At 40.7% G+C, this 103,415-nt stretch overlaps 4 protein-coding genes across 12 annotated transcripts; 3 read left to right on the top strand and 1 right to left on the bottom strand.

The window, feature by feature from the left end:
* Positions 1-14,749: 14,749 nt before the first annotated feature.
* Positions 14,750-51,749, bottom strand: TMOD2 (tropomodulin 2). Of its 2 annotated transcripts, none has more exons than XM_052808178.1 (10): positions 51,648-51,749; positions 40,665-40,873; positions 38,729-38,885; positions 27,007-27,129; positions 25,482-25,568; positions 22,090-22,220; positions 21,358-21,465; positions 20,945-21,088; positions 20,472-20,616; positions 14,750-18,317 (listed from the first exon to the last, which is right to left on the bottom strand). In XM_052808178.1, the coding sequence occupies exons 2-10, from the start codon at positions 40,788-40,790 to the stop codon at positions 18,283-18,285; spliced, it is 1,056 nt and encodes a 351-aa protein (XP_052664138.1). In that variant the 5' UTR covers positions 40,791-40,873; positions 51,648-51,749; the 3' UTR covers positions 14,750-18,282. The 2 variants fall into 2 exon arrangements, with proteins under 2 accessions (XP_052664138.1, XP_052664137.1); XM_052808177.1 differs by lacking the exon at positions 51,648-51,749 and adding an exon at positions 51,252-51,380.
* On the top strand, positions 47,657-57,082 carry LOC128150658 (uncharacterized). Its single transcript, XM_052807018.1, has 4 exons — positions 47,657-47,697; positions 51,571-51,880; positions 55,048-55,347; positions 55,519-57,082. The coding sequence occupies exons 1-4, from the start codon at positions 47,657-47,659 to the stop codon at positions 55,639-55,641; spliced, it is 774 nt and encodes a 257-aa protein (XP_052662978.1). The 3' UTR covers positions 55,642-57,082.
* Positions 57,083-58,467: 1,385 nt separating this feature from the next.
* LOC128150878 (tropomodulin-3) lies at positions 58,468-85,219 on the top strand. 7 transcript variants are annotated; one of them, XR_008238214.1, is made up of 11 exons: positions 58,468-58,561; positions 65,186-65,372; positions 66,807-66,963; positions 74,740-74,862; positions 75,485-75,574; positions 76,103-76,233; positions 77,453-77,560; positions 79,030-79,173; positions 79,526-79,670; positions 80,809-80,950; positions 82,101-85,219. XR_008238214.1 is itself a non-coding variant. In XM_052807587.1 (11 exons), the coding sequence occupies exons 2-10, from the start codon at positions 65,247-65,249 to the stop codon at positions 80,862-80,864; spliced, it is 1,080 nt and encodes a 359-aa protein (XP_052663547.1). In that variant the 5' UTR covers positions 58,468-58,561; positions 65,186-65,246; the 3' UTR covers positions 80,865-80,878; positions 82,101-85,219. The 7 variants fall into 7 exon arrangements, 2 of the variants coding, with proteins under 2 accessions (XP_052663547.1, XP_052663548.1); XM_052807587.1 differs by having other exon boundaries at positions 80,809-80,878; XR_008238217.1 differs by lacking the exon at positions 58,468-58,561 and adding an exon at positions 58,854-58,878.
* Positions 85,220-85,871: 652 nt separating this feature from the next.
* On the top strand, positions 85,872-102,504 carry LEO1 (LEO1 homolog, Paf1/RNA polymerase II complex component). Of its 2 annotated transcripts, XR_008238281.1 has the most exons (13): positions 85,896-85,994; positions 87,032-87,757; positions 88,018-88,122; positions 88,869-88,963; positions 90,245-90,390; positions 91,805-91,889; positions 92,234-92,328; positions 92,614-92,748; positions 93,362-93,497; positions 93,820-94,006; positions 94,281-94,378; positions 98,242-98,432; positions 99,175-102,504. XR_008238281.1 is itself a non-coding variant. In XM_052808159.1 (12 exons), exons 1-12 carry the CDS (start codon positions 85,937-85,939, stop codon positions 98,344-98,346), a joined length of 1,971 nt encoding a protein of 656 aa, XP_052664119.1. In that variant the 5' UTR covers positions 85,872-85,936; the 3' UTR covers positions 98,347-98,523. The 2 variants fall into 2 exon arrangements, 1 of the variants encoding a protein (XP_052664119.1); XM_052808159.1 differs by lacking the exon at positions 99,175-102,504 and having other exon boundaries at positions 85,872-85,994; positions 98,242-98,523.
* Positions 102,505-103,415: the final 911 nt, after the last annotated feature.

Raw genomic sequence — 103,415 nt, forward strand, 5'->3', positions numbered from 1 at the left:
ACATACTAGTTTATGCTCTGGATTTGCAAACACAAATGCCAGACTTGCAAGCAGATGTTACGGACAACTAATTCTAAAGCAGAAGTTAGTAAGTTGGAGCGCCTGAAGCAGTGGTTATCTCTAATATTGAACCAGTGATAGGTGAGATGCTAAATGTCAATGATTAGGCTGTATGTATATGGAGTTTTGGACAATGGGAGTTTCTGGAAGCAGTTAATTTTCACTGGACTTGCAACTGAAAGTAGTTAGCTGGCCAGAGCTGCAATGAGAGGAGGCAGATTCTCTCATTTAGACTGTACCAGTTACATTAGATTTCACATTTGTTTATAATAAACATGAATACATTTTGATACATTTAATCCATTACTTAAATTTAATTTGATGCATTTAATTTTGGTACATTAACAATTGACAATAAATGTGAATTAATTAAATGTATCAAAATGGAAACCTGATGTATGAAACAAAAAAAATTAAAGAAAATAATTCACTGCCACTATGTGAAAATTAAAAGAATCCCTGCTTGTTTCTATCAGAAGCTGTAATAGGAAATTATCACCCTACAGCTTTCAGTTATATCTGCTCACAAATGTATTTTGGTGGGCAGGTAATCTATATAATGCCATGATAACCTTACAGTATAACAATGCTGGTTTTGTTGCCCAAACACCCGTGAGTATATCAAACTGGGTTTCTTTCACTGAAACAATGGGCAAAACATAAGCAGTAAAATATACAGTGGCACTGAGTAATAAATAGGAACAATAGATTAATATGATCAATCAGAAAGAAATAGATGATTAGCAGTTTCATTGTCAGGATTCATATTTAAATCACCTGGTTCTTCTGTAAAAGAAATGAGATCAAAGAAAATAAAATGTTTTGCTTGGTGGGTGGGATGAGTTGGGGATTTTTGTATGAAAGCTTTCTATAGTGATTACTCTTTTCTACAGAGTTTAGATGCAGTATGGTGGCAGAAGATTATGTGAGACAGTGAAACCTGAATTGGAATAGGGACCCATTGATTTCCTTGCTGCTTACATCAAATAATCTTTGCTTCCCTTGAATTTCAAACTTGGTCGTGCATAGCATCATCTATGCTAGTGTCTTGTGTCCTTAAAAAGGTAACTTGAAAGGAAATGAAGGGAGCAAAATGGAGAACAGTAGTAAATAGGAATGCTTGCTTCCTGCAATTCAATGCAGAAAAGCATTTTTTCCTTCCCTTTCCTGGCTGAAATCCTCAATATACTTTTGACTTTAGTTTCCAAGTTCAGCCCAGCATCCATTTGTTACTGTGCAGTGAATCTGTGTATGATACTAACTAGACATGGCAGCTCTTTTCTAAAATAGACTGTTCCAATCTGTCACTTTATTCTTTGGCACCAGGGATTTTCATTTTCCTGAGATGAACTCCACTGCTGGCCATCAACCTGATGGAGTGGAAGAATTGCAGAACAAACTGCTGCCATCAGCTAATTCACCTGAACAGTGGTGTGTGAGACCTACCTCCTCCCGTCAATGTCCTGTCATTTGCAGCAGCTGAACAAATATTTTCAAGATGGCAAGTGAGGCAATGGGACGAATTACCTGAAAGAGCCCAAACATTTTATGCAAACACCTTTGCTGTTCTTAGTCATACAAATTTGCTGGAACTTGCCTCATATCTTCTTTCCTGTTAGGCAATTCTTTCAAGCTGCTCTGAATCATTTCCTAACTCCATGTCATGTGAAGAGCCTGAAAAGGTATCTTCAGTTTCTCAGAATCAGTCTTCTGCTGCTTCCCGGTGAGCATCCCTGGCAGGTTTGTTTCATTGGGAAGTAATCATGGAATTCATTAGCATTTAGTATCAAGGTTGACTTTCTTGTAAAATTATATAAAACCCTTGAGACGTACCTGTTTGTTACACTGGTTACGGCTGCCAGGATGCATTTCTCCATCAAAAAATGCAGTTTGATCATTACCGTGGCACTGCTAAGTGATACCTTTTTTTATTACGTATTGCTCAGTATCTTGCTTCTAGAAGAGCTTGCCACATTAAAAAAAAGGAAAGAGAAGGTGAAGGAGATGAAAATAGGGGGTAAAAGAATCCATCAGAAGAGCAAAGGGGTCAGGAGCTGTGTCTTGACCTCGTATGTGCAAAACACGGAGCTTACCTCCACAGCTCCATAGCTGGGAAAAAAAGCTCAAAGGCTTCAAGCACGTGTCAGGAGTAGCGTCAGAGTAGCCCTCTGGAGCCAGAGTCTCTGTAAAGCTGTGTCTGTGCCTCTCCAATGACTTTGTGTAAGGAGAAAAAAAATTAAAAATGGTTATTGTCACGATTTGGTCCTCGTCTTGCATGGATCCTGAGGGATTAGCATGGCATTGTGGTATAGGTATTCAGACCCTTTTGTTGCCTCTGTCCTCTTCTGCAGCATAAGGTGAGATAATGTGACTCTGCAAAAAGAGCCAACTAGACGTTTTTTCTCTTCACCCCACTTTCATGTATTTAGTCATATAGGTTAAACTCGGCAAGCTGACCGCCAGTATTTAATGCATGAATTGAGAAACAAGAAGTACTGAATATATTAATCTTTTAAACGTTGTGACCTAGTTGCCATCTGCTTTCATTAATTATTGTTTTAATTGTCTGTTGGGGTAAGAGGTTAATTTTTCTTCATTAAAAGCAGCATTTCATACTATCAGTATATTTCTGCTCACTCATATGACTGATCAGTATGAAATGTAAATTGAGTACAAAATACGCAACAAAGAGCAAACTTTTTTAAAGTAGAATATTACATATTAATTGCTCTTCTGATTGAGGGGGAGGTCTGTTCATGTAATCAGTCCAAGTTGGTGCTGAGAAATACATGAAATCTAAGAAAAATCAAGAGAAGTGTGCTAAAATCATGTTTCTCACAGAAAGATATGACTGTAGATATCAAGTGGCTCCGAGGGCATAATTTTTGTGAAGTTGCAGGGTTTTTCACCTCCTATCAAGTGCACTTACTCATCTCAGTGAATATTTGTACAAATGGCTCAAACAGCATGGAAACTCTTATAGTAAACAATTATATGCCTCCTAGGGCAATAAGGAGTGCCTTAAAATTAGCAGGCAGCAGAATAACATTCAGCAGTAGTTCTGAGATGCTGGCTCTGAATTAGTTACTAAAATTGGACTCTTATTTCACAGCTTTGAATAGGAAAAAGCTGGGTTTGAGCAAGAACTAGGTTTTTTGTTTTAACTGGCAAAATTAACTTCCTTGAAGGAAAAGGTATTGTGAACTGTGCTTCAGCCAGCTTGGTTATACAAAGATTCTTCAGCCTGTTTTACTGAAGTAAAATTAATAGACGTGTTTAATCGTCCTGTGAATTGGGATCATTATTTTAGTATAGTCATAACTACAAAGGAAAATATTAATCACTGAGATTGGATTATGCAGTGACCTTTTAAATCCATGGTGTTTGCAGCTATTAGACTTGCTTCAAAGTAGGAGTCTGAAAGCGCTTTCAGTAGTGGACCTTTTGGAAATAGTTTAAATGTTTCTGTCCAAAAAATAACAATTGAATTAAAGAAATGCTACTTTCCAGTTACTAATTTTTTAATTCTTTGTATAATCCACACCATGAATATACATGATATTCTCCAGTGCCTCAGTGTCCTGAAAAAACAGCAGTTTTCAGCTTTTGTTTATAAACTTGTAAACTTCTTTTCCTCTTTTCTCGATTAAAAGGACTTGATGTTTTGGTTTGATATTTACATTAAATCTGAAAGTGGAAACAAGAAACCCAAGTTCTTTCAGGCAGATCTTTCTCCCCAGTAGGACTGCAGCTGCTTATGAGTTGTAGTTCAGTGGCTGTGATGGTATGATGGTACTGGTCACCTGTACGGGGTTTCCGTGGGGAAAGCACCTGCAAACAAATAAGGGTTTCTGTGGAGAGCAGTGGGTGAGGACCAGGCGGTGAGGAGTCCTTGCTCTGCTGCGGAGGCTGAGTGAGGTCCCTGGGCAGTCAGTCATGCCTGGGCTGGTCCTGTCTGGCCGCAGGTGCTTTAAAAGGTACCTGGGCTTGAGGTCACTGGAGAGAGCAGAATATATGAAGGTAAATGCAGCTGGGCTTCTATACGTGAGGTGCAATGGAGGCAGACATGTGTTTGTGATTTTGAATGCTGAAATAGAAAAAATAAAACTGCTGGTTTAGTTTCGAATCTTTTTGCAATGATAACTATGCTTTTGCTAGATATTTGGGCTCTGCATGGTACACCAGGGCTTACCATTCAGCTGACGTTGCTGGTGTCTGTAGAATAAAAATAGCTGTTACAAATGCACATGCAGTCTGTAGAGCTAGTTTTGTAGCTTTTAATTGACCCGAGTGAATATCTAAGCTACAGTGAGAGCACTACCTGAGCTGTTCCAGTGCAGGGCTTAGACTCATCTTCTTAAAAGCCTCTTTATGAATCATAACTGTTTCTGTCCTTGAATACCTTAAAATCTAACAGCATCGCAAATCTTAACAGTCCAAACCTCTTAATGGTGGTTGGTTTTGACGCACATCTGAAGAAGTAGGTACCATTACTCATCTTCACTTGGACTATATCCCTAGGTCCATTTTGTAACATCCTGTAGTTCTGTTTCTTCATCACCAACTCCTGACCTGGCTCTGTAAACAGGCAGGCTTCTGTTGTTGAATGTTAAATGTGGCAAACAAGTAAATCAAGTAGAATGTGTATTCAGAGCTGACATTTCAAAGATGAAGCCCATGAGGATTAGACTAGTATTGAATTTATTTTTCCAGAAGTGATTACAGTAAAACATATTGCTCTGCAGTGGACAGCATCGTGCCATAGACGTCGTAATTGGTAATTGGTAATTCAGTCGCTTTTCTAACTACATTCAATAATCAGGAATTCTCTTAGCAAATGTTTTTGCTTGCAAGGATTTCTGCTCATCATCTCTATTGCCACATATCATCTGTGCACAAAATCTACCTTAGCTTCACTGACAGTCCATAAAGTTTCATTTTAAGGAATCGGCTATTACTTTAGTATATCCATGTTGGTCTTCCATGTTGTCTGTATTCTCTCAGGCTCTCTAGTCCTTCTCATAAACCCAGATCTTGGCAGAGTAGCAGCATTTCCTTATAGTGACCTCTGTCGCCCTCGGTCTTCCCTGCATGTGGCTTTGTTTTGGGTGGTTACATCTGGTTTGGGGATGAGGCTGCTATTGTTTCAGCTGTGCCGTTACACAGAGCAGTGTAGTTGCTCTTTGTAGCTGGATGGCAGTTACTGTTTATGCTGAATTTCAGGAGACTCAGGCCAGTCTATCACCATGGCCAGCATCAGTTTCTACCTATTTTTATATTTTTGTCTCCTAACAAGAGCATGAACTCTGATTAGTCTGTGGTGTGACTATAACAAATCTTTCAAGTCAGTCTGAACTGGGTTCAAATTAAAATCATGATTCTTCTCCCAGTTTGCATATGTAAATGGGATGAGATCAAAACAACAAAAGCTCAATGTTCTTTATTACAACTGGACTGGTCATTTTGAAAAATAAGTCTGATCTTCCCTGTGTCATCCTGCCAACAATACCTGTAAATAGGTTAGTTCTACCTTGTTAACAGCAAACCCCACTGTACCTCAGGTATGAAGTGCAGGACAAGAAAATGTCCTCTCATTGGAGAGAACAATTTGTTAGTCATGTTTTTCATCTGCACCCAGACAGGTTTTTCTCTATAACTCTCTTTCAAGAGAAAGTGATGTTCTGGAGAAAGAATGTGTCCCTGCACCTCCCTGAGCCAAAATAAGTCCTCAGCTCTTTAGGCTATCCTCAGGAATTTCTTCTGGGCAGTTCAGTCATTTGGCCCTAGTAAGGCAAGTTCAGCAGGACCCCTGAACCTTGGGCGAGTGTTTTCTGGGAGACAGAGTCAATGGCATCTGAGGAGTGGGGTAGAGGGGGAAGTCCAGATGCTGATTTACATCGCTCAGTGCCGAGATTAAAATAGGGAGCTCTTCACAAGTCAGCTTTTAGCTAAAGGCTTGGCTGTATCTGGAGAAGTCTTTTGTGCTATCTACACAGCACAGTCTATCTGTCAGACTTTGAACCTTGAAGTCAAATTGTAAAGTCTTGAAAGAACAGAGCTGTGGTTCTATCCCTCACACTGCTGATCCTTTCTTGCTGTGGACATCAGGCAATTAGGGAGACAATGCTGGTCTCATTCTCCTGCTTTCTATTGCATACCTTGTATGTATTAGCACTACCATTTATTTTTAAACTTAGTTTATACGTGTAAAGCAGAGATCAACTTCAGTGCTTTTAGCTAAAGGGAAAATGGAGTTCTCAATGCAGTGCCATTTACTGCTGCTAATAGATCTGCAGCCCTTTCCCTAGCAGCATGGGATGAGCATCAGTGACCATATGTATATAGTTGTGGTATATGTAATGACCCTGTGATTAAGAACAGAAGAATCCATCCTTCAACTGTTAGAAGTAGTCATCACTGAGGAGCCAATCCTAAAAACCTGTAATGGTAACTGTGCAAAGGCCATGTACTCAGGGAATGGTGGTGTTGCTCCATTCAGCTCTGCTGGAAGAACAGGGTAGAGCTGAACAATTTTGAATACTTACAATGGGTATGTGCTATTCTGGCTGTGCAGTGATTTAGGGATGAGTTTTAAAATGCTTAAATCAGGCCTGTGAGAATGCAGGCTTTCACATCTGAAAAAGCAAATTGCTTCATGTTTTAATTTTTTTTTTTCTGAATGTTTTCTTGTCTTCCTTGCACACTTTTAGTTATGTAATCTATAGAAATCACTGGTCTGTTACTCCAGGCTGTGAGTTTCAGTTCCTCATTGTTAAAAGTGGATCTTTACAGTGCCTGTTGTATACCTTGTCCCAAGTTGATTTTTCTTTGTTAAAAAATTACTTTTAGCATCTATTCTGGATGCATGTCTTCCCATAGTGCATGCTGTGACTGGAATTTCCTTTGTTATAAAGCATTTCAAAAGTGTCATTGCTAAAATTACAAGCATGTAGAGGGTTAGCCTTTCTTGTTGTCTTTGATTTTGCATCTCTTTTTCCTGAATAATTGCTTGTATAGACTTTCACCTAATACTAAAACAGCAAGAAAACCCAACATTTCCAACTGTGTCTTCAGTTTTGAACTCTGTACTATAGTGATTTCTAGCCTATGATCTTTAGATTCCTGAAAGTTAGTGGCCTGCTGTCCATCTACCAGAAGTCGTAAACTTATTTGTGGTAGGTCTCAGTCATCCCACTGGGAGGAGAGTGGACAAACCCAGACTGCTTCCTCCCATGATCAACGATACAACCGAGGGCATGTTTGGGAGCTGCTGATTCCAAGTATGTCTTTTCCTTCCTTGCTCTGATGCTGAAGGGGCTTTCTGAATGTTAGAGGCTGACAGGTGCTGGCAGTGAATCTCAGGTGTTTTAGTGATGAGCGCATGGGCTGTAGGCAGATCTGCTTGGTGTCCATGACCTTGGCACTGCCCTTCCTCAAGGCAGTGGTCACGCCAGCAGCTGTACCCAGCCCCGCTTCGTCAGTGCTCCTTGAAGCTCAGGGTTATCTCCCATATGCTGTTTGGACCGGCTGTAGTCTCGGCTGTTTGCTGTCTGTTTGAAGTCTTTCAGTGGCTTGCCTAGGGAGCGCAGTAAATATTACGACTGTGGGAGAAAGGAAGGAGCGACAACCAAGCCATTAATTAAAGGCTGCCTAGTCTGAGTAATCCAGTGGTTAAAACACAGTTGCCATGGCAGCACTGCCCCTGGATGCTCCAGCCTGAGTCACGCTCCTCCTGCCTCCTGCTCCCCTCTGCTTCGCTGGGGTGCCCGGCTGTGTGCGTGCATGCAGAGAGGGTGACGCCGCTCTTGCTCTTACCCAGACAGTGAGCAAAGGCTTCAGTGACTCACAGCAGCGATTAGAGGAGAAGGAGAAGTATTACTGCAGCCCCAATGAGCTCCACTGGAAAACAAACGCATGACTAGTAGATAAATCTTCATTGACAGGGTAGTGCATCAGGCTCTGTAGGAACTGCTACAGGAAGCATCAAGTGGCCTTCTATTTTTAACATTTTGTTAGGTGAATGGGGAAGAAGTATTGAATGTATCTGTGCCTCAGTTTCCACCTCTGTAGTGTGTGAAGGATGTGTATAGTACTCGCTGTTCGAGTAATTTTAAATGTTTGCACCAAAACTGTTTGGCAAAATGCAGCAAACTGTGATTTATTAATGATTTGAAGATGGTCCAAAAACTGAAATGTCACCTGTACCAGTCAAAGGGGGAGTGCGATTGATAGCCACCCCTTCTAAAGCAGGTATTAAAAAGGGCTTGTTTTCTAAATGAAGAGTTGACATTGGAGGGGATGTTCTGAGGATCAGTAACCTGAGAGGTAGCCATTAATGCCCAGTTTAGAGAAATGTATAAAGATGCATCACCCCAAAAGTATTTTTTTTAATGTATTTTATGTATTCCTCAGCTTTGCAAAAAACTCAGTGCATTTAGTGAGGCCAACACATTCAGCTCAAATCTCTTCCTGCCTCCTTTCCCTCTTCAGTTAACTGTAAGTAACTTGTTTGTCATCCTGTGACTTCTCTGTTACTGGAGGCAAACCTGCTGTATTCTGTGTCCCTGGCAAAACAGCCGCCAGTACTAACCTACCCAAAGCCACAGCAGGAGAGTGGGTAGCTGTACCGTGCAGGGCATCCCACTGAATGCCACGCTTGCTTCAGAGCTCCCTTTCTCATTCGTGCTGCTTGTAAAACTTGCTGAGGGTAATGTTGTCATTTGCCTTTGCAATAAGTTGATGTTAATTAATAGTAGGTGACTGTGGCATTTCCATCACAGTACATGTGCGTTCCCTGTCAAAAGTCAGTGAACTAGACCCTATTTTGTGACAATGAGCAGGCAAGGATGAGCAGTAATTTGCTGCTTGCTTGGGCTTTCCTTCACGGTGTAGGAACACTGTTCGTGTCCTGTGCAGCAGGTAAGAGAGGATTTCCAAATATAGCTCAGCCTTAGCAGCAGCGTTTATTCTAAACTCCTACAAGGTAGATGCAGTCTGCTTAGGCACCATCAGCACACTGATGATTATTGCAGGTGCTGGGCATGGTCTGAGTGAAAGCAGTTAAAAAGTGCTTGCTAACTTCAATGGTGATGAGGTTACGCTCTGGTTGTGCAGTGCCAGATTCCTCAGAGCTGGGCTGAGAATTTTTCTGTATGTACCCTTTGTGGTATCTGAATTCTTTTGGGGGTAAATTTCTCTTTAAGTTCAGAGCAGCTTTATTCAGGGGAGGAGATTCAAAGGGTCATCCAGAGGGCTGATTAGCTTGGCACTGGTTTAAACATTTTCAAGTAAATTAGCCTGCTAAGGTCTCCTTTGTTAAGTTCCAAGCAGAGCAAATGATTGGGCTCAATGTGAACATCCGGAAAAGGATCCAGAAGGTTGATGCCAATCCTTTTTTAGTATCTCTGGCAGATCTTGTGTGCCAGACTGCTCATGTGTCCAGAGGTAAACTTAATCACCAGCTCTGAGCTGATAGCCCTCCACCCCAACTGAGCTGACAGAGACCTTAGGCTTTTCACTTCCTCTGTAGCAGGTGGATTTTACTTTCAGCACGTGGAAATATCTGCATATGTCATACCTAATTCATTCCTGTCATTGCATCACTTATTCTCTAGAACGTAGTTCTAGTGTCAACTTTTTTCTTTTACTCTAAATGATGCAAGTGTTTGGCCCGATTAAATTTTTGGCTGGATACTGGCATGCAATTTAAGGATATCAGATACACAAGAGGCCAGACTAGGTGCCCCCATAGTCCCTCTTATGGACAAGTGAGACCCAATGGGATTATTATTATAAAGCAACATGCAGTTTCAAAGCAGCAGGAGCTGGCAGTAGCTCATGGGCAAAGCTGTACCACCAGGGTGATTAAGGACACGCGTGGCCTTTGTGATAGCTTATCCAACACTGATATGAGTGGCATAGCTGGATGCTACAGTGACTGTGTGCATCAGTAGAAAAACAATAAGCAAAACCTTTTGCAAGTCTCCTTCTCAGCTCCCAGATCTCTTGCAGTGATTCATTCTGACTCCAAGCTAGCGAGTCCTTCACAGGACCAGCAGGTACTTCACGTGGTGTCTCTGGGGATCGCTGCTCTTCTCAGCACTGGCTGTGTGCAGGTTTGAGTCCTGGCTGACTTCAGGGCTTGCAGGATCATGCCCCTTCTCCTTGGAAACAGCGTGTTTTCCATTGTACAAATATTAAAAGTAACTTGTTCTGACTTGTTCATTTAATTATGGAGTCGGTTTGAAAGCTTCAGAAGAGTGAAGGGAAATCATATTTTTAATTGGATTTTCTCATAGAATAGGAAAGAACTAGAAGATATTAAGTACAACTGTCTCATTTTAATGAAAAATACATACCAAATGGAAGCAAATACATTTTTATTTAAATGTCTTCACATATCTTTGTTTAAACCTTCAGTCTTTTTCTCATCGTGGAAATGATCTTTCAAACTCTATGAATCTCTAATGCTGGAAGAGACTCCAGCTCTTGGCAGGTGGCATAACTGCTTATGTCCCTGCTGGCTGGGTTTGTCACAGCTGCTGAGCACTTCTGTCCTCTTATGACAATCAACTTCCATTTCCCTTCTGTCAGGCACTCTGGGTCTTGTCCACAAATGCATATATGAGATTAGTACTCTGCAAAAAAGCATAGTAAGGGGAGCAACTTAAATGTGAGGTAACCAGGTCCAGATTCATAAGAAGTGCACTTGACCTTATTCCTGGCTCAGAAGAGATGCCATAAACTTCCCTGCAGTGCGTTTAAGAAGACGTCACAGCAGTTAACCTGGATCAACCGGCGCATTTGGAGTGTAAAGGGAGGGAGAGCTTAACTGGAGCTTTAATCAGCAGCCACAGAGCAATCAGTTCTGAAGACCAAAATTTAAAGGAGATTATTTTGTGGGGCTATCCTTATTTTCTAGTGAGCTTGACACATTTAATGACAGACACTTCTTTCCCCCAAGCAGCCTAAAAGCATGCAGGAAAAAATACAGGAATGGAACAGAGCGACTGTGCCGCCTAGTGCTGCCAGGCAGGCATGGGGCTGGGGGGGGGAACAGGCTGGGGGGGACAGGCTGGGGCAGAAGCCTCCCTAGCAGCTCCTGCTGATGTCTCTGGTTTTTCTGTTCCTGAATGCAGAGTTAAGTGAACTGTTATAATGACAAGAAAACACATTCGACCTCTAAGGAGCCGAGTTAACATGGATGACGAACACCAGCGTGTGCAGCGTGCCAACATTGCTGGCGTACAAACTAACCGAGAATGCCAACGCCCCTGTTCATGAGATGCTTGTACACAGTGACCTCTTTCTCCACCATCGTCATCTGAAAGCTCTTATTGCTGATTTAGACAGGTGATGAGTATATAACCTTGTCATGGACAAGTGGCAGAATTAAGGCAAGATTCTCGGGTTTGGGGAGTTCTTTATATGTAGTGTTCACCAACATAGATTGAGAGTCCCGGCAGCTTTTAGGTGGTCTGCACGTGTGGTGACAGCTGGGGAAACAAACAATTTGCAAGTACGAAATGTTGCTTCCGGTTTCTGTTCAATATATTGTCAATGCAGTCATCGGAACAGATCGAGAGTGAAACAATACATGCAACTGCTTTATCTGACAGCCTTGTTTTCTCCTCCCTTGCTCACTGAATGAGTCTACCTAATGTCACACTCAGTAAAGTCGGGCAGCTGGCTATAAGAAACAAACAGACCCTCATTAAGGGAGGCCCCTCATGCTGCTTTTGTTTGTGCTCATCTGCTTTACCAGAATGGACAAGAAAAGCATGAATATTTAAAGCACTTTACTGTGGCTGCAAACAGCTGAACACAATTCTGCTGTTTCTTCCCCTCCTCCTCTTCCTCAAAAAGGAAACCTCGAGTGCCATTGACCATTCTGCTCCCTTCAGACATAGATGAGCATTTGATATAGCTGAAACAGATTAGAATGACAGAGATTCCTTGGTGGTTGTTGGTTTTAATGTGCAAATGCTGTCCTCTATTAAATTAGTTAAAAAGTTGATTTGAGAGCTGCATGGTGTAGTGGTTGCTGTCCAACATCCCCGCACCCAGCGGAGTACTTGCCCTGTGGTTTCTCTCTTCAGCAGTCAGTGCTCTCCACGAGCCGCATTTGGATGCCAGCCTTCTGCGGGTTTGGCAGCAGCTTGACACTGGGCACAGAGCGCAGAGCTCCTGGCTGCGGCTAGAGAAGCACACAAACAGGCAGATCAGAGCTACTGCAATATGGCAGAAAATTTAGTCAGCTTGCACCTCTGTTTCTTTGATGTTGTATTAAAACTCTCTGGAATCTCTGTATCAGTCAAAATTGAGAAGATTTGACTTTTGGGTAGGTGCATCAAAATGACACAGCAGCAGGAGATGGATGGCCAGTGGTAAATGCAGCTTGCTGCAGTTCAGACTGTCACTCCATATCACATTTAGGGGGAAAGTGACCCAGCATTTCTTGTAGAAGATGAAGCACCTGGGGTTTGCACTGCTGTTGCTCAGGCTTGGGAGAGGAGTGAACAGATTGGAATAGGAAAGAGATGAAGATGCATGCTCAGAGACTGTAATAGTATCGATCCTCTTTTTGTAAATGAGTTCTTTTTCAACTGTTGGTATATGAAACTTTCACTCTGAAAAGAAACGGGTGCAAGGGAAGAAGCTGATTCCTAAGGTTTGGAGTGAGAAGGTGGGATACAGTGTCTGGGTTCCCTGGCTTTTATTGGATTCATAGTCAAAATCCCAAGGGACTTCAACACAACCACTCTAATGAAAGGTATGCAGGACCAAAACCAGTCTTTCTGCAAAACCTATGAAGTTTGTAGAAATGAAACCCTACCTTGGAGCTAGGAAATGCAGTGCGTGACCTCACTAGCTTCTCTGCAGCTGTATTCTGATTCCCTTTCAGCTGAGGATCTGGGAATTGTGCTGCATAGTTCCCATGAGTACTCCCCCTGATGTTAGGCTCTACAGATCCCAGCAGAACCACATACTGGGACACAGATACCTCCTTTTCTTTCAGTATGAGATTTCCTCATTTTCTTGAAGAGTCTCATCCAAATTTTGGCATGCAAGAGAGCAAAAGTAGAAAGATACTGTGAGAATTCAGAGTTAAAATACTGACATAAATAAAGACAGTCTTTAAAAGGCTGGGGAAGATGTTTTGTTTCTCTGTGGGTAAACTGTGAACTTCCCTGGGACTGCAGAGAGCACAATGTCTATGGGGCGATGTTCTGAGGCTTCTGTTTTAATGCTTCTTATGCATGTGTAGTTATGCGTATTTTGCAGTGTGTTTTAATGAGCAGCATAGGTTCTAAGGGTCTGCTTAACCATTTCATTAACTTAGTCTATGCCTTTAGGCACTCTACAATGCACTTGATTCCCTTGAAGCTTAGAGCTGTGTATATCCTGGAAGAAATCAGTGTATGTTCTCAGTGTCAAATTCTAATGAGGCACCATATGGAAAATTGCTGAGACACTGTGTGGAGAAGAGAGGGCAGGAAATAATGTGTGTCTCTACCTGATGCTCATGGAAAGCTCATTTTGCAGGCTTCCTGAGTAGAAGCTAGCTGAGGAGGGATAATTTGATATCGTGTTTCTGTGGTGGTTTGGATGCAAGATCCTGATCAGACAGTAGTGATTTTATGCATACAACTGCACACAGTTGGATTCTAAATTTCGCAAAACAGTGAAATCTCTTCCCTGAGTTAGTGATGAAGAAAACATGAAATCTAGTCTTTGCAGCTCCAATGACAGCAGCTCTTTATAAACTGCACTTTTTACTTCAAAAGAACAGCAGCCTGCAGAGATCTATTATTGCTTTGTCACATAATTTCAGAGCAGTAAAAATTGAAACCAGAGCTAAAGATACTATTAAGCATTGTAGAATAAGGGTCCTACTTTTCAGTTGTCTTTACTTTTCACTGTGTACTTACATTTAAAGCGATGGCATATACTAAAAAAAAAAAAAAAGAACACTTGTAATACAATCTATAGTCTTGGGATATGGGGCATAGTTTTCAAAAGCATGTAAGTTCCCAAAAGGGGGTTGGGTGCCAGGGCCAGATTCTCATGCTATGTAGCTGTCTCAGGACAGGAACTTAGGTATCTTATGTATCTAAATCTACACTGCAGCTGGTGAGAGCTGGTACCTAGCCATTCCTGAAAATATAATGGGTTTTCATATGCAGCCTTAGATGTCTACATGCATCACAGGAATCTGATCCAAGTGTCTCAGGCAGTGACACGTTCTGAAAATGGGAGGTTTTAATTTCCTATTTATTTGCTTTAGAGAAAAGTGCATCTCTTGCTGCATCTTCCTCTGAGAAGCTCAGAGTTTCACAAGCATTCATTGAGTTGGGAGGCAGGAAAGTATTAGGTTGATGTTAGAGTGTGCAAACTGAGCCATGGACAGGTATAATTAACTTGCTTTACATCTGGGAGGTCTGTTAAACCTGGGAGGAGAATCCAGGTTTCTCTGCTCCCAAACCTGGTTCTGAGCACCCAACCATCATTCACAAAGCTCCAGCCCAGTGCATGTAATGTGGGGGGAAGAGAAGGTGAAACCTGGCAGATAATCCAGACGAGTGAAAGCTGCAAGAGCCACAGTGGAGAAAGCTGCTTAATCTGATGCGAGAGCATCAAGGGAGGCTTGATTCAAGGCACAAAACCATGAGAAATTGCAAAAGCCTAATCCTTTATGAAGATTTATTTAGAAAAACCACAATGCTGGGGAGTCACTGTTACATAGCATGGCAATTCCCTTCCTCTTGAGTAATATGCACCACACTGTGCTCATGCAATTACTTTTGTTCCAGAGATAACATCTTCATCTAGAGTTATACATGTACACATACGGTCCTTAGTGCACACTACAATTCACGTATATGTTAGGACATGCACAAAGTTGAGCTTTTCCATGAAAAAAATGTATAAAAAATACAAACGAAACTGAAGCTGTCAACATGAGAAGCAATGTGCAAAAACAGACAGTTAATCCTGAATGTTTGCTTAAGAAAAAAGGACTCTTCTATCCCTGTTCCCCATTCAGCGTTGAGTATGCCAGATGTCACTTGAAAGTAGAACTTAAAATAACTAGTCACGTCCTGACAACCATCAGGTTAGTTGCAGAGATTTTTAATCAGCTAAATAATCCTATATTAATATGAAAATCTGCCTCCAAGCATCACTATCGCGTGCTGTTGTTGTATTGAATGTTGTTGCAATGTTTTACTTGTGATGTTCAAGGCCAGGTGACAACCAAGCCCTTGTGTGGAGCACACAGAAGAGGCAGGACAGAGATGTCCCTGGTCACCGAGCCCCCTGGCAGGGGCTGGCAGCAGCTGCCTGGAGAAAATGGCCAGGGATTAGGAGTTCTCCTCACGCGTGCTGGAAGGAGCCAGACCTCCCAGGTCTCCCACCATGGGGTGCACAGCTCCAGGCACTGTCAGTTAGTGCATGGTGGGGCTGGTGTTTGAGATGAGCTCAAGTGCCTGAGGAATCCTCCCTTCAGAGGAAACACGCCTGGGCAAAGAGCGTGGCAGATGAAGGGACGGAGAGCCCACAGGGCCTTCCCCAGCCGGGTACCTTGGTCCATGATGCAAACCGTAGCTGGCATGGATGGAGCCACTGGTCTATATAACCACTTGTGTGGCTCTCAGCAAAGCTCTACAGGATGACATGCTGCGGACATCATGAAGCAGCCAGACCAATCCACCCTTGTAAAACTGCTGCATGCAAATACCAACACTTTAAATGGCAATTAAGACTAGAAATGGATTGCACTTGTTTCCCTTAAACACATACATGTACCACTCTTTAAAAAAAAAGGTAACCGATTAAAAAAAAATCTTCAAAATACATTAAAAAAAATTGATTGATCGTTGGGATTCCCTTGGTTGGATCAAAGGAAAAGAAGAAGAAAATAGGGGCAGTGTGGTTCTAATCACTGACGTTTGTCAGCAACCACAATCTTTTGGTTTTGGGGGTGAAGATTCTTCCTACCCATGCAACTTGATGCTGGGATGCCCCTGGTAATCCGCATGTTTTTTAAGAACTGTTTATTTAAGCCCATGCAGAGTTATAACTGTGTTACAGAACTTGTCTTTTTTTTTTAATGGGCTATCAAAGTTTTTCACAGCAAATCCTGCATGGATCCAGCGAAAATCTCAGCAAGACTCCCCTGTGTGTTATGTTTTTTACTTCCAAAGCAAACGTTTTAGCCTTATTCTGAGGAAGGGAAGGAGAGGTGTAAATTGTAAAGACTGGGACGTCTCCAGGGAAGTAAACTGTGGACACTGCACTTTAGATCCCAGCTCAGCAGACCACTTTAGCAAACTATTTTAAGTGGGATTTAAGTGTACGTTACTCAGTTTGGACTCCAATATGAAGACCAGTATCCAACAGGAACAGTGTTGCCTTGGACCTACTCATTTCCATTATAAAAGGCACGGAGGGAGGGTTCATCCTGTTAGCTTGCACTCCAGCTCTGGTTTCGAAAAGATCACTCGGGGAAGTATGTCAAACATGTACCGACTGCTCCTGGGGCTCCCCCGGTTTGTTTCTAATCCCCCCGGACGCCCAGCTGCAGAGTGGCTCACAGCTCTCCCCCCTGGGTCAGGAGTATGCTGCAGTGACCGTGACCTCCAGCGTTGCCCTGTCACCAGGGTAAAGGCAGCAGGGCTTCATTCCTGTTGTCCTGAAGGAGCTCTGGGAGGAGAGGCTGGTGTCTCCTGGGTAGCAGCACTAGCCCCAGGTGTGTTTCTGTAGCTTTCTGAAAACATTGGTATGTGTGACACACCTAACCCGAGCCTCCCGTAGCTCTTACAGCATATGTACGTGTAACCAAAATGAACCTCTGGCTGTTAGTGAGAGATATCTTGGCAGTGATAAAACAGTGGTAGAGAAGAGTTTTAGACTGTAAAATACACAAACGGAAACATCAGACTGAATTCTTACTAAAATTTTGATGCTATTGAGCACTGGGGTTAGCTGCTGCTTCATGAGTGTTTTCCACTGGGTTAAGATTATATCCAGCATCTGAGTTAAGGCTCTGATTTAGCAAAGCATTTGTGCATATGCTTAAATCTGCCCTTATTCAGCTAAGCATTGACCTGTATACCTAAGTGCCTTGTGATGCAGGGACAAACCTGAACTGGAGCCTGTAAATTTAAGTTATGCAGCTGTCACAACTACCCTTTTAATGTTTTTTCCCGGTAGCACAGCTGCTCTCCTGGATTAACTATTTAATTAATCTTCATCTAAAAGGTCCTGAGAACAGTTCTGTAATACTAACAAACATACATAAATACGAGAACTAAACAAAGTCAAACACATGGCTCAAAGCAAAACAAATATTGCTCAGAATACTTGTTTAGATTAAGATTAATAGCTGTAAACTGTGCATTCTAGTAGCAAATAAACACCTGTTGGCCTAGAAAAAAACCTCAAAACATTCAAAGCCTATAGGATTGGCAGCACTAATATTACTTTACAATGTGGAGGAAGGATAACAAATATCAGTGTAACATTGCCAAATGATCCACCTAACCTAAACTTATGTAAACAAGTAGGCTTTGACAATGTTTATACGTTTAGGTGTGATCCTGCACTTGGACCTGGACGGGTGGAGACCCAAGAAGGTAGAAGGGCGCTGTACCAATGCGGTTCCAGCTGCCCAGATCCCACTGCAGGGGAGAGGCTTAAGGGTGTGATCCTGCAAACCTATACTGGTATTACTTGTTCTGCTCCTGGGAGCATCCCATTGCAGGATTCGGTTCAGCAGGACTATACACATATAAGTAAGGATTATTCACAAACATAAGGCATTGCAGAACTTGGCCCTAAAATTTCTATTTTCAGCAGAGAATCCCTTATCCATACACAAGATTATATTTTAACGTATCAACAAGTGTCTAAAATAAGGGTCAATGTCACTATATGTTACTCTCAATAACACAGTTAAGATTCTGCATATTGGCTTCAGTCATTGCAAAACATTTTTTTCAGTAAAATAAAACCAACTATGAATCTTTCTCATAAAAATTAAATTAACCATGAAAGTTAAAAATGAACAGGCTGTGTTTTCAAGGTTAAAAGGAGACATTAACAGAAATGAGCAACTCCCATTGTAATGGTTTTCCAGTGCCTTCCCTTCTGACCAGTGAACACACTGAGATTGCAGTTGTTGGTGGCCTCCGATCTTGCTTTGCATCCTCTATGGTGTGGCTATTGCCGCTCTCCTTCCACCCGCTTTTTACGAACTAGACCAATAAAACAAGAAAAGGGCAGTCAGTATGGCTTTCTTGAGAATCTAAGGACTTCTCTCACTGACACGCTCCCTTCCCAGTAACATGAATAGGAAGGAAGGAGCTTCTAAGAAATACTCAGCAGCATTATGTCCATAAATGTCATAATTAACAGATATCAATGCTAAACAAAACAATTGTATTGAAACTGCACTTTTCTATATCACAGATTGTAGAATTTCACCAAGTGCTCATATCAATACATTTTCTCTAAAAATCAGATTCTGAGCTAAAGGTTTTAGATGATGAAGAAATCACCACTTCCAATGCTTCCTCCCAATGGCTCCATTTAGATTTTTGTTATGGTTTTATTGTTCTCTTAAAAGCCACTGTGTTCCAGCTAAATTGATACTGGTCTGCTCTAGTCTGCATGGCAGTGCTCTGGATTATTCAAGCACTAGGCATCAAAAATTACTAACTTTTCTAATTGCACAAGTGTATGCTAAGGGTAAGCAATAATATCCTTTTAGAAAATAATTTGAAGTACTCATAGGTATTGATATCAGTGAGTACTGGTAACAAGGAAAACATCATATTGAACCTTAAATTATCTGTTTAAACTTCATATGCTCTGATTGCATCAACCATCTGACAGTAAATGAATTAACTCGGGATTCTCACTAGAAACCAAGTAGATTGAAGTTGCCACTTAGCGAAGCAGAGAGCAATGAGCTTTGTGCTACAGGCAGGATTATTTTGACAAGCAGGCCCATGTGAACTTTTACAGCACTTAGGATACGTTACAGCTGATACAGAGTAGGTCTAGTTGGGCAGCATTTGCTACTCCATACCCTAATAAAAATGTATTGAGTCTTCTCTGACTTGGCCAGATAAGATTAGTGAAGTTCTCCTGTTCATGTGATATAAAATTTGGTGTTACATCGAACTGTCATGTCCTTCTTCTGACGTTGAACTGCTGAAGTACAGAACAAAAGCAGTAAAACTGGATGAATCAACGCTTTTGACTATAGAAAGTCAATAACAACAATATAGAACTTCAAACATCCCATTACTTTACTATCAGGAGGTTTATTTCATAGTGCTTTCTTGGCAAATAGACTGCATTTTCCCAAAGCCTACAGTGTAGCATCAGCCATTTGTGTCTGCTTTCAGTGTTTTGTTGCTTCATTTATTTTATTTTATTGAATTCTTTTAGGTATTCTGTCCTACTAAATCTTGAACAAAACCATACAATACAAAAGCAGGAAAATGAAGATTAGGTACAGGACATACATCTAACGGCAACTGGTTAAATAGTGGAAAAAAAAGGTCTTTCTCTCTTTGTTGGTGAGATGTTTCAAATACCATTCTGGGACACTAACAGTTTCAGGACCAATAGTATATCATTAGAATGCTTAGGTACTGCTAAACATTAAAACTGCAAAAAAATAAAAGTATGTTTGAAAGAAATCGGTTCTAGCTCAACTTTTATCTTAGTTCTCACAGAGAGAAACCCAAGCTGAAGCCAGCAAAGGCATCATGGTTTGACACCCCACTTTGAAGTAGAATTGATTAAAAACATATAGTTAGTCTTTTTTTTCTTCTTCTTCTTCTTCTTCTTCCTGTAAACTACTCCTGCCTAGTCATCTCCTCCTTATTCTGTGTATTGAGCACACAGGGCAGAGCATGTCACGCTTGGGTAAAACTTGCAAAGCTTTATTGTCTTTGCCTGTACTTGGTCACACAGGCAGGAAAGCCTTTTTTGTTCCCCTGGTTGGGCAGGCTTGGTCTGTTATGGGCAGGGCAAAGAAGCGAGGACTTCTGTGTTCACTGAACAAACAGGACGGGTTTGGCGCTCCACTACTGGCCAGAACAGCTGTCAGGGCAGCTGGAAATTGAGGGTGCTCCATGGAAAAGACTGAAGTAATTCCCGTTCCCAGAAGGAGTGGCAGAAGGAGAAGAATATTAGTGGCTCCTAATCACAGTAAGATCTTTGCTGTTGTCTACTCTAGAGTCGGTGGAGCTATGCACCACCCCTCGCATATAGCGGATTCAATATGTTGTAGAGTTAAAAATTAATCTTATGTACAGACAGGAAGAGTTGTGACTAGGAAGGTCAGGGCTTGGCTCACATAAACAAATTATGAGTAGATGTAGTAGCTATCTTACCCAGATCATTGTTTTTAGTGATAGCTGCTGCTACCCTGGTTCTCGGACCTTGCTTTGTGAACTGGTATCCAAACTTGAGAATCTTGGAGTTCTCCTCCAGCATCTTGGCAATTTCCATCTCTACAGCTGTCCCCAGCTGCTGCCTCTGTTGGTGATGTTGTGAAATGTCCCCAAAAGAAAAGAAAATATTTGTTTTCACATGAGAGAGAAATAAGTGCTTATATTTCAGTACTGTGTTGCAAACTACAAAGAGAATCCTGTCCTTGGAGATTTTGCTCTGGGTTTTATATTTGGCTTTGACCAGTTTTATTTAGAAGTTTTCCACTGTTTGGTTGCCGGGGCATGGGACATGAGCTGCAGAATGACTGAGCCACAGAGGTTGCCTTAACACTGCCAGAGCCCTCTAGAAGAACCCTCTGGGAATCCATATAGAAGGGAAACAAAAGTGGACTCACTCAATGCTCTCACTTTACCTGGTTGTCAATTTTAATCTCTGTCAGGGATTCATTCTCTTTCAGTGCATCAATCAGTGCCAAAATACCCATCCCAGTGATGAAGTTGGACTCTACGTTCAGACTCTTCAGTGTTTTGTTCACTTTCAACATATCTGCAAACGCCTGAGAGGTCAGAAAGAGGGAATATGAGATAACGTCTTGAGAGTTTCAGGGAATAAAAGGGGAATCTGCAAAACATAGCTTAGTACCTACAAAGAAATAGAACATAAATAGACTTAGAAGAACATAGAGGTAGATCAGAAGAGCTTACACTTCTATTTTGCATAGTCCCAGGGAAATTCTGCGAGGGAAAATGAAGAATGCATCCTAAAGCAGACACAGACCTACTTAAAAATTGTTGTGTTTTTTTTCCAAGCAGTGTTTAAACTTACAATAGCTACAGGGTCATTGCTTCGAGTAGCTGCAAGGCTGAATGTCTTCACATGCGTGTTGCTTTCCAAAGCTTTTGCAAATTCTTTCAGTGTTGGAATAGGAATATTCTACAGTAAAAAGATAAATCCAGTAATTAGGAAAAACAGCCACATTGCTAGACATTGATTTTAATTATTATCAAACTGATTAATAGCCACAGTCTACAAAATGAAACATCCCCGATGCTTTTAAGAGTATCTCAGAATGGACAAAGCATCCTCTGCTTACAGGGGCCTTCAGACACCAGTGGAGGCCTGTGCTAGGATGCAATGTCAGCACTGCCTTTAATTGGGTCAGGCCAAAGCAAGCACGTGACCCATCTCTGAGCTACTTTCCTATTTTGCTGCTGGTTGTTCAGTCTCCGCGTGCCGGCTCCTCCTCCATTTGCATGTGTGGGCTAATTGAATCTGGCCGCTGATGATTATATAGTGCCCATGAGATATCTTGCTTTACAGTCTTCTAAAGAAAGGCAGCCAGAGGGAGTCGCCCCTTGGGCTTTTAATTGGCATCTAATTCAGTATCAGGCATTGATGACCTTGGAGCCTCTACAACAGTTCCCTCCACATCCCCTTCCTGTGTCCTGCTTTTTCTGAACAGTAAAAAGAGACAAAATTTGAAGACAAAAGGCAAGGGCTTTGGAAAGATTTGAATAAACCCTCCTATGATGACATAAATGAAAACACAGCACCTACCTTTATGTTGTTGAGATTAATTTCTATGAGACTAGGATCATTTGCTTTTATCCTTTGTAAACTTGCTTCCACATTGGTCGGATTAGGTGGCTCCTCAAAGATGGGCTTGACCTTTTCACCTTTCACCACATCTGCAACACAAGATCTCATGAAATGTTGACATCAGGAACAGGCATCATCATTTAACAGCCTGGCTTTTCAACTCCCATTTAAGTTTGTACTGTAGCATTCAAGAAAGGGTTTATATGAACCACAAAACTTGGAAACAGGAGTATTAGCCCCGTTATCCCTGCCATGCCCTTTGCACTTTCTGTGCCCCCAGAAGCATGTCACTGGAGGCTGCGGTCACAGAGGCTGGGAAGTATTGTCACAGGCAAATTCCTTTTTAAGTACAAAAGTCCCAGTACAATTAGTTTGAGCCAAAGCAGTTTTAAAGACTATTGTATAGGATGTAATATTCTGCAAGGGTTGCTTTGTTCTTTGTCCAATATCTGTAAAGGAGGGTGTGCTCAGAACTTGCCCATTACATCAGTGAGAAAAATATCCCTGCACCTATGAATAGACTGGGCTAACATAAAGGAACATGATTAGGATGCCCCTCAGTTTCCTTCTCTTGGCTGATGCTATCAGCCCTGCTACAAATTCAATTAGCTCTTGTAAAATTGCAACATCTGCACTTTCTATATAATAAAACTATCAAAGCATGAAAAGCAAGTCCATCTGCCAGCACCAAGATTTATGAAGTCTTTGAGTATTCATGCTCCAAAGAGATACAGTTTTTAATGCTGGAAGCTATGAGCTATAAATACTCTTAGAGATGCATAAAAATCATAGCTTAGAACACAATTAGTACTTCTAATTCCCATCATCGCGGTTTAACCCCAGCCAGCAACTAAGCACCATGCAGCTGCTCGCTCTCTCCCCCCACCCAGTGGGCTGGGAGAGAGAATCAGAAAAAAAGTAAAACTCAACCGCTGAGATAAAGACAGTTTAATAGGACAGAAAAGGAAAGGAAAATAATAATAATAAATAATAAAAATATACAAAACAAGTGACGCGCAATACAATTGCTCACCACCCGCTGACCAGTGTCCAGCCAACCCCTGAGCCGTGGTGCCCCCATGGCCAACTTCCCCAGTTTATCTACTGGGCATGACATCATGTGGTATGGAATATTCCTTTGGCCAGTTTGGGTCAGCTGTCCTGGCTGTGTCCCCTCCCAACTTCTTGTGTCCCTCCAACCTTCTTGCTGGCTGGGCATGAGAAGCTGAAAAATCCTTGCCTTAGTCTAAACACTACTTAGCAACAACTGAAAACATCAGTGTGTTATCAACATTCTTCTCATCCTAAATCTAAAACACAGCACTATACCAGCTACTAGAAAGAAAATTAACTCTATCCCAGCCAAAACCAGGAGACCCATGCATGTAGTTGTGGAGATTCATTTATAAGCCCTGACCTCCTAAGCCACTAGAGGCAAGAAGGGAGTATGTTACTGACCACAAGTATGTTTAAACACTTTTCTTTTATGTTGCAAACAGTGAGTGACTTTGAAGACTTGTGCTCAAGTCTCAATGTACTCCACATTGCTGTTCAGTGTGACATGTAAAGTTTATACCATGTCACGGGCCAAAATAAAACCAAATATTTTTTTAGCACTCATACTCTCAGTAGAGATGAAGTCATACACAAACCTTGAGCTGGTTTTCACTCTGCTCCCTTTCACCCCAAACTTTTTTTTTTTTTAACTAATTCCCTGAGACCTTACATATCCCTGAATAACACTCCAGCCTTCCTAGGGAGTAAGGAATTGAAAACTACTGGTAAAACACATATAGAGAATTCACCTTGGATGCAAGGATGGAAAGTAAACAAAAAACAGCAAAGCATTTTTTGCACTTGTGGCAACACCCTGCCAAGCTGGGAGCTAGGGAGTGACTTGTACCCTGTCCTCAGGTTAGACGTCACAGTATACTCAGTCTAGAGTTAGCAGTATTTTTCAGTTTCTACTTCTTGTTGCTTCCCACGAGTTTTATCTTGTTCCTTTAATCATGGTGCTGTTTTGCCACATCGATGGGCAACTTTTGAGATGTCCCTCTTTTACTGAAGCATTTCGCTTGGCTAAGGAAAGGTATTGCTTTTGGACCAAAGAATACAGTGATGTGATGATGATTTTCTGGTTCTTAAGGCTGTGATTGGAGCATAGTTTAGCTGACTCGCATAGCTGACATTTTGACTCAGTACAACAAAAATATTCTGAAATCTATGTGGATTAGTAATGCCTGTTATGAGATAGATGGCAGCTCACACAGGGCCCTGCTGGGGGGGCTTGCAGAGCTGTCTTAATCGTGAGAAAAATGAAGTGACACTGTGTCCTGTCTACTTTCTCACCTCCCCTTTAGTAACGAAGGATGGAAATGAAAGTCCTTGGTAAGGATAGCTGCTGTTCTCATGGCCTTACAAGAAGAAAACATTTTTTGAGTACTGTTTCCCTAAAAAAGGGCATTCCACAATTTTGTCTTAAAAAGCAAAGTTTAGCCCACTTGATACCCCAGAGCTTGGAGGCGATGAGCTCTGGAACAAGGCTTGGCAGCTCTCAAGAAAAACTTGGAATTCAGACGTACCCATTTCTCCCCCTATCCAGCCTCCTGTTGGTTGCTGAGCTAAGATCTGATTCACCAAAGGTCTGTTTATTTAGTGCAAACATTTCTGGATTTGTTTTTAGTAACTACAGCTCTTGGGAGATTTCCTGAATGATTACACTTCCCACGTGCCTAAGGAACCATATAACAGGTGCCATTTAAACACACTGCCACAGGACTAAGGTGGAGGTAGTAGATCAGAGAGAGTAGCCGGGGCAGGAGCACATCCATGCGGTCTTTGCCTCCCTGTGAATGCAGCTTGACGTGACTCCGGTCACAGATGTGACTCTGCCAGGGATTCTGCCACATTCAAGCCCTGTGGTTACAAGTTGTTTTCCAGTTGCGTAAATGTAGGTACTCGGGGTGAGATGGCCTGGCCTGCGCTGTGGCCACCTCTTAGCTACAGCTCACTATGTTTTCTGTTTGCTGCCTAAACTGAAGTGGAATGAAAATATACACGTCTTGGCTTCATAAATACTCCCATCCTTTCAGGCACTTCTGCAGAGCCAGATATTGCTCTCTAGGAAAACAAAGCTCCTTAGGAACGAGTTATTTGCATAGTACTGTTGTCATTATAAATAATTAATTTTAAGATTGTGTTTACTTTAAAGAGCTACCCCTCCTGATTAATGAGATCAATCAAGGTAAGACCGAGTTACATTACATTAAATTAGACCAATACACCCAACCTATAGGTGAACAAGTCCCTAAAGATGACATATAGCCCACAAGAGAAATCTACTTGCTTACTTCTCACGGTTCCTTTTCCATCTTTACTGCGGGCTCCTCCTTCATCAAATTTTGGGTTGTTGACCATGTTGTGCACTCCAAGAACAGCTAAAATGTGTAAATACCAGCAAAAGGATACAATGTTAATGGCAGCAACAAAGACTGCAGAAAAATATCTGCTACAAATTCTAGTTTAGTTCCCCAAACAAAACCCCCTTTATAAAATATTAACTGAGTCATGCTTGCTTATAGGGAGAGTCTTTACAGGTCTAAATACTGGAGATACAGACACTTTTAATAGAGATTTTTGAAGAACTGAATCAACATAGTATGCATATCACAGAAATGCCAGCTGGAAGGAACTGCTGCGGGTCATCTTGTCCAGCCTCCCCCTCAAGCAGGAGTGTTGCCAACATTAACCAGGTCAGCCATGGCTTTGTCTAGCTGGATCCTGAAAACATCCAGGGATTGAAATCCCACAGTCTCTTTGGGTAACTTGTTTCAGTGCTACACTCCTAATAATTTTTTTCCCTAATATACAACCTGAACCTCTTACTGCTCTTTGTTGTATTGTTTGGCATATCCAAGAAGAATTTGACTGTAAATGTGGTTAGCTCAATAAACTGGCATTCACACAGGGGTTTCTTACACAAGCACATGAATGCTAACGTGCTTGGGAAAAAAAATAATATATATATTCCAGGACTTTAAAATAAATAGTAAGGATATAAACTATTATGAGAGAAATGACAAGAGAAACCAAAACTCCATAAAAGAAGCTGCAAAGTTATCTTTTGTGCAAATGAACTTCCACAGTGTCAGAGAATAAATTAGGCCGTGTTTGCTGATACTTCTTCCATAAATTATCTAATTGGACTTTATTCTATAGGATCATGCATTGCATTAATTATAAGTTACTAACTTGATGTAGACTTTTACTTTTATCACCACTTTTTTCTTATGGAAAATACTCTGTTCTGTAAGCAAATGACTCTTTAGTTGCTGTTACAGAGTCTATTTTCAGAACTTTCGGCAGTAGGTGTGCTACTCACTGTTCTCACAGGTCTAATCAGCTGGCAACCAATTTTCTGATTTGAGGGGTTAGATTCCAAATTTCCTCATGGATGCAGAATCTTCACCCACTGCATCCTCTAACAAGTTCATCCTGCCATTTGGGATGTCAGAGTTGAGAGGAGGTAGCAATAGTATGCTACAAACAATGCGGATGCAGTAAGATCAACGGTCTCCACTACAATGCAAGCACCCCAGCCTGCAGTCTACCATCTACCCTTCCTTTTCCCAAATTATCTTAGCCAGTTCATCTTTTCCCCTTGCCTGACACATCAATTATAAGTAGAAGTCAAAAATGCAGTAGCTATCGAGTCATGCTTGAAGTCGTCATGGGCAGTGCATGGCCCACAGGTTGGCCACCTGTCTGTATAGTGAAACAGCTATTTCAGAGATGATCACGAGACAGTCCTGGCGGCAGGTCTAGGCAGAGAAGAACTGGACATGTAGGGGGGGTCATACCTATATATTGTCTAACCTGCAAGGTCATAGAGCTCAGTATCTGAAGCACTGGCCAGGGCTTCTTCTAGTTCCGGATCCAGGGTCACTTTCTCTTCTGTACGGGTTTCTATGGGCTTTTCTTTAGGGATAAATATTTTTCCTAAGAGAAGAAAAAAGCCAGAGTGAGTAATGAATTATTGGAACAACTCGCCTGCCTCCTGGCAGTGGGGGTAATAAGTCTGTGACAGTGGAACTGCTTGGAAATGTTACCAAGTGCATGTTTTCCTCTTTCTTACTTGATGCCATCCTCCACACCAGGATCTTAAGAAGAGTCTAAAAATAAAAGGTGCAGTCTTCTGCTCTGTGTTGGTGATTGTTAATGAGGAAGGAAGTTTCCTAAAATAAATGCCCAGGAGCAGTCACAGCTGGGATTTTTCTGAAGTTCCTGTGGCCTTAAACAGGCAGAATCAGGTCTACACAAAAAGCTTGCAGAAATTTCATCCTTGTATTTAAATGAGGCACTAGAAGCAGTTAAAACCATTCTACTGCAAGAACCTTTCCGTTTACCAAATTCCATACAAGAGCCTGAGAGCTCAGCAAGTCTGTTCTCTTCTAGTAACTCAGTTTAATTCCCAGCATCTCCATGAGTATTTCTGCTCTGTGTCTTCTGATGATCATTCACATAAATAGCCTTGTCCTGATCACCTGTGTAGGCCTGGAAAGTCTGAACTGAACTGAACCGTATGTTCCCCAAGAAAGACTCCTGACCTGTTTGTCTCTCTTTGTATACTGCTGTTACATCGGGGTCAGCAGGTGTGTGTTTCCACGCGATATTCCCCCAAGACTGAAATGAGGAAACTGTAGCATAAATCCAGAAGCAACACAAAAAGTCCCACTACTCCTTTAGCCTGCTATTACAGTTAACCGCAGTAGTGTGACGATGTAACTGCCAATGCTTGGAGCGAGGCCCTTCAAATCAGAGCTAGGGCTGCACTTCAGTCACCCGCGCTGCTAGGGCTTTTCTCCCACTCAATACTTTCCTGTACCAAACCCATACAGTCAGTAATACCTTAGATGATGCCACGTGCAACAGACGGTGTCGTTGCTCCGAGAATTCTGTGAATTCCCATGTTCTGCTGTCCACCGTGGAGGAGTTCCCCTCACCTTGTCCCTAACAACTACTTCTCAAGCAGGCTTTAGTTAATCCCATTGTAATGAAGCTGTGACGACCTTTGGATGCAGGTGGCTTTGGCCCACTGTCAATTTTAAATTGTCCTTTTGTGCAGCTCTGTAGACTTTAGATGTAATGCTTGAAGCATATCCTGTGGCTTTCTGAAATGTCTCTAAAATAGTTTAATTTTAACTGTATTAGTGATATTATTTTGTTACCATTAATAAATGCAGTTCTGATATTCAGTGTTGAATTACAGATGCCTTGCCTCTGGTTTTTCAACACTGTCATCCTTTTGTGGCTTAATTTTTCCCCATTATGGTCCAAAGTATCATTTCCATGCAGATAATACCCAATTCATTTATCTCTTTCATACACATTTGTCTACAGCAATTTCTATACTGTCAGCTTCCATGACTGAGGTCACTGAATAAGCTCAGAAAAAAATCTTAATGGAAATTTCTGAAACTCTGGCAAGGTTTACTGAGGCAGGATTTGCATTATTTACCCTAGAGACATTTGTACCAAGGCTAAATAATTTCCGAGTACAAAACTGGACAGAAGGTTATGTAGAAGGCAAAGTTGTATCATATTATGATTCATTTTTCATGTGATATTTTAAGTGAGTAATTTTTTAAGAAGAGGCTTCTAGAAGATAAAAGCCTTTGTGGGCCAAAGGTAAGAATCATTTTAACTTTCACCACACACTCAGTGATGTGAATCAGAGACAGCCATCCCAGCAACATCAAACAAAAGTCAAGTGGAAATCCGGGTAGGAAATACTCTGTGAAGATAGATAAGTCATGCTCTCCAGATTTCGTAACAGCACAGGTGCTAAGATTTCAGACTCTCTCTGAACTACCACCTAATCTGAAGTGTTGGATGGCAGCTTCCAGACACCACTGACCAAGGCTTAACTTGATGCCATAAGGATAACATATAAGGAAAAAAATTCACGACTGTGTTGGAAGCTAGAAGACCAAAATTAATCAGAATATCTGAGTAAACAATCAATAGTGAGGAGTACTGTCCATAAAATATTTTCCTTTCAGATCCCAGGTGGTTCCACATGAGTTTCAAGTAATCATTAAGTCATTTGAGATCTTGAGAGAATCCTACTTATCTTTATCCTGACTGATAATACTGTCCCCTAACAGCTATACTCCACAGAGCCTTAGCTTGCGTGAAACATCTCTTGTCAGGCAATAAGTGATTCTTCACAGACCCAAACCCCAGCCACCCTGTTAACAACTGCTGATGGAAGCCTATACTTGCACACATAACATTGTAAGGGGACATAGGACCTCGAGTCTGGTGTACACTGGACACAAATGTAATGCAGTCGGTCCTTCTCTATGGACTTTGGATGTGGGTAGGCCAAGTATCTTGTGTAGCAAGAAATCCAGGGGTAATGGAAACTAGTACAGGCTCATACTTTTTCTGTGCATTTCACATATATAGGAATACAATTTTTAAGCATTTGTTTCAGGCATACGTAATTCTTGGATGGCAGCCCAAATCTTTTAAAATGTGTATATGACTCCCGATGATAGTTTCATTTAAAGCATTCTTGGCAAAAGTTTTAGAAAAAAAATCTATTATTGGTTATATGAAATATTCAAAGGGGCAAGGTCATGTCAAAGATGGTAATATATATCTTTAATATATGTGGGCCTTGCTGGCATCCAGTGGTGTTTTAAAAATACTCTTTTTTCTGCTATCTAGATAAGAACATTCTTTTGCATTATCCCACTGTGAAGAGATGCTGTAGCATAGCAGATAGAGGTTAGAAGAGCTTATGCATTTAGCACGTTATTAGGAATTCATTAGCTGTTCACCAACTGCAAAACTGTGTGTGTCTGTTTATAGATGGCTGTCAATCAGTTTTCCTTCATTATTTTAAGGACAGAGTTTAAAGATTCAGGAGTTCCCTCCTAGTCCCACATCCGTACATTGTAAATTCATTATATAGTGCCATCATGGAATTCACTGACAAAATAAAATATGGATTGTGGCTTGCTCGTTTCAATGGTCCAGCTTAAATTTAAAATTTATTATTTGGAAGAAGCCTTGGAAGAATAGTGACACTTTATTATTTTAAAGTGAGATTTATGAAGAAAGGCTGCTGCTCTTGGTGCTCTTTATATTCACACTGTATTTTAGAAGGTACTTTATTATAACATTCTATGTGGTATAATTAATGTTGGCTGTGTTACATTTTGCCTCCAGAATATGCTAATGCTCTGTGCTAAGTCTTAATAGTAATAGCTTATCTTTCTACCAATGAAAAACACAGTGACAAAAGTTACGTTTATACATATCATACTTAAGCTACATCAGTGTTAACAACACAAAGATAACCACATTTATGTACAAAAATAACATATTCTTGTGTTTAACTGCAAAACAAAATTCAATTCCAGTAAAAAAAAAAAGTAAGCATTAAAATATCACTTTGTTTTTACACATGCATAGAAACCCCAAATGTCTGGAATTCAAAGTGCTTTTTTCAACATGAAATTTTAAGTGTAAATCAATGCAATTCTCCCCTTCTTTCTGTCAAACTGGGATAAGTGCCTGGGGTGATCTGGATGACGACTGAGGCAGCTTATTATAACGCAGGAACTTCCTGACTGTGAGTGCACTGAGTGGAGATTTGTCCTGGCTCAGTCTAACAGCAGACCTATTCCTTTTCACACATGCAAAACTTCTATTCAAATTGAAATATGATATAGTTCACGTTTTACTCAAAAGAGGCTCGGGGAAAAGATCCATTGAAAACCAGAGAGAAGAAGGATTCAGTAAAAAGGACTACAGAGAGACAGAAATGTAGAGTGAGATAAAAGGAAAACAAATTCTATGAAAAAAAGAAATGCCTTGGGTAGAGTCACAAAACCATAGACATAATTTTGCCACTTGGTTTCAGCAAGCTCTGATTTCCTGCATTATGCAAATGCCCGCATCAAAGCAATGTCAAAATAAAGCAAGGAAATGAGATGTATCCCTAACTTCATCTCCTTATACAATAATAGTTAACTACATAGCCACATATGCACATATATAGCAAAATGTATTAATTAAGCAGGGAACTACTACAAGTGTATTTTTTCTGAAGTAAGTTTATTTATTGTTATATAAGGGGAAAAAGAAAAAAAAGAAATTTGAATAGCATAGTTGGTAGGATTTTACTAGTGTGTCCAATCTAAAACACACTTTAAGGATTTCATCTTCATTTATACTTTACAGTATTTGGAACATCATTTCTGGTATGTTTTCTCTCTGCCTTCCCTCTTATCTCATTAGACTTTTGTCAATAAATATAAATTGCCACCATCTTTATTTAGTATAAATACTTAGTATTTATTCCCACCTTGTACAAGCTAAAACTCAACAAAGCACAGAGCAACGGGAAATAAACCCATTTATACTAGCTGTAAAAATGTCCTTTTATTTAACATCAGTTTTATTAAAGATAGTTAATTTTATAATACAAATGCATTTTCTGCCATAATTGTAAAACAATAATGTACTTTCTTTTCCTGTAAACTCTAGTTCAGATTATTGTACTTTCTAGAAAATATCTGGTTACACTTATTACTTCTTACTTTTCAATGAATCACTGACTACAGTAAGTGCCTGTTTATTCTCAATTACAGAATGCTACACTGACCTTAGAAGTGAAATTCAATAATCTTGGAAATCTGCCTTGCATAAATCACAGGCACCTGATTCACTTTTTCCATTTTGCACTATTCTTTTCTTTTGAGGCTTGCTTAAACTCCTCCCTACAAATAGTCTATGAAAATGGAGCTAAATTAGTTCTTATCAGGAATAAATTTGTATTATGAAGAAGAAAACAGGCCAAGTTCAAATAAGTGTGAAGCTGAAAGCTAGTAGCAATTAAAATGCAGTATCATAATTGCTGCTGTACTGTTACTCTTGGATTAGTGTCTGCATGTTCTATGCCTTATAAATTATGATAACAGAATAGGAAGGTTGCAAAGTTAAGCTTTCCGAAGTTATTAAATCTGTCGTGCATATACACAAAGAGTGAAGTTAAATTGCACCAGCGCCTTTGACTTTGATCGGCGTGCTGTGATTCTGCCATCTTAGTGATACCCTTTAAAGAGTTCTTCTGAAAAGATACTTTCTCAAACAAAAATAAACAAAAGCCAACCTATAATCTTTAAAACAGAAAGAAGCCCAGAATTTCATCAGACCCTCAAATGGATTATCACAACAGTTAGGATCTCTGTAGTCCTACAGCAGTCCTCTAGATTACCACCTGGATTGACCTGCTTCACCAACACAGCAGAAAGCTCTTACATCTGATGTGGAATAGTAGCAGAGGAGGCAGAGAGTCAGGCTGTGCTGCTGGGCTTCAGGTTCTTGGGGACACCAAAGGACCCTGAAACCTGGGCAGAGCCAGATGCCACAATAGTTACGTTCCTCTCTGGCCTCTTTTCTCCCATCCCGCGTATCCTTTTCCCCTGGTCCTTTCCTCATTGTCCCCTGTGCCGTCCCCAGCCCCTGTGTCTCCTGGTTTTGCACATCTTTGAACCCAGACCGTTCCCACCACCTCCTTTCCCTCTGCTCTCTCTTCCTTACCACTGCTCTCTTCTACAGCAACCTTCCACAAAGCTGCCACATCTAGTCCTTCATCCTGGACATAGTCATACAGCTCCTCAAAAACCAATCCCTCCACCTCTCTGCACTAGCCTTTCTGCTGGCTGTTTACTCTTTTTTTTTTCTCCTTTACAGTGCCCTTACAAATCGAGGGGAGCACTGTCAGAGCAGGAGAGAGTCTCCCTGCCCTTGGTTCCAGTGTGACAGTGGCCTCTCAGATGAGCAATTTCAAAGAGTATCCCTCAAAGCCCACGCACCCTCCAGCCAGCCACACCAGGTCTCTGCGGGCACTGCCGTGCTGTCTGCACATGCAGGCAGAAGCTCTGAGGGCACAAGTGATACTCACTGCAGGGGGAATATTTGGAGAACACTATAATAAACTGCATGTACAACAAAGTACAATATTTTGAAGATGCCAGATTCAAGTGTATTTCCCTGGGGATTGCAAAGGGCATACATTTCAAGTCCCTTCTTCAAAGCATGGAGGCACTGCAGCTCATAAAAAAAACAGCTGGAAAAATTTACTTTAGATGGCTAAAACAATGTGCTTTCTCCTAATCTTGTTCTTGGAAGCAGCCAAGTCCTTTTTGCTGACACTTTCCAAAAATTCAGCCCGAGGCAGACTCTCAGCATGGGAAATTTCAGTGTGAACTGAGCGAGTTTGGCAAAGTCATGAGCAGCTAAAACAGGGTCTTACAAAAGCAAGCAGTGAAAGGCACTGGCTAGAAGCATTACTGTTAGCAACTGTGGCACTTTCAGTGCTTTAAGAGACAAACATCGGTTCTAAATTTAAGCCTGGAAAAACAGGAAGAAGGTGGCAAAAATTTAAACAAACCATTTCAGCATTGGGGGTGAAAAGGCTGCCTTTGTCAGTCCAAGAAAGATACTGTGCCTCTAAACTAAACCCTAACTTTTTTATATAGTCTGTTAGAGAAACTGGAATTGGAACTCATTAGCATCTACTCTATTACTTTGACCTTCTGAAAATTACTGTCGTTATTACTAGTGCTGTGTATTGATACTCTTCTTGGCACAGCACAACATGCAAGATAGATGGTCTTTGCCAGAGCAACTGAAAACAGGGGTTTGCCCAAAAGTTCTCTGGTTTAATCATCTTTATTTTCTTCCTTTTCCCTTTTATCAGTTGGCTACAAATGTTAGCATTTAATCACATACAAACGTGTTCCACTTCCCTTTCCAGCCACAAATAATAACAGCCCAATCCACTGGAGTTTTTCCATGACTTTGAGGAGAACTGGATCAGATCCAAGTTGAAATGGTTTGGCAAGGAGCGGAAGACCTTGTAGAAAACAGGGATAATGGTGAAGGGTTGAAACAGCCATCTTTATAGCAATTAAAAATGGCATGGCCAACTTTTCATATCTAAGGATATTTCACAACAACAGAACTTTTTTCAATTATGTTTCATTAGTACCATGTAGTTAAGAGAACCACTGCAACAAAGCAGAAACAGAAATGTTGTTAATAGTTTATGTTTTTATTACAGTAGTACTCAGATCTTAACTGAGATCAGATGTACATACCACATTCAGTAAGAGAAAACATGCAGCATTGACGTTGCTCTTTAATTTTTGTGCCTGCATTGCCCCTTACCTTCTCCACCTTTTCTTTTTATTCATAGACCTTTCATGAACTTGAAAAAGATACAGAAAAGGCTTCACAGTGATCGAAGTGTGATAACTGGCTGTTCCAGCTATACGTGTTAAATGCAGCGGGTCAGTCTAAGTAACTTCTGTAGTTCATCAGGTTCTATGTAAGGATTTCTAGAATATGTATCCTAAGTAGGAACCAATCCAAAAATACATAAAGTGAACACATATAAACTGCCAATCGCTATGGCTACAATTATCAGCCCTAACTCCCTATACCTCCATTGCTCGTTAATAACAAACCCCCTGTTTGTGGGAATGGCTGATTAATGGCTGTGTTGCACAAGAGTTCCTGAAAGCCACCAGATCGTTTCCATACCACAACGGGAGCAAACACTCACCACGGGGACATTCAAATGAAGCACCCACCCCTGACTTGTGTTAGGGAGGACACGGGGTAAAGCAGTATGAAAAAATTGCTTGGTGGCCAGTTTGGGTGTGCGCCTGTCCAGCTGTGACCATTCTGGCCCTGGTTCAGCACAAAACGTGGGTTTTCACTGAAACTTGAGAGCTATCCCATACAGGCTTAAAACCTTTTTTTTTGTACAGCAATTATTGTAGTACGTTAACAAGCTGAAATATGGCAGAGGGCCAAAACCCTAATGCATGCCATACATTTGATCAGTTTTGCCAAACACTTCCAACCTCTCAAAACCACGATTACAATCAAAAACAAGGCAATTCCCTGCACAATCAGCCCCCCACCTTGAGCTCATATTTAACATTTCCTGTGTTTTAACCACTCTGAATATCCCTGTCAGCTCTGGAATTTGTTTTGGCTTGTTTTCTAGCACAATCAAAACCTTATGGTTTGTTGTGTGTTCAGCATATAGAGACCAATGTAGGCAACTGAATTTTGTCCTTCAGCAGCTGCTTGGTATTGCTTTTTGGTCAAGAACTCTCTAATAAAACATTAACAACAAAAAAAGAGAGGCAGAGACAGTAGATACATCATTATTTTTTATCACAGACTATTCTGGAAGGAGGATATTTTAAATGCTACCTTCTTTTCGGCTCATTACTGAATTTTCAAGTCAGTATCAGCTTTGCATGATAAATGTAGGAACTGGTAGAAATGTCACTTAACATTTGGTAGAAGCATCCCACTTTCTAAATTTGAAAAAATAAATGCTTTCCCAGCGGCAGACAAATATCAAAGTACAAAACACTGACAAAAGCTTAAACAACACTTGACATATTCTAATCCTACTAACACACAAATATTCTCAGGTGTTAAGTAGTGCCAAATGGTACATTGGCATCAACACCTCCCACTTCTAATTATACACAACTGGATGCACTTTAGAGCTGCCCCAGAACTTAATTTTTAACTAGCAGAATTAGTGTAAAGTTAATTTGGGGCTATTTACAGTATGGCTACATTACAGTGCTGCTATAATGTAAAGAAATCATTTAACAGGCACCTATATAATATAATCATATAAATATTTACCAATCTGTAAATACACCTTGGAGACCATCAACATGCAGAAGGTGAGGAGTAAGCTTTTCCTCAAGAGATATCCTTCTTTAGTTTCTTTTGAGGATGCATTTTAAAAATGTAAATTATTTACCCTGAACTAATTACTAAGCTTTGGAAGAATACTAATTATTCTCTAATTAAAGTGACTTTAAATCTAGCATGTAGTATTATATCTTGGAAATGTCTTTGCAGGATTGCTCTATTTCCTTGCACAGAAAACATCTTATAAATACAAATCAAGTAATTAATATTTTAATACAGTCATTCTGTTACTGTTTTTTTCAATTGACAGTGTCAAAATAAGTAATGCTGCAGTTACAAGCACGGATTCTAGGATCCAGAGCCAGCCACACATGGCCTTTGTGCAACATTCATCACGTTTCACCAGATTCACCCAATTAGCAGGATTATCGTACAATTCACGGGAAGATTTCGGTACATTTGGCAGATGGAGATTTCAGTCATATGGACCATGAGGCTCAGATTCTGCATGAAGTCTCTGCAGTGCAGAGCAAGAGGGAAGGAGAACAAGAAAAGGAGGTAGCAAAGCCCGGTGCTTGTAGTCTGGTGGTCTTTCTGTAGGACACTTCCTGCCAAGCAAGGCAGGGGCAGCAGCAGAGTTACTCAAGTACCAACCTGGGATATGCCAAGCTCAAAAAAGCCAGATTCTTTCTCAAAGCCAATTCCCTTAAAGCAGCACAAAAATGACACTGTGCAGTCTAACCACTTCTCAATGGTCAAGGTACTGCACTTCATCAGATCTCAGATTAATTCAGTTGTTTCTAATATTAACAAAAAAACAAAGGGTATTTTCACGGCATTTGGCCTTTGACTTCACGGAAAATTTAGTAGAATTCTTTGTGTTTAGATTATAATTGTAAAATGACTGCAGAAATCACAGAACATGCGGTTGTTTTCATTTGATTTAATCTGCTAAAGCCGATACTGAGGGTTTGTCAGGAACTGGTGTACAAGGAACAGGAGAAATTAAGGGAATAATTCCTTTAGCCTAGAATGCTGTCATAACCTCATAATTGTGATAATTCTTTAAATTGTAATTCTGAAGTAAATGATCACTGTGAATCAAAAGTCAAAATAAGAATAGCTTTAAATTCTAGCATGGCTGAATTCACTCTGTGCTGAGGGAAAAGTGAAATGTGTGGTTATTTGTGTGTGTAAAGCAGTGGTATTTCCACACCAGAGACACCAGGAATTAATAAGCAGCACTAATAAGCACTTTAAGGGCATCTGGAAGCAAACGTAGGAATAATACTGCTTTAGCCTCATCAAAAGAAGACCGAAATAGAATAAACAGGCCAGTACGTACAACAACACTGTCAGGGACAATACAGGGATTAGTTTTGTCCAGATCAAGCGCCAGTCCTATGGGTATATGCAATTCCACGCACCACTAGTTATTTGTGTACTTATGTTTCAGGCATGTTTGGAGATCTCTGACATGACTACAGTGCAAAATGCAAACTCTTAGCCCTAAGTCAGTAAATATCAGCAAGATGAGACCTGACAGAATGTGTTGGTATGCAGACCTGCAAGTGCCAACTTGTATTGCTCTAACACAGTGGTCTGTAGGAGACTGGAAACAATTGGTAATAAATCCATACTATAATAAGCCATTTCCCTTTCTGTACAGTATGTGCTTGATCACTCCTGCTACCAGCAGGATCACTGGATGTCACTGCATTTCAGTGGGCTCAGAATCAACCCTGGGAATAGCAGTAAGCACAAGTTATGACGGAGGAAAAAGTAGGTTAAAGAATATGCTGCATGATGTAGCATCAATCAGATCTAGCTGCAAAATGTCTCATTTGTCTGAAGCCACTGTTTCAAAGACTGAGAACACAATGTAATGATAGTAACAACTCTTGGCCTGCAAATAACATTATATACCTTTGGTAATGATACATAAAGTAAAAAATGCTGCCTTTGACTTTCTTGAAATACCTGCTTTCCCTTAAGCTGATCCCACTGAAATAATGGCAAATTCATTAGATGACCAGAAATGGACCCATAGTAAGTTCCTTCTTGAATGAAGGGGTGGCCTGAGGTAGGCATTTTTATCTACTTTATATAAATGAGGAAAAGGAGATAATGGTGCTAAAGGAACATTGTTTGCTTAAAAATATGACTGTTCCTGCCCTAAGGTTATCCTATGAATGGTTAGAATTAGGTTTTCCTGGTTTTCCCTTTTTTTCCTGTAGCTGTAGGACAAGGGGAAGCAGAGAAACTGTCTGCATGAATAGCATTGCCAGATGTGCTAGTAAACAAGTGGAAAAACACTTATTTTTTGCAAGTGTATTCCCTGAGCTATTATTTACAGCAATTGTAGGCAATACTTACTTAGAAAGGCATTTATACGTTTCCTCCTAAACACCTCCCCCACTACAGTACCCTTGCATGGGCCTAATGTTTAATGTGGGAATAGTCCCAGTGAGGTTAGCGAGGCCACCTTTGTCCATGCTTGACTGCAAATAGAGGCATTTGCTGATCTGGGAGCTGCTGACCGAGCCCTTTGCTGGACTGGCGTCCGTGTGTTCCCATACCCACCAACAGGCCTGATTAAACCTGCCATTATGACTCCAGAGTAGCAAGGCAGACCACTACATGGCAGATAAAACCACCCCTTCATCTCCTGCTACAACAGCTTTAGATCTGACTCCTGAGCTTCGCCCTTCACAGTAATAGCCTACACCTCTTTTGTCCCAGCGTATTCCACAAAAAGGCCAGGCAGCGGCGGGTGCCTGCGCCCAGGCAGTCCATCACTCAACACCGACACAAAGAAGGACGGTACCTTTCTTTTCCCCAGTAAACGGTACAAAGTCTTCTCTGTCTTTGTGCTCAAGCGCTTGCTTCTCCAAGTATGAGAGCAGGCGTTCTCTGTCAAAAGGCCCCGTGGCAGGTTTAGTGGTCTGGTCCTTTTGCCGAAATCCCGCTGGAAGCAAGGCATTCTGTGAAAGGGAGGGAGGCACGTAAAGCAGATGAGGCAATTTCATATAGTGTTCCAAATTTCATTTCAATGTCGTTGGTTTTTAAGTGAAATCATTCTTTGCACGTTACTTCACATAATGCTCTTCGGTGACAGCAATAACACACATTACCTAAATGTAACCGTTAAAACCAGTGTATCTTTCAGGCTTCTTGACTGTACCACCTATTAATATTTTTATTAACCATATTTACAATCACAGCACCAAAGAACTAAGCAAGATCAGAGCCCTTTGTGTTACGCATATTATAACCACAGAGTTTGCAGTTCAGGTAAATAGACCAGGCTAAGTTTTCTATACATTTTCTTCTCTTCATTTACTCTTTTGCCTCCCCATTTTTCTCTCTCTCTTTTCATTTTTTAAAAAATTCCTTTCGTTCTAATGCAGATGTCTCTTGGACTTCAGAAATGAATGGCACGCACAGAAAGTAATTGGTGAATGATGTGGACTTCAGTCATCTGGAGTATGCAGGAAGCAAGCAGACGAAGCCGCAATTTAAACGTGTAGCTGTGTGACCATGTGACTGCATCTGCATCCCATAATATAGGAAGATGCATAAGGCTCCTACATTTCAGTCCAGGAAATCCCAGAAAGGAATACAGGTACATGGACTCTGCAGTGCATGTGGAGTAAAGCCAACATGTTGAAGATGCCCCAGAGTACTGCAGAAACACTTCATCATTGGCCAGAACATGCACAGTAAATCTGACCCATGGCAAATATCCAGTGAATTCTGAGCACAGCCAGTGAACTCAAGTCACTAGACGTTTTATCTATGCATGTGCAAATGTGCCCAGAGTGCTACAAATTTACTCCAAGTATGTAGCCTGACTCCAAATGCACTGTGGCCTGTTTTGTTTGTTGTGTTTGGTTTGGTTTTTTTAATGTCCTGTGTCTCCATTTGAGATGCCAGATACCTGAAAATGCCAGAAAATGCACTGTAGAAGTGGTCGTAGTGAGAGAAGTGGCAACATGGGGGGAGAGAACGGTAAAGACCACCCTTGACTTCCAGCTAAATTTGTGCTATAGAACTGGAAGCTATAAATCTATTGTGTTTTTTCAAATTTATTTTGTCTCCAGAGTGAACAGATTTTATCTGCCAGTTTACCTGCCAGTTTTCAAACTCCTACATCAGTTTGGAAGGTTTTGGGGTAGTTACAGTCACGCTTGTGACTGTAACCTTTTTATTGTACGACCAAGTGGTTCCCAGGCCAGAGATCTTTAAATTTTTTGTGAGAGCGTCTTCAAATATCCAAATTATCCTTGCTCTCTAGAAAATGACAGTTGTGTAGCTGAATCTTATTTTTCTCAATCATGCCTAAATATATTCTCTTCAGCTAAAAATATCTGCGCTGAATGACATAGTCAACAGATTTCAGAAGTTCAAAAGATCTGAGCTTCACAAACACACATTATGTTTGTTTGTTTATTGCTGTGCTCAGAAATAGCAGCCATAAAAATCTTCTCATCATGCTGCAGTGTACAAACATGATTAAAGATTTAGACTGCAGACAAGCTCATGTCTAAATAGACAAGGGATAGAGAAAGGGCACCGTGACTGGTACAAAAGCAAGTAGCACATCACAGCAGGAATAAAACCAAAATGTCCCTAGCTGGGCTGCTCATACTTTAGGGTACACTGCCTCTACTGTAACAGAATACAAATATAAAATGCTGCAGTATGTGGCATTTATAATAGGCAGCTTTTGAACTATGATGCCCCTGGCCCCCATCACTAACCTCAGGATCAAGGTCATCGAGAACATGCTCTAGCTGTTTCAGTTCATCCTCTGAGAGTTTGCTGAGTATTTCATCTTCATTGATATTCTTGTATTTCTCCAACTCTTTTCGGAAGGGCAGAGACATGGCTCCTGCTGCACTGCTCGACTGATGCCGCTCGTCAAGACTTCAACCATCCAGGAGTACTGAGCTTCTTGCAGCTTCGCTCACTGTTAACAATAAAGCATTATATGTATCTCCATTTAGCTGATATAGTCCTAAAAAGCCCTCATGCTGAGAATCACACTTACACTTTGTTAATGAAAACAAAGCAGCAAGATGTCCTGGCTCAGAGGAGGGGCTGTGGGAAGCGCTGGGGGCTGCCTGTGCAGCAGTAGCCAAGGAATAGCAAGGAAGGGTACAGTACGCTTGGGGACCTCATGGGTGCAGTGGCAAAGAGAAGCTTTGAGACATAGATAAGAAAAAACATTGGGAACTTATCCTTTTCCATACAGATAAATCTGTTTTATTTAATTTGCTTAGAAACAGCAGTATCTGCTTGTTCTTTTGGCTAAAGGCAGAGGAAGGCTGTAGAGTCACAGAAAACAGTCCAACGCTGGCAAACAAGAAACAAAATGTTATGCCTTGAGGTATTCTATCTTATCCCAGCTTTGCTGAGGGCTGAAAGCTTACCCACATGGTCTTGGCTGGCTTTTTGATACATTCTGGTTACCTAAGCTGCTTTAAAGTATGCTGGTTGGTAGGCTTATTTCAAAATCTTTGGCTCCAAATGATAGCACTTATCATGAAAATAATTCTTGCAGTGAGGATATGCTACTTATAGCTCAAAAGATCATCTGGAAATTAGTCTGCTGCACAGGGCACCTGCAGGTGTTCAAAACATGGTCATGAAAAAAATATGGACTTAGTACTTCACAAACTCTTTTAAGACTTGAATGTGGTTCCTTGTCAGATGATCCCAACTATCAGTAACAAGAAAGTCTTATTTGCATGGCCACAATAGTCATTGTCATATAATTCGTCACATGACGAAGGACTCTCTTTACTCGCTCTTTTTTTCCTGTCCAGAACCAATTCTAGAGCCAGAATCTGCCTGTAAATGGATGGAATGAAAGAGAATTAATCTATGATCAGAAGCAGCATTAGCTGGGGACTTTAACACTGCCCCAGGCCCTCCCAAGTCTGCCCAGTTTCCCACGCCAGCACCAGAGCTCTCCGAATTACATAGCTAGCTGTGCAGTTTTACAGCTGACTTTTTGCATTCACAAATTTCAAAGTTATGGTTGATATGGAAACTAGCCAACTGGCACCTACATCTGGCTTATGTATCAACCCAAACTCCGATTTCCTTTGGCCAGGTCCTTAGCTGTCATAAGCTAACAAAATCCATGCAGGTTCTATTGCTCTTCATATGAGCTGGAAGCCTGATCTTTATTTTTCTTTCACTCAAAATCCAAATGAAAATGTTGCATTTACCTCGAGTTTCACTATTAAAATACTAAATATTAAAACATATCTCATTTTTCTGTTTATCAAAAAGACTAGAAATCAGCAGCCTATAGAAAGGGAAGAGAATAATTAGTAGAATTACAAATTTGAGAAATCTCAAATTCTATGAATACTGCAAGGCATGATAAGCCTTGACTTGAAACACTTAAACATCCTATTCCAAGAAAAAGCATTATTTCCTGATACACTCTCATTTTTTTCCTTATTACTGCTCTATTTGTTGTCCCTGTTTTCATAGCACGACATCATTGTCAAGCTATTCCAAATGTCATGGTAGAATTCAACTGCTCTTTAAACTGTGAGTTTCTTTTAGGAAGTTAGTCAGCATCTGATGTTCCACAAAGTTACAGCAGTTGTGAAAAATTCTTATATTATGAAAATTCTATCATACGCAATGAGTGTGAAAGATATTTTGGCAAAAAAAGTCCCAAAGGGCTAATGTTTTTGTGGACTTGGTGCCTAAAGAGAGCACTAGTTCTCTATACATTTAATTAATATAATTTGTTACCAAAACTTGTTAGATAATGAAAGCATTTTATTTAAAACTGGTAAGTATATTTGTTTAAACTGTAAAAACAAATTCAGCTGCAATACAACATTTCTGTACTAAGGCATCAAGCGCCTTCCCTAAGTTTCTTTAGATAAACTCATTAAAAATGTAACATTTCAGCTAGCAGTCATTAACTGGGCTGAAAAATTTCTTTGAGGGGATTAGAGCTTTTTAAAACTCTTTTTAACAGTTTAAATGGTTATTTTATTAGAGTTTAATCGCATCCCTGGAAAAGACAGAAATGTAATCCCAAGGTTAGGTTAATTAAATATTGCTGGAAAAGTAACTAGTAAGAGTACGTAACAGTTTCCCTGGCTGAGGTTCAGCACTTCTGTTGTGCAGGATGCCTGGTACCAGTACCAATCCCTCGGTTGTATGGCATTGCACAATTCCCATCAGGGAACACAGCTAAGAATTGTTCTACTGATATCAGCAAGACCATGTACGTAATGGCTTTTGTGAAAAGGTTTGCGAAGTTGAACCCGACTGCTAATGGGTACTTACTGCAGAGTACGATTTGTGTGTACCAGACGTTCCTATTTCTTTGTGAATTACCTAAGTGCTCAACCATAAAGGGAGGATGTGCCAGGAGACACTTTTCAACAGGTGACAGTTTTCAATATTGGAACTGTTTCCTTTCAGTTATTAGGAAGAGAAGGTATTTGACCATATGCAGCAGAGATACCCAAAGAGAAATATAAACCCAGATATTAAAGATGTATCAGTCTAACGTCTCTCATGGCATGAAGCACTATGTTGGATAACCCTTGTTAGATTAGCGGTGCACGGAAGAGCTTGAAATCGTGCTTTTCTTGCACGCATCCATTTGCAACAAACTCCCTTGATGTTTTTCCCTTTCACAACTGAATCCTACCCTTCTATGACTGAACAAAAGCAGAAGACACCGCTTAGGGAATTTCTTTGTCCACAATCCCTGTAAGTAGTAAAGCTTTTCTGGAGCTTGCACCCTGCTGTACAGGCTAGTGAAAGCTCCGTTGAAACACCTATCGTTCACGTCCTGGCTTTATGCTCTCTATTGACCTTTCACCACAATCACATTATCGGAAACCAAGGGAATGACATAAATCTAACAATTCAGCATCATTCAGGCTGGGAAGGAAATGCTGAAGTCTCGAGTTCACATACTCTGGAAATTGCTGTCTAATATGATGATTACAATCTCCGTCTTCCTAATTGGATTTCATACTGTTAATTTTGTGTATGTAAACAGGGCCATATGCTGTCTGTGCTGCTTCTTATTGTGGTTTGACTTTCCTGAGTGTACACATACTGTTTACTTTTTACAGATTATATCCACTGGATTTTCTTTGTTGTGATTACTGTGTGAAAAATTTAATCAGTTAAAAAAGCAAACCTAACTAACCAACCAGTAGCTCCCAGCTACCGTTATTTTGAGCATACAAAAGCAGATCAGCTGTCATACAGTAGAAAGGAGATGTTCAATCTAATTGCAGAGACGATATGCTGTTGAGTGTTACACTGCATTATGGACACTGAGGGAAGCAGAATGAGGGACCATGGGTAAGACTATGGAGCTTCCCTTCACACTTACTGGGAAGAGTGAACAAGGAGAGAGTAAGGAACAAGAAGGAGCACAAACCCCGTTTGTTTTTTTCCATTTAGTTTCAATACGGAGCATCACAGTTTACCATGGGTTCAAATAGCCACTGTTAAAGAGCAAAGCATGCTGTTAGATGCCCAACAGGTGAGATCTATGCTTATTCAGGATAGTGCAGAACTGTAAGAGGTACCTTTTCTGCTAACCATGTGCTACTTTTAAATCTTTGTGGAGCACGGATGTTTTGCAGTGAGCTTCAAAGACTCCATTGCTATATTTTTATCTTTGGTTCCTTCTAAAGAAAGAAATACATACTTTTGTTTTATTTGGGGCAGCTTTTTCACCCATGCCTGTCAACATCAGCGTTCAAAATATGTTTTCAAAGACAAAAAGGATGTCATTAGTCAGCCTGCATAAAATCATTATTGCTCTGTGTAGTCAACACCTGCTGTGATACAACTGTTCTATCCTTTGCTGTGTTGCATAAGTACTTTTTGGTTATAATCCTTATACACCACTGAATGGGCTTTCTAGAGTAGCTAGGCGGTAGTTTCTGCTGATACCATAACACTGTCATAATTTTCTACTGCTGATCCAGATATTTCTTTCTGAGATGGAATGAGTCCTCTGCTGAATTAATGTTCGATGTCAGAGGGGTCCCACACACATTTGCTTGGATCCCTTGAGAAGCGTTGGAACAACCTGAACTATAGAACCTTCTGTGGACCAGCAGCTACAAAGGCACATCAGGTCACTCATGCTGTCTAAAACACAGGCTATACACCTAGAAAAACATAATGTCTCTGGGGTCCTGCAGAGATGAGAATACTCTAAAACAGACGATGTGAATTTCTAGCTTTTGATAGTGTGTACAAGCTAAGACCGAAGCTGCGTGGCAACGTGCATTTATGATGTAAAAAGAGATGCGCTGAATGGGAAATAATCCAATAAAGTTCCTTGCATTTTTACAGAAAAAAGATCTTTTTTTATAATCAGATTCAAGAAATTGTTCTCACTTTTCCAAATCATGGCAACTGGTGTTCAGAAAGGAAATCCTGATGCATGATCTATTTTAAACTATTTATCTCCGTATCCACACTGGTGGATATTTGTGTTTTGAAATATAGTTGTGAAACTGACCTGTAAGTGTGGAAAAATTCTTCCCTTTCTTTAAATAGTCTCAAGTAGCTAAACATGAAAATAAGAAACAGGTGGAATAAAACCCAAGTTAAATTGATACTGGACCAAATAAATAGGATTGGGGCCGTTATGATTAAGAGCAGTGTTTGTGCAACACAAGCAGATGCTCAGTAGGAGGGTGATTGCCCGCACCGTCCAGGGAGTGCTCCCACCAATACACTTAATCCAGTGCCAGACCAGGGACCTCTCTGTTGTCCAGGAACTGCTATGAAAAATAAAGATGGGCTGTTCAAAGTTCAAACTTAAAAAAAAAAAAATTAAAAAAAAATGATAAATACTCCATTATTTGACATATAAATAAGGTTCCTTTTTTATTTTTATACTTAAAAAGCAAGACCAATACGTACTTTCTAACCATGAACATATGGAGAGGTATACTCAGAGATCATGTTTTGTGGTACAAAATTTCTTCTTGGTTTTGAACTAGGAAGTTCAGAAATCTCAGAAAAGCGAGAAAGGATGCATTAGGGTCAGCACAGCACAGACGTGTGATAGGAACATACAGTGAAGCATTACGAAACTGATTTTTTTGTGCGTATGATGAAAATTATATTAGCTACAGGTTCTGACGTAGATAGAGACAGTAGACACGTGAAAGAAACTCACACAGGTAGAAAATGGAAGAGAGATCTGTAGAAAAGGATTTGGTCTTCTAGAACCCCCCAACTTTTCTGACTGTTTCCTCCAAAAAACTTCTGAAGAACTCATGACATCAGGAGCACTGAACTGCTCTGGTTTAGTCACCTTTTCCAACCCTTTCCATCCAGGACACAGCATGATCACCTGATGGATCAAAGTGAATAACCTGTTTAAGGATTTGTAGAACAGGGTCCTTCGAGAGGGTGTCTCTGGGGCTGGCAGAGGAGCACACTCAGCTGCACATGGCACTGAGCTCAGGGCTGGCTCTGGCTGAGTAATGACGTGGCCAAACCTCTTCTATTCCCAGCCCAGTTTGCCATCTTTTGTCATACTGTAGCAAAGGATCCTTAAAAATCCCTGTATATTTAAAATGCTGATTTTCCCCAGGACTAATGTAGGGTTATTTCACGTTCTGTTCTTAGCAACTGGTTTAGTCCCATATAGAGACTGATAAATAATTAACAATTATTACTAGGCCTGAACCTTTAGGATAATCACTCAGTGATCAGAAACTCCACTTCATAACTGGATGAGCCTTTCTGAACCTCGGTAATGCTTATGCCACTCTGTAGTTTACATTAGAGTTGGCTTCTTTACTGAGGGATTGAACAACTCCGATGCAAATAAAATGCGAGACATCAATTCACTTTAATGGGAGTTCAAGCGTGCCCTTTATAAGAAAATAACCATCATGTGTATTGCAAAATTATCCATATGAATGTACCGTTATTTATAGAAGATGTAAAGGGATATACTCCCTTTGATTCAGATAACATGAAAGGTTTTTCACTGGTGATTAAAGACAGACAAAACTTTAATGCTTCTCGCACTGATGCAGAATAAAGTTATATAATAACTAATTTCTGATTGTTTCTAAAATAACACTAGTGGTACTATTCATAACCATTCAAAACATGAAACTAAGTCCTGGGAAGGAAGTAGGTTTCTTTACAATGCCTGATGAATTTATAACCTGTTTCTGGGTATCATCATATTTTCAGATCATAACCACTAGAATTGTTTCCATACAAAAAATATGACTAATTATATAGTGACCATATGACAATTTAAGCCAGTCTTACTTAGAAAAAGCAACCTTTAAATCACTCATACAGGAAGAGGATACAAGCATTACAGATATTAGCGCGACCGTGTATGGTGCTCTGACACCATGTCAGATGCATCAAGTATGGGAAATGGAAAAGACCAGAGAGACCTATCTGTCTGTCGTCTCTCCTGCAGGGAGAGACTCCCCTTTGCTTTTAGAGGGATAAAGTTTATTTGTAAAATAACGAAGCAACCATCTTCTATTTCTGCTCATTGCAACTAGTAACTTTGTGGAACTGGAAGGTAGGTTTCTTCCATCTTTAGAAGTTAAGTCATTATTTGAAATCCATGCAAGGTTGATTAGTTTGTCTAAAACAAAAACATAACATAGTTACTGTCTGAAACTGAGGGCGGTGTGAAGTGCTAGGCTGAAAATTCTGGAGAGCAGAGTCTTTTTATACAGACAAAATGGACTATGAAATGGCAGCTCCACCCACAATTCGTCATCTGTAAGCTTCAGCTCCAACGTGAACAGAAATGCCCTGCTGCTGAGCTGTACCAGTGGTGGTTGATGGACGGTCCCTCAGATAAGACTTAATATCACAACTTACTGAGTCTATCAATAATGACGCTGATCAGTGTTATCAGTGACAGTATAAGTGCCCATTTGAGAGCAACTGGAAGAAAACAGCCTCATTACTTTCCGTGGGGCACCAATGATATTTTAACCTCTTTCAGTAACTACGAGACTCTGCTGGTTTGATTCGGCAGTAGATAGGTGCTGATTTACCTTGGAACAAGAGGTTGTACCTCCCCTGATGAGCACTGCCCTGGAGCATACATGCTCCCAGTCTTGTGACACAGCAGCCCATGGCTCTGTGGTCCCCAGATGAACATGGATGAATCAGTTTCTATATCATGCACGTTACAGTAATAGCTGTGACGTTTACAAGATGGTGTCTTAATCCAGTTCAGTCTCCCGGATTTTGTGTCGTGTAAAGAATTGTAGTTCTTGTCATCAGCACATCTACCATGAATGCAAAGCAAAGCATACATTGGGGTATGAATTATTTGCAGCTTTGTAAAAAGGCATCCTCTGGAAGCCAAAGGCCAGGTTCTGATATCCTCACTGTTCGATCACGTTTACATGGAACCAGCTGTTGTGGTGCCTTAAACACCATCAGCCACACAAGAGCCTCTCCACTTCACTGTCCTGTCAGAGGAAGGAAATGCCTTGTTTGAGGTCAAATGGAAAATCTGTGGCAAGACAAGGAATTGAACTATCTTCCAAGTATCAAGCGCTGGACAGCTTTTCCTTTGGCTACGGGTCCCTTCTTCCGTGAACAGTCTCGTTCATTTAAGTGGATCTTTTAAATGAGCGATATACGCCAAGTGAAAACACAGCAGAGAGAGAACCAAAGGCTGGATTAAGAGCATATACTACTGACTGCAGAACTATGATCCTTCATAATGATCACTGTTAAATAACTTCTAAAAAAAAACCTCTTTTTGCATCTTTCCTAAGCTGTTTTTTCTCCTTACGATGTAGACAGACATTGTAACTACCTATGGTTTTTGCATTTTTGCTGTAAACCGAAGCCAGAAACCATCCATGATGTCCACATCCTGATAGCTGAAAAAAATAAATAGGAGAAGGAATTGTACCTGGAAATAGACTTTTTATTTTTACAACAAAATAGATCAGACCAGCCCTGGAAAAGACAACACTAATGTTTGTTTTTCACATGTTGGAAACATCAATAGGAAAAAAGGACACTGGGTAATAGTAACAAAAGCATTGTTCCCCCTGTGCTGCCAACAGATAGCAAACAGTGTGCTACCTTTTTGTCACCGCTTTTCTCAGATTTCCCTATTTTAGAACAGCAGCTGGACCTTCAGACCCAGCCGTTCCTTGAAATAACCCTAATAAAGAAAGATTTAAAAACTAAGTTTACAGATTTCTGTGGCACCAAATGATGATGACCAAACTCCACTGTTAAACAGAAGCCACTGCTACACTTGTGTGCTATGATCAGTGAACAGAATGTATGCATTCACCGTGGTATTAACCTACCATGTGCAAGTACACATGGCTACAGGATGCTACCTGGCGCCTCTCAATGCAAAACCCTGCACAGCTACCACAGCCTCAGCCAAAAGGATACTCAATCACAGGAAGACATCAAACTATGAGTTTCAATAGCTTAGGAATGCTACCAAAAAGCCCTAGAGCAGATTAATAACAGCAGAAATGCATAAACATTGCTTGCCAGAAGTTGTAAAATACGGGAAATAATAATAATATGGGGAAGGAAGAAAAGTTATGCAAAGGGAGAGCAAAGTGCACCATTTTGAACAAAATTACTTAGATTGTCAAGATGAGAGAGGCTACCGGCTAGGTTCAGACAAATCCAACCAAGCTAGGTGAATGGGAGAAAAGATACACAGAGAGTTTAAGTCGGCAAAGTCACTAAAATGACTCACATAACCTTCTTCATTTTTCACATAGTGGTAAAAAGTTAAATATATATATATATCTTGTGGAAGCCAGTTAATTGCTGCACAGCATACAGCACCACAGCAAAGGCAGAGAGTCTATTAGATAGCAAATGGGTGCAGAATAATGCAGAAAAGATTGTAACATCATTAGTATAATTCAGTGAGACACCTCCATACATCCCTGAGTTTGAGTTCATTTTTCTAATAATTCTATCCCTCAGAAGGAATCAAGAGGATGCGATGCCTGCAGTATTAGGCCAGTTGGTCCCAGGTGTTTCTTTCCCATTACATGTTCCTATCTCCAAAAGCGGAGGGCAGAACAGAGGAAGTTCAAGGACAATTTTTGAGACTAATCAGTTAAAGAAAAGCTTTCTTATGATAAGAAATTGAAAGACTGCACCTATTTACTACAAATATGCAACTCGATAACTTACTGAAGACTTCCTCTACTACACATTTTCAAAAGCATAGATCTACACAGTGCATCATTCACGGTACAAAAATATCATCACTTCTTCCAATTATTTTTAAATTGCTACTTGACATTGACACATTGCTGAATTTGTTTAATCATTAATGATGTTACAGTGGTTTTTTCGTAAGTTTGCGTTACTCCTAAGCTCAGGGTGGTCACAGGAATCTAATCAGTTTTCATTACAGAGGACAGTGTTACAGTCCTCTGATTTCTCTACATGTTTCTCATTGATCAACTGTGGCTTTTTACTCTGGCAAAAGAAATTCCCCCAAAGCTTCCATCAAAGCAAAACCCCTTGAATGAGCAGAGGGCCACCCTGCTAATTTTGTATTCACAAGGCGACAAAATAGAGCACGTGTGGTACCTAATGCCAACGTGCAGGTTTTCAGGACCCGTTTCGCTCATCGAGAGCTTGGAAATGTTACTAAATCCGCACCCTGTTCCTGAACCCGTCACCGGCGCCTTTATTCCGACCTGCTCCGCGGCAGCTGACGATAACCACCCTCCGTCGGTCCTGCTGCGTTTCTGACATACAAAAGGCACGAGATCTCTAACGAGAGACAGCTCGTCTCCGTTTCCAAAAATACCTTCTCCTCCTATTTTATTAAACTGCTTCGTCGAATTTCTGTCGTTTATCGCCTGACATAAAGGATGCGAGCACATGGAAATAAACACATAGGCACTCCCTCGCCAAACGCGCTATTAAGGCGGCAGAAGGGGGACGGGCGCTCCGCACACCGCCGCAGCCCCGGACCTTTCGGGGCCGCCCGGGCGAGCCCCGCCGGTCCGCACACGCCGAGGAGGATTGCCAGCGGCGTTCCTGCCCGGCCGCCCCGCCGGACCGGGCTGGGCTGGGCTGGGCTGGGCTGGGCTGGCCGCCGGGGCCAGCCGGCGCCCCGCGCCGGGGATGCTCCGCCACAGGCCGCCGCCGCCGCCCCGCCGCGCCTCCCGCCCCGCTCCGCGCCGCACCGCACCGCACCGCAGTGCGCGGAGCCCCGCGGAGCCGCCGCCCGCCCGGACTGGCCCGCGGGCGACGCCCCGGCGGGCGGCCCGCCCGGCCCCGGCCCCGGCCCCGGCTCGCCGCCTTACCCCGCCGTGGGGCCGGCCCTCGCCGCCAGCCGCCTGCGCGCCCCTCCGCGCCCTCGCCCAGCGCCGCCCGCCGGCCGCGCACCCCTCCGCGCCCCAAGCCCGGCGCCGGCGGCGGCAGGTGGGTGCCCGGCGCGGCGGCTGCGCACCGCGGCCCCTGCCCTGCCGGGCACGCTGGGACTCGTAGTCCGGCAGCCGCCGGCAGCCGCCGCGGGGTCCGCGGGGTCCGCGGGCACCGGCAGCGGCACCGGCAGCGCTGCCAGCCCCCCCCCCCCCCGCACCAGCACCACCAGCAGCATCCCTCCCGCCCTCACGTGACCAGGTCACCCCCTCGGTCCCCCCATCCTCCCTCACCCCTTTCCATTTCTTTCTGCCCCAAGCCTGCAGGTGAAGTCCCACCTAAGCCACATCCAGACCACGTTGATTCCCCCTCGCCTTTGACTTGGCACGACGCTGACTCAGCCTCACCCCTCCCCCGTGCGGCCCCTCTATGTGGAAACCACGAAAACAGACTACGCTGCGGCTTGGATGCTCTGCTAGCCGCAGCCGTCGCCCCGGCCCCTACACGCATCTCTCGGCAGCACGGGGGTGCACGGCCTTGGCAGGTGTGCTGGACAGTTCTGGGCACACAGGTAGGCAGCCGACCGGAAAGAACGCGGCTTGCTCCTCTCGCACCCCCTCTGCAAACTGGACCGGCCAAACAGGTCCTGCCGCAGAAGCCTGCCGGCCCTCGGCCTGCACCCGGACGTGTCGCCCCAGGGAGCCAATTCTGGAGTGGAGGGTGCTGGCCTCTGAGACCGTTTGGATGTTTTTCCTCTCCTCTTTTAATTAGTTTTGACAATTCAATTTATATTTGTGCTTTTATTCTATACTAAAGTTAACCGCTGGTTGAAATTGTATAGAATATGTAATACGATTTGAACGTACCCCCTGCAATCAAGTACGTCCATAATTTAATTCGTCAGATTGCCTTCACCGGGTACCGTGTTTTAGCTGAACTGAGGCCCTTGGTTCTGAGCACTAAGTGATGAGTCACTAGCAGCAGAAAAGCTATTCCCGTGATTAAAATGTCTTTAAGTTTCATGACGTGTTGGCAGGAAAACAAGACATTGCCTTGTTAAGAAGCAGATGCTGCACCAGAGATGAATTTTCCTATGGAAAAAAAAAAAAAAGTACAACTAGGAAATACAATGCCTTCAGCTTCACTCTGTACCCTGCTAAACACCTCAGGCATCTGTAGCAAGACTTAGAGCAGAAAACTCAGACTAATATCAGGGACTGAAGGGTTACCTTGAGCATCTTGCCACTGCTGCTCAGGAAAACACCTGTATCCACAATAACGTGCAGAGTGCACAAAGATGCTCCAAAGCTGCCATTATCTGCACAGAGCCCTCTTGCCTCAAACTTCTTACGAAATGGAATATTCCGCCATAAGTTAACAAAGCTTTTGCCAAACATCCAAAATGTTACCAGATCGACAGAAATGGAAAAGAAACAGATCCATTTATTCCACAACCTTCCCCCCTCTCTCTCTGCCTTGAAGCATTCAGAAAAAACAGGGTTTGCATTCATGGTTTCGCTTGTTCACTACCAGAAGTATCAGGGAAGCCGAACTGAATTGCTTTGAAATCTGCTGCTCGGCAACGTGGTGGCTCAGGCTGAAGATGAATCTGTTGGTTTGGTGTTCGGGTTGAAGCTTCACTGCAAACAGGGCTGATTCAGACATGAGCCAGAGAAATGTGGATTTAATTCTTAACATGGATTAAACCCTCTTTCGGTGTTTAATCTTGGTCTGTAGGATCAGGGGTTGAATGAGTTACTCAAAATTATACAAGTACTGGGAAAGGGAAATGTACAATATCAACAAAGAGCGAAAGTTAAATTTGGGATATTTGTTTTTTGATAAACTTCTGCAAGTGTTTCACTCAGATTTTCCTGTCACGCCTTAAAATATATTGTTATGTTGAAACTCTTTCTCAGTTGATATGAATGGGAAGAACCCCTCCCATGCTGACTTTTCCATTTGCAGTTGCCTTGTATCTGCTGACAAACTCACTTGGTATTAGTTTCTGTTAGAAATGTAACAATCTAAGACCTCTGCAGGGAGCGCAGAGTGTGGCTGGAGTCAAGGTTCTTCTCTCTGGCTGTGGTTTCATGTTTCCTTCTTCCTTTTACCTCATGCATAGAATTTGCAATCAAAAATTCAGAAACATGATCAGTCTTTGTCTAAGAAAAGGTAGAAGTCACCCGTATTCATGACACATACAGACAAAAATATACATGATAAATATATTAAATGCAGATGTACACAAGAGTATACCCACATGTACAGAAGTAACATTCTCCTTAAATCACAGCATACAAAGTAAACCATATCAGACTTCAATCTCGTGTACAGAGTGTGTGTTCTAAGTAATTTTTCATTCTTCCCAAACCACAAAATTAAAAGACAAAAGTATACAATGCAATTCACAAATCTAAGATGTATCCCTTGCATGGGATATACCTGCTAGAATACATATACATCAAATGACTGTGACTACCTGGACTGACTATATTTCCTGTGTATGGGACTTCACAGACAACACCCTGAAAGCACACCTGAAAGTGCAGGGTAAGGCTCCAAAACAGTCCTTTTTCTCCGGTAGGAATCTCGCACAACATTTTGCCCGTCTAGGCTTTTTATGTATTTATGTATTTAGGTTGACTTGCTGAAAGAAGTGCAGTGGTGGAGTTAACACCCTAAGGATACAATAAACATGGGGACAACCACTCTAGAAAAAATCTGCTCCCCTCTAAGGGGCATCTTCAAGAGCGAGCAGTCCTGTGGACCCCAAAACAAAGTATTTCCTGGCTCTGCCTTCCCTTTGACCGGTGACAGTTTGATTCGGAGCTGCTGTGTGGTGAATGCAGTATAGAGGTCTGGCATTCCTCCAACACTGCCTTAAACTGAGCTTACTGCCAGCAAGCTGCACCAGTAAACCTTTAACCAGGGCACCCAACAGCAAGTTTTATTTCACTGAACTATTTGTAGCCAAAATGTGGTCAGTTGTTTTAAATGGTTTGTTATATTTTTTTAATAAAGAAAGCAGAGGGGATGTTGTGATCTTTTCATCTGTTTTCCTTACAACACAGCTTGTAAGACTTTGCTTAATTAGTTCCTGCCTGAGCTGGAGCTTGTCTTTTAGACAAACAGCTGGTCTTGATTACTGTGTTGTGCATGTTTTGATCTCTTCCCTTAGAGACCAGCTGTTGATCAAATTTGGTGACCTGTATATAAAAACCCTTGGTTCACTGCCTGATCAGCAAATCTCAGGCCTAGGGTAGAGATATAATTTGGCCCTTGTTCACATGTAAAATTACTGAGTTGTGGTGACACTTGCTGAAACGGTTTTGAAAGAGAACGAAGGTATGTAGTCAGCCCCAGTTCATAAGAGCCTGGTAGTTCAGGCCTTAAAATGCTGGCCAGCAGCATCTCGAGTGGTCAAACCCCAACTATATTTAGGCTGGAATTTTTTAATTACATTGGTTTGACAGATAATAGGATTTTCTTGGACTGTTTTATGAGGCAGAGTACAGTAATACATTAAATAACAGTGACTTCAAGTCATCTCTTATTTCACCCAAACTTCATTTCTGTGAACCCTCCTATATCCATAGTACTCTAAATCCTGAAGAATTGCATTTAGATTTGGACTCTGCACTTGCCATGGTAGTAACAGTAATAATAAATACCTCATCTGTACCAATTAATGTGCAGCAGTAGATCTCAAATTGAATCAGTATTTCCGTTTTGCAGGTGGGGAAAGCGAGACACAGAACAGATAGTTATTTAAGCCTGGGGCTTGCTCGGTGGGCATGCCACTGGGGACAGGAGCACAGGCCTCCAGAAGGCTGGGAGGTGGAAGCAATTGCCCAAGGACGTAAGAAGACCGCTGCTGACCCTGGGACCAGACCCCATCAGCTCACCATCCTCTACGCCCCATTTACAGAGCTACGCAGCACCGCTCCGCTCCAGGCAGCGTGTCCAAAAGCATGCCTTGGGTTGGCTCACACTTCCCTGAATACAGGCAACGTGACTTCTGCTCTACCCACTGAGGTACGGTTGCTCGTCCACCTGCCCCAGCTCTGCTAGCTGTGCTGGTATGAGAAGGAGGAGGCTTCGGAGGTACAGGCCAATTCTCCACCTCCTTTAAACTGTCCCGTTTAAAGTGGCTTGCTCCTCAGAAGGGAGCAGGAGCTACCAGATACCGTCCTCCTCTCTTTACAGGGTCTGCTAATGGTGAAGATCTTTCTGCTCCACCTCTTTCTCCATGAATGGATCTGCAGGACATCTTGTTCGGTGTTGGATTTCCTTCTTTACTTAAAGAGCCTGAGGCCCAAGGTCAGATAAAGGCCCTCTGCAGCTGACCAATATGCACTGAGGATGTTTCTCTTAGCACATGTTTCTTTTGTACAGCCAGTTCACAGTGAATCGGATCATTTTGGATATGTGTAAACTGTCTTTAACGGTGCACTCCAGAAACAAAACCCCATGCAGCGTGGTCCCAGGTGCTGGGCAGAGAGCGCATTAGGCAGTGTGTGGGCTCCTGCAGATAGGGCTTAGAAAGCTGCGAGTCTGACGGTCGGTGCTTGAGCTTGTCTCCAGACATGCCTCGGCAGGCTGGCCCCGGGCTGGCTGCAAGGCAGCCATCTGCAAGAAGAGGGAAAAATTCCAAAACACGTGTAGGTAGCTACCCCTGTGGCCTCCTACCAAAGGCTGTGTAAGCTAGCCTGCTCATGGGAATGTGCTCGTCTTAACCCTTCATGTCAGAACATAAAATTCTCGAAGCATTAGGGTTGTGTCTCAAGAGAACCAGGACTGAACCATGTCCTTCTTTGCTGCCACTGGAAGGAATACGCTTTCCTCACTCATAATTTGTTTCAATCTGAGTTTGGCCACTCTCATAAAAAAAATTATACAGGATAGAGGGTCCAGGCGTCTCTTTTTATTATCATCTAGTTTATTGACAATATCCTTCCCGTCTATATCCTGTGTGAATTCCCCCGCCAGGAAGATATTTCTGTCTCAGGCCGTATACATTGAACCCATGTTCTTCATTGTACCACATCAGCATTGTAGAAAGTAAATATATTATGATTTAATCAGTTTAGGATTATGTCTGAGGCTTTGGATGTTCCTTTCCTGCTGTGTGCAGCTCAGCTCAGTGAACGGCAGTGAGGATGCTTTATGCTGTATCTGCTCTTGCTTTGCACGTGCATCGTTTCAGCACTAGTGGAAGCTGCACTGTTGTCCAGGTCTCTGCTACATCCTTTGAGGTTTCGTATTTGCAACACTTCCCTCACCCATGTATGGCTGTCTTAAATTATATCGCAGCCTTTGAAAAAGAAATCCCTCTACTAATCCTTTTGAGAACATTATGTTTGCCCTCTGATACACGCATTGGTCTGTCAGCTTGGAAAACGCCAGCCTTCTAATGACTGAAGGATTATGAATCTATTGCTGAGCGTTTGCAGAAGTGCTCTTGTGGTTATACAAGTGTCTCTTCATTCACCCGCGGGCTTGGTGCCAGAAGGGCTCAGCCTGGCAGTGTGGGTCTCTTGCCTCCAGCGCTGAACAAGTGAGCATCTCACAGCGGTCAGAAGCCCAGCTCCATCACCCGCTGGCCACTCCCAGCCTCCTCCTTCACATGCACTGGGAGTTTCCTTCTTTGAAGCGAAGCGCTCTTAGACGGTTCAGCCCAACACATTGGACTGTTCCATTTTAAGTTTGTACAATTTTGATTTTAATATAATTTATCAGATGAATTTCTGTCTATCGAAGTTGTTAAAAGCCTCACTATGAATGACTTCAGCACAGCCAGGACTTTGCAAAATATCTTTAATTAATGTATTAGTCATAAGTTTCTAGAGTTTTACATATTTTAACTAAACTCCATGTTAAATAAGATGGATTATGTATGTTGCCTTACACTCTATATATCCTATGGAAATGAACTCCTGGCACTACTGAAGCAGATGGCAGAACTTACACAGACGCCAGCGGGGGTCAACATTTCACCCCCAGTTTCTTTTCCCAAATCTACCAGGAGTTTCCAAATTGGCGTCTCAGTATTACCTACTGTGTAAGCCTTGGAATCATTTTTCTCTAGGTCACAGTGGTCTTGCAGGGCCCTCGATATCTGGAAAATGCTTTGAGGTTCAAACTGCTATAGCTGCACTAACGATTACCGGTTATTATGTTCCTGCTACAAATGCCTTATCCTCAAAGCGGGAATGGCAATGTCTACTAGGAAGGTTACTCAACAGTTTCTATTATAAAACCGTATTTTCCATTATTTTATGTTGCTGAAACTTAGCCGTTCAAATTAAATGGCACATGCCAGGCAACTGCCTTAGTTTTAATTGTTTTGAGGTGTGGAAAGCCTAACAGTTTCCAAAACCAAGATAAGAAGAAAGTAAACCCATGGTAAAAACCCAAACCTCTGAAGATTGCTGTCTTTGAACAGCTCCAGCTTCCACGCAAGCTGAAATTTGATAGAGCACAGACTAAATCAGGTAAGGTCTTTTACCGTTTTCAACACAATTTGTCCAGATGGCTTTTGCGTTACAAAGCTTTAAAAAACCTGTACATAGCTAACGTTTACTATCGCACGGTGTTTGCTAGCACATGACGTTCGGTCGCCGAAACATCCCAAACTCATGCTCATTAAGCACACGCCAGCCCTTAACAGGATACGTTGGTGTTTGGGTGTCTCCTGCCTCGTGCCAACGGGAGGGAGCGCCGAGGGTGCTCTTGGCCCAGAGCTTTGCAGGAGAAGCCACCGTTTCCCTGCAATTGTGCCTTTTGTTGGGTGAGAGAGGGACACGTAGGCAGAGGTGAAGGCGAGGAGCCCGGAGGGGCCGCAGCAGCGAAGGAAGAAGCTGCCAGAGAGACCTGCAAGGACGCAGAGCGAGCTGTAAAAGCACACAGGCGTTTCAGGGACGCCCCCGGTGCGGCAGGGCGAGCGGGGCCCGGCCATTTTGACCCCACTGGCAGCCACACATGGCGCCCGCCCGGCCACGGCTGCGTTCGGCCCGCTCACGGCCCGCCGCCGCCTCGCCTCGTACGAGAGGGCGGGAGCCGGCCCGCCCCTCACGGCACGACGGACCCCGCCGCCCGGCAGCGGCGCCGCCCCGCAGGCGCAGGCGCGGTCTCTGGCGCGGCGCCCCGCCCCGCCGCCGGACTACAGCTCCCGTCGTGCTCGGGGGCGGCTGGTTGTGGCTGAGGGAGCTGGGTTGCTGCTGCTGGTGCTGTTGCCGCCGCCGCCCGGGTGAGTGGGGAGCGGCGGGCGGGGGTCGGGGCCGGAGAGCGGCCGCGGCGGGCGGGGGTCGTGGGCCGGAGAGCGGTCCGCGGCCGCTCGGGCTGTGCCGGGCAGAACTCGCGGGGGTGCCGGTGGGGGGGTGGGTGGCGGCGGGCGCAGCCCTCCGCCCGCTGCCGCAGCGCGGCGGGAGCCCGGCGGGAGGGGCCGCGGCGGCGGGAGGAGGAGGAGGAAGAAGAAGAAGAAGAAGAAGAAGGGGCTGGGTCGGCGCCCGCCCGCCCCGGACCCCGCGGCTCACCGGGTGGGGGGGGGGCCCCCCCAAAACCTCGGTTGGTTTTCTGGAGTGGGAAGGTCAGGGCTTCGTTATCGCGGCGCTGAAGGGCGTGGGGCGGGGTTTTCGTATTTGCGTTGGGAAATGGGCTCTGCGGCCGTGGGGCTTTCCTGCCGCCGGCTGGCGAGGGGGTTGTGTGGGCTGAGGGGCTGAGAGGAGCCGGGCGGGTGACTGCTGGTGGGCGCTCAGGTGCGGGGCGTGGGTTAATTTTTTTAGCCAGCGCCCAACTTTGCTGTGAGACCCGACAGCTGCGCCTTTAAGAACTTTGCCCGCAGATCCGGTTAGCGTAATTCTTTCAACTTGCCATATATGTTTTCCACAACTTACGAAGCGTGCAAGTTGATGAGACTTAATTACGGAAGAATGCTTTTCCGGTGCACCCGGGGCTGGCGGAGGGTTTGCGCTCTGCAGCGCGGCCGGCCGGCCGGCCTCCGCTGCGGGGAGCCGCTGGCGAGGCCGCGCCCCGGCGGGCAGCGGGGGACGGCCACGGCCCGGGGGGCTCCCGTGAGCGTCCTCCCACCGGGGTTTCTCTGCTCCCGCAGAACTTTTCGCGTTAGCTCTCGCCGTGAGCCTCGGAAAGCTATCCGCCTGTTTCTTTGCGGGTAGGCGCGAGTTGTGTTGAGAGTAAGTAAAGCGCTGTTCTAGGGAGGTTGCTGTATGCTTTAAATTTGCTGAGGTATCCTCAAGACTAATGCTTTGCTACTGTGTCGGGCGTACAGAGCTTGAAAGACAGCCTGCGGTGTGAGGGGGAAGCTGAAACTGGCTAGTACTCGGAAGTTTTCCCTAAGTAACATAATGGGAATAAAGTGAGTTTCTTCTACTGTCCTGTTCTAGGCTTGTAAGTTTTGCCACTTTTCTGTAATGCATACGAGTACCTGAGTGTTTCTATAAATGCTCAGATAGCTTGCATCTGATGTTTGTTTTTGACTGAAACACCTGTAGGCAGTTCCTCCAGGAGGAGATACTGTGTGTCAATGTCCATGGGCAGTAGATCTCTACTGAAGAAAAACCAGGTGTTGCCTGAAATAAAATGATGCCAAAACATCCCTCGTCCTGGCCGGTCAGTAACTCCTGACACAGTGGTGCTGCCCTGTGTATTGGGAGAGGGAATGGACAGCTGGAGTGGCGGTTTCTGCCAGAGGAGCTTCTCAGGGCAGGCAGTACCTGTGCTACCTGGGATTTTTAGCTTATCTCAGCCTTGTATTTATTTGGGATCGTAACACCTGCCCTGCAGCTAGTTCAATGAGCACACCTGGAAGCGTCGTGGAGATGGGTGTGCTGAAATGCTGCATCCAGTGCTGCCGAGGCTGCCACTTCTGTGCCCTGTCCAGCTTGCCGAATGCGTGTTTCAGGGCTCCTGGCTCTGTCACCTGTGCTATTGTCTGGGCTGGATGGGTACGTCCACACAACCCTGCAGTGTGGGTGACTGGTTTTCAAGAACAGGCACACAGGAGTCAGTTTTTATGGGACAATGCCGAGTTGGCAGCTTAGCCATCACTCAGAGCACCCTGCTTGCAAGATAGCTGTGTCCTAGTTCTGTGGGGTTGTATACAGGACGTATAAAAGAGCAAAATGGGCTTTGTCTGGTTCCAGGTGCCCTGTGATACAGAGGAGGAGCTGGCAGGAGCTGGAAATACAGGTGTTTTCAGATTTCCTTCATCATGGAAGAATCTTCATGGTCCATGTAGTTACCCTGCAGTAGCTGTCTGTCCCCCTCCACTCCCTGGGTCACTGTATGGACAAATGTGAAGTTGGGGAAGGTCAGTTTGCCCTGTATAAAACTTAGTGAATTGTTTCTTTGAACAGAACAAAGCCTCAAGCTTGCTTTTGTAGGAAAGCAGCCCAGAATAGCTATTCCCTACTGCCTGGAAAACACAATTTACCCTGCCAAAAAGCGTAGGCAAAGATGAGCTGCCACCTGCTGGCTCTGTGGGCTTCGGGCTAGGGAATGTCTGCTGCTTCCCTGGGCAGGAGAACCTGGTTCGTGTACCCTACCCCAGGCTGGAGATTTGGTAGGCTCGGGTGGGTTTTGGAGAGCTTTCTGCTAAGCAGCATTAGGCTGTTCAGCAAAGTTATCGTAAGGCATTGCAAAAACATCCTAAGGAACCTGCTGTGTTTATGGTAATATTTATATTTACTCATTTTTCTCCTAGCTTTGGTAAATAAAGACAGCTCTTTCAAGTGCAGCACATTCTTCATAAACAGTTCTGTATAATCTTGCATACTGGAAAAAAAAATTGTTGCCATCATAGGGGTTCCCTGGGGAAATGCTCGGGTTTGGCTCCTCCGAGCAGCTGGGATGGTCTGGGGCCCTGACTGGTGCAGGAATGCTGACAGACCGGTGGACCCCCTCTGTTCCAGACCCCCCCTGCTCTGGGTCAGGTTCACCCAGAGGCTGGGTGGAAGGGGGCTCTGAAGGAACAAATGAGATTAAAGTGAACTCTGCAAACATGCTGGCCAAAACCAGCTCAGTTTGTTTTTCATGATGTCACTTCTATTTTAAAATCCAAGTTAAGGAAACCATTTACAGTGGACTTTTAACAAGACTGTAGTTTCCTGTGGGCAAGATACTTCTAAAGAGTTACTCCTGTTAGGGTCCCAAGAAATTGTGTTCTTAAGTATAATAGAAATGTCTGGGGGGTGAATTTTTGAAAGAAAATTGGAAGCTAGCTATTTTTAGAATCTTTTGGTTTTTAAAAATATAATTTCAGAGAGGAGAAAACAAAAATATTTTAACTTGTAGACAAGAGGTATGTGAAAGTTGCTTGACAGTCTTTCATGGGATGATTCAGGTAATTATAAAAAGGCCTGAAGTAAAGCTACTGCTGTCTTCTAATTTCTTTAGTTGTTCATTGATTCCTCAGGTGAAGGAATAATGGCAAGATTTTTGTCTCTGTGATGTCCAGCAGAATACCTTCATTTCTGATTTTTCAACTTCTTTTCTGCTTAACAAACAGAGAATTGAAATTTGATTGATTGGAAGTGATTGCTTTGTTTCCATTTCCCTAAATGTTTCCTATGTGACTGTGAACTTGCTAGAGTGAAGAACTTACTTTACCTTATAGTTACATACCCGAAAAAAGAATACTAGCGCTTTTGACTTTTAACATATATAATGTTTTCATGGTAAAGCTAAGAAGGATACTTAGAAGAAAACTAGCTCTGCTCATCAAAAAAGTGCAAAGTATTTGCAAAGCCAAAATTGATGCTTACAGTTTTGCCTACAATTTTGCAGTAAGATGTGCCACAAATATTCACAGTCTAAATAACTGCTCCTTCTAAAAACTTGTGATTTATTACGCATGTATCTTTCTCTGTGCTGCACCGCTACAGTGAGTGGTGGAAAGCAGATAGAGTACCAGATGTGTTTAATGGAAGGTGAAGGGGCTTGTTTGATTAGATTAGGGCTTCAGGTGGCATTTATGCCCTTTTTACGCAACGAGAATTCCTGACACCATGTTTTAAAACCTGATTTTTAACATTATATACAAGTGTCATATGTGCTGTGGTTTCTTTGTAGGGAATGTTTCTGAATGTCATTACTCTGTGTAGTACAGATATGCTAATCAGTGCTACCATCGTAACTTTTTAAAGGTGTCTCATGTTAAATATGCTTTCATATTTTAAAAAACTTTTGATTGATAGGTATTAGAAAATATGTCCAAAACTCTTTAAATTTAAATTTGCCAGGCCACATGTGATTCTATTCCTCTTGCTGAAGTGAAGACTCAGTTACAGAAGTAGTGAGGTTTTTTGCTCTCCTGCTTTATTTTTCACTTTTTTGTGTGTGTGAACACTGTAGCTCAGGATTTGAAATGTCTACTTTGATCATATTACAGAAACAAGTGAGACTAAGGGCTATGACCTGAACATTAATTAGTGTATTATAAAGGATGAGTAGTTTTCCAATGTAAAATATACCAATGCAGTAAATAAAAGGTAATTAATTCTGGGTGACAGCATTTTGCAGCGATTCACGGAGAGGAGATGCAGCCTATGTGAATGTAATGTATGGTTATGCAGTGCTACTCCCTGTCAGAGTAAGGGGAGCATTATTCTGCAGTACGCTAACTATTCTGCTCCTTTTAATTACCTATTAAAACTACACCTTTTAATATTTCAATGCAAATGGACATGCAGAACTGTGGTAATTAGCAGCATGTTGATGTAGGATTCAGATGGTGCAGCCTGGTCACAAACAATGCTGTGTAATCAGCTGCAGGAAATGTTTTTCTCTTATGATAGTGTGTAATGGCTTAAACTGTAAGGAAGGGCAAAACATTGAGGCTTTAGGAATGAGAAGTTTGCATGCAGATTGTGCGTCATCTGCTGCAGCTATCAGCTAATTGTCCTTCAGCTGTTACACACCTGGAGAAACAAATACCATGAGACTATGAAAACTGTAGGAGGTGGCATGCGAGACCATAGAGACACTCCTTTAGTTACTTCTGGAACATGGCTTTGAAAAACATAGGTGTGCTACCTTCTGCATTTTCTGCAGCCATTACACTCTGATATTCTCAGCTCTGTGGCCTCTTGCAAAAAGTCCAGGCTCTTCCAACATGATTGGTTTTAGTTCAGAGGAAGCCAGACACTGTTCTTTTGATGTAATTTACCATGAAATTGAGAATTCCTCCTGGTTTTTGTTATGTTTGAGAGAACTTTACCTAAGTTCAGCTTTGGAATTATGTCCTATCAATGTCAACTGTGGTTTACAAGTAAGCTCTAGTGTTTGTATCAGTAATATTTTTTGAAAACAGACATCCTGAAAATAGCTGTAAATATATTCCTCATTCAGGTGTGGATGTTGGTAGGAACTGAAAATCTACCATTCTTGCAAAGGCAATTGTTAAAACCAGCTTTACTTCACACGTAAACTTGACTGAATGGTGTGGATGAACCTTTATGTGCTCATGTCTCTTCAGTGTCTCTGAATTAAAATATCACTGTATGTAACTGTGACAGCCAGGGAGACCTTTCTTGATGTAAACAACTGAGGTGAAGGAATCCTGTAAGCAGGATTCCATGGTATAGTTTGTATATAAGGCCCTTGTTTTCCTTTTACTTAAGAGGCAATAACTTTAAATTGACCTGTTTTTGAAGTACAGTGTAACTGCAGGTTTGAAGTAATGCAGTTAGTGTATGTGATGTGAGCATCTGACCTGGAATGTGGGCTATTGGAGAACAAATAACGTTTGCTGTATGTCTGATCTGTGTTGAGTATTTCTATAGAGCCGAGAAAAGGGTTAGGGAGGCTGATGAGCCTGAATGTACAGATGTAGCTTTTGCTCCCCAAATACATTACTCTTGCTTACTTACAGAGAGTCATTCAAGTTACCTTTTTTGTGTGCGCTCTCAACTTGAAGCAAGAATGTAGCTGAAGAAAAGGAGAATCCCAGAACTTCTTACAGAAAAATGAGAGAAACCAACTTGTCTGCTTCAACACTGTCATGATTAACTGTTTTTTCCAAGCCAAATGCTCAAAAATTGTGACTGTTAGAGAAAAGGTTCCCTGTGCTTTCTTTGTCCATGAGAAATACTGTATAGACTGTACATCTTTGAAGCACCCCAATTTCCTCTAAGTATAATATTTAGTGAGCAGTTATACAGTCTGTTCTGTATTTCTAATTTTTTTTTTTTGGTAGTAGGATTGACTGAAGTGCTGCTACTTAGGAGCTGTATTTCCTAAGCCTTTCATCAAGGTATTTTAATTTTCCTCGGACAGAACGGAATGTTACTTCAATGGTAGTGCTATAATTAACTGGGAGGCAAACTTCCTTTGTTCCTTCTGTAGTAATACACTGGGATATGAGTCAGTAGTAACCAATTTGCTTGTTTGTAGTGCAGTTCTTTACTGCCCTGGAACAGTAGCAGCAACAACAAATGTAAAGCATCTTAACTCTTCTTTTGCCTGCAGTATCTGTAAAAACCAGTAATGTTAAGCTGGACTCATAAATACTAGGTATAGTTGGTATCTCCTCTCTCCTACCCCACAGCCTGCCCTGCTGTGTGGGAATTATGGCCTTGGAGTTCTTGTCGAGAAAACTGGGTGCTGGCATTCATCTGAAAATATATATAGCTTAGTTACTGATGGAAAAGGGCATGGCGGGATGGGATTCTTGTCAGTGAAGAAGCAAGGTGTAGACAGCTTCCAAGCACTCCTTGTCTGCTGTACAATAACAGATAGATATGAATACTGGATGAAAAAGCTTTCCTTTCAGAGATGTATTTGGAGGTTGAAGATGCTTTGTAGTTGGGATGTTTACCTTAATTATGGTTATTTCTTTTTAAAACTTTTTTAATAGATCTGGTTAAGAATAAAACTTGGATTTTGAAGTGTTTGAGCAACTTGCTACTGCCCAAGTCATGACACTCCCATTTCGAAAGGACTTGGACAAGTACAAAGATCTTGATGAGGATGAAATTCTTGGCAAACTTTCAGAAGAAGAACTGAAACAACTGGAAACTGTTTTGGATGATCTTGACCCTGAGGTGGGTATTAACTAAGAGAAGTTTGATTTTTTTTTTTTTTTTTTCATTTGTTCAGAAACTAGTCTGAAATAAATTGAGAATTTTTTACTTGAACAATATACTTTTGGACAGAGGTTTTTTTTTCCTAGTCTGCTAATGATCTTATTGACAGATATATATGCGTATATAATGTTTCAACTGTTTATTTCCTGTTTGCAAGGTGAATGCAACTGCAATAGAGGAAAATGGAAGAAGGGATTGTCAGGAGGAGCTTTCTGGGATTTATTTATAAATAAAAATTGCTTGCAGTCATGTTCTTGAAAAGAAATTTTATTTAGAACAGCCTGTTTAACTTTCCTGTTTCCAGTGTTGTCTGGTGAACAGTCCTTTTGCATCCTTTTTATTTTTTTGCTTCTGCTGTTGGAGTTTGATGGGAGAGGGAGGGTGCTAACATCTTCTAAAGATTCCTGGCCTGGTACCTGATGGCCTATATCTATTCCTGTCCTTGTACTGACCTTGCAAAGAGGAGGCAAATAATTACTCAGCTCCTGAATGATTATGTCGGCATGGGGTACTGAATAAGAAATATTTTAGCTTTCTGTTAGAAAGAGCTGAGTTATGTCTTCTACTAAAGCGGCAGCTAATGTCAGAATCCAAGACTTGTGTTTTCACTTCCTGATTCTCTGTTCTTGCTTTAATAGTACCAGGATTAAGTTTAATCTTAATGTTCAGGGATCACTTAATATTATCATCACCTAATTTGTTGCACTGCAAGATATTCTTGGTATTTTAATTGACTTTGGCTTTATAGACATTTTAACAGAGGAGAACTGGCAAAAATGATTGGTTGTCTTTTATGACAGTCTGAATTTCTATATGTTCTGTTCTTTCCAGACTAATATCCTCTGTTTGGTTTTTTTTTTCTTTAGCTGAAATACGTTGGTGATAGCAAAAAGCCACCCAACCTTGAGTCAGGTCAAAAGTAGAAATACTCTGAGTTAAACGCCAGACAATAGTGTAGGCAGTTGTCTTACAGACTTAGAAACACATGGATGTAAGCAATGGAGGAAGCAGCCTCTTGCTGAATGTCTAAACTGTAAATAGCTGAGTTTTATTTACTACTACTAATTTAAAGTGTTCATTCTAGAAAAGAAATGCAAAGTAACTAGCAAGTCTAGTGGTGGGGGCTATTGTACTGAAAGAATTGCTTCAGCCCTATTCAGAGTGCAGTGTGCTCTATTTTTAATTATATTCTTGGTATCTAAAAAATAGGTTACCTTGCCTCCTCCCCTGCCCCAAAAAAAGGAAGCTGGCAAGGGATCAAAGATTGCCTAAAAAGGATGATGTATTGGGTTTGAACCCTGGTGAGAGAGAGAAGGAAGAGGGAAATTAAACTAAACAGGTGTTCACTCAGACTTTCTAAGCTGTACTTGTTTGTTCCATTTTGTTTTGCAGAACGCACTTCTCCCTGCAGGCTTCCGACAGAAAGACCAGACTGCTAAAAAGGCTTCAGGTCCCTTTGACAGGGAACGACTCCTGGCATATTTAGAGAAGCAGGCTCTTGAGCACAAAGACAGGGAAGACTATGTGCCTTTTACAAGAGAAAAGAAAGGTAACACCACCCTTTCTGGTGTAGGTGGTTGTGAAATCTCTGAAGTGGACTAGCCAGAACTACTGTGAACCAAAGTTTATTGAAGCACCAGCAGCTCTAATGCTTTTTAACTTGCGGCATTTCCAAATGAGTGCTACTGTGCAGAGGTGGGATGCTTCCTGTTCAAGCGTTTTGTGGCACTGGGGCTGTTCTGCTGTTTGCATGTAGCACAGGAAGGAAATAAGACTCAGATTTTTATCAAAGATTGCAAAGTTCTGATGGGTATGGTGTCCTCAAAATAAGAGCTACCCCTGATTTGTGTCAATAATAACAAATGCTGTTGTGCCTGTGGCTTATGCCCTGTGGTGCTGAGTACAGACAGTAACATTTGTAATACTACGCTGAATTTAAAAAATAGCAGTACAATGATGTCGTGGTAGATACTTAATAACATTCAAAGATGTTGTAGCTGACAAGGCCAAGCAAGTGGTGTATGTAATCATGTTGTCTTTCTAGTATCCTTAGTGAGAGGTTTAATAAGATTGCATAGTTATTGTTATCTAATTACATAGTTAACTATCATAAGAAGCTCTGAAATCTGGCAGTGGTTTGTGGTCTAAAAACCATGGAAACATTGATCCAATGAGTGGACACATTATTAAAGCCTGGGATTTCAAATCTTTGTTTTGGATCTAGTCTTCTTGTTAACTTGGTGGGAAGCATTTTCCTTTCCAGGAAAAAGATTTAAAAAGAATGTGCATCTTAAATATTGTAAGAATAGATTCCTGTCTGTCTGCCCCCCCCCCCCCCCCCCCCCCCCCCAAACAAGAGTTCCCAAATTTGTTGTGCCTTACTAACCACTATTGGTAGGGACAGAAACTCCCAGTCCTGTGCTGGACACATATGCACAGGAGGTGGCTTTTAGCTGTCGCCACGGTGTTTGTGTACTGTTTGTGTACTGCTTGTGAATCCTAGCTTGTCTGAACCTTCCCCAGCAGCAGGGCAGATCTGCTGCAGTAAGACTTCAGTAAATTGTTTGGTAAGTTGTATTCCAACTGCCCAAGATGAACAGGCTTCTCTTTTCTTTAGGGTTTGAAACTCTTTAATTCTACTTAATTCTCTGGTGTGAATCATTGCTTATTTCAGACTTGAGTCTTCATTCCTCTACTGAGTTTGTATATATGATTGTGGTGTATATTTGGTGAAAATTTTCTTGGGGATATTTGCATTTTCCCTTGAAGTAATAGAGAGGTTGTGACTTTATAAAGTGCTGCACTGTATATGATGTATTACTTCCTTAATACACAATGTTTTGCCTTACTTGTATAGTTTAATGCCACTTTTATTGATATAACTGTGACACTCCTTTGCTGACGGGAGAATGAGAGTTTGCTGACTGAATCTGTAAGAGTAACAGAGTTAAGGATAACACAATGTATTGAATGTAGAAGGCAGTCAAAGGTACCTATAGCAGCAGTACCCTTACGGTACCTCTGCTGCTGGCAAGTACCTGTTGATCCCATGTTTGCTTCTGTAGTGTCCCGCTGTTTCCTCCCCTGTTCTGCTTCTTGCCTGACATACTTGCTAGTATATGTGGGAGACAGCCTAATGGTTTAACATGATTGAGTTCAAGTATATTTGGGCCTCATAGCTCATTTGCTCATTTGGGGAGTCCCTTGCAGCCTGGCTAGCTTATTCACAGCTCCTTCAGGCTGTGCCTGGAGGATTTGCTGTAGTTAGTACTTCTTTTTCTACTGAGTACTAGTGCTTCATTCATTCATTTAAAGTCAGCTTACGTATACATGTACATGGCAAAACTATTTGTTTGGGTAGACAAAAATCTGTGAGAATCATGTTGAAAAACAGAAGGGCCCAGCTGTAACACAGATCTTGGTTAAGAAAGATCAAATGTCATTTCCTTTATGTAATAAAGTATTACTAAATAGCAGTCTGTCTGGATGTTGCAATGTGTCATACCAGTTTAATTAGTAAAATTTCCTGTATCTCTTAAAAAAAAAAAAAGTTGATATTTAATAACTTTTTCTACCATTTATTTTAGTACCATAGAAGAGAAAATAATATGAAAAATGAAATGTAGCTTACTTTCATTGAAACTAAAAATGTGGAAACAAATGTTCAGTATGGAAATTCTTGCTCTGTTAAATGGGAAGGAGGAGGAGGCAAGAGGGCTAAGCTCATTTTGGAGTAGGTGAGGGATAACCTTTACTTTTCCTCATGAAAGTGTTATGGTTCAGCTTTGACTTGCTGCCATGTTTGTAGCCGTTTTGCACAAAAATGGCAAACCTATGTAACTTAATCTTTTAAATCAAGAAGTCATGATCTTTATCCAGATGTAAATCTTGGAAAGGGAGTGGAGCAAAACTTAATATTTGTGTAGGATGTTTTTAATCTAGAGGGAGCTCTTATCCTCATGCACTTTTCTTTAATATTAAAAAACCAAACAAACAACTAAGCTGGCTTACAATTTTTCTCTTTGGCTAGGTAAATGTACTGTGGAGAAACGCTAACAAATTGTAGAACAGGAGTAGGTGAAAATCTTGCTTGATTATGCTGCTAATTCAGAAGAAAACTGATAATCATAACCTTCAGATCTAGAGGCTTTGTGGGGAGACAGATTGGAGTTGCAGCTATTGGTGCCATTTTTGTGGGTGAGGCTTTACTAAAATATTTCGGTGTGCCTAGCTGGTCTCATTGCTCCAACTTGGTCCAATTATTCATTTCATGGAGTAAGAGGGGGAAAATCTATCCTTCTCTTTCTCTTTCCTTTTCCTGTTTTAGTAGAACTGATGTCTTGCGTGGTGATTTGGCCTGCAGGTTTACCAAAGCTTACCCTGTGTTAATTTTAAACTTCCTGGCTTGCTACTGATTCTGGTAACCTTGTTTCCCTACTACAGTGTAAAGGAAAGTCCTCTCTTCCAGTTGTCCCAAGTACATCATTTGGGGGTAACGTGTTATTAAAACAATGTTGCATTTGTTTCGCTGATAGGTGATGTGATTTCTCCACATCTTTGGAACTTTTTTTGCTGTGTGCTATGAAATGTGGAAGATCTGAAATAGTGTCCTGATGTAGTGAGATGAACAGTGCTAAAGAAATGTAAAGCTTGACAATCCCTAAATTATATTCTATTGCGTTTTTCCACTGCCTGATTTTGTTTCTAAAAGTATCCTTAAAAACATACTTTGTTTTTAAACGTGATTTAATGACTTAAGTCACATTCTGTTCCAATTAAGTGTTGAACCATACAGTAAACCATTGTTCAAGAGATTCGGGAGAGCAACGTGGTAAAAATTTCAACAAAACTAGCTTTGTCTCAACCTGTGTACGTAAGTATGTCATAAAGGTTTTATAAGGCATACTGCAAGGAGAAGGATCTCTCATCTAAACAAGCGAGGCTTCAGCACTAGAGTCTGTTGCCCTCGAGTGTGTTCCACACATCTGACCAAGTCCTCACTTCTCTTGGAACAGCAAAAGCTGAGAATAATTGCACCTGAGATAAACATATCTAACATCAGTGATGTACTTTGTGCTGTATAGTGCAAGGTATTAGCAAATTATTATGTAAACTAAGCTTTGCATTTCTAGCCTTTGCACTTTCCTAATTGTGGCTTGCTCTTCCAACTCTCCCTCTTTATTCCTGCCAGCGTATGTTTGTTCTGTGTAGATTTGCATTTCATGTAACTTATGCTTTAATGTTGGTTTGGTGGGGGGGGGGTTCCAGCTCTATCACCCAGAAAGTATTGTTAGTCTGAAACTGTAGTTGCCACCCTGCTCAGTTGTTGCTCTGGATCGCCATTTGCTTCTGTTGCAGCAGGATTTGGGGTGCTGTGTTCTCTCTTTGCCTTTCAATCACTGGTCTTTAAAGGAAGTGTGTTACATGTTGTAAAATGAAACTAATATCCTTCAGGAGCTTTGGAGAAACAACATGTCAAATTGACATTCTCCATACAAGACCACTAGAACAAAATAACATGTGATACTCTAGCCTTAATGTAAAACAGTTTTGTAACTCACTGCTATGTGTTCTGTAATCAGATAATGAATAACAGTACTGTTTCTACAGTAAGACACTGAGGAAGTCCCTTGTAAGTTGAATTAATAAAAATAGTATTAAATTGTGCTTACAAGTGAATTGATGAACCTAAGTCTGTCACATGGTAGGAACTGGTGATTGAATTGTGGATTATATAAATTTCTGGATTGATAAAACTTTAAGGAACATAAGATGTAAGGAATATATCAGATGTTGCTTGCTCTTCTTTATGAAGTCACTGATGAGATGAGATTGTATTTGGTTGTCCTCAGGTGACACTTGACTCCTTTTCTGCAAACAGGTACTGCAAAGTGGATTTTAGACTTTCTTCTGATCTGCAAGTTGTGGCCGCTTGCTGCCTCCTAGCATGGGGGTAGGACTGCGGGATATGTGAGAATAGTACCAGCAGTATGCAGTGCATGGCCGCGCTGAACAGACCTGATTTCCTCAAGATTTTCAGTCCCACCTTAGATACTGTGAGTCTGTGTATGAAATGTCTAGGGCACTTCAACAAACGTCATCCAACGTTTCTGCCTTTTGAGCAATACCATTGTGTGGAACTTTCAGTTTAAAGTTCATTCTGTAGCAAAGAAAGCCTGTGAATTAATCCTGAGATGTGCTTCATTTAATATGTTAGCTAAAGGCGTAGGAGACCTGAATACATCATTATTACAGAAATGATGCGGACATCTCTGAAATTTGCCTCTTCATATTGTATTGCTTAATCTTTGCAGTATCCTCGTTGGCTGAAAAGGAGGATGTCGTGTTCCTTCATGTGATCAAATCCTTGCTATTTGGAAATGTTCCACTTGAGGGCCGAGAAAGCTATTCATCTCATGGGCTGCACAGATGTGTAGTTTTTTTGGGGTTTTTTTTTTTCGTTTGTTTGTTTAAAGCTTACTAAGGGGGGGAAGGGAATTGCCAAACTGTTGGCAGCAGGCCTCAAATTAGATCATTGTCCCCAGAGACACAGGGGTCTTTGCCTTTTTGAAGTAAGTTCGTTACTAAGAGTGGGAAAGGACCTGCTTTTGCGTGTGCATTGTAAACTTCTGAACTCTGGGCTAGGATGAGATGAAGCCAATGAATGAGAGATTATATACACAAGGGTGTGACCTGTTTTATAACAAAACCTGCTCCTGACCCAGTTCATGTGACTGGAGTTGGCTGCAATGAACACTTCTGGAGGGGAGTGGCTTTTAACATTTTTGCTTTAATAAAAACTGAATATACTTCTCTCTCTAGGTTATCTTAAGAGTCAGGCAAATGTTTAGAACCAGAAGTTCCTTACCTATGAATTTAAGAATTACTTAAAGTAACACCAGGAAAAGTAGTTCTTTTTTGTGAGTACTGTGTGATGAACCAGATGGGAGGCTGATCTAGGTTGAAATACATTTTTACAAAGTTGCTTTTAATTGAGATCAGTTTCCTTCTCCCGCTCATTGCCTGCTGCGGTGATGCTGCAAATAGGATGACGTGAACAAAGGCTCAGGTGCTCAGATCACGCTTTCCTTCTCTTCTCCTTCCTCGTACTCTGAAATGCTCAGTTTTTTACTAGTCTGTATTATTGAGGGAAAACAATGTAAACATAGCTAATGAAAGGCTTTAGATCATGTGTATGCTGTTCAGAGCATTTCCTGTGTTAGTGAAAACCTCATCAAACATTCTCATCTCTCTTCTGAAAATTACAATTTAAGTTGAAAGTTACTCTCTCCCCAGTAGGTGATGCTGGTGAAATAAAATGGGAGCAGAAATGTACTGTATCAGTTATATCAAAATAATCTTAAACATTTACTATCTAAGCCTTCAATTTATGAAGGTTTTCTTTTAATCCTGAATCACCACAAACATAGCTTCTTTTGAACTGTCCATCAAACGTAAGGTATGGCTAGTAATGCATGTCAGCTGCTTTCAGCTACTGTTTGTAGTCAGTACAGTTATGTAAGGAGATTTATTTTTTGCTTCTAAATATGGATAATGACCATTTATACAACTTTCCAAAGAGATAGCAACCCAGGAACAAAAATACTGTGTTGCTAGCAACAGATCTTGGTCATCGGACTGTGTTGTCAGAGAAAAACCTGATACACTTTGTAATCTGTGCTAGTGGTAATGCATTAAATTCCTTTAAAAAGAAAATGAACCACAAACTATTGTAATGTAGGATGGGAATTTGGAGAGAGAGAAAAGGTGGATGGGTTTTGTTATGCCTGTGTCTGCTGTGGGACACAGGAGCTGACTTCAGGCACTGCTTCCCACAAGTGGTGAAACCAAAATCCCGCTTTGTTGGAATTTCCCAGAAATAAAACTGAAACATCCCTATAAAGCTTCTTGTCACTGGGAGGTATTTAAAAATGCTAAACTTAGTCTTAGTCCAAACATGTAACAAGATACACTTGTATGCAGTATGAAGAAAAAAAATTAGGCTTCTGACTTCTGCCCAGCTAGTCTGATTCTGGTGCATGGTGGGTTTTCCTCATGTAATTGGGATGAGCTAGAGTGGTAAGTGTGTGGAAATGCTTTTTAGCTATGAATATGGAAGAGGGTGGGTTACTGGATTAGCACTGACACTTCATAGAAAGATTATCAACACTGCCTCCTACCCTGGAAAATAACTAAAGGAAGTTGGAACCCCTTTCCCACAGCTCTGCTGATAGCTCAGGCAACTTGGAAAGTTTGAAAAACTTTGAATAGCTGTTAAGATGAAATTCACAGTTTTCTAGTTGTGAATTACTTCTATCAAATGCATCAGTTTTGTTCTCTCACACAGTACCGGAGCTTTTATTTACCATGTTAATTTGTCCTGAACTAAGCACCCCTTACCTCTCCTGGGTTCTTACCCAGTGGTAGACTTCTTTGTTCTGAAAGGCCAATTCTAAATCATTCAAATCTGAACTGTTTTCAGAATAACTGTTAGAATAGCTTTCTCATATTCTGATTTCTTCCCCTAACTTTTCAGCTGAAGATATATGTAGGAATTATGCTAAGTACCCAGACCTCTATTTATAACACATCTCCTGAAGTAAATTTTCCCATTACCTGTCAGTAATGACTAAAAAGTTGGTGCAGAATGTGATATTGCTACTCTTCCTTTTCCCACTGAATCTTCTGTGAGCTTTCTAAGCATCATTTTAGAAAATAGTGTCATTGGCAGAGAAATCTATTACCTTGTTTTGTGCTGTTCACAAACCATGGTTTTCTCAAGCAGCTCAGGCATCTCCTTTTTTACTTCAGAATTGAGTTAACATCTGAAATCAGAAATATTGTGTATGCTGTAAAAATGCAGTGAATACTCAGGTCCATGATTTCAGATGATTCTTTGATATTCTATTTCTCTACACATTCAGATTACAGTTCTGCCTGGGTCCCTTTCTCCCTTGAGAGGATACTGGTCATTGTTCTGTAGCAATACTAAATTTTCCTTACAGGCACTTTTTCTAGGCTGTTTAAAATGTATAATGGAGGCTTATATTTTACTTTCTAACCCTTAGGAGAAACAAATAAGATTGGAGTCATGATACAGACTCCTGAAAATTTGGAATAAGTAATGTTATATTCCTGCTTATGCTCTTTCCTCATCTCTGACTTTCAAGAACAAACAGAAGACACCTCATTCCTTTATGTTGTCCTTGGTGCTCTTCTCAGGATTTACTAAATGTAACATGTATTCCTTAAGTACGGAAAAGTTTAATGATAAGTAGCTATATAATACAAAGTAACATCAGACTTTTCGTTTTCTTTACTCCAGGGAAAATATTTATCCCCAAGCAAAAGCCTGTACAGTCTTACACAGAAGAAAAATTCTCTCTTGATCCAGAACTGGAGGAAGCCTTGACCAGTGCCACAGACACAGAATTAGGTGACCTTGCAGGTTAGTTTGGTGGTTTTTTTTTTGAAGTATGAAGGGGCTGGTGTGTATTTGGACAAAAAAGATCTATAATTAATGTGGTAGTGTGTTACCTGAAATGTGACTATAGGAAGTTGTAGCTGTGATAGAAACTAGATCATGTTATATGCCAGTTTGCTTGCAGCGTATCAACTTTGTTGATTTGTAATAATTTATAGGAAGGTAGATTATTTTGGCCTGCCAAAGGGATCTGATTTTCAAACTCAAAACCTTTACATTCATGCCTCAGACTGGCGGGGTTTTGGTGTGTACACTGTTGCTTTTTCTTGCGTATAAGAATGTGTTGCTATGTGCCTGTATTCCTAAAGCTTCAGTCAAGAATTTTGTGACTGAACTGCACTTTTAAATTTGCTTGAACCTGGTGAGGTCAAATCTTTCTAAGATGTGAAAGCCAACTAAAGTCTATAATTAATTAAAAAATTTTTCTACTTTTCTTTAAATTATTAAGAGATTGAATGGCTTATTGTACTGATAACTGCATGTTTTACAAATATCAGTTGTTACTATTTAAAGGAACCTGCATCTGAGCTGAATTAGTCAGGAACAGTAAAATTGGTTTATTTGCTTTTTCTTTTTTTCCTTACAGCTATACTGGGAATGTCCAACTTGATAACAAACAATCAGTTCTGTGATGTAGTAGGAAGCAGTAATGGGGTTGACAAAGACAGCTTCTCAAGTAAGTGTGTACGCAAGTGCTAGATAAATGAGTTCTTTGTACTGCACACAGTTACCATAGCATTAACTATTTTCTGTCGCACTAGCATTCTTTATAGACTATTCAGTCTTGAGTTGGAAATGTGCATGTCTATAACATTGCTAATTGAGTTCTGGCAAGAGTGGAATTAAAATATATGTACACTAAAATCTATTCTGCAGTTAAGTCACTTTTTGGGGAGAAAGTAGGCATAAACGTGCATTTGTGTGTGTTGGTTTTTAGGTTTCATGTTTGTGTTTGTAATTCAACTCCTATGTGTTTTCTGAAAAGAACTGGTGTGCAAGAAAAGCAGAAAGGCTGTGAGGACCTTTGGAAAAGAGTTGAACTTTATGAAAATATGGTCAGGAGAGGATGGTATGCTTTTTGGGTGGGGAAGAGATGTAAAGACTGATGAAATGATCTTTAAATACAGTAAATATTGACTATGCGTATCATTTATTCACAGTGAATGTATGTGATCGGTTTGATTACATTTAAATGTCTTTTCAGATATAGTAAAAGGTGAAAAAATGTTGCCTGTTTTTGACGAACCGCCAAATCCCACAAATGTGGAGGAGACACTGCAAAGGATTAAAGAGAACGATTCTCGTCTTGTTGAAGTTAATCTAAATAACATTAAGGTAATCACCTAAAGTCTGCAGTAAATATGCTGCCTTTTCTCAGTAGAAGACACTTCAAGCTGCAGAACTCTATAAGAGAGCATGATAGGCTTATTTTAAGTACAGCAGCCTTTCTGCTAAATGTTGCAGTGTGTGTAATCTCAAAAACCTGGAGCTAAACTGATAAGCCATCTTGGTTTCTTTTGCCAAATGTGTATTTAAAAAGGTCTTAGATTTTCTTACTGCCAGCCCAGACTTCTGTTGCTGCCAAGTTGGTGACAGCTCCAGCAGTTCACCATCGTGGAGTTAACTACTTCTTTGAATCCTTTGTCCTTGATGAAGCAATGTGCTCTCAGTTACTGCTATTGCAAACAAAGTGATATTTGTACCTGACATCCGTCTGATTCTTGTACAAAAGAGCTGTCAGCAATTAGGGCAGCTTCTGCTCATAAGTGTAACAGTTGTTTTTAAACATGACTAAAACTTTTGTATATTTGTGTGAAAGAAAACAGAACTATAGCACTCCTGACTTACAGTGCAGACAGCAGTGACAGGCTGCTTGCTAGCTGCAGCTTTGCTAGCAGCCTAGGCTATTTGTTGCCCTTACTAAAGGAAGAAAATAAAATACATGGTTTAGGAATATTGTATGATAGAGAAATGCTAGCCAAAATAGATGCCCAGAAAGGCAACAGAACAAAATTTCTGATAAAGTAAACAGAAATTTGCTACCCTAATTAATTACCTAAAATTATTCCTTTTAAGCTTGGTTCCTGCTACACTGTAAAAATTATCAAACTATAAATTGGCAAATTCTGGAATTATTCTTAATAGAACACAGAGAATGAAATGCTAATGGTTTCACCAGTCTAAAGCTCTAAATCTTTTTACATTTGTGAGAGGTTAATTTGATGTTGATAGTTAGCAGAATGTTCAGTTCATGTAAATTTTTCTCAGTAACCGTTCCAAGTTGGCTAAACATTTTTTAACTCTTCTATTCTGGCAATGGCATCAATGTAGTGAAGATGACTTTGCTTTATAGAATTGGTGACTGTAATAGCCATTGTATCTTGCATATAGCTTTGCTACACATGTAGGCCTTTACTGTGAGACTGCTGGACACCAGTGACAGTCAATATTATAGTACATTTTGCTGTAAAGAGAATAAGATAACAGAAGAAGTTGGGGGGGAGGGGATAAACTTGTGTATCTCAAGAGAGTGAAGTGCTATTTTTAATTCAAGAACATACCAATTCCAACGCTGAAAGAATTTGCAAAAGCCTTAGAAACCAACACGCATGTGAAGAATTTTAGCCTTGCAGCCACCCGAAGCAATGATCCTGTTGCTGTTGTAAGTACTCCTACTGATGTGCTTAAGTGGGGTGCAAGGGAAGTTTGGATGGAAAGACAATGGTAAAGGATTGAATTGAATCCTGTTTAAATATTTAGGGGTGAAAATTATTAAATTCCGTTACACAGTAAAGTATGTTTTCTTTAACAAACCTTTGTTGTATCAAAGTTGGTAAATGATTCCTAGTTGACTAATACGCAGCAATGCATCAGATGTATGAGATGAGTGAGAATTCTTTTATTCCAATCTCTTCCCCCGATTTTTCGTTTTGCTAACCTCCTTCCTGTCTGTCTTTCCTTCCTAATTGTTTAGTTCCTGATGTTCATTCCACAAGCCAATAGTATATTCAAAATTAACTTTAAAAGAAGCACATTTGAGGACTGAAAAAGCTCATAATCTTTTTCAACTAACTAGAGTTTTAGTTGAAGAAAGTTGCAAAATACCTGTTTCTCTATTCTCCCTGCTACCAAAGACTGGCTTAAAGCATTGGCATATAAAGCATAATATTAGTCAAGGTATCTAGTTTGACACAATTGAAACTTAAGTACTTATCATCTGGTCCTGTTTTTCCTATGTTGAATCAAAAGCAGTACCTTATTTATTTGCAAATAAAGAGGTAAGAAAACAGCACTAACTGTTTGGCCAGGACAATCCTTTGCATTTGTTTTAATTTCACATTAGAAAGAAAACTAGTTTTAAATACTCCATTAAATGAACATTTGAAAGCTTTAGTTTGGGTCAGTTAAAAAGTTCCTTTTCAGTAGAACTGAAACATTTGTAATAAAAATCTATAAAGGCTTCTTTTCTCGGGTGTGGTTTTGTTGGGTGGGTTTTTTTTGCATTGTGACTTGAAACAAAAAAATTTAAATGTTATGATTTTTATGACAGTTAACCTCAGCAGTTAGCTATTCTTGTTTTCTTATTTTCTCAGAAATAAAATCAGGTATATGCCATTTCCATGAGAGTGCTTTTAGCTACGTGCTGGTACTGTGCTTAGGACTTTGAATTTTGCCTCTTCCTACCAAATCTGTAGACACAAGCATTTTGAAAGTCAGATCTCCTGTTTACAAATTAACCGTATCTAATTCTCCTTTCAGTTGACTAGTGCCCTTTCTTTGGCCTTTACTTAGCAGCTTGCATTACTCATTGTATGCTGTGAAGGCTTACAAAATGGAATTGGTCCAATATGCTAATTTCAGACAATTTATATTCTGTGTAGCTTTTTAGTTTGTAACAAGAGAAAGACAGGCCTTTTCTTGACTAAATACTGTTTAAAAAGGGAATGTAGGAAATGCCTGGTTGAAGACTCACTTCAGTCTCAAATAATAAGTGAAAACTTGCGAAGTTACACCATGCATCTGTGAACTTGTTGCTCCTATTGAACTAGTTAGTGGAAATGGTTATCACTGTGTCCGATGATGTACTGTAGCAAAATTCAAAAGTTTAATGATGCTTTCTTGCATTCAAAGGCTCTTGCGGATATGCTGAGAGTAAACACAAAATTGAAAAGTTTAAACATAGAATCAAACTTCATCACTGGAGTTGGAATTTTGGCACTGGTTGATGCACTGAAAGACAATGAAACATTGACAGAGATCAAAATTGATAATCAGGTAAGTGAGGTGGTGGTAATATCATAATTAAAATCAGTCTATCCTAGTTGACTGAATATTTTTAGAAGGCAGCTTGTGATAAATTTTCCAAAATATTTTACTTTTAAATATCTTAACTCAATGAATGATTATCCTTAAGATTCTTAGAAGGATCCAGTTGAAGTTGATTCCTGGTCACTTCTGTGCTTGCTTGTGCTTTAAAATGCACAAATGTATTTTATGACCTTCTGCCTTTTAGATTAATCAAAATGAAGCTAAGTGTTTATTGACTAATACGATGAAAGTGTTCTGATCCCTTTTAGAGTGAACACACATAAGCTCTGTTGTCTTTGTATACCTTTTATTTTAACAGAGGCAGCAGCTGGGCACAGTTGCAGAAGTAGAAATTGCCAAGATGCTTGAAGAAAACACCAAGATCCTCAAATTTGGATACCATTTCACACAACAGGGACCTCGAGCCAGGGCAGCTGCAGCTATCACAAAAAATAATGATTTGGGTAAGACCTGTCAGTGGAGAGCAACTATTAAATGAATGTGTGTGTGGCACAGGTTTTAAAGGTGTCTGGTTTTTCTGTTGACATAACCAGGATAGCAAAATATAAGTAGATCAGTTTCAGATCTCTCCTGTGCTTTACTCCTACTCTTCCGTTGCTGCTTGATGTTCTTCTTTGCTGCAGGGTGTTCAGGTGTATGAGTTGAGGATTTTTAGCACAGTCTAGAACAAGAACATTCAAATTCCATGTGAGTTATGGCAAAGGGAGGGGAAATAATAGTTTTGATCAGTTTTATTCAGGTTAAGATTAATCATTTCTTTAAAAGCAGTACTTAAAATTTATAGTGTGAGATGCCCTTCTCAATGCCAGTGTGGCCAGTCTCATCTGGATTGCTTGAGCAAGAAAACTGAATGTACTGTCATGTGCAGAGGCTGGGACTGGGTCATCTCTTCCCTTATGGTTCTGTTCATGCACCAGTGCCTTCCCTGCCTCTCTTAACAGTAGCTGGTAGCAGTGGCATCTTTATTTGCTGCAGTAAGTTTTGTTGGAGCTTATCTGTTAGAATCCGAACTAAATGGACCAGCAGAAAATGGGTTAATAATGTAGCATGTGAATGGAGATCGTTTGTATAATAATGTCAAATATTTGAAACTCTCAACTACAAGAAGATGTGGTCCATCTATTTAAATAGAATTACATTTTTAAAACTCCATTTAATTAAAGTTTATGGCTTTAGGTGCTTTGTGGTAAGGATTACACATCTCATCAGCGCAAAAATGGGCCAGGTAGTTTAGTAGTAGTAGTAGTTCAGGAATACATTAGAGGGCATGACATAGGAATTTGGAATTTGGTTTAAAGATCTGCTTCCTCTCTGAGTAAAGTTTAAAGTAGAGGAGAAGAGCTCTGAAACAGATGGAGGAAGAGTAACAGAATAGAGCATAGAGAGAAGGGCAGCACTCAGACAATGCATAACTCTTTCTCAAAAATAGATTCTAAACCAGTTATTTTTTCATCATAACACTTCAGGTGTGTCTGTATTTCCTTTTAAGGTTTCTCTTTTCACTAGTTCTCATTTTAGTGTTTGACTGTTGGAAATCTATGTTTCTATTGATATCTTGCCTTTTTTTCTTTGCTTTCTTAGTCTGGAGTATGCGAGTAAAAGTTTCTGCAAATACCTTTTCATCTCTCGAGCCCTGAAGCTACAGAGACAGGTTACTCTGAATACCCAGTTGGGTATTGAGCACTGAAAACTGAGATGTTCAAAGTCTCTCACTTCTGTCTTTGTACGTTTCTTCTAAAACAATAGTCTACATCTTCTTTCTCCCTTGTTTACACTGTGTTGTATGACTTCCCTTTGAAACTGTGTACATGTTGCTTTTAACTGCATGATTGGAGAAGTCTAAGGTTGGAAACTCTTCCATCTGTTCTTGCAATTTGATGAAAGCAGGTATGCATAGCTTCTGTCTTTGAAAACGATTTGGATTGAAATGGAGATACATCTATGGGTTACTCGCAAAGTGAGCAATACATTGGCTTTGTAAAGAGTAAAATTCTAGTGTGATTTTATTCTGATTTGTTTCTTTAGACTGTATCTAAAGCATTTATTGAGACAGGAAGAGGGAAGGGAAACAAAACAGGTTTCTCTCTGATTTGAAGATAAAGAAGATCAACTCAAATTGCAAATATCTGTAAAACTGTAATTTCCAATTAGTGGATTTGAGAACAGAATCACTTTCTTCTTATATAGATGTGCTTGCTCAACTTCTTTAAAGAAAAGGGAGATGCTCTATATAATTTCTAAGACCCTTAGCCTCATTTGTTATGTCTGCACAGAAAACAGTTTGATGGGGAAAAAGAAAATACCAATTAAAAATACTACAAATATTGAGCAAAACTCCAGTCATTCAGTCAATCTTGCATATTCTTAAGTCTAAACAGCATGTGAGCTTTCAGTGATTTTATTCACAAATTTTTGTTGCTCTTGCATTTTCTGACAATTGAATATTTTTTATTAATAAATGGAATGGTTTAGGCTATTGAATGTAACATCTTTTTTTTTATAAAGTGTATAAATCGTATTAGATGTACAGTGAAACTCTTGACCTGTTTCTTTCGAAGCCATGTAAACTTAATTCTCTACCACTAAAAAACTGCAATGTAAAAAAGGTGTTGGCTAAATTTGCTTACCAAACAAAATGATTAATGTTTCCCCTGCGTCTCTCCTCACAAATATTTGAAGCTCTTAATGAATAATGCAATAAGCACTGCTAAAGCATAAGCTTAAAATGATGGATAATACTAAGTGTTAATTACCTTAAGTTGTACTATGTGAAACTTTATGTGGCCAGGTAACTGTTGATGCTGTAGAAATATGAAAAGTAGTTACAATGATAACATAGTAAAACACTTTTTTTTTTTTCTCTCTCGTTACAGTTCGCAAGAGAAGGGTTGAAGGAGACAACTAGCAGATCTTATTGTCAAAACTACGTGGAGATTTCAAGGGTTGTCAAGGCACGCTCATCACCGTGGGCTTTGGCAATCTTGGACTACATTTACCTGGGTTAGAAGGGAAAAGACTGGAAACCCCATTCCTTTTAAAGCAAAGCTATATTAGTAATCTTTTGGTATGCATCACGTTTTTCAGATTGAGACACAGTAACTGTACCAGTCTCTGTACCATAGGTTTTGATTGTTTTTTTTAAGAACTTTTTTGTATTCAAGACTTTGGCTGTACTTTCTACTAAAAATGTAATTGCAAATCAATGGTATAATTGTCTGTAGTCAAAGAATGGGACATTCAAGATCATTGGGCAGATAATGACCCAACTGAAATGTTTGTTACAAAATCTGGGGGTGCTTATTTACATGGAGGGGTGTGTATATTCTTAAAAACAATGTATTAGTGAAAAGGGATTCTTCACACAACAGTTGGACTCATTGTGTAGAGCTGTTCAGCCTTGTTCATATGCACTGAAGAGAAATCTTTCACAGCTATCTTATTTGTAAGTCTACTTTTTTATTTTTTAGTAGATCTTGATACTGTGATTAAGTTTAAAGACATCCCTTTAAACCAAACAAAAATAAATTGGCTAAGGACTTCTCCCAAGAGATTTGAGGGACTAATAAAGAAGTGGAAGCCTTGGGGGGGGGGGGGGGCGGGGAAGTAGGAGCCTTGCAAAATGAGAGTTGTTCTATTACACCTAAACTCTTAAAGTCTTTTTCAAAAGGTTCCATAACTGTATCTTGCTCTGTATCTAAACTGGATATCTTTTTAGACTGATTTCATGTGTTCATCACCATTATTTAGCTTATATTCTTTGCTTAAAAATCCTTATCTACATTCATAAGTATCAATTTTGCTAGAAGTAGTGGACATGCATTTTTTAAGTTCTGCATAATTCTGTACAGGAAAAGCAGCCTTAACTGTAAAACCACTGTCCTAAGTTGCTGGCAAATGGAAAAATCCTTTTTTAGAAGCTGTTGCATTAAGCTATTAGTACTTCATGTAAATCTTCTTTTTTTTTTTTTTAATAAAGCAATGAATTAACACTTTTAAGAAAGGATTTTTGTATTCTACTTATGTCTTGATGTTGAAACACTACATAAGACATGCAGAAATTAACCAGTATGCAGTGTCAAATCTGTATGGTGGAGTAATTATTAAAGTATTTAAAGTTCTATATCTAAGCAAACTAATAAGACAAGAATCACTTCAACTTCTGTACATAATCACAGTAGACTTCTTTGAAATAATATGAAAATCTAGAGGCTTTTAGGTGTAGGTCTGTTTGGACTGTACTGTACTAGTTTGCTCAATGTCATGAGATCATAAACTCACAAAAATGTTCTAAAGGACTGCTCAGCTATATTTATAGCAACAGAGAATTCAACTGACAGCTCTTTTCATCAAAGGATCATAATATGGTGAGCATTTTATGTATAGAAAACATATTGGACTGAGATTTTTGCATCAGGTTGTATATACTAGAAAAATTTAACAGAGCAACTCCCTGACACTGTGCCCATGTTGTAAACTGCTGCAAATCTTGTTTTGGAGCTTTAAAGACAGACTTTTATTCTGGAGGTGACTTCAAATTTTACTGCAACTGTACAGAGAATTTTAAACTAGAGTGCCTTCAGTGAGGATGTATATAACTGGTTCATACTTGTGGAAGAACATTTTTTTTCCAATTTCAAAATTGGCCTTTTCTTATAATTACAAATAAATGTGTGCTCTGAAAAGCAAGTCGGAATTAATTGTTAAAACTAAAGACTATACATACTCTAACTTTCAAACAACTAGAAGTGAACCGACTAGTAACAAAAAGGGCTGCTTTGGTTTTGGCTTTTGTAAATTTCCAAGAACTTTTAAGATTTTGAAATTTAAGTTCTTATATAGTATGCATAAATTCACAAGTTAAGTGTCTTTTTACAGACAGTGCTGTATAAACATGGCCAAAGCATGTCATGTGCTGAGTTGCCTAAAGCTGTACTTTTTATTTACTAGGCACCATAATAATTTTGTGTCAAAAAAACAGGCTGTAATGTCTTCCTTCATTTGTTGAAGGGCTGCATGTTCATGGAATCTGTTTGCGTATTGATTCTATGATGATTCATTTTATCATTATCTAAAAAGATTAGGCAATTATCTCCTACTTGAAGATGGAGCAGAAAAATGAAAGGCTGGATTATGGAAATGATAGCCCCCTATCCTTTCCTTTACTAAATCAAGTTTAGCTGCTTAATGATTTATATTCCAATCAAAGGCAGGGGCTTTAAAGCTGCAACTCTCAGGTGTCCTGTCACAGATGATAGTAGTGGACCTTAATAATTGGTTTAGCTCTGTAGACAACAGCTAAGTATTTGACTGCTTGTTGGCACTTTCAGGACAGGTATCTGACAGGCTGGGCATAGAAAACTAGTTGGTTTGGGTTTGGTGTTTTGGTTTTGGTTTTGTTTTTTCAGCCAGAAAGGTTTGGCCCTCCAAGTGTTGCAAGACATTTGGTACCATGCATGGAACAGTATCAAAAATCACTTTTGTGCCTACACCGTGTATCCTTTTTGGAATAAATGAAGGAATTTAGTCTGTAGCCGGGAATCATAAACAGTCTCAACAAGCAAAGTGAATACTCTGATGTAATGCTATCGAGTGGAGTGAGATCTTGTGTATGACTTATTGAGTGCAAAAGTGGTATTGCTTTGATAACTGGCTACCATAAACGTAAGGTCTTTTTTCCAAAAGAGGCGATACTTTTTTCTTCTTGATTATTTTTCAGGCTTAACGCAGAAGTCAAATGACCACATACGTTGACTCTGTTGGTTCCAAGCTAAGCATGGAAACTAGTTTATATTCCAAAGCAATTATCTATTTACTGTTGTATTTTAAGGAAATAGCCTCATTTTCTCTACAGGTTGAGTAATACTGTTTGTAAGCTACAAACGAGCAAGTGTTCAATTTAAATTTCCGTTGAGGAAACGTGAATTGAGTGTTTTAGCGTATCAGCACTATATGCTGTCAGATTGTAAACCAGTAAAAGTTTTGGATGATTAAAGGACTGCATCCTTGTTGTGGTTTGGGGGGGTTGGTTTGTTTTAAATAGCACACCGCCTTGCTTAAAGCTGACCCCTGCGTTTATGTCCAGCCGTGACTTTTTCTTCTCCGTGAGGAAAGCGAGTGACCAAACAGCACTTCTGGGAGTAAAGGGCCACTGCTGCGGAACTCGGTTCTCCCACAGCGGGCACCGGCAGGGTGTGCGGGAGCCCACGGAAGGCGCGGCAGCCCCTTGTCACGCCGGCTCCATCCGTACAAGCAAGTACAGAACACGCGGGGTGGGGTGTCCGCCGCGGTGCGCAGCGTGATTTCACCCGCGTTTGGCAGCGGGAGGCGGCGGCGGTGAGGGCGCAGACGTGGCCGCCCCTTTCTTCGACGCAGCGGGTCGGGGTCGTCGTCTCCAGCTGAGCGCGCGGGGCCCCGACAGCCTGTCTGCTTGGAGCTGGGACCGAATCCGCCCTCGCTGTTTTCTCGCAACGCCGCTCCCCGCGTTAACGGACGCTTCCCGGTTCCTCGGCGGCCGCCGCCCGCACGCCTTGGCCGCCGCCATCGCTCACCGCTGAGGGGCGCGGCCCCTTTAAGAGGAGGTGCTCTTCCCCCCCCCGCCTATGCCCGGCGGGGCCGCGCGGCGCCCCGTAGTTGCGTCACCGAACAGCGCCGGCGGTGTGGCCGTGGGCGCGCGGCCGTGGCGCGGCAGCGGCGGGGCCGTTCTGTCGCCATGGCCGACATGGAGGACCTCTTCGGCAGCGACGCCGACTCGGAGCCTGAGCAGAAAGGTGCGGGGCGGGGCGCCGCCCGCCCTCGGCCGCCGGGAGGGAGCAGGCCTGCGGTAGAGGGAGAGGGGTTACCGCACCGCCTCCCGGCGGCGGCGTGGCTGAGGCGGCGGGCGCTGCCCCGGGCCTCCTTCGCAGCTCTGCTTCCCTGGCCGAAAAGCAAAGCAAACGGCGTCGGTGCAGCTGGCCCGCGGTTCGGAATGCCCACGGGGGACGGGGGGGTGTCCGTTTCCGTGCGCTGAAGCAGAAGGCCCTGGCCTCGCAGCCGGGGCTCCGCGGAAAAGCGGTTTGTAGCGGCTGTCTTCCGTCCCCGCAGCCATGGAAAACTCGTCACGGGAAACAAAAGCAAAGCGTACTTCTGAATTTGGCGACGCTTAATCGTGTGCTTGCTTAGAGCTGTTCGGATTTCGGTTGGTGGAAAACGATGGGACGCCTCCCGATTTAAGTCATTTGCGTATTTTTAAAGTGCTTGAATCAGTGACTGTAAATTATTTTTCAAGGCAGATGTTCCTTTTTCTTTTCCTGCTTGAAACGGCATTCACCAACCCCAGCATTCAGGTGTAGCTCCGTTGTAACAAACGTGTCAGGGTACATAAGACGGCTGACTTGGATTAAAGACACGGTGACAGTTTTAGATTTGTAGGATCTCATAAGCCATATGTATGTGTTTACCTATTTTAAGCCCGCACTACGTTAAATTTTATTTTATTTACTTTTGTGTAATTGCTTATTCTTTCTACAACTTTAGAATCTTAGATAATACCTTGTGGTTTGAAAGTTTTTGTGGCATCCATCATTTTTCATTGTGTCTCTTATTGGCTGTGCCTTTATTAGTAGACATTTTATTTTATTGTTCTAGGTAACTTTTATAGTTCTTTCTTACAGCTCTCTGTAGGTTCTCTCTCTGGGTTTTGGGGGTGAGTTTGGTTTTTGGTTGTGGTGGTTTGGTTTTTTTTTTTTTTTTAAAGCAATGCCCATCGTCTTACCTGCATTCTTGTAGGGACATTTTAACTCTTGAAATTGTGACGTTTGTTTTGCAGATTCCGATTCTGGATCTGAATCTGATTCCGATCAGGAGAATGCTGGCTCTGGTAGTAATGCTTCTGGAAGCGACAGTGACCAGGATGATGACAGAGAGGCAATAAAACCTAGTAATAAGGAGTTATTTGGAGACGATAGTGAGGATGAAGGGGCATCCCATCACACAGGGAGTGACAACCACTCTGAAAGATCCTACAATCGCTCTGAAGCTTCAGGACATTCTGAGCACGAAGATAATGATCAGTCAGACATGGACCAGCACAGTGTTTCAGAAGCTGCTCATGACGATGAGGAGGATGATCACGGGCATGGGTCAGATGAAGGCAGTCACCATTCAGAGGGAGATGGTTCTGAAAAAGCACATTCAGAGGATGAGAAGTGGGGCAAGGAGGACAAAAGCGATCAGTCAGATGATGAGGAGAGACAGCAGAACTCTGATGATGAGGAGAGACAGCAGAACTCTGATGATGAGGAAAAAGTGCAGAACTCTGATGAAGATGAAAGGCCACAGATATCTGATGATGAGGAAAGACTCCAGAACTCAGATGAGGAGAAAATGCAGAATTCTGATGATGAGGAGAGGCCACAGGCCTCAGATGAGGAGAAGATGCAGAACTCAGATGATGATGAAAGGGCCCAGCCTTCTGACGAGGAGAAGATGCAGAACTCGGATGATGACGAAAGGGCCCAGCACTCCGATGAGGAGGACCAAGAGCATAAATCTGGTAGGAGTGAATACAGTAGTAATGATTTGCTTCTGGTTTGATTTCTCTTTATTGTTTTGTTTATATTGGCCTGAAAAGATTCAGGCTTCAATGTAAAGGAATTAATCACGTAGCTTTCAACTATAGTCATCTTTATAACAGTTTTTTTATGCAGCACTTAAATTCCTATTCATCTGAATCAACTTATTAATACAAAGGAATTTTTAAAATATGTGGAGCAAAATTTTTAGTTTGCTGAGAATAATTATGCTCCTTAACAGAGTCTGCAAGGGGCAGTGATAGCGAAGATGAAGTTCTGCGAATGAAGCGGAAGAAACCGATTGCATCAGATTCAGAAGTGGACAGTGAGACAGAAGGACAGAAAGGTAAATGGTGGCGTTGTTTTGTGGCTTTTTGGTTCATTTAATCCTCATCTTAAGCACGCCATTCATCTGCTACAGAACTGGATAAAATTGATAGCGCTTGCTATACGTCGTAACTATAGTGCCATGAAAATAACAAAACAGCACAGCAAGAATTCTGTGTGGAGAAGTACGTGCTGTATTTCTGCTGATTATCTGTAGTTAGCTGTATCAGTTTTTCAGTTTCCTCCGTGAGAGACAGAGCTTGTCTTTTGCGAATGTTGCTTTGCACATTTTTACTGAAAGATGTTAAGAAATGGTGCCTCTAATCAGAGCAGCCCAGAGAACCTCTGCTGGTTTTTGTGATGTTTAGCTGCCTGAGAAAGACGTGTTGATTCTTCTGAGAAGTAAAACCTCCAAAATGCGTAATGAAGTTGCTGTTTATGTATATTTAAGTTGTTTACTTGAGTAAAGGATGGTCTCATACTCTTAATTCTTCCGTTGCCATTTTTCAGCTAGATTCTCTTATTTGATAGAACCCTTCCAGGAGAACATACCTTGAATCCTTAGCTTAAAACTACATGCAAAAACTGTTTTTCAGGATAAGAGAATAACGTATGCTTCATAAACCTTTGCAATTTTTAACCTTTGTAGGTGATTTTAAGTGGTAATAAAAGTGAAGGATGTGTTAATCTTTGTGAATGCGCTTGCATGTAGCGGGGTGTGTGTGCATATATGCGTATTTTAAAATAGTAATTTTTCTGCTCAAGAGCACGCAGATGTCATGGATCTGTTTGGAGGTGCAGATGACATTTCCTCAGGGAGTGATGGAGAAGACAAGCCACCAACCCCAGGACAGCCCATTGTGAGTAGACTTGACTTTTGAAATTATTAACATTCCATTCCACTCTGAAATGTAGAAGGCTGATTGAGTTTGATAATATTTTAGTGGAAAAAAAGAGTAATGGTGTTAAGTAAACATTACAGATAATTTTGCCCTAGCTAAAAGAATTATTAAAGTTTTATACATAGCAATATCAGATGGATTTGTTTATCTGCCTTAACCCATCCCTGCTCTGCTTCTTGTACTTGAAAAAAATATAATGAGTAGTTTTGATTGTCATCAAGTAAAATACAAAGTCATAGCTGTGTTTGGTACCTTAATACAGCTATTTGACAAATATTTTCATTTTGGGTCTTGGTGTTAATATGTAACTTTTTTTTTTTTTTTTTTTTTTTAATCTGGGAAAAGTTGTCCCCCATTTACTCTCCAATGCTTAGCTGAAAACTGTATGTCAGCTGCTTTGCTGTCTCCTTGCTGTCTTTGGTCTCTTGAGTTTGCACTGGTATTTGAAATCACTCTAAATGGCATATGAAAATGCTGAATTGAATTGCTTTCACTGTGTTCTGGTTTCAGCTGGGATAGAGTTAATTGTCTTCCTAGTAGCTGGTACATGCTATGTTTTGAGTTGGGTATGAGAAGAATGTTGATAACACACTGATGTTTTCAATTGTTGCTAAGTAGTGTTTATACTAAGCCAAGGATTCTTCAGCTTCTCATGCCCAGCCAGCGAGAAGGCTGGAGGGGCACATAAAGTTGTGAGGGGACACAGCCAGGGCAGCTGACCCAAACTGGCCAAAGGAATTTTCCATGCCATGTGATATCATGCCCAGTATATAAACTGGGGGGAGTTGGCCTGGCGGGGATCACCGCTCAGGGACTAACTGGGCATCATCGGTTGGTGGGTGGTGAGCAATTGCATTGTGCATCACTTGCATATTCCAATCCTTTTATTATTACTATTGTCATTTTATTAGTGTTACCATTATCATTATTAGTTTCTTCTTTTCTGTTCTATTAAACTGTTCTTAACCCACAAGTTTTACTTTTTTCTTTTTTTTTTTGCCGATTCCCTCTCCCATCCCACTGGGTGGGGGGCAAGTGAGTGAGTGGCTGCGTGGTGCTTAGTTGCTGGCTGTGGTTAAACCATGACACACTGAAAATGTGCAAGTTCTTTTTCCCAAAGCTGCCTGATCTCTCCCTTTGCATATGGATGACATTTCTTTAAGCAAAATGTGCTTGTTAGAGCAACAGTAGCCAGATAGATGTTTTTCACTTATGCTCCTATTCTCCTTTTTTCATTAGGATGAGAATGGACTGAGTCAAGAACAGCAGGAAGAAGAGCCTATTCCAGAGACTAGAATAGAGGTAGAAATACCAAAAGTAAACACAGACTTGGGCAATGATTTGTATTTTGTGAAGCTGCCCAACTTCCTTAGCGTGGAGCCCAGGTAACTGCATGTTAAATACATGATAAGGGTTTTTTAGCGTTTCCCTATATTGCTTTTGGTTTAGTAATACAATTAAATATGTTGGCCATATTTAACATGGTTGACATTAAGATGCACTTTTGGTTGTGATCAGTCAATAGTAATGCTTATTGTTGTTATCTAATCAGGTGCTGAGTAATTTTCTTATGAGCTTGGGTTTCAGCTTGGTTGAAAACCTTTTTGTCTTTAAAAACAAACAAAAATATAATTTAATTGAAAGCACATGCTATCAGTTGAATTTTAAACACAGGTTCAGGCTCTCAGAGGTGTGAAAGCCAAATGCACGGTATCTTTATGCACTTTGAGTGATAAAAACATCATTTTGAATTTTGGAATAAGCCCTTTTTAATTTGTGTGCTAAGTGTACTATTTATGAAGAGGCTGGTTACTCATTTTCCTATTTACCTAACCCAAGATAAAGAAATTTTCTGGAATTCATAAGGAGAAACAAAATAAATTAGTAGAGTTGTTTGTGATGTTAGGTTTGGCCCTAAAGCCTACCTTCAGCACTTCTAGCAAATTGCTGCTAAATCCGTCTCTTCGAGCGTTTTGTTAAGCAACTTTATTGCATTGTTTAATACTGTTTTGTTAGCTGGCAGTGTAGCATTGTTTCTGTTATATGTTAGTTAAATCATTCTTCCTGGCTTCCATGCTATAGTCTGTTTCGGGAGAGAACTGTTAAGAATCTGGTTAGTGGCTGTAATCTGTGAGAGAAGTCCTGGGGATCTTTGGGGGTCAGACAGGACTGAAAATAGAATTGTACAGTAGCAGAGTCTGTTAAGCGCTTCATTCCCTTGCAGCACCCTGGAAACTATTAGGAAGGAGGCTAGGGAATGGCCTTCCCCCACTCACTCCCACCCTAATTGTCAGGTTTTTTGAAGGAAGAGAGGAAAAACAATCTCATTTTCTTTTTCCTTTGGTTGGTTTTGAGAGTCAATAAAAAAATTACAATGATTGTGCTATTAGAAAATCCCTAATTCACTACACTTATAATATGATAATTTTTCTTTATTTTCTCTGTACAGTATTGTATATGTTTTGTTCCAGACTTAACCCTGACCTCATCATCCTGATACTAAGGAAAAAGTATTTTCTGAGGCAGACTTGCTTTCTTTAGCTAGAGCCATTTAGAGGGTCTGAATGTTAAAGTGGCTGTAATCGATGGTAGTGAAGACACTTGGGTAGGCCTCCTGTGGTGTAGAACCAGTGCAGTAAATTACATTACTGCAGACATGGCTGTCTCACAGCTGCAGTGCCTACTGTTGTGTGCAGTGTATAATTTAAACTGTTCAAGCACCTGTTATGTTGCACAACTCTAGAATAATCTGGATTAATTTTTAGAAGAATAAAGACTGTATTAATTAATTTATTGCAGACCTTTTGATCCCCAATATTATGAAGATGAATTTGAAGATGAGGAGATGCTTGATGAAGAGGGTAGAACTAGGTTAAAGCTTAAGGTATAATGTTAATTTCCCTTTTCTCTTTTACAATCATCTAGCCACATTTCTTCAAAGTCTATTTCAGGTATTTTAGAATGGTGTTTTGAGTTGTGGTTCAGATTATGAAAGTGTGGACCAGTTCAGCACTGAGGAAAGTTGATCCGTTTTAGTAATAAAGTAAAAAAAAGCTTGACAGCTGCATTTCACCCATAAAAGCAATACCTTTCACCTTCATTTCTTTGCATCATGCAGCAAATTATCTAGCCTTTCTAATGGTAATTCTTGACCTATATAGCGTATATTTTACCACAGTATTCCTTACTATGAGTTAGAAAAAGTGGTTTGGGTTTTTTTCCCCACAGGTAGAAAACACAATACGATGGCGGATGCGACGTGATGAGGAAGGGAATGAGATCAGAGAAAGTAATGCTCGAATAGTCAAATGGTCAGATGGAAGGTTAGTTTGGATTTTTTGTTATTGAAGGAATACAGTCGTTCTTACAGTGCAATGCCATGGCGTGCAAAATTGGAAGGTCAACAAACTTTGATGTCAGTTCTGCACTTGCAGAAATTATTTTAGTCTCAGTGCTTTGAAAATTTTATGCTCTGCTTAGTTGAGATTGAAATATAATTGTCGGCTATATATAAAAAGGAAATGTGAAGGCTTTCTCTATTTATAAATGAAGCAAAAAATAGGCTGTAGTAGCTCTATCAAATAACTGATATATGACTATCTTTTAAGCATGTCTCTCCACTTGGGCAATGAGGTCTTCGATGTGTACAAGGCGCCACTACAGGGAGATCACAACCATTTGTTTATCAGACAAGGGACAGGTCTACAAGGACAGGCTGTTTTCAAGACAAAGTTAACCTTCAGGTAAACATGCTATTCTTTAGCAAATGTTGATACTACTTTTGCAATTAAGTGTTGTAACTAGTACACAAAGATTAGAGATACCAATTCGTAAACACTCAGAGCTTAACTGTTTAATAAGAATGCGCTACTTCCCAAAGTCAGTATTTCAGTAAGATTCTTCTTAAATTAGGTGTCCCAGTTTGAAAGGTTAATATGCCATTTACTGCTATATGTAGGCTACATGTATTTTTTTATATATATTTTAATTTGCCTTTTTAAGTGCAATTCCTCATCTGAATCAGGAAGAATATTAATATTGCCTGAAATTAACCTTTCTTCTGATGAAAAGTTGCTATCAAGATGATGATTACGTCTTGGGATATTGATGTGAAGTGTAAAGATGATTATTTAGGTTTGTAACGGACTACCGATGGTTTGCTGAGAGAGTAATTGATGTCTCCGGTAGCTGTTACAATGCACCTAAATAAATTTAAAAAAAAAAAAAAAAAAGATGATGCTTTTACTTTTGTGCAGATGAATCTGTGAAATCTTAAGGATGCAGGCCCTACTGTTGCCCTTCAAAAATGGGTATGTCCCTTGAAGAAGTATTTAACCCATAGCAATTTTTTAACAGGCCACACTCTACAGACAGTGCCACTCACAGGAAGATGACTCTGTCTCTGGCAGATAGATGTTCAAAGACCCAGAAAATTCGTATTTTGCCAATGGCAGGTCGCGATCCAGAGTCTCAGCGCACAGAAATGATTAAGGTATTGTGGTGTGGAACTCTTTTATGTTCTGATTTAATCTAAAAAATCACAACTGTAATATAGCTGAACATGTTATGACTTTATGAAAAACAGAGCGTATTCTGGAGTTATATACAAGAGTTGTTAGCCACGGGTGTGGTTTGCTTAACCTTACAGATCACAAAAAAAACCAGAATGTGTACAATCTTTACACTGCTGTGAAATTATTTCAAAAGCTACAGTAGAATACAAGTTGCTGTTGAGTTGGTTTGGGTATTTTTGTTTGGGGTTTTTTTTTTTTTTTCCTTCTCAATCTTTATATATTGCTTCTTTCTTTGGACAGAAAGAAGAGGAGAGATTAAGAGCTTCCATTCGTAGAGAATCTCAGCAGCGAAGAATGCGGGAGAAGCAGCATCAGCGTGGTCTGAGTGCAAATTATTTAGAACCCGATCGCTATGATGAAGAGGATGAGGGAGATGATGCAATCAGTCTAGCAGCTATCAAAAACAGATACAAAGGTGGCATCAGAGGTAATAATAAACCTTAACAGCACATAAGTAGGCCCTGTGTGATTCAGATGGAATAATTTCACAGGAGAGTCCTAGTAAGATTGTATTTTATTTTGCCACTTGATTTGATACGTGAGGAGACGTGAATTCAGTTGGTATAAGTTTTTGTTTACTCTGGAGTTAGATTCTGCCAGCTTTTTGTGGGACTAAATGTAAGAGAATTATTTTTGATATTTTGTCTTCCTCACCAGTTTCAGATAAAGGTAAGTATTTGTCTTTTCATTTTTCTCTGTAGAGGAACGTGCTAGAATCTACTCTTCTGACAGTGATGAAGGCTCAGATGAAGATAAAACACAAAGACTACTCAAGGCAAAGAAACTTACTAGTGATGAGGTAAGAAAAGGATTTCGTTCTTAAGCAACTCATTTTCAGTCAGGAACATTTCCTGCAGTTAATCGAGTTTTTAAAGCTGAGACTTTCGTAGTTTCATTTATGCCGTGATGAATGTATTATTTAACTTGGCATGCTTTCCATGGTCATTAATCACCAATTTCTTATACACTGCTTTAGTTCATAGACATGAGTGATTCCCAAAGGAGGTCACTATTGTTATTGCTGGTTTAAAGATGGAAAAATTTATACAGAGTTATGTAAAATGACTTTACCAAAATTATGCAAGGAGTAAGACTTAATATTGGAATCCTAGGGCAGTGTTGTCTCCTAAGTTACATGGTCCTCTCCTGTTTATTATGGAAATAGCGGAAGCATTTTCACGTAGTATTTCTGCTGTTTTTAAACAGAAGAGTTAAAAAACTCGGTTAAAAAGCATTAACGTCCATTGCTAAATAGACGTTATCCATCACCCAAGCATCATCCTAAACATTAGGCCATGATCAAGTTAACTGTTAGCTACAGCACTAGTGCTGTTTCCTCTTCTAAAATTGTGTTTTACTGGTTTGTAATTTATCACTGCTGGGTATAAGCAAATGAATCTTTGTGTATATCACATCTTGAGGTTTAGTTTGTTTAACTATTTTCATCCAGTGGTGGAAGTGGAACCAGGAAGTACGTGGACTCTGTCCTATATCAGCTATACCTGTGTAGTCTATTTTCCTGACCCTTGCTCCTCACTGTAAAATGCTTTTGTGGCAAAGAGCCATAGGACATTTACTGTGTGCCTTGGGAAGCTGAAAGAAGAGGGGATTTTGGAATTAATGACAAATGGTAATTGACGCTGGCTCCCTGGCTTCCCACTGCCCTGTTCAAGAGGGAATTGGGTTGGGTCAGGTGTTTGGCCTACTTGGTTTTAGTAGTGCATTAGTTTGCTTTCTTTTAGACATCACCAGTTCTGCATTACTGTAGTCTTGCTGTTGATCAATATAGTGCAGCCCTGAGTTGCAGCTGTGCTTATATTTCTCTCAAGCCAGGTATGGCTTAGGAGTGGTAGTTTGGTCACACCTGAGCTCTGCTGATAGCCACCTTCACTGATGTGGCAGAATAATAAATACAAACTAACTTAGCTCAATAGGTTCTTGTTACTACTTTGTAGGTTGAGAGAGATGTTTTTACACTGGCAGGCTAGTTTGATAAATCTTCCTGTCCTGTTTTACTGTAAATTATATTTTATTTAGAAGTTTATGCATAGAATATCATGCAGAAGTTTAAAAAAGGAAGTTTGAGTAGGTCAGTGTAAGCTTATGGAATATTATTTAATGCTTTACATCACCATTTCCTTTAAGAGATTATTTTAACTGTAAATTATTTTAGAGATTGCCCTAAGATTTCTTTCAGTTCATTTCCTACAGTCATATCTAGCATGCTACTCTAATAGCTGCTGAAATGGCTAGAACCTGATTCTTGAATTTTAGAGGCTTCCATAGTAAAACATCCTTTTCTTCTTAAAAAGAGTAATTCTGCAGCATAGCTTGCTATGTGTCCTTCTAGTGAATGACTGCATGTCAGACTTCTGTAATCACAGCTGCTGAAATTCCAAAGTTGTGTTTAAATGACCAATATAGGATGTAGGACATAGTTTTCAGTATGACACATACCTCTATAATGCAAGAAATCTTAATTTTTGAAGGACTAAGTTTGCTCTCATTTTCATTTCTGTACTGTGCTTCCTGTAAACTTCTCAGGAGGCATGTCCTATGTCCCAGACTGTTTTACGTTTATTACATTCTGAATGCATGTTCTTGCTGCTGTGACGCTACTCCTCTTACACTGTCAGCTGAGTATTTGCACTAATAGGATTGTAATATGAAGCAGAAGTAAAAATTAGTTTTTTCTTTTAAAGACATAGATTCTGGCTTTTTATTATACATTGAGGAAAATGTAGTATTTCAGAAAATATGACAGTAATCCTGGAGAGAGCCATAGTGAGGCATGTATACAAAACTGTAATTTTGTGAGGTCTGTTAGTGTTTGTTAGTAGAAATTGAATTGTTTATTTATAAGACACTGCTAGTTGCTAGTTCATGATATAGCAATGTCAGGACTTTGCAATTCCAGTCTCTCAGAAGAAAAGGTCTGGTCAACAGCATTTCTCTGCTGCTTGAGGAGCAATAGCCTCCATTTTAAAATTATATGATTTAAAGGTAACATTCCCATCAGGGCCACGGAGGGGTGCTACAGCATTACAGAAAAAAACCAGTGATGTATAACTGCTTACTTTCAGGCACCACGTAGGAAGTATGGTATTTGTAATATGTATCTGCATATGTGAAACACGGGCTTCCTTGTACACAGTACACAGACTTGCTTTTATGTGCTGTCAGTCAACAACACAGCACAAATCTTTGTTCTGATAACAATTTGTTACCATTATTGAAAATGTCAATCTGTTGTTAATAATAATAATTATCACCACGTGGCAAGTAGTTTTACTGTTACTGTAGTTAATGGGGATATTCTGCTAAAGAGGAAGATGAATCATTTAACAATAGCCTAGCTAGATTACAAGAGAATGCTTGTTATGAGGAAGAAGCTGTCATTGAGATTCCCACCCTTACTAATTTCTGTTTTCCATGCTTAAAATTCCTTCCTAACTGAGATTCTCACTGTACTAACTTAACATGTTAATATAGAATAAAATGCTTTGAATAAAAAACTAATCGTTAGAGTTCTGGAACTCTAATAATTCATTAAAGTTCTGAAACTCAATCTTTGCTGCTGCTTAAAATCAAGTAATATGTGTTGCTTAAACCAAAACAAAAAAATCCCCAAAAGCAAAACCAAACCCAACAAATGGAAAAAGGGATGAGGTTACTTAGACCTGAGGGTATTTGTAAAGATACTCTTCTTTTTAAACAATAATTGAGTTACCACTTGTTCTTCATGTCAAAATTGGTAAGTTTTGCATTAACAACTAGTGATTTGTAGTTTGATTAAACATTTTCATAGCGTTCTGATTTAAAATGTTGTTTGGAAGGATAATTTAAACTGAACTTGTGTAAATGGACATGGAATAAAAATAAACCTGTTGACTCTATATTCAGGTGCTAAAAATTAGGCATCTAGCCTGTAAAAGTCATTATGGTATTGCTTGCAAACAGGTAATTAACTCAATGATTTGAGTTCCTTTGACCAACTCTTTGAAGCCTGCTAAACTATTCTATTTCTTGGACTGTAAACTGTGGTGTTGATTCTCGGTACTAGTGGTTTCTCATCAATCTTTCTCCTTTATGCCAGAGAGTGGTTTAGGTTGTTGGGGTTTTTTTTAAATGAACAAACAAACAAAATGCCTACCTACTTACTGAATTTCTTCTTTGCTTCAGTAGCTCTAATTTAGGGCATACGAGTGTCAATAGTCAGAAAACTTGGCAAAGCTACACAGGCTCCCTGAAGGGAAGCTTCTGCATGTTGAAAAATTCACTACAAATTCTAGGAATTACCAATGCTCGTAAGACTTGCTGAGAATGGTATTGCACATGCCATAAATCCAGATTAAGACAAATTACTTCCATGCCATAGTTCAGTTTGAAGCAGGTATGGTTGCATGTCCATTGAGGTAAATGGATCTGCAGCTGTATCATGGACCCTCTCAGGTTGAGGTTTGAGACTGGTAGCGATGTTGACTGAACTTAAACTACTGATACATAAGCAGTCCTGCATTACAGTAGCATGAAATGGAAAAACTAGAACTAATAATTTTGCTTTTCTTACAAAAAAGACTTTGAGGTCTTTTTGTTGTTCTTCTGAGTTTTTTATTTTAGCTTGGAGTATGTTGGTTTATTTTTGTCCTTTTTTGCCTTTAGGAAGGTGAGCCTTCTGGAAAGAGAAAAGCAGAGGATGATGACAAAGCAAGTAAGAAGCATAAGAAATACGTGATCAGCGATGAAGAGGAAGAAGATGACGATTAATATTAAGGAAGCACAAAAGTTGATTTTTTTTTTTTTTTTTAATATATATTTATATATATATTGTACAGTTCTCTTACAGCAAAGATGTAAGTAACCATAATGGGGTTATTTTGATAAAGGAAAATTCCATTGAAGTCTGCATTTCTGGTGTGAATAAAGTTTTTTGACTTCCCTTTACTTTTAAGATTTTTCTCTTATTGCAGCAACTGTTGCACCAGGGATCATCACAGTGCCATTTTTTTATCTTGCACACTACATTTCAGTTTTGAGAATTGTTATCTGGTTATCCAAGTGGATTAATCAGTGATTTTTAGCGAGTTCATTAGGAGAAACCATTCTAGTCTTTATAAAATGCTTAAATGATAAGTTTGCCTGACCAAGGGTATGGTAATTTAGTTTACCATCTGTATGGAAGGGTTGGAAGAATATATGAGTGTTACAGTACAATTCTGTTTTTTTCCTAGATGTTCCTTATTTCCTGTTGACTGTGAACGGTACATTTCTATGCTGGTATATTTTGATGACTGAAAATATTTTTTACCATGTTTGAGTAAACTGTGAAGTTCCTGCAGTTAGAGTAGTTCACTGATCACATAAGACATTTATTTTTCATGTATTGAAGCCCAGAATGAAAATCTGCATCTTGCCTGAGCATTGTTAGTAATAATAGGCACATGCTAGTGATGTAAATGTCAGAGTAAAAGCACTTACTTAAACAAAACTAAGACATTTCTGTCAGCAAAAATATACCTTAATAATAGTGTCTCATAATCTTATATAATCCTTATGGTGCTATTTCCTGTTGTTCCTGGTTGGTTTTATAAATAGGTTTGTTCAGCTGGGAAGTCACTGGAGGAGAAGATTCTGGACAGAATGACTGCTGCTTTTACACTATATCTAAATACCTTACTTGATTATGCAATACCAGTTGTAAAGTGGGGAAAGGCTAGAAGAAATACCTGAACTTTTCCATGCTTTCTTTCCAAGATGAAATACCCCATATGTAGTTGTTTCTCGTTGGTGAGAGAGCATTCAGATGTTATCTGTGCTGCTTTTTTAACTGACTTTTCACACAGGCCTACGGAGTTTGAATGCGACTTGAAAAAGGTAACAGAAGGAAAACAGAACTAGCTTAATGCTTCTTTAAACAAAACCATTGACTGATGCTGTGAAAAGATTATTATGTGGATTTGTGTTACATAAGATGAAATAAAGTAGCTGATAGTTACATAAGAAGAACTGTTACCCATGTCTCTCCTGCCCAGCTGAATTCTGCTTTTTTTATAAAACAGTAGAAGGGTGCAAGTGCCTCATAGTGAGCATTTTGCTCTCATGACATTCCCTAGTTCTTTGAGATACAGCTTTCAACCTGGACATCTTGCTTTCATCATCTTTAATTAGGCTAGTAGTTTGTCAAAATACTCTGCCTCCATTTCTGCTGCCTGGAAGGTACGGGAAGTGTTCTAGCTGCAGCAGGACGGAGCTCTGCATGTGTTAATATATTCTGCTGAGCAGCTGACTGCAGTGTAGACATTTGCAAGTATGAAAACAAAGTGAAGAATTTCAACTTGGAAGTCTGAGTGCCTGAGAAACTGTTCTTTTTTCTATAATTAAATCGTTACCTAAGAGTTCCTGTGCCTCTTTAATGTGCAGATAAAACCTTTCTCCATCTGCTGGAATTTTGACCCTGTAATCCTCTTAGTTTAGACCTCTGCTGGGAGACTGGTTCCTTACATGAGGTTACCTGCTTTTCATTTGCAACCTTCTCGGGAAGAAGCTAGCCGTTTAGAAAGGGACTCATTCTGTATGGACCTAACGTGCTCTATTTTGATGTAAAATCATCCCAGATACCTCTTAAACAACGAATTTGGCGTGTGGAAACACACCACCAATTCACTGGTGATATGTTTGCTTTTATGTCAGTTTTTAATAAAAGTGTTGGCTATTTTTATTTTTACTACACTCCTAAGAGTGAAAATGTTTTAATCACTTTCATAGGTTTGATGCTGACTAAGCCTTTACTAAGTAAGTGGTCCACTTTAGCTTCCAAAAATGAGGCTTTTTGTGGATTACAAAGATGAAAAGAAGTAAATTTTTTACACTGTCTTCTTTTGTAAATTGCTCTTTCAAAGTCTTACTTAAATGTGGAATTTTAGAAAGTGTTTTCTCAGTTTAAATTGGTTTAACAGTCATCTTGTAGTTAAAGTCACTTGAATGAACTTAGCCTTATCCACAGTATTTTTTAGTTGTTATTCTAACATATGGTTTTATTTAACTCAAACACAGTTTTTGCTATCCCTTTTTCCAGCCTCCAAGTATGAGAGAATTACTTGGGATTGTTTCATTTTACCAAAATTAAAAATATTAACCAAAGGAAAGAGAATGTGGATTGAACTGTGTACTCTTGTACTGACTGGTCAGAATACTTCTTCCAGAAAGGGCATGATCTGAACAACTTCCAACAAAGAAAAATTTCTTTGAAGAGCTGGTATTAAGCTGTGCGAGTGCTCGATATTCTGGCTAGTGGCAGGATGTAGGATAAATTCTCACGAAACAGTTACTGAAAGCTGTTCTTGGTTATATAGTTTTGTTTCAAGTATATCCTTCAACTGTATCCTGGTTTCCAGTTGTTGATCTGGAGTTTTCTTTCTAGTACCTGGTAGTATTTTCCACCAGCCATTTTTCTCCATACTAGCCATGCAACTTGTCACGGATTTCATGTTGCAGCACACCTGATGGATCAGGGAGTGCCCACTGAAAGGAGCAGTTGCTCATGCAGTCCTTGGCTCTTCCTAGCTGCAGGTTTGGCAATAACTAGCCCAACTCAGTGAGTCAACTTGCTAAACTGTCAGGAAATGTCCTTTTTGTTGAGTTCTTGTGTTTTCTGCCGGGTATGCCTGCAGAACTGCCTTATTGGCTGTGTGAGCATCAGAGCCAGCTCAGTAAGTTGGTGTCATCATGACTTGGGGGACATGAGGGAACGGCCTCTTTGGCAGAGGTAAACATTTACTTGACTTTCTTTCGAAAACTTACCCTGACCATACAGAAAGGAGCGAATGGTTTTCTACTGATGTAGCTGCCTGAACTGGCACATTGAAAAGTCAGCTGTGCCTTGAGTTGGCGCAAGGGGAAGCAGAGGTGGAGCAGGACAGATTGTGTATGTGGCAGCAAGTTTTAGCTCAGCTCTGATACGAAGCAGCAGCCTGAGGAATGTGTTAAACATGAGATGGTGACTTTCCCCTGAAGTCATGGGTATTTATTTCTCAGCCAGTAGGCACAGGGTTCCTCAGTGTCAGCCAATTCTAGCAGAGTGCTTTTGTTTAACAGCATTAGACTGTAATCAAGCTCTCTGGGTGGTGTTGAATGTATAGAGATTGTTACATGGGAATGATTGAGAAGATGATTTGTTTCTGATAAATGTTCTTTTAATTTTTGCTATAAGAGGTATAACGTCTTACACTTGTGAAACTTAGGCTAATTCTAATGCTCACGAGCTTGCGTCTGGCTTGACTTGGAAGTGCTTCTTGGAGAGCAATGTGACTAATACCTACTGTTGCTTAGTGATGCCCTTTGACTTGAGCTGGGGTTTTTCAATACTTGTCTGGACATGAAAGACTTGCAGAAAAGCTGCAAACTGATATTGATTACTAGCTTGTATCTTTATTGTTTTAAAACTCCTGGGCATTCCAAGGAATTATATAAGATAACTAGTTGAGAAAATAACATTAAGTAAATCTATGCTGAAATGATTCTCTGACACAAAGCCTTTTTGAAAAAGAAAATCCTTTGACAAGACTTGGTTTCTTGAGGGTTTTGGTGGTGGTTTTTAAAGGGTATTTTTATGCTTTAAAAGCCTATGAATCTTAGTTTACTAGGCTGATATTTGGAAGAAATCAGTTATAAAAGTGGAAGCTTAACTTCAGAAAGTGGTTTTTGTTTTGGTCTGGTTTTTGTTTCCATTAAGGCTTAGTCTTGAAGAAATGAGAGGTGGTAGAGCCAGTTTACAAACAAACGTAACTTTGTATCTCTGGGTTATGTTGAAACTTTCTGGGAAGCAGTAGCATTCATGCAGTTATTTTTAGTGATGGAATCATATCTGTGTTGTATTCTTTATTTATTGTAAATGAAAGATTAATAAAATCTTATAAAACAGTGGAAGTACTAACTAACATACCCTCTTTTTTTATATCCTATGACTGAGTCAGATGATGTCTCATCTTATATTGTTTCATGCTTTTCCTATTCTTTGCCAGATACATCACTTCAGAATGTAACTGTGGAAGTGAGGTGCTAATCTTAGCCTGGTAATTTGGCAGTTTTCTGAGTTTTTTTTCCATCAAGTGTGAAGATGTATCATAAACATTCTGTACAGGACAGAATTTTACAATAAGACTCATTATTGATCTTATGGTAAACCCATTTTTGGAAAATTTACATGGATACTAAGAAGCACTCTCATTCTCAATATGTAAAGGAAACAAACATTAGGGTTTTGGTAACAGCAGTACCAGCCCTTCCATTCAGGTGTTTAGTACACTTGCATTTAGTGTTTGTGCACTTGGTTGGGGGGGTATAATTTTGAGCTCTAGAATCCTGCTATAGCTGTTGGTCCAGGTTGGTTCTGATCGTGTTTACTGCCTGCAGCTTTGAGGTTTGTTTGCTGGTATAGCATAAGGTAACTGTATGTAAACTGCGTGAGCTTGCTATCTCCTAGTCTTAGTTTTCAGCTTAAAATAAACTGCTGCTTGGACTTGGATTTGTGAAGGGAGGAGTATATCCCAGAGAAGATAAGGGAGAATCAAGCCAAAGTGTTGTGGCTAACACATGGGGGTTTTGTTTTTGTTTTTTCTTTTCTTGTTTTTCCTTCTCAAAAGTAACTGGAAAAAGCTCAAATGCCAAAATCACAATTGTGCAATTTAAAACTGACTCTGGGCAGCTTGCGTATTTCCAGATTCACACCTGATAATGTTAGGGGCTTTCTCCTTTCTTGCAAGCAAGTTAATCTGTGTTGGTTTAAGGGAAGCTGTTAATTTAGGCTCTGAAAGATATCTTTCTTGAAGTAAAGATAG

This window comes from Harpia harpyja, chromosome 14 (assembly GCF_026419915.1).
Source record: "Harpia harpyja isolate bHarHar1 chromosome 14, bHarHar1 primary haplotype, whole genome shotgun sequence".
Lineage (NCBI taxonomy): Eukaryota > Metazoa > Chordata > Aves > Accipitriformes > Accipitridae > Harpia > Harpia harpyja.

Coding starts and splice junctions, on each gene's coding strand:
- LOC128150878 (XM_052807587.1), top strand. CDS start 65,247: ATGACACTCCCATTTCGAAAGGACTTGGACAAGTACAAAGATCTTGAT. Junction 75,575..76,102: donor TGACAAAGACAGCTTCTCAA/GTAAGTGTGTAC, acceptor ATGTCTTTTCAG/ATATAGTAAAAGGTGAAAAA. Junction 76,234..77,452: donor TTAATCTAAATAACATTAAG/GTAATCACCTAA, acceptor TTTTAATTCAAG/AACATACCAATTCCAACGCT.
- LOC128150658 (XM_052807018.1), top strand. CDS start 47,657: ATGGACTATGAAATGGCAGCTCCACCCACAATTCGTCATCT. Junction 47,698..51,570: donor CCACCCACAATTCGTCATCT/GTAAGCTTCAGC, acceptor TCACGTGACCAG/GTCACCCCCTCGGTCCCCCC. Junction 51,881..55,047: donor GGACAGTTCTGGGCACACAG/GTAGGCAGCCGA, acceptor TCCGTTTTGCAG/GTGGGGAAAGCGAGACACAG.
- TMOD2 (XM_052808178.1), bottom strand. CDS start 40,790: ATGTCTCTGCCCTTCCGAAAAGAGTTGGAGAAATACAAGAATATCAAT. Junction 27,130..38,728: donor GTTTACTGGGGAAAAGAAAG/GTACCGTCCTTC, acceptor TTCTTCTCTTAG/GAAAAATATTTATCCCTAAA. Junction 20,617..20,944: donor AGATTAAAATTGACAACCAG/GTAAAGTGAGAG, acceptor CATCACCAACAG/AGGCAGCAGCTGGGGACAGC.
- LEO1 (XM_052808159.1), top strand. CDS start 85,937: ATGGCCGACATGGAGGACCTCTTCGGCAGCGACGCCGACTCGGAGCCT. Junction 87,758..88,017: donor GGACCAAGAGCATAAATCTG/GTAGGAGTGAAT, acceptor GCTCCTTAACAG/AGTCTGCAAGGGGCAGTGAT. Junction 92,329..92,613: donor GTCAAATGGTCAGATGGAAG/GTTAGTTTGGAT, acceptor CTATCTTTTAAG/CATGTCTCTCCACTTGGGCA.